The sequence below is a fragment of the Episyrphus balteatus genome, chromosome 1, assembly GCF_945859705.1.
Source record: "Episyrphus balteatus chromosome 1, idEpiBalt1.1, whole genome shotgun sequence".
NCBI classification, from domain to species: Eukaryota; Metazoa; Arthropoda; class Insecta; order Diptera; family Syrphidae; genus Episyrphus; species Episyrphus balteatus.
Window position 1 is genome coordinate 160210078 of NC_079134.1, and position 116908 is coordinate 160326985.

General features: G+C 28.4%; 4 protein-coding genes across 7 annotated transcripts; 1 reads left to right on the forward strand and 3 right to left on the reverse strand.

Moving 5' to 3' along the window:
• Nucleotides 1-1800: 1800 nt before the first annotated feature.
• LOC129916614 (ubiquitin-conjugating enzyme E2 W) lies at nucleotides 1801-44057 on the reverse strand. 2 transcript variants are annotated; one of them, XM_055996662.1, is made up of 6 exons: nucleotides 31260-31493; nucleotides 14889-15171; nucleotides 11155-11246; nucleotides 10943-11045; nucleotides 10644-10875; nucleotides 1801-2642 (listed from the first exon to the last, which is right to left on the reverse strand). In XM_055996662.1, exons 2-6 carry the CDS (start codon nucleotides 15003-15005, stop codon nucleotides 2629-2631), a joined length of 558 nt encoding a protein of 185 aa, XP_055852637.1. In that variant the 5' UTR covers nucleotides 15006-15171; nucleotides 31260-31493; the 3' UTR covers nucleotides 1801-2628. The 2 variants fall into 2 exon arrangements, with proteins under 2 accessions (XP_055852637.1, XP_055852645.1); XM_055996670.1 differs by lacking the exons at nucleotides 14889-15171; nucleotides 31260-31493 and adding an exon at nucleotides 43927-44057.
• Nucleotides 44058-46897: 2840 nt separating this feature from the next.
• Nucleotides 46898-54393, reverse strand: LOC129921095 (probable cytochrome P450 308a1). Its single transcript, XM_056002765.1, has 9 exons — nucleotides 54159-54393; nucleotides 48666-48906; nucleotides 48517-48612; nucleotides 48270-48457; nucleotides 47971-48202; nucleotides 47720-47846; nucleotides 47505-47658; nucleotides 47325-47446; nucleotides 46898-47140 (listed from the first exon to the last, which is right to left on the reverse strand). The coding sequence occupies exons 1-9, from the start codon at nucleotides 54338-54340 to the stop codon at nucleotides 46968-46970; spliced, it is 1515 nt and encodes a 504-aa protein (XP_055858740.1). The 5' UTR covers nucleotides 54341-54393; the 3' UTR covers nucleotides 46898-46967.
• A 477-nt stretch (nucleotides 54394-54870) lies between these two features.
• LOC129921096 (D-aspartate oxidase) lies at nucleotides 54871-61722 on the reverse strand. Its single transcript, XM_056002766.1, has 5 exons — nucleotides 61612-61722; nucleotides 58379-58739; nucleotides 58194-58317; nucleotides 55529-55674; nucleotides 54871-55464 (listed from the first exon to the last, which is right to left on the reverse strand). Exons 2-5 carry the CDS (start codon nucleotides 58564-58566, stop codon nucleotides 54909-54911), a joined length of 1014 nt encoding a protein of 337 aa, XP_055858741.1. The 5' UTR covers nucleotides 58567-58739; nucleotides 61612-61722; the 3' UTR covers nucleotides 54871-54908.
• Nucleotides 61680-104938, forward strand: LOC129921097 (ras-related protein Rab-3). 3 transcript variants are annotated; one of them, XM_056002767.1, is made up of 6 exons: nucleotides 61680-61805; nucleotides 62367-62560; nucleotides 96010-96235; nucleotides 101036-101154; nucleotides 104460-104631; nucleotides 104713-104938. In XM_056002767.1, the coding sequence occupies exons 3-6, from the start codon at nucleotides 96011-96013 to the stop codon at nucleotides 104857-104859; spliced, it is 663 nt and encodes a 220-aa protein (XP_055858742.1). In that variant the 5' UTR covers nucleotides 61680-61805; nucleotides 62367-62560; nucleotide 96010; the 3' UTR covers nucleotides 104860-104938. The 3 variants fall into 3 exon arrangements, with proteins under 3 accessions (XP_055858742.1, XP_055858744.1, XP_055858743.1); XM_056002768.1 differs by lacking the exon at nucleotides 61680-61805 and adding an exon at nucleotides 61868-61993; XM_056002769.1 differs by lacking the exon at nucleotides 62367-62560 and having other exon boundaries at nucleotides 61690-61805.
• Nucleotides 104939-116908: the final 11970 nt, after the last annotated feature.

Genomic DNA, 116908 nt, shown 5'->3' on the forward strand with positions numbered 1-116908 from the left:
TATACAAGAAAATCGGATTGAAAGTGGTGTAGTGAAGTAAATTAAAAAATAATAATAATAATAATTGTCGTTAGGAACGGTCTGGTCTGTGTGATTGTTGTTTTTGTCATTCGTTTGTGATTACCTAGGCAGATATTTTTTCAAAATTTATTTAAATTTTCTAAGGACCTTATCACGTAAAATTATCATGCGTTAACTGACCTTAAAGACAATCAAATTTGTTTTTATACGTGCTAAATCTGGGGGTGGAATCGGCTAATAGTCGATAATTATTGGTAGTCACAAAACGACAATTTGGCTACATAATTTAATTTCTCGCTTTATATCAGCATTAATTTCAACATTAAGAATCAAGAAGAACCATGCAATAAATTGCGAAATAATTATTATTTCTCCAAAAAGTAGAAACTATTAAAAAAGTGGAAAATATTAATAAGTTAGGTATTATGTTTCCTTCAATGCTCTTTTTGTTGGAAACAAAATATTTGATTAGTTTTTAATACTTAACGACTGAAAGCTTGACCACACCCTAAGGGTATGCGGTAGCGGTACAAAAAACCGTAAACTGGAGCATGAATGTTCAGATGTGGAATTTTTTTTCATACAATTATCCGTACCGATACCACATACCTTTTCGGTTTGGCAAAGCCTTAACTTGATTTCTCAATTTTTGTTTTTTTTTTTTTTTTTTAATTTTCGAAATTAAAATGATTTCTTTGCAAAAACCTGAGTTTGGTAGCATTTGTTTGTAAACTACATAGGTATATGAACAACGGTCACTGTGGCGGATGTGTAACATATTTTTTTAATTGAAAATATTTAATTAAGACGGGCAAGATTTAATATGGGGTCTTTTTCCTCTTTTAAATATGTGTAATGCTGGAAACAAACATTTTTGAACCGTTATTAACTCTACCTGTTATAGAAGCGTTTTTTGTTATTTTCTTACATTCGGTTCCGGAAGACAAACATTTATTCTTTGCTATCCATACTACCTCACAAAATGAGACAAATTTTATGGATTTTTTTTTTATTTTGTCTCCACACTATTATACATCGTCGGCTTAGAGTGTAAACCTGCTAACTCGACAAAATTGTTAAAAAATAAAATATTTCTAAATGTTTCAATAAATTCAAAACAGCATAAAGTTATTCCTTAGATTTCATACTATAAATATAATGATAATTTTGCGCACTTTTCTTGTATTTGCTTTTGGTTTGTAGTTTCAAATGAGATTTGGTTTCCAAATATTAAGTTTAAAAATTTGTTTACTGCAAAATTAAAAAAAAAAGAGATTTTTACGATTAAAATAGTTTTTTTTTATTATTATTATTATTTTATACGATTTGTGTTAACAACTACTTAAAATATAATTAAGACGATATACAATACATAGGTAATTATAACTTTATTTTTTGTAATTCACAAACATTCACATCCAGTTGTTTATTTTTGTTATACAAATTTTATTTTATTTTAAATTCTTAAACAAAAAAATTTAAGCTTAATACATAATAATCATTTTGTAAAATATTTTTTTTTTGTTTTTTTTTCTAAAATAAAATAAAAAAAAATTAAAACAAATTAAATATATTTACCATCCATGAAATTTGACTCGTGTGTTTAATTTAAACAAATTTTAAACAATTTCGATTATATTTTATTTTAAAAATATTAAGATTTTTTAAAAATATTTTTAATAATAAAAAAGATTTTAAAAACCTTTCTCATAGATTTTTGAATATTGAAAGAATTTTTTGTAAAAAATATGTAAATTTTTATTTAATTTTTTTTTTATGTTTCCTATTTTTTTTTGCTGATTTTGTATTTTATTTTTTTGTTTTATTGTATTATAGTATACAATAAAAATAGAGAAGGAGATCATTCAGTGTGGTGTTTGTGTGTGTATATGTAATAGATTTGCTTTGTGTTTGTAAATTAGAGTTAGAAAGTTTAGCAGAGCAACGCATCAGAAGTAGAATAATTTCTAATATACCTATAAGTGGTTCCGATGTTATTGGAATGTTTTTTTTTTTTTTATTTTGTTGTTGTTGTAGTTATTATTTTTTTTTTGTTCATAAATAATTTATTTCTTTTTATATGGACTTTTTTTATATATTTTGATATATTTTTGTTTCTATTTAAATATTTGTTTTTTTTTTTATTTTTTTTTTACTTTTGATTTAAGGCCAAACAGATTCACATTTTGTTTTTTAAATTTACTTTTGTTTATGTTTTTTTCCACTCACTTGGGTTTGTTGATTGCGTCACTGATATTGATTTGAAAGAGAATCTTATCAATAACATTTTTTTGTGGATTGAATTACAAATAAATTATATCATATATAATCGCCAGAAAAGTTTTTTTTTTAGACACTAAACAATAATACATAAGAGGGTTGCTCTCTTTTTTTTATACAGACAAAATTATCGATAAAACAATAATTGAAATTCGAAGCTTAGTTCTCAACAGTTAATTTGTTTATTTTTTTTTTTTTGTATTTGTTGTATTTTTAGTATTTGAACAAGAAAATCTTCGAAGACTTTTTTGTTTTAGAAAATTTATGTTATCTCAGGGGAAACCATATTGTTTTCCAGAAAAGGGAACGGCTGGGGAATAAGCTTGATTACACTGAATCATCTGAAAATAGAAAAAAAAGAAAATTCGTTAATCAAAATTATTGGAAACAGAAAAAAAAAATTTAAATTTAGATAAAATTATACAGAATTGAAGTAAACGAAAACGCTGGTAATAAATAGTTATGGAGCAATGAAAACAAGAGAGATGCGAATAAGAATAGTATACTTGAAGGAGCTAGTAGAAATGCTACTCTATGCATGGGTGAGCTTAAAACCTACAATTGTTTGCAGCAAAACATGCAGGCGAGGTAGAGAAGTATGTACCCCTACTGTGTTCCCTCAAACTAACTTGGTCTGGTTTCAAACTTCAAGTGTGACGAAAAAAGTTTTTTAAGAAAAATTAAAAATTGCTAAACTAAGCACCATAAATAAATAGATTAAAGAAGTCTGATGATCGGATTTCAGGTTTTTGATTGTTCAAAAATTAAAAATTATATCAAATTTCAATGCTTCCGTCTTCAAAAATCAAGTTTTATTGATTGAATACTTTGCACAAAGTTTGAAGAGTTTCTATCACTACCACCAACAGAGTTTGGAATTAATTCGTCACGCATTTTGTATCGTACAGTTCTTTTCAAACCAAAACGCTACTGTAATGTAAGCTGAGTCCAATTTTTTTAATCCAATATAGAATTTAACTTCTTTCGAAGTAAATCAATCTTTTGTGATTTTGGCACTTTTTCTATTGATAAGTTTTTTTTTTTTTATTTTAAAATTACTAATTGAGAGAGAAAGTAAATTTCATAGAAATAATTCGCAAAGGAGTAAACAACGTTAAGTTTTCGAAGAAATAAGATGTGATGCAGAGATATTTCTAAAGCTTTCTCGGTCTGCCATTATAATAAGAAAAAAATATTAAAAAGCGAACAAAAGAATATCTTGAAGATATACCGAAAGAGGTGAATTATGTCATATCGAATCCAATAGCATTTCGATGAACACTCGTTTTACATTGATCTCGAAAGGGAATTGGGATACATAAGTTTCTATTATCAAAGCAACATTCGATAGATTAAAATTTAGCATTTGCAAAATTTGTCCAATGAGTTTTTAATCATAAGTGAGGACAATTCTAAAAGCTCGAACATAAATTTACTCAACAACGATGCCCCATTCGTTTTTGTTAGGTCCATAGACCCATAGCGATTGGATGGATTCGAACAATCTCGCACCAGTATGTTCAAATCTCTTAAAGCCGTTTCCGAAACCGGAGTAACAAATTGTGTAATGCTATCGAACTGTTGCAAAATTTCGTCCTCTTTTCGAAGATTATTATTTTTAAACCCAATAAAGCGCTATCAAATTGTCATCCAATTTATGGTAATATTTTGCACTCAATAGAAAGAAAGCAAATTGAATGAATCATTAACCCAAATAGTAAAAAGAGGCTGATTATTTTTTGTTGGTGATAAGAAATGTGCTGTGCGCAACTCTGAAGAATGAAAATGGAGAAATTTATTGGACTGGTTTTAAATCTCTGATCGCTTAGAGACTTTGATTTGTGAGACACGCTTATTCGTTACGAAAGCAACATTGGCTAAATCCAAATACGAACCGAAGGGTTCGTATTTGGAACGAACCGAAGGGTTTTTCGATGAATTTGAAGTCCAAAACTGAATCAGCAATAATTTGGTGATAAACAATGTGCTACGTGCAAATCCGAAGAATGAAATTGTAGAAATTCAATGGACTCTGACTACTGACTTTTCAACTCAAGTATTTGCACTACGCAAAAGAAGAAGAAGACGAATGCTTGCTCTGTCACTTGATTATGAATCTTTAGAGAATAAGTGTGCAGATGATAAGCTTTAACGTATTTTTAATAATAATCATATATATTATTACGGTTGTCGAACACCCTTTACCGGGACTTACACCGAACAGATTTTAATAAATTATATCTTAAAAAAAGGCGAATTTCTGCCGCCAGAATCTGGCAAAATATAAATATTTAAATGTTTATAATTTTTAAGAAATCTTAATTTGTTTAAAAAATAATATTCCAGCCAAAATGAATTTTAAAATGACTTTTTACCACTTTCCAATGAATTTGGAAATGTTTGACATGGCGTGTTCCTGTTCACATTAGGGGTGTTCGTATATCATTAGTTCGTATCATCAGGGGCGTTCATTAGGCGAGTAAATTCTCCGATTTTCTTAAAAATTCTGATGGTTAACATTTTAAGCATTATTATACAAACAAATTGCAGATAAGTTTGGACAAAAATATGAAACCTGTCAAATTTTAGAAGTGGGGATGAAATCCTCTTAGAGAAAGAAAAAATTGTGCAAAAGTACGCAAACTCTTTTAGGACAAAATTATCATTTATTAAAAGAAAAAAAAGAAGGCACTAGCTTTTGAAAGATTTCAGACTTTTGTCCGAAGAAATTTTTGGGCAGAAATTTGCAAGAAGAGGGGCTCTCTTTTTTGTAAAAAAAAAAACTACACAGTTTCAGTCTAATCAAACAGGAATTGGGTTAAAAAAGTTGAAAAAAGGAGAATTATTTCTGTTTTAGGCAGTACCTAAACAGCCCTGTTACATGTAACATTAGTTATACATTTTTATTTCATTTTTGGCACACAAATTGAAAATGCCAACTTTTGAGGTTCTGGGTAGTCAACCTCCGTAAAAAAAAGATCACTCAAAAGTTTTATTTTGTATTTAAGTGCCTTATATCATGTTTTCACTAAAATCCAAATAAGATATTTTCGTAAACTATTTCATTTTGAATGTCAAATGGTTAATGGTAAATTGCAAATCCTCATCGAGGTAAAATGGATCGAAAGATTAATTTGAAATTAAAGGCCCCAACCCATAGAATCCGTTCCACCCGTTGTGTCAATTAATCCGTTGAAATTGAAGGATGGGACAGAAAGGGGTGACCCAAAGAAAACGTTGCATGACGGATTGCTTTTTGACAGCTCACTTTAAATTCCAAGGTGTGTTCGATATTTTCTCGATGAATGTGCACTAAGGAAGTTCTGATGCAAGAAATTGTTAACTATTATCGTTGTTCTTTTTTTTTAATAAAATACGCTACTGGACTTTATGTATGTACTTGCTCTTCAGTTAAAAACAATTTTTAATAACAGATTATCATTTGTAGATATGACTTTGGCATAGTAAAATTGAACTCTACAACAGAATTTTAGTATTTAATTGATATAGTTTATTAGATATATCATTAAATGTTACTTTTATTACATTTTCTTCACAAATAAACAACTAAAGTTCACAATTCATAAAATCAGAAAAGAAAAGAACACAGTTCTTAGTTCTGAAATTCCCCAGTGTGCACTCCGAAACAGAAAATCGAACTGATCTATTGTTGACAACCAATATGTCAAAGGATACGACAGATGAAAAAGTAGAAAGTTGGGCTATTTCTTCCGTCGAATTCGTCAAATACAAATAATTGATTTATTTTATTCATTTATCACATAATACGATATTTTGATAGGAATAATTATATTCCACATAGTGTAGTTCCGATAACCAATGAAAGATACAAAATATTTTGCTTATTTTTTACTTTGGTGTACTTAGCGTAGTTCCTTCAACATCAAGTGCGGTCCTACCTTTATTTTAATTATTCTTTCAGATCATTGAACACTTCTACATAAAATGTTTCCAAAATGATTGGAAAGTGGAAGTGTTCATCGCTTTTGACAGGATCTTTAAAATAAATTCAGTGGGGAACTTCCAACGATTCGGAATTTCGCTCTTCTGTCAGTACCAAAAGAACAAAAGAAAATAGAAAAAAATATCTCCTAAACTGGGTGAAGATCAAAACAAACCAAATTTTTCAAGGACGCGCGCAATTTTAAAGAACTGTTGTTTGTAAAAAAAAACTCATACAAATCGATTTCAAGTGTTTTTTTGGTAGTAACGTTCTACTATAACTTAATTTAGTGTCTAAAAATCGAAAAAATTACGGAATTTAAAATATATTTCTATGCTGTATTTTTTGCTTTTTTGTTTTGTTGGTTTGTTTTTGCTGGTTTGTTTTTGCTGGTTTGTTTTGATTTTCGCCGAGTTTAAAACGTCAAAATGGTAACTGTAAATAGAAAGAGAAGACAAGGACAAATGTTCGAACTTCCCTAGATTCGGAATTTCGCTCATCTGTCAGTACCAAAAGAACAAAAGAAAATAGAAAAAAATATCTCCTAAACTGGGTGAAGATCAAAACAAACCAAATTTTTCAAGGACGCGCGCAATTTTAAAGAACTGTTGTTTGTAAAAAAAACTCATACAAATCGATTTCAAGTGTTTTTTTGGTAGTAACGTTCTACTATAACTTAATTTAGTGTCTAAAAATCGAAAAAATTACGGAATTTAAAATATATTTCTATGCTGTATTTTTTGCTTTTTTGTTTTGTTGGTTTGTTTTTGCTGGTTTGTTTTGATTTTCGCCGAGTTTAAAACGTCAAAATGGTAACTGTAAATAGAAAGAGAAGACAAGGACAAATGTTCGAACTTCCCTATTGTCAGTATAAGAAAATAGTCAAAAGAAAACAGAAAAAAAAGAAAAAAAAAATGTACAGCTATAGCTGGGATGGTGAAGACATAAACAAACAAAAGGAGGCGCGAATTGTGATAGAGTTTTGTGAATTTAGTTCGTGTTTTCCAAAATAAATATGTAAAATTAATTAATTTTTTTTAATTAATCGGAAATAAAAACTTTAAATTTGAAAACAATCGCGAAATATAAAAGTTTTTGTGGTTAAATGATTTCGAACACACAGTGTTTGTTGTAAGTGTGTGTGACAATATGTTTTTTGTTTACATTTTCCCTGCCGAGATATGTCAAATTAGAAAAGGAAAAGACAAAGATAGTTTTTGGAATTTCCCTTTATGAAAAAAAAAACACCGCCAGAAACAAAACAATAACAAACGTTTAATGGCGTTTTTAATTGGCAATCCGGAATTGTTCTTCGATTCAGAATCCCAATTGAACAGTTTTTTTTTATTCCGAAGAATCTGAAGTTTAACATGTGCCACATATATGTGTAATCGCGCCAAACTTCATTTGTTTTTGTGCTGCAAACATTTTGTACTGCTAACATTTAAATCTATGAATGTGTGAGTGATTCTGCTTCTGATTCTGTTTTTAAAACCAGAAGAGAAATTCTGTTTTTTTTTCAGAATCAGAACTGTCAGTTTTGATTTTTGGTTTTTTGTGAAATTTTTTGAATCCAAAATGGATGCCATGCTATGGTTTTTGTTTTTTTTTTTTTTTGTGAAAAAATTTGTTTGCATCCATCATGGATGTAATGGCCTTCCACTGCGGAGTTAATATTAAAAAAACAAAAGCGACTTTTCTGACAGACAGCTGCCAAAGTTTATGTACAGTGGTGTCAAATATTTGCATGGATTTCAAAAATCAATATAGGGCACGTTCAAAGAGCTAACATAAAGCTATCGGATAGCTTTTTGTTGTTGTAAACAATGTTAAAAATTAGCAAGGAAACGAACCATTTTCTGTCAAAAAATAATCTGAAGGTATCCCAGAATTTCTGGTATACCTCAGGTATCAAAGTGATCAGCTGATATACATTTGGCTTTTTTTTATTTTGATTACTTTTCGGGCGATTATTCAGCTTCAAAATAAATAAAAATTGGAAGAAATAAAGTCAAAGCGATTGTGCAAGTACTTCTCAACAATAAAAAAAAATGTAATTTGCTCAAAAGAAAAAGTTTTCTCTTCTCAATATTTACATATTTTTTTAGTAGCTGCTTGGGCAAGCTATCTGGATACCTCTTTGTTCAAAAAGATATTCCAGATACGGGTATCCCAGATAGCCTATCCGATAGGTGTTTGAACGTGCCCATAGATAAACAAAAAAACACACCTATGGTTTTTTTTTCAAGATTTTTTGTAAGTACATATATCGTCCCGTTTCTGCGTGAACCACGTATCTACATAGCAAATTTTGTTCTGTTCTTAAAAGAAATATACATTTTTCTAAAAATTAAAATTATGAATTGAACAAAAGGAAATCAAGTTATGTTTATGACATATTGATTGAGTTGTTTCTAAACTAAAACCTTTGTATCTATTCTTTTTTTAAGTTCTAGAGCAAATTTTAACAGAAAAAAAAATCTTAAACAAAAATGTACTTACGAGGTTCAAGCAGAAACGGGACGATATGTATGAACATATTCCGTAGGAACATTTCATCTTCCATTTGCCAGGAAAAGTCTGGGAAGTGTACCTATGTATGTACATATATAGTATATACATAATGTACATAAGAAAAAGGCCGGAATATTTAAAGGCTCCAGGGGAAAAACAGCACAAGTCCATTCCAACTCATTTCGAGAAAAATGCATTTTTAAATTTTGTTCTCCATACAACTTAGTACTTAAAGCACACAATTTATTTATTTTTTCAGCAAGGCTTAAATTTGTTTTATAAAAGTAAGGATGCCATCAGATAGTGGTCAGTAAATACTACAAAGACCTCATCATTCGTTTATTTTTGACAAAAAGTGGACATGTGCCGTTTTTCCCCTAGACCCTTCATTTGCTCTTTGCGTGCTATAGGGGCGTAAGTGTTGCACCCCTATTACGATTGTCAACTATCAATTCTTTGCCCCTGGGTAAAAAGGACTTACATAAATGATAGTTTACCAGAAAATCCGATTGAAGTTGAAAATCGATGAATTTTTGAGCATTGATCCTCTTATTTTTATAAGAAAGAGTTACTCTAAATTTATGTTTTTGATTCTCTTTTCATCAAAACCCGAAAGTGCAATTTTGTGACTTAACCTCTTTGTAGCCGGAAGCAAAGAATTTATAGTTGTTAAAAAAAAATTCGATCTCTTATTTGCTTTGAAAAAAATTTGAAAACGAAGAATGATGCTAACCGTGAAATGTAACTGAAAAGATCCATTAAAAAAATGACCAGTTTTCCCCCATTTCGATTTTAAAACATCAAATTTCAGTATTTATCAACTATCAATTGATAGTTGACAATCGTAATAGGGGTGTTAGGTCCGTTAAGGTACTTCCTAGGCTAAAATATGATAAGTGGCTATTAAAAATGAAAAACAATTAAATCACGTAGGTAGATACGAATTTTAAAATTTCCACTTTTGAATAGCGATATAAAATTTAATGGAGTGTGAATTAAATGGGTCTAAGATAATTTTTGGAAAAGCCCAATACAACAGCAAAGAAAAATCGTCAAAGGAAAAATTGTCGGATGTAAGAATCAGACAGAAACCTTACGTTCAACAATTTTTTTATTGACGATTTAAGGTGGTGAATGCATGATTCAACATCGGTTCAAGTTCTTCAAATTGACCAAGTTTGAGATATTAGTTGCGGCAACCTGTTTGAAATAGAGTTAATTATAAAATGTATGTACAACTTAGGGAACCTAGAATTGCTAAATTTAATGTGCCATATTCATAGCTGTTTAACTTAAACTGGGGCTAATCCAATGTATTTTAAATGGGATAAACACAAGTTTTTTAGTAATTCTCGACTTTTTAAAAAACACACTCTGCATTTACATTTGTACCTACCTACCTATACTTTCTTTTTATTTAAGCATGCGAGAAGTCTCGCACGGGTAAGCTAGTTTTAAATAATTTGTGGCACGACACCCCATGAAGGAGCAAGGCCTAGTGACTAACAACTCTAAACCATTCTTGTGTGCTTGTAATAATTAATCTGTACTAATGAAAGTGACCTAAAATTTACCAACGAGTCCGAAAAGCTAAGCAGAGATGCACTTATTTATGGCAATGAGACTCTGGAAGGTTTTGTTAATTTTTCGCTAGAGGCATACAAAGGTTTAATCAAATTTCATTATATTTTAAAGTTATGCGAACAAATAAACGCAGTATCGGATAACATATTGCAAATTAATTAAAAAATTAATTATTATGAAGAAGACAACTTTTAGAGATAATCAAAAAGAAAATTTGATAAAAATAAATTAAATTAAAAAATTTAATTAAATTAAAAAATAGAACAAAAACAAAACTCACCATGATACCACCATTTCGTTTTCTTAGGATTTTTATTGCACGTTTTAACATAAAGTGTATTATCGGCAGGTCGTTTCTTTTCACGACAGCTGCTTAACATTGAAGCTATACTAAGACACACAGATTGCACCGATAATGCCGGTGACCAGTCATCAGTCAAAATAGATAGGCAGATATGACCATTTGAGTATACATGCGGATGGATTGGAATATTTGATCCAATAAATGTTACCTATACAATAGAAAAAAATTGCATTTATAAATTCATTTCCTCGAGCTTAACTATTTTATTGGCTTACCTCAGGCGAATCAAATGGATATTTGTTATTGAATTTGAATAGCAGTTGAAAGTGTTCGCCTTCGTATAAGGTTCCTTCAAAACCTTCAATATTGATTTTCCATCTAAAGAAAAACAAAAAACAGAAAAGAAGCCATAAGAATAAATATATCATTTATGTTCAATGTGTGTTGTGTTATTCTAAGAATGTGTAGTTAATATCCTTTAACTTACTCGGCTAAATTTTGACTTATGCTCTCGGCATCGACAGTAACTCCTGGTGGTGGTTCCTTAATCAATGACATCAGTTCTTTATGTAGTCTGCGCTGGAAATAAAAAAGAAAATACAAAAAATGTGAGTATAAATGTTTTTTCTAGGTTTAAAGAATTTTGTTCAAAGACAAGCTAAGGACGATACTGAAATAAAATTTGATTACTTCTTAATCATGTTTAAGAACCATTCAATTTGTGGTGAAAATATTTGTTATTAGAATAAGAAGTAAGAAATTGAGAGACTAAGGGCTTGGAGAAAATTCATTGCTTGAGAAGTAATGAAATGATACGAATAATGCAAGTTGTAAGTATCGTTCACGTTGATAGTGAAAAGCTTATTATCAGGGTTGCAGAAAAAAAAGTAGATCCAAAGTACCTACCAATATTTTATTGAGAGTCGATTTATTGAGGGAAAAAACATTCCGATTATGAATACATTTGATAAAGAGCTTTTATTGATAGCTTAGGATTCGAGGAGTAGAAACGTGGAATAGGTTTTGAAGAAAGATACCATATAAGAGAAAGAACCCGCTGTTCTTATTTATGCGGAGTCTGCCTAGGTTTGTGAATATTGGGTATCATGGACGTGAGGGCGTTGGGGTGTAACTATTTTTAAATTGTTTCCTTCAAATCTTAAACGCAAAAAAAAAAACGTTTTCGTGTGATTTGTCTGGTAATACAAAAGCATTTTGAACCAGCTATCTTTGAAATCTGTACTTTGGTAAATCTTTTTTCAGTGAAGAAGATTTGTGTCTTTGATATGTATTTTATTATTGCGTACGGGTGCAGACAATCATACTGTTTGAGACCAATAATAGAGTCCTAGGCACTTGATTGGATCATGTTAAAAGATAAAGCTTGTCATTCGAATTATGGGAATCATTCACATCTAGACAAAGGTCTTAGACCGAGTGTCGCGCGGTTGGGTTGCTTGGTGATGAAGTCACCTTAGAAAAAAAAAATATCAGTAATATAGAGGTAATTTCAATTAGGCTAATCTTCAGTCGAAAAGATCGATCTTTTTTGGGCGAAAAAATCACCGAAACCATAATATTTGAAAATGTAATTGATGACTTTATCATGGTATAGCGACAAAAAATTCCGAATAGTGGTTTTGAAAGGAAATATTTAATATAATTAATACGTAGGTAGACGTACATATATGTATTTCCATTGAAATCTATTTAATTAACGCAATAGGCTGGAAGTGGAAACAAAGTGAAAAAACATTATCGTAAATAATTTTGTATGATAAAACAAAAATAATACCATTCTTAATGCAAACAAACAAATCGCAATCTTGTGGTTTTTTCGAAACTAGATAAGAAGTAAAATTGAAACAAAAAAAAAAAAGATATCTTATCTGGCATACAATTTATTATACTTTTTGCAACAAAATGTGAGAAAACAAAGTTCAGGTATTATACTAGTACATATGTATATTGAACAAATACATTGTAGTACTGAAGGAAGAAAATTGTAACATCACGTACGCACTGTTGTCTTATTTTGTCAATACAAATATTTACTGGAGATTTTCTTAAAGCATCACGTGATTTAAGAGATTTCTTTTAGCCATACGTACTTTTTGTATGCAGGAAGAAAATAAAATCTGTAGGGTCTTCTTAATCTAAGAAATACAACGAATGAAGTCAGGTTACAAGAAATATTAATATTAAAGCGGCTGTCAAATTATCAACAAATGTCCTTTCGGATGAAAATAATGTAATAATAATAATAATGTAAAATAATGGTACGAGTACCAATGTCAACAATTCTTCAATCAGGGTATTTATTTTTTGTTTCCAACGAAATTGTTGACATAGTTTTGTTTGTATTGTGTATATGCAACAGGATTGCGCTGAAATAAAAAATTCATGGGAATGCATATTCAGCAACGAATTATCATTTGAACTTAATATTGTCCTGGTTGGTGTATCTGCCTGATTTCTATGTTATTAAAAATGTTTGAAGGTTTTTTGTTGTTGTAATCGATGAGGTACAAACTATAAGCACAATTAAGGCCTAATTGCAGTAATTAAAGCAGCTTGGGGCAAAGTACTTCAAATAATTTTGTAAACAGTATCGGACTCTTGGAAGATTGGAGTCTTTAAGGTTAAATTTAATAATAATATTTATTAAAAAATAACTACACAGATATTTAAACCATTTTCATGTTTTCGCTTTTTGGTACATCAAGTAAATCGATGAAAAAATGAATTGTTATTTTGGTTTCATGAAGCTTTAAGTAATATTTCTTTAATATAGTATTAATAATAAATGAAATTAAAGTGCAAAGGGTTCGTCATTTGTTAAAAAATATGTTTTATTCGAATTAGAAGCAAAACAATAGAATTCAAAAATTTTCGTGACCGTATGATTTTTCACACTTTTTCACATTTGATATTAAACCTAATTAAGTGCCACCACAAATTGTAAATTTCAAATTTTTAATGACACAAAATTTGTCATTTTTCAAGTGTGAAGATTTTTGATATGTGTAATTACAATTTAAAAACTTTTATGAACACAAATTGATAAAATTTAGAATACACATTCCATGTCTTAGCTATAATTGTATTTTTATGACAAATAATTAGGTACAAAATGGAAGAGTCATGCAAGCAAATTTGTTTTATCAATATCTTGCAATTTTATAACATAGGTACCTATTTCTAAAGTCGCAATAATATCAAACTGGGTGAGGAAAATTAACAATTGTATTTTATAACAGGGACTAATCTATATTTTCTGACGTTCTGAGTTTGAAGTGTTATAATCTAGAAACTCACAGCAATTTTTAAGTGTGAGTGATGTTATGGAATAATTAGTATATTTGAAAAGGTCTTTGAAGTGCATGTATGCATAAGGTGGACTTGAAGGCGTTAGCGGGGCCATTCGAAATTTATTTGGAGATTAAAGTGCATGAACAGTGAATTTTTTGTTGTTGTTGAAATAATTGTGGTCACAAAAACAGTGACTAGCACTTAGATGGAACGGACCAATAAGTGGTCTAGTTAAAGTAAGTAAACTTTGAAGAAAAAATTTTGCCCTCTAAGTGGATCAACCAAATTAGGTAAGTGATATGTTTTCTTTATATTTTTATGAAAAAATTGGAATTTATTGTGCGTTTAATGGTTAAATAATTTCCAATAGCATTAACTGCATCTATTACGTACGAATGGTCTATTTTAGTAGGAAGAATTAATTTTATTAAAGAAAAAGAACAGTCTTTATACAACACACCCACTTTTATTGGTCCTCAATCAGTCCAAAGCTACGATTAAGTACCTTTTTCAAAATTTTCTACACTTTCTACCCAATGCTATTAAAAAAGAGTTTCAGTAAAAACTTCAAAGTAGAATTTACATAACTATCGACATGCTTCAAGGAATTTTGACGTCATTCTATGGAAGTTTTTTATCAACACAAATGTGTACTTCTTCAACAATAAAATTTAACTTGACTTTCAAAAAAAAAAAATGACTCATTAGATATTTTAGAACTTCTTTGGGTAAAGACGAAATAATGGCTATAATAATCACTACCACGTGATAAATACGTTAAAAGGTAATACGCATAAGTAATGGAAAGGTAGAAACACATTTAAAATAATTTAAAAAAATTTTAAATCTCAATTATGTGTACTATAAATTTTTGTTTTGACATTTATAACTTATTTAGTAGATACTTACTTCCAATTGCAAACAGGTTAGATTTAATTTTTTTCCATTTGTTGGAACTGGTTCTGTTGGTGAAGTTGTTATTATTTCGGATTTTAAAGTATCCTTCTTTTTAAATAATTTCATCATTTTTAATGCTGTTTATTTTTTTTAATGTCACTTTTTTTATATTTCAATAAAGTTCACTGGGTTTTATAATTTTTATATCACTTTGTAAAGTTGAATTAATTTTTATAGAGCCATTTCTTAACTCAAAACGTCTGTTCGTCTGAATAAAACACAAACGATAGGTAGACTAGAAATTAATTACAAACGAAATAAGTTCAATTCAAAAATAATAATTATTATAAACGTTGTTGGTTGGAGGAAAATTATTTTATATTTTTTTCAATTTAACTTGAAGTGTGTGCAAATCTCTTACTGATATGAACTGATATCAACACAGAAAAAAAAATTACTGATAAGATTAACTGATAACAAATTATTTTTTTTTTTTGCTTTTTATTATATTCTAATAACGCGACTGAAGTCGAGAGTTAAGGGTGAACAAAAATGCAACCCTTTCAATGGTTATGACTTAATTACAAATGGATTCTTTATTGCTTTTATAGGAAAAATATATTGGCTCGTTTTCTTTTTTTAATGTATTTTCGTGATAAATGAGGTATTATTGAAATAAATAAATTGTTGTTTTTTTAGTATTGTCATCAATAAGACAGATAAGCTTATCATATAAAGAGGTTGTTGTGCGAACTATTTTAGCACAACAGGTGAACAAAAAAAAAAAATTAAAAAAAATGAACTAAGCTAACTGACAAAAATGCCATAAAGTCTTCTATATTTCAGTGATTTATTGACTTTTATGACAAAAATGAGTACAATTGCAGGAAATGATTTACAGGAAATGAGGTTTTACAAAGAAGGGGGGACAAATCTAACATAAACTCAAATATTGAGGTTTAAAAATGAGGCTGAGAAATTAAAGGTGCTGTGATTGGAATAATATCCTAGTAAATAAGAAGTTTCTAACTGGTTATTTATTGAAATATCAAACAGAGTAGGAAATAAAACGGAGCCCTGAGGTACACCATAATTCGTTTTATAAGTTGAGGATTTGAATCCTTCCTATTATATAATTCTTGTATTGGACGGTTCCAAAATTCGTTCCTCATCCATCGAAGCAGATAAATTTTCGGCAACGAAAAAAGAGCTTGGACCAAACCATACTTTTCTAAAGAATTTGTTTGTGCTGATTTCGAATCCGAAGCCACGTCACATTTTTGAAATATTTGAATATTAACGTCAAATTACATCATCGCTAAATTTTTTATTGCAAAACTACTTAGGTATACAATTTCAAAAAAGCTATATTTTATCGTCTTAAATATTTTTATTCTTTTTACAATTTTTTTTTTCTAAAAGATATTTGAAATATAATCTTATTATGTCTCAAAATCTTAGTGGTTAACGTAGCTAATGTTGTTTTTTTTAAGCAGATTTGAAGTAAATTTCAGTTTTCGACTACTGATTTGGATAAAATAATACGAAAAAATATATATTTTAGACCAAATATCAGAAAACATTTAATTCAAAATTAGTTTTTGAGACCTTATAGCGAAAAAAGTGATGAGTAGAGCTCCAAAATTAGACGTGATGGAATAAATCTGTAAACAGTTTTGAATTCAGCACCCTAAAGTTAATTAAAATCACCTTACAGAGTTCTTTCTCCCGACTTTTTTTTTTTTTTTTTTTTTTTTTTTTGCCGACCAATAGCTAAATGCTATGAGAAAGTTCTTAATTTAGCCTTTCAAAGTCGACAGAAAAGTGTAAGTCTTGAAGTCATTGGAAAAATGTTTGCTTTTAATAGTTGTTGAATAACATTCCCTATAATGACGAAACAAATTTTCATATGAAACTGGTAATCGATTTTAAGTGCAAATCAATAGTAGTTACTCTGACAATTTTGACTTTCAAGTATGTACCAAAACTAGCTAAAATGTTATCGATATTTCCAAAGCAAATACTTGCTATTAATCAAAATATTTTTTCGTATAACCAACTTGTAATATCTTATCTAATCAATCTGAAAAAAAAAAAAATGATACAAGGTTTACATTTACCTACTTTAAAAGTGAAAAGTAATGAATATTTATTAAAAGTGTCTATTAATCATCGTGGGGTTATAAGTGTAAACTTATAAACAGTTAGCATTTTGATCTTTTTCAAATTAAAAAAGAAAAAAAAACAGCTAAACACAATTAAATGCCACCGCGACTTGGTTTAATTGGCTTAATTAAAAAAGAAAGAAAAAAACTTAAATAACAAAGACAATTATAAAATAGTAGACTGCCAGTCTGCAGCATTCAAGTTATAACTTTTTTATGGAAAAAAAAAAAAAAAATAAACATGCAATATGCATCAATTCAATAAATAATGATCATCACGGCAAAAACATTTCATCATATTGAGATGCGCCTTTGAAGTCTAAGACGAAGAAAAATTATTATTTTATGAGTCTGGTCGAGGCGATACAATGCATTGAATGTTATTTTTAACTTCAATATCGAAATATAAGCCAAGAAACATTTATTAATTGTCAATTTTCATGCAATGACAGTTTTTTTGTATTTTTATTTTTATTAAGAATTGTCATTTGAAGATGTGTTGTTGATTGGTGTTTTATCAAGAACCACTTTAATTTATTATTTTTAGATTACATATTGAATGTTGTTATGAAATTTTCCAGAATTGCACAATGCAATGTTACCTACTTGAAAAAAAAAAAAAATACAGTAAAGGCTAGAAAAATAGTTCATACATGCTTTTTGTTCTAAGTAGTATTTAATATTGCCAATTAATTGAATCGTTTATTTTTAAGGACTGAAATTAGGGGCTAATTTTTTTTCCAATCCGATTTTTGTAAAAAAAAATTGTAAAATTTAAAAATAAGTATAAATTTTAATAATGTATTAAGTAAAAATAAAGTGTCTTAGTTTAAGTATAAGCTTAAAATTGATAACAAAATGGAGAAAACGTGGAAAACAGAGTGTTTAAGAAATTCTTAAAATCTGAATGCCTTCTTAATAAGGTAAAAATCAATAAAAAACGACGAGGCTAGAAATGAGTAAAGGTAAAAATAAACGTTTTTGCTCCAATTCCAATTTTTTTCAAAAACCAAAATAATTTTTTAATAGAAAAAAATGTTCTCCAAATACACCACGTGTCCGTAAAAATTTGTTTCAGATTTGTAAAAAAAATAAAGCCACTATTTCTAGCAAAATATAGGTTATTCAATATGTTTGTGGTAAACAAAATTTGTATGTACGAAAAAAAAACATTCAAAACAATTAATTTTTCTGTCTTTGACACTTTGGCCTTTGAAAACAATGAGGGGCATTTTATTTACCTACTTTAATTGGTGTATTAATCAATACAATATTTTTTTTTATAATAATAAATTACGACTTTGATTTATTTATTGATGACATGCAATCTATCAACTTATATCTGAAAAAGGTATGTAAACAGCAGATAACCCAGGTGTGTTATAATAATATTTATCTTTCAAAGCCTTTTATAAATTTTACGCCCTAAGAAAATACTTTTAGTTAAATAAACTTCATTATTTTTGTCCGATCTTTCCAACCTTTTCTAATAATTCTACATAATTATTTGCAATGCAATCGCATTTATCAAACAAAAGGCTTGACATTAAACTGCACCCGATTCAACTTTAAATATTTGCATTTATATAAATGCAAGAAAAACTTGTGTCACTTGTTGACATAATGACAGATAAATTAAAATTTTGATGACTCAAAAAAAAGTTGAACAAAAAAAAATCATGTCTTTGTTGACATTTACTTTTTTGAATAATTTAAAACTAGTTCAGCTTCAAAATATACTTTGTCTTATAAGATACTTGTACAATAAAAAAAGTTAAAAGAATCAAAATTCAATTCTAAGTAAACTTTGGAGAAGAAGAAGAAGATACTCAGTTTTAATATAAACTTTCAAAGTTTATTATTAGGACTGTTTGTTTGTTGGTGTTTCCATGAGATACAGAACAGTTTTAGGTAGGAGTAGCACTAAAAACAAAAATATAAACAAAAACAATATCTTTTCGATACAACCAGAGAAAGTTATTGTATTTATGAAAGAGCTTATTAATGAATGTTTACTTAAACTTTTTCGATTTTTTTTTGGTTTTTTGGTATGGACTTTGGATATACCTATAGCAAAATCAAAGGGAAATATTTATATTATTCATTAATTTTTGTGTTGTTATTAATCATTTTTGAAATATTTTTAAGTTAACAAAAACAATAACAATTAAAGTAAACATATTTAATAGATGTCCTTAATTGAATATTTAAAATCATAACAAATCGATAATGTTGTAAGTGAATTTATTGGGGGAAAGCCATTTACTTTTAGCACTCATACCAATTAAAAATTGTTTGTATAGCAAAAATGTTAAGTATGATCCAATTTAACTTGAAAGAGAGTCAAATATGTTATTTTTGCCCAGCGATATAACTGTTTATCAAATATTTAAATTTAAATCTAAGCGGTCACTGTGGCGTATGTGGAACCTTTTTTTTTTCTATTGAGCACCATTTATAACGGAAGGTTGCTTTTTTTTACTACACCAGGTAAAATATAACCAAAATTCATGTGAAATACAAGGAATCTATAAAGTCTTCGAAAATATTTTTTCTCAAAGGGTGCTTTTTTTTATGGGTAAAGTTATGTATGAGAAAGCTGATAACAGCTGATAATAGCTGCGTTCCTATGGAAATATTTATCTACTTTTTAGTACTTAAAATTACTTTGAACTACTTTGCTATACTGAAAAAGTAGTTCAAAGCAGCTTTAAGTAATAAAAAGTAGATAAATATTTCCAAAGGAACGCAGCTAATTTTAATATTTCATTTAATTTTTTAAACTCTAAAATGTCTACAAAATGATCTTGAGTTAAAGGGTGTTTTTTTCAGTAAAGATTAAATTCAGAATGTTAAAAAAGTGGTATCACAATAAAAGTTGGTTAAAATATTTCATTTACCATTGGCACTAAGATTCTAAGCTGTCTATGCAAGTATTTTCAGTCTAAGGGTATTTTTTTTTTAATGAGGAAAGGGTGTTTTTTTTTTTTTTGAAAATAAGGAAAAGCCACGATAAGTTAACCCTTTGTTGCCCGGATTAATTTTTTTCTCAAAAAAATTACAAAAAAAAACGTTGAAAAAACTTTAAATATTTCTTGAATATCGTACCAGAAAAGAATATATCCATTGCACTAGTAAATATCATTATATTAGTAAACTTCTGAGCTAGGTATTTGCTGATATATTTAGATGGGATAAAAAGTAAAAAAAATAAAGTTTAAAAGGTGATTTCTTATTGTAACCACCGGACAACAAAGGGTTAAAAAAAAACAATGATATAGATAGTACCCATACGAACTTTATGAAAAATGTTTTTGCCATGGAAATTACAAATCAAATGATTTCTTTTCATTTGAAAGGGTGTTTTTTTTGACGTGTAGAGAAAATATGGGTACGTTAATCTTAAATGTTTAAAGAATATCATGGTAAAAAGGGTGTTTTTTTATCGAATATAAGTAAAAATGTTATAAAATAATTTATTATTAAAGGGTGTTTTTTTTTTCGAAGAAAGAGTAAAGTCTGTAATAAGTTCCAATGAAGAACTTCTATTTGTAATGAAGTGTAGATACATTTCATTTTCTTCATAGATTTTATACATGGAACACCCTGTATGGATCGGTATAATATCTACATTGATTGATTATTACAAAAATAAAATACAATACAACAACTTCAAGAAGTTCATTTTTCAACTTAAACAAACAATGATTTTCTTTGACAGCAATATTGTGCTTGAGTTTGAGTGTGCCATCAATTGAATCGGTAAACGTATAGATGTTTTAGAGAAGATCCATTATCGCAAGTTCCTTTCACAAGTTGCATGCGACTATTCAGTGACTTTCTTGTCATTTCTGTCCACTCAACTTACTGCAATTGCTTGCATGGAACGTGCTAAGACTTATTAAATTGCCGCTGATTGAAGAAGATATACACACGCGATATCTTTCTATACGTCTGAGTTGTCTTTGAATGTTCATTAGCATTATTTCTCAAGTTGTATTCAAGAATTCTCATTTTTATAAATATTTATGTACACATTCCAATTAAATTGCTGTGTAGGGTAATTTTTAATGGTCTTATCATAAACAGACACAATAACAAAAAAAAAATTTAAAAACTTTTGTACTAACTGCTGACGCTCATTCGGCTCATTCGGAGGAGACCGCTTTTTTTTATGGATCTTTGTTTGGAAATTGGAACCTACTATTATTACAATAGCAACGGTTGCTCGCCGGTCGGTGGCGGTGTAAGCGGAGAGATTGTATCCGCTTTTGTGTTCATATTATTCTCTGTCTCTTTGGTTGAAGTACATTCTTACTACGTTACCGCTGTTTACTTTTTTTTTTACGTTTACGTTTATGTTTTTTTTTTTTTTTTATTTTTTTGCGCATTTTACGTTTCTGTGCAGTGCGAAATAAAAGATGAGCATGAGCGCACTATGAAAGCATTGTTATGGACGCAGTTGTTGAGGTTCAATGATCGGTAGACAAGTTGAACAGTGGTTGACAATGAACTAAGTTAACCCCATCATCACCACTTAAGTAGAAAATAATTTACAAGAAAAAAAAAATGATAATAATAAATTTAATGCGTTTTACTTAAGCGATGTGAGTGATAAAATTTTAGTTTTATATATAATGCTATAATGCCAAGGTATTTTAAGGGTAAAATGAGCATTTTAAGGAAGATACTAAGTCGAACTTAAATAAATGGTGTTATAGCACCGTGAACTATCAATAAAATGTAGATTCATTGAGAACTTGAAAGGAAAACAGAGGAATTTTACCAAGATTTATTTTCTTGTAAATATTGTATTGGTTAAGAAAAATTATATCCAGCCACACATGTTAACAAAATTGATGAGGGATTTAAATTTGGTACAGATATTTTTTTATTGATAGCTCATTAAGTACGAGTTTCTCCGATATAACATTTTTGAGTTACCTACACGGAGAAAAAAGGAAATCTTAAAATAAAATGATGCCCACTTTAAATCCCATATTTTTAAAACAGTTCGATTTCCGCTTAAAATAAGTTGAATCCGCCTAAATTCTGGTAAATTTAAGGTGAACTTGATTTCATTTCAATATGAATTTTCATCTTAAAAAACCTACAAAAAATAAAAATTTAGAAATTATCTTCAGACTTCAGCAACCTTAGTTGCAGTTAATTATACTTATTTCCGTAAGATAGGCTCATGGTAAAGCATTCGCCTAATGACCCAAAAATGGTAGTATCGACAAACAGTTTTTTTTTTTTTATTAAAGCGTCTCACATAAAAATAAGATGATTTTTATCTTAAATTAAGTGGATATCATTTATATTAGTACATTCAAGAAATTAAAAAGAGTTGTCAGGTTAAGACAAAAAACCATGCAGAATCCGTTTAATATAATACAGAATCCGCTTGTTTTTAGGTGGCCTATTTTCTCCGTGTAGGAAAATATTTTCGGCAACACTGACGATTTATAAATTTTACGCGAAAACCCGACATTTTCAACAATTTACATTTTTTGAATGAAAAATTTATATTTTCTAAAATCTTAATGATCAGTCGGAAAAACAAATGTGAGTTTATTTTTTTGTAAAAAATTGCTTGTCAGAAAATTACTTGACAGATTTTAGACTAAGTTTTTTTCCAAACAAAATCTTGTCTAAAATGTTTAAATTTTTTCCTTTATGGTGGTTATTTTGAATAAAGTTTAGCATTATGAAGAAATTACAGAAGTGAACTTTGCATCAGTTAAAGTATAAAGTTGCACTTAAAAGTTTAAGATATAAACGAGAAAAAAGGACCTATCCACAGTAACATTGAAAAAACCTTAAAATTTCGTTTTTATTAAAACATCTTGTTCCTACATTGTTCAGAATTCAGATCAAAAAAGTATAATTCATGTCAATTTAGAACGAATACAGTACAAATCGAATTGAAAAAACATCATTCCCTTTGATTTTACCTTGAGCTTTTTTTTCTCAGTGTATAAATCAAATAAATGGGCTTAAATAATTTTCAATAAAAATTTCAGAAATTGGCCCCTTAATTAAGTGGCCCATATGTAAACATCAACAGAATAATTAAATTCTAAAAACAATATTCAGTCATGTTTTAATGTTAATGTTTATGTTAAAGTTTTTGTTTTTTTCTTTTTTCATTTATGAATTTCACTTAATTTGTTTTTTCCAATTTTTTTTTGTATTTGTTTTTGTTATGTTGAAATTAAATTACTTTCAGAGAGTGCGCAAGCAATTATCATAAAAATGAATCTTTTCAAACAGCAATTTTTTAAAATTCCTCAGCCGTATATCCTTCGCATCATAGCGAGGGGGGTTCTAGGAAATATGTCTTTAGGTTTATGGGGAGAAAAATAGAACATTTTTCTGAAAAAAAAAAAAACCAGTAATCAATCTAAATATTTATATCAACAGATAATAAATCCAAACTTCCTGTAGAATGTTCAAGTTCCTAAAAAAAAAACTTTTAAACGGCAAAGTTCGTTTCAGTAATTAAAGAAGGCACCTCCATAAACCTATAATTTTGTTTATGATGCGTTAGGTGTTTATAGTTTTTATATTTTTTATATTTTCTGACTCAGCTTTAATGCATAAACAATTTCAATTTCCTTCACAATCACTCAAGGAAAAAAAAATAAAATCGAAATAGTAAACAAAAAATATAACATTCTCGTTCGTATACTTGTGAAAGAAAAGAAGAAGAAAAAAAAATATTGCATGCATTTTTCACGTGAATATTAAATTGTTATTCATTTTCATCATGTTAAATGAGAACATATACAAAAAAAAAATTAAGAAAAAATATTATACAGTCATTTAAAAACTAGGTACAGTTTTTTTTTTTTTTGTTATCAGCGATTGGAGCGCCAACAATTAAACTGCACTTCTATGAGACTAAACGACTCTTTGACGACACAGCTACGTGATAATTTTGCATGCGCTAGGAAGTTGATTTAATAAAAAAAAAAATGAAAATATGAAAAAATGAAAGAAAAAAAAATCTAGAGCAACGAATCACCCCTAAGTCGACCAACACCCTTGTGCTTGACTTGTGTTGTCAAGTCTTGATTTCGTAATAATAAAAAAATTAACTCTGACGCTTTTGAATCACACTATAGTTTTTTTTTTTAGTTAAAGGTGATGATTTTTTTTTGTTCAATATTCAAATGAGATTATTATGCCTTTCGTTTAAAAAAAAAAAAAATCTGGAAGATTGTTGATGAATTATTGTTAATAATAAAAAAACAATTTATTCCATGACCGCAACTCATTACTTAAATAAAATTTTGATAAGACAAAAAAAAAACATGATATATCTCACGTAGCTTTTGGAAACCATTTAGTTCCGTTTTTTGATAATAAAAAAAAAAAAAAAAATAAACAACATCAGCTGTTCAGGAAACTATAAAAACTGATATGACTAATATTGGCTCAAAATAAAAACTTCTTGTTATAAAAAGTTTATTACTTAAAAATATGTTTTAATCATTTTTATTTAATCTAAATTGGTTTTTGTCATTGAAAGACAAATTGCCGGCTACTTTTTTTTTTGGAAATATTTTACATTGATAATGATTTTAGTTTTTTTTTTGTTGTCAAGAGCAGTTTTTAAGGTCTCAAAACTTGTTAAATTTTTTTTTTCCTTTTTTTTTTGTTCTTCAAATACTCTTCTATTGCATAGAAGAGTTACTATTGTTAATTGCATATTTTTATAACTTTAAGATGGTCTAAAAAGGATCCGTTAATTTAAACAACAGCGTACGAACAGAGTATACATATACAATTAATATAGGACCAGTTAAAAGTCTGGTTAGTTTGCAGTTAAGTAATTCAAATGCTTTGGTATATGAAAAAAATTTAAAATTAGTCATTACATACATAGATAGTAGAAAATACAAAAAAAAAATCTTTGGAAAATCTTTAAAAACGATTTTGAAAATATTAACCCTTTATGTGACATTTCTGTAACAAACCAAAAAAAGATCCAACAAAAATTTCTTTTGTCTTCAATAACTAAATTTTTAAATAATGCAGAAAAAGCATTAAAAGTATTTTATTGACAAGTTATTTTGAAAGTATGGTTTTCTTGAAAACATGTTTCCATGCCAACGAAAACTAGAAACTCGGAGAATATATTTTTTCTCTCTTAACTTACAAGGTTTTCTTTTTGGACTTTCGGAAAGTGCGTACGAGTGAATATTAAATAATTTGTTGTTTAAATGTTCACATTTTTGTACTTGAAAACAGCTTTTTACACTTTTTATTTTGATTTCTAATGTCGTTTTCGATTGATTTCACTCAAGGATTCACTCATTCTGAAATCCAATAAAACAGTCTGAATCGCTTCCACTCAATTCTGAAATTTTATATCTGTATTGGTGAATAATCAAATAAAAATATTTTGATTTTGTACTAGGAAATTTGGTTTGACGTTTAATTATTTAAATATTAGTGATCTTGAGTGAATTCTTTTTTGAAATCGAGAAGAGAATTTTTATTCTGAGAAGCGTTCTGTCTGTCAAATTCGAGCGAATAAAACACTTTCAGAAGGCTTCTGAATGATTCCGGACGCTTCCGGAGAGCCAATCGAAAACGACATAAGTCAAGAAAATCAGGCAAGTCCTTACATTTTATTAATTTTAAAATACACGTTCTTGACATATAAAGGGTAAAATAAAAAAAATCATCAAAATGGTAGACGTCGCTTCTAGGTTAAATTATAGTAAAATATTTTTTTCAAAAACCTCTTCTGAAAAACTTCGAAAAAAAAACTGCAAGTTTCAAGTTTAAAATAAATAAGCCTATCACTTCTGCCTTATGCAGATAGTTTGGCAGGATTTTTCATATTCTCTATCATTGTAATAGGGTCGTTAATTTGAATTCGAACATTCTAACGAATGCATAACTTTAGTTAATATAACTTATTAAACAAATTCGGGCAGCAAATTTCTATAGCAAAAATTTGTTAAAGAAGGTACGTGTAATTCAACTTACATGTGCATTTAAATTATACTACTTTAATGTATTTTTACTTTTACATATTGTTTCACTTGGCAATTGGTTGATTTTTGTATAGGGGTGTGAAATTATTTATAGGCTTGCATTGTGTATACATTTAAATTCTTCTTAATAACAAATAAATAAAACATTGCCATTGAATTGCCAACAGTTTTTACACTTTCAGTAATGTACTTTTATGTCTCAAACTAATTTCCAATTTGTAACAAATGAATAATTCAGATCAAAATGAAAGAAATACAACAAAATAGAAAAAATATTTATTATTTGTTTATTTCAAAATGCATCTACACAAAATTAATATTTTCAAAAATTGAACATTAAATGAGTGATTTATTTATAGTTTTTTTTTTCTTTCTTGTAAATGTCTAAATAGCTTTTGGCACACTAAAGTGGTGTATTTCAAATGGCTTGACCGAGAGGATTATTGTATTTTTAGAAAAACAAACAAATTTTGATTATGTCTTGTACGCATAATTAATAAAGAAAATTTTAGAGAATTACGAAACATTTTGAATGTTAATAGTTTATACAGGGTGTCCCACAGTCACCGCCCCAAATGAAAACCATGGATTCCTGAGGTAATTTTAAGTCGAAAAACTTAAGAGGTAATTTTCTCGTTTTCGTCCCGTTTTCGAGTGACCACGGTTTTTATGATTTTTGCTCTCTTGTCCTTTAACTGGCCTTATCTTTGCCAAACTATGTTTGATTTGAAAGATTTTTTTTACAACCAATCAAGAATTTATTACAGTTTTAGTTTGTCTCAAAACTTTTTTTTCTGCGGACAACCGTTTCTCCACAATTTTGCATTAAACACAATTTTCTTCGTTTCGTAAAAAAAAAACACGTTAATGAGTATTAATTTTTTGTGCTTTTTATTAAAGCCCAGTGTATTTTCATAAAAAAAAATAAGTTTTATTTCATAAAAAAGGCTACTGAAAGTAATTAAAAAAAATAAACAAACTGAGTGAATTAAAAAAATAATAATAATTTTTAAATACAAAATTAATTTAAATGAATTTAAACTTTTTCTAAGCTAATAATAGTTCAGAAAAAGTTTTTAATTCATTTAAATTAATTTTGTATTTAAAAATTATTTTTTTTTGAATTCACTCATTTTGTTTATTTTTTTTTTTAAGTTTTTCGACTTAAAATGACCTCAGGAATCCATGGTTTTCATTTGGGGCGGTGACTGTGGGACACCCTGTATATAAAATTTAAGAATTATGAATATATTTTTTTATTAAAACTACACAACCAACAAAAAATTATAAATTGAATCTTCTCTTTATTAAAAAAAAACTTTCGAAACTAAATTTCTGTTCTCGTTTTTACATATGCAATTTGTATTGCATAATAATAAATAATAACTATTAATAAAAATAAAAAATGATGCATAACATAGTAATTTACTATGCTATTAAATAAATTAAAAAGGGCATTTAAACAGGTGTATTTTCAAAATTAATTGATGATTATAGTAAAAATCATTACCGATAAATTAAAACAGTGTAACAAATTACAAAGAAAAAAAAATATATTTAAAATAACACAGAAAGATCAAATGGTTAACGCATGTAATTGTTTAAAAGATCAAAGTTTAGAATTCATCAACCACAATGGCAATAAAAATATAGAATAAATTAAAAAAATACATCCAATCGAATATATTTAACTGTATATAATGAAAAAAAAATGAACAAAGAATATTTTTATAGCTATACAAATTATTTAGCCTTGTATAAATGTATTTATGTCCTTATGTCAAAATTTTATACATTTAGGTACCTACAAAAAAAACAAAAAAAGAAATTCGAGTTTCAATTAATTTATGTGATTGTACTTTGATCGGAAGACCAGTTTTCTTTTTAATTTTCAAAGAAATATATAAACGACAATTTTTTGTTGACTGTTTATTCAGAGGATGATTTTATTTTTAAAAATTGCCACGTCATAATGGAAGTAAAAATTTTATAAATATTTTAAAAAAGAATTAAGTTGATTTATAACTGATGGTCTATTTATGTCAATAAATTCTTCTAAATAAAAACAAATTTTAAAAAGTGTCAACGACATTTTTACACAGTCAAAAGTACAATGACATAAAATCTATGCCATTCGACCAATAAAGGTGAATTATAATGTATGTCACTGGAAAAGTTATTTTATAAGAACCAAGGAACCTAGCCTTCAATCACTGTGATAAAAATAAGTTATTTACTCGTAGACACAAAAGAGCATTTGTATTAGATATAAAAGTACTTTGCACGAAATGGAGGCTCTTACCATAAGCTAGGTGAATGGTTGGCAAAAGCAATTTGGTAATTATATCCTCGTTATTTTTAGTCGTTATTTAAAAGCTTTTCAAAGTGTATTTTTGTAAGGCATGCAAATCCATTGAATAATACAAATATTTTGTTTGTGTATTTAAGTTCTTATATTTTGACTGCAATTCACAAAACGATTTGATTGATTTGAAGTTTATATTTAATTGGTTTAAATAATTTAGTCAACGCACATTTTCTGGAAATTTGTTCTATAAAGGTTTTTGTTTATAAATTTAACACTAATATAGATAAAAGTTTTCCTTTTGTTTAATCTTCAAGAAATTATGTGGTAATTAATAAGTTTTTAATCAATTAGTTGCTGTTCAGAGCTACATAATAAGAGCACTGGTATAACAGTTCAGATTTACTTTGTATAGGAGACGTGTAAAAGTATCAACTAAAAAAATGCATTTGAAATTTAAAAAAAAAATTTATTGCGAATAAAAAAATTTAAATTAAAAAAAACATTGCAATGGAAACCAAATATCTAATGCATTAAAAAAAATATATTGTAGTTAATAAAAATTGCTTTGAAAATAATTTTTTTTTTAAATAAAAATATTTTTCATAAAAAAAAAATTTTATTACAAATACAATTTTTTTTACAAAATAAACCATTGCATACATAGTTTTGTGAAGTTTCTTACAATTTTGGCTATTTGATTTTGAATTAACTATTTTAACAAGTTTAATACAATTTTGAATCGTACAAAGTTCATTGGAGGTTAAAAGATGCAATTTTCTACAAAATTACACTATTTTTGATTATTTTTGGAATTTATGAAAATGATAAACAAATTTAGAAATTGATTTTTGACAGTACAAATCGTTAAATACGTATAAGGTTTTAACTGACAAAGATTACAGCTTAACAAAACTAAAAACTATAGTAATGTTAAATAAATTGCTTTGATAGTTTTTTTTTTTTGGTTCCATTGGGAAAACTAACGAAAAACACTCATTAATACAATTATTTTTTAAATAATAGGTAAAAACATGCAAAACTTTGTGTTTTATTAAAATTTCTATTCGAAAATCATTTTTTTTTTTTGGTCACACCCGCAACTCAAATGCATATTGAAACTTGAAAAAAATATTTTTTCAATCAATTACATGTTATTAGAAAGAACACAATGCGTTTGATCCAAGTTGAATATTATTGACAATGAATAATGGGTGAATAATTCATACAATTATGAATAAAAGTGTCACACCCGCATCAATAAAAAATTCAGAATAAACTATTAAGGATTAAAATCTACAAAAAATTGTATGGAGGGTTTAGCTCGAAACAATTCTTTTGTGACGATTTAACAAAGTATTCAAAAATTTCACTTGTCATGGAGAAGTGCATTTTTTCATGTTAGTCACTTGAATTAGGTTGATAGTTTAATGTCACTTTATTTGTACTGCCTACTAAGAAAAGTACACACCAATATACAAAAAAATTTCCAAAAAGGGGTTTCCAATGAACTTTTTGCCAAATTTATTTGGTTTTTTCTACGTGGCTTTTATTTTAGTAAGTCTTTGTTATGGATTGTAAAGTTGTAGTATATAAAGTAATTAGTCGGAAATTTTTTTCATACGAATCAATTTACAACGACTTGTAAAATTTGTTTGTCGTTAATCATCAATTTTGGGCATATTTTTTGAGCCGCTCAAAAAAATAAACCTTTACGTTATTTTGTCCAAAACAAAGGATCAAAAACTAACAAAATTCACGTGCTAAAATTTCTTAAATAAAAAAAAAAAAAAAAAAAAACATTTCGAAAGTCCATAAACCGAATTCTATAAATAACAAAAAAAATGATATAGTACTTTGTCACGTCTACCTCAAACCCTTAAATAAACATACAAAAACAGTTAGTTATTATTTTAAGATCAACAAAATTTAAATAAATATTATCTTAAAAATTTGAAAACAAAAAAAACAAAATCATGTGATAACTAAGTTCGAACAAAAAAACTCAGCTGCTTAAGCTTGGAAGTAAAATAAAATATTGATACAAGAACAAGTAATTCCAAGAACTCGTACCTACAATAGTGACACGAGTTATAAAATAATATTTATCTTAGCCATATACAACTTGCTGCTAGCTTTCGCGTAAACCAGTTTTTTTCTAATGCAGCAGCTCCATAAATAAAAATCGCACATAATTTATTTTTTTTTTTATCTTTACAGAAAATAAAGTTAAAAAACTTAAGTCGCATTAAAAATAAAAAAAACCAAACCACATTTTTTTGAAGGATCAACAAAGATGGTAATATACTATCTGTACACGTTTAAGGCAAAAAATATTCTCATAAGAAAAACGTCATAATATTCTAAATTTAAATCTTAAAAAACAGATTTTAATATTTTTTTTTTTTTGTTCAACAAAAGACATTAAAAGATGCTTCTTATGGCCTTCTGTCATCAAACTACAAAAATATTATATTTATTAAAAACCGATAAGAAATAAAATTAATTTATATTAAATTGCCCTAATAAACTTTTTAATCTTCAAAGCAAAAAAAAAATCTGTCGTTTTTATAAAGAAAAAATAAAAACAAATTGGGATTATTGCCGCTACTGACACTCGCCAGCAGCGTGTTTTTTTTGTTTTAAAAATAGAAACTGCAGATAAAATCAGAAATTAGAACAAATATGTACCTGAACGAAAATGCATTGATTTGAAAATAAAAAAAAATAAAAAAGGAAAACCAAAATATTTTTTTTTAGCCAGGCTAAGAATAAAGTAAATTCATTTGACTTAGATACAAATAACCATCTTTTGGATACACTGCAAAAGGCACTATGGTCTTAATTTGCACACACTTTAGTTAAATTGAAAATATACGATTTTTTTCAGTTAACATACTCATTTAATAGTTTTTCAAATTTTATTTATTTTTTTTTTTTAATTTTCTGACACAGATTGGATATATTTCAATCAAACTGTACAAACAAATTTGTTCGAAAAAAAACCCCACTAAAACACGAGCTAAAAACACACTCCTTTTGTTAGTATCCACGCGTCGACTACAACTGATGCCAAATAGCGCCTTCGACAAACTTTGAAGTCTCGCAAATCCATTTGCCAGACCCGAACCGAAGCCAAACGTTGTTGTACTGGTCTAAGTAAAAAAACAGCTGGTAAGCTACCAGAAGTAGCAGCTACACAGACAAGTCGAAACGAAGACAACAGAGACAGAAAAAAAAAAACTGAAAAAAAGTATCTATAAAAAATCCAAGTCGAAGAGGTTTGGGTGACCAGACCAGAGCTGCTAGAATAACATACAGCTCACGAGCACGACTCAAAGTACAAATATCACGGGAAAGTAGGTATATACATTGTGGGCGTTTGTTGGGAGGCAAGGAAGAAAAAAAAAAGCTGTCGCTATTGTTTTTTTTATTTTCCTGATTTTGTATTTAGCATGAAATTGGATGGAGTGACTATGACACAATGTTTACACTCAAGAAATATGCGCTTCCCAGTTTCTCTGGTTTCGTTATAGTCGAGTATAACATCCCATTCCAACATTTCTATATAATTTTTGTATGAACTGACAGGAACCATTAAAGAGTCAAGAATGTAAACAAAAGAACCCAAGGAAATAAAGGAGTACCTTTTCCTTTTTTCAAAAATGCAAAAGTGTTAGTGTGTGTATTTTTGTAGTTATGGTCATATAAAAAAACCAAAGAAATATATTTATATACATTTATTCATACAGTTCTTATACTATAAGGATATTGTTGGTTTTCATAGCTTTTGAAATAAAAAAAAAAAAATTATGAGAATTTCATAAGCTTGAAAGTGGGAAAAATTGTGTTTCGTTTTTTCCTTTGTTTTACTTCTAATACGGATACAGTACTGAAAATCAATTTGGTAATCAAATGTAAATTTTCATTAGATTTACTGTTCGAGGAAAATATAACTCGGCGGAAAATTCCCTTAATTTATATTAGTTTTAAATAACCAAAATTTACGCTGTCTAATTGCGTCTAATTGTTGGTGAAATATTCAGGAAGAATAAATGCAATGTTGGCGACCACACAGTAGAAACTATTTTTATTTGTGGTAGCAAAATCATAAATTTTGGATAAGTTGATGCATGTATTTTTGTAAAGCCATCAATTTCATGAGTTTTAAAAATATTAAAATACAGGGTGTTTCTGAAAAAATGTTTGTTGAAATATTACCTACATTTTTATCATTTGATTTTTTTGTCGGTGTTTTTTTAATATGCTTCGAAAAAAGTTATGATTTAAAAAATAAAAGATTAATTATTTTGGTTCAGCCAATGAAGAAAAAATAAAAAAATCATGTGTGCAATTTACACGTGGTAAAAGTGAAACCTTAAAAAAACATTTTTCTTGCAACAAAAAAAAATTGAAAAATCTATCTTTTTTTAAGTCACCTTTAAATCCCTATTTTTATATGACAACCTATAATAAATTTTATTTCATTTGAAAGCTTATTATTTCACCTTTTATATGAAGCTTCAACCATATTCCTACCATGCCTACAAAAAAAGTAAGAATTTTTTAAAGCCAACCTAAACTGGTGACTGGTCAGATGTTTTGAGGTATTTTTATTTTTCAAGTTTTTCAATTTAAGATTGTGTAACTTGTAGAGCACGTACCGCTATATGCGTATTAAAGCTAAATACAATTTTTATGTGCTCTAGATTAAAAGATATAACGTGTTTAGAAAAAGAACATCTTTTCACCGTTATCTCAGGATTTTGAATATGAAATTATTTGAAATTTTGCAAAATTATAATTTATTTAATTACCTATCTACAGTTTAAATTTCATTCATCTATGTTAGAAAACAAAAAAGTTATAATTAATTGATTTTTCGTGTCGCTTTTTCCTTTCATCTTGTTTCAAATCACTACAATACTAAAGAAGTTTTCACTTCAAAACATTTACATTTCTTACTTTTGAGTACCTAGGAGTATTGAATTTCAGAATGTCAAAAATTCCATAATCAGGGGACAGTCTTTTGTGTATATCAAAATCTCGAACTACAATTTTTGCTCCTTTTATTTGTGTTTATCAACTCAAAAAAAAAAATTATTTCAAATTTCGACATTTTGTTTCGTAAAAAAAATACTACGTTTTTTTGTTTAGTAAAGGTTTTCAAATCTTAAAATCTAACAATTCGACTCTAAAATTAATAATTTTTACAATAAGTGATTAAAACTAGGGAAAACCTTTGTGGTCACTGTGGCGTATGCGTAACTTGTTTGTATGAAACAATATTTATGCAAATATCGATATCTGCAATAGACCTAAATTTTTAATTGTTAGTTTACTCGGTAATGGTTAGAATTTAAATACATAATTTTCTTTTTATAAATGCGTTAACGTGCAAATTTATAGAAAAACAAATATAATTTCAATCCAGCATTATAAAAAAAAATAGCTTAGACAAAAAAAAACAAATTTTATATTAAAAACAAATGAAACGGGTGTCATTCCTGTTTAAACTTAAAATGTTTTTTTTTTTTTGGAATTACAAGAACTTGCAACTTTAGTGGCACTTGGACCCAAAAAAAAAGATTTAGCTGTCATTAGTGCAAAGAATCTTCAAAATATTAACTTGGTCCAATTTCGATACTATTTTTGTCAAAAGAAGTACTTTCAGCGGATTTGAAGGTAGAAGTTAAACTTCTAGAAGGGGTCCCTTTACTGTCCCAGGACTATAATAAATCTTTGCTTATATAAGAAATTAAAAAAATTATCTTAGGTACAAAAATAATTTTTTAAAAATATATTTGAATATCTGAAACAGAAAAAAAAAATACAGACACGGTTGTTTTATTTTTTAACGGTCTTCTTTAATAAAAGCGTTATTCCAGAGAATGGAAAAGCTTATTTGAAAAGTAAGTTTATATCTGTCAAAATGCAATAAATTATGTATTTTAAAGTTCAGCAGAAAATGGCCTTACTCTTAGACATTAACTCCAAAAATACTCACTGAGGAAAAAAACAAATTAGAAAAAAAAAAAAAATAAAACATTTAAATCAAAATTCAGTTGGAATATTTTTCACCCAAAAACGAAATTTTTTAAATCAAAGTCAAACAACGTCAACATTAAGTGGGTTCCTACTAATGGGCAAGTTATCAGCCTTTACGCTCTGTTAAAAATTACCTTTTTCAATTTCTATGAGAGTATACAAATTGTAATTTTGTATCAAACATATTAAAACTTTAACTTAAATGTGTTCCATGTTCTTTTTTCACTTGCAACGCCGAATGTACGAATATATTTAAACTTTATAAAAAAATAACTTGGCATAAATCAAAATTCTTCTTAACACACAGAAACTCTACATGTTTTTTTACTGGCGAAATTCACCCATCATTCAGGTTATCGGTCTAAAAGTTATGCGCTTTCGTATTGTGAATACAGTAGGTATGTCTATAAAATGTTTGCCTGTGGAAAAAAAAGCTTTTTTTCAAATTAAATTGCAAACATGTTGAAGTCGACTGCAACATTGCGTCAAGCATGCAATAGTCTAATCTCTAATGAATGTACTTTTTTCCATTTGACATGCGACATAGGTAAAATAAGGGCAAGTAATGAATCCGTAAGAAAATTGAGTTTTAAATTAAACGAATAGACATGACAGAATAGAAAAAGTCGAAAAAAAAGTGGCTCCAATATTATGTTTGCCTTTTTGTAGTTTGTAGAATTTCGTCAGAGTTCAAAAGTTCAAAGGACTTTAATTTAAAGTCTGTCATTAACAATTTTATAAATACCTATTTCAAACATTAAATAAATCTGCAACCTAAATTTAAAAAAAAAAAAGTATTTTTATGTTGAATTCATTAATCAAGACCAAGTTCATACGACCAAGTCTTTCAACTTAATTTTCTATTATGTAGCTACTATATTTTCAGCTGCACCCTATTCAGGGTGCAATGCAATTAGCGCAAGAACTTTTATATTTTTTCGTTCGCGATTTATAACGCGAACAGCATAATCGCACCACGACACAATGGGCCACCAGAAGTCATTACCGGTGAAGCACTCATGAACTTGGTGCGGTGTGATGGTGTCAGTGTTTATGGCATGGTGTGATGCTATGTGGGTATGGTGTAATAATCCACTACAAAGATTAATTAGTTGGTAATGCACGCCAAATAAAATACTAAGGACTCTTTTTAAAACAAAGTACAACAACAACAAGAAAAAAGTATTAGATGACTTTGTAGTGTTGTAGTCTAGGTAGTTTCCGGGGATTGTTGTTAATTGAATTAATGGAAAATTGTGGTAGGTATTTCCTTGAAAATAAGCAACGAAAGACATAAATACCAGGAACTATAAAAGTTATGTAAAGGATATTTGATTGACTTTAAGTTAAAAAAAAGAGGAATTGGAAAAATGTTTTTCAATTTATTCTTGACATTTTTCAAAAAAGAAAAAATGCAAACTGTACAATTATGTAGAGTGAAATGCATAAGATGCATCAAAAAGTTATAATAAAAATGGGTAGGTAAGGAATATTGAAAAAAAGTTAATAATATATGAGAGGGGTGTGAAATTCTATTCATTTAAGCGAGAGACTTACTTAACATAACGACCTTTTTCAATATTATGACATTTTAATATTTGAATATCAGAAAATTATCGAAATCTTATTCTCCAATAATTGTAAGAGAACAAGTTTTTACGGTGAACAAATTAAAATATGATTCAAAACATAATTGACGGTACCTTTCATAAAACCTTTTTTTTTAGTTTTGACTTTATCGTGAGCCGATTTTAATTAAACTTTTAGTAACATTTTAGTAACTAAATTTTTGGATTTGATCAAAAAAAATTTTAAATCAATTTTTCGAAAACGGTTGGAAACTATGTATAAGTTTTGATCAGCATTTTTTTTTTAAATCACCAATTTTTTTTTTTTTTTTTTTGGAAAAATGTTTGATTTGTTTGGGTACATATAAAAAAAATGGGAGCGAATCGTATTACTGTATTTTGAAATTTTGTAATGTGAAAAATCGGTACTAAACTACATTACCACAAAAAAATTAAAGGAAAACAAAACAATCGTGATTTTCTTAGTGATGTATCGGAGTGAAAAATTAACGTATAATGATAAAACAAAAAGCATGTGAAAGCTACAATTTCCTTGCGATTTAAGGACAAATAACGTAATCGCGCAATCATTAAAAATATCCCAAATTTGTCAACAAAATTGTATTAAATTCATTCTTTAGTACCTAAATGAAAAATTTTTTCTGATAAAATGATTATTATTTTAAAAAAGGCTGTTTATTAGGTTTAAAACATTTTTTTTTTACTCTTCTACTATTTTTTTTAAACTGCAATGTCAGTCATCAAACCCAAAACCATGCTTTTGGCTTTAACTATCAATACCTTAACAACAAATCACTTCACACAGCACATTTAAGGATAGATTTAAAATCTCCATTTAATTCTCTAAACAAAAATATAGTTTTTGGAAAGCGACTCCATCGATTTTTTTTAGAAAATTAAAATGTTAGTTTTTTGAGGTCTTCTAATAAATTTTTATTTTCGAAAATCGTTATTTTCGGTAGGTCCCTGACATGGAACTCTTTTTTTAATATGAATTCATCGAAAACGCCTAAACTTCTTTCCAATAATTTGTCTATGTAAAAGAATTTGTATACAAATCAAAACAAATTTTAAAAAAATATGTTTTTGAATTTAAAAAATTTTTTTTTTTTTTAATTTTCGAAAACGGGACATTGATTTTTTTTTTTTGATATTTTGTTTTTTTAGGTGTTGATTAATAGTTGCTACAAAATGACTAACTAACTTTATTTGATTTATTTTTTCCAAAGAATTATATACTTGATACTTTATAAAAAAAAGTTTTTTTTTAAAAACGGCTCTTATGATTTTAAATTTTTTTTTCTAAAATGCAATTTAAAAAAAAAAACTAAATTGCATATAAACTTGTTTTGGAGCTTTATTTCATATAAGATATTTTTTTTTTGTTTTGTCTTCGAAGAATGAATTTTGTGTTTTTTTTTTACATGCATACATTCACCACTTTTGTGATCTATTTTTTTTTTTTTTTTTTTAATTAACTTTATGACTTTTATTTTGTTGGACTGGTGCAACACTTAATAATATTTCATAAATTTAGTTTATTTTTCGAAAGTAGAGGATGGAGTTCTAAGGTCATTACATTAACCATTAACGAGAACGTAATTACATACGTACATTTACTTTAAATTCTAATTGGGTATCTCTTTGAGACAATCATCGACGCATTTCATATTAAATAATAAAATCAACTGTGTCTCATAAGTACAACCATACGTACATACGTATGTATATTTGAGTAGGTATTGCAATTTTAATTCATGATAACATAAAATGGCGGCAGATAACAACCAGGAAATGCATGCAAATTACACAATTATTCATAATAAAAATTAAAAAATTATTGAAAAAAAAAAAACAACAACATTTCATAGTAAATATCAAATACTATTGATGCAATTCCCTGAAGTTTGGGTAAGAAACAAATTTCCAAATAGGATCTTATGCATAGAACTTTATAGATTTAAGTTGAATTTAATGATATCAGTTATCAAAAAAAAAAAAAATAACGTTATTTTTATTTCTGAACACTCCCTTAGAAAGTGTCTTATATGAACACAACTGAGTAATCAAAAATCCCAAAAATTTTGTTTTTTTTTAGCACACATGACCTAAATTCATCAAACATAATTTTTAATTCAACTTACACGAGCATACTGATACAGTGAATTTATGCCAGGTGTTTTCAAAAATTCAATTTGTTTAAATTTATTTCCTTGTCAACAGGGAATTTTTTTTGAATAATTATTTAATTTGTAATCGTACTTGCAAAATGTACAACAAAAATGTACAACAAAAAAAAAATGGAATTTACAAAATATTAATAAAAATCAATCTATAAATAAATCAAACGAATTGAATCTTCTCTATGTTGAGTTCATTGGATTATATTTAAAATAAAAAAAAAATGATTAAAAATTTGTTACTTAAAATAATTAATCAGTTGGCAATTTTTTTGAATTTTTTATTAATCAACAAAGGAAAATAAAAACAGCCAAAACATTTACGAGCGCATGTCACCATGACTAGGTCAACCCCAAAATAAAATCAAAAAATCTGTTCTTATTTATTTATGACATATTAAAAAATAAATACAAACATAATGATATGTATGAGACTTTATCAAAGAAGGAAGAGGTTTTTGGGGAAGTTCAATAGCTGAGTCTTTCATCATAGAGACGATAAAATGCGGAAATATGTAAATGTCGCTGCTATTAGAATTTAATAGTTTAAAATGTTAAATTCGTTATTTATGAATATAAATAAAATATTTATTGAAATAGTAGCCACATGCCTATATTATTATTCAGTAGGGTATTAGAAACAAGTTTTATTCAATATTTGATAAGAATTTAATTATAATTAATTTACAATATCAATCGCTTCTTAAAAGTGTTAATTTAAAATCGAGCAAAAAATCATCGTTCAATCCATCTTCTTTTTATCCAATGGATGAAGTACTAATTAAAAAAGTGCTCAATACCATACCTCATCAAATCAATTAGTTTGATAAATGTGGCATTTAATGAAACTATTCCATCATGTTTACAGTTGGTAAATATCTTAATTTTTTATTTTATTTATTTTTTTTTTTCTTGGAAGTAAGGTCATAACAGAATAAGTTATTGCGTTTTTTTGTTTAATCGAAAAAAAAAAAATGTTTTCACTTTTTTGATATGAATCATTTGATTTGATCAAAGATAAATTTTATTTACGTATCTGCACATAATTAACAAACGATCAAATTCATTGAAATCATGACTAAACTTTTATTGTTGGTAGGAAAGCTCATGGAATTATCATTTTGTTTTTTTTTTTTTAATTTTTATAATAACAAAAAAGTATATCTATATTTTTTTTTTGTTAAATGGCACGAATTCAAAACAAAGTAGTTAACCAGGATAAGTTCAAGGATAACAAAAAATATGTGAATTGTTCATAAGCAAATTGTGTTTTTGACAGTCGAAAACAAAATATTCAGAAGGCAAATTGTAAAATGTAAGAATTTTGGAACAGAACAAAACAGTTTGATTGAGAGACAAAGCTTATTTATTTTTAGAACAAACAACAAATAATAGCAAACTATTTGAAAAACATTGAGCATTTATTGAATAGAAACAAAGATTTAGAATAAGATCACAACTATTTGAATTCTCTTCAATTAATTAATAGTTTTGTTTTTTAAAAGAGGAATATAATAAAGAATGTTGTAAATATAGGAAATCCAAAACAGAAAATCAATGGCTTTGTTGTGATGGATAGAGTAACGAATAAGTTTTTTTTTTCACTAGGAAATAAAAATAGTTGAGGACATAGCAAAATAAATGTTAAAATTGAATCAATGTTAGCGTCGTTAGTCCGATCCGGGTCAAAGTACTTTGCAAATACATTGTACCGATATGCACCGGTTATCAGGAAAGTCGGACTCTTAACCACGATGAATACAAGGGTTCACAAGATCAAGAACTCAAAATTTATACTAAGTTCTTTTCATAATATTGAATTGTTAGAAGTCGGAACGGCTTTGGTGAAATGCTCATTATTAATTTGAAAGCCTTTTGCATTTTCAAATGCGATTTTTCGCAAAACTGTGTTGTTTTTTTTTCTAAGAGATCCTACATTTTTTCGCTAATCCTCTTTTAGTTCAAAATATAAGACAGTATTTAATTTGATAAAGTTTTTGTTATAACTTTTGCAAAAAAAAAAATGTTGGATAGTCCTGAGTTCCGCAATAAAAGCACTGGGTAAAATGAACGATTCTTAAAACAAAAAAGCTAAGCTAAGCATGGGCATAGGGCAAACGAATAATTAAATTTTTTTGTAATTTTGAAAATATTGTCAAAATAAGAATTAGACTTGTTTTAGACGTATTAATTTTTTGTACCGCATTTTGGTTTTCAGATCGGGTTCACTAAATTTGAAGAAATTCTGAGGTAGGTACTAAGTTTGCGTTAGGACCGAGTACCAGTTCTTGTTATTAGTCTAGCTACTAAGTACTAAGCTGCCTTAAAACTTATAAAAAGTAAAGAAATGGTCTGTAAGTTTATCAAGCCAACGTTTCACTACAATTTTTTCATAATAATTATAAAGAAAAATAATTTTCAAAAAATTAGAAACGTCTTGGCTCGGTTAGAAAATTCTCACAATTTACTAACCTTATCAATTTATTAATTTTTTTTTTTCTAAAACAGAAACAGACAATAAATGCTCAAATTTGTTTTAATTTTATTAGAAATTTAAAATTTTATCAGTACAGTTTTGTAAAGAAAATTAATTGGTAAAATTAAATTTATCAATCTTTTATCCTCTGAGGTCAAATCTCTTATTACTGTTCGACATGTAGAATATGAGCTATCCAAATTAAACAAACGAACTACAGACTTGAACGTGTACAACTCAAACTATTTTCAGATCAAACAACTAATGGATACCATAGAAAGAGTTGTTTTTATGTCGTTTTAGTACAATCGTTATACTATTGAGTAGTACCCCGTCAATAGTTACTTCAATGGCGTGTCACGTCAGAGGTTATGGGTCCAAATCCAGGTTCCACCACCTACATGTTTTTTTTTTTTTCAGTGTTAGGTATTGCCTCTTGCGTATAATTATCAAAATTTTCAAGAGCATCATTGTCATGAATAAGTGCATCTCAGCTTAGCCATGTGGAATTGGCAAAAAAGTGTAGGTCGCTTCCATTCGTGCAAACTAAATACAAGGACACAGGAATGGTTGAACATTGTAAACAGAGATCAAAAATAACAGTTGACTTTTATTTTCATTCGGTATTCCACTGAACGATATTAAATATACCTACTTTATTTAGGTCTTGGTCTGACTTTTATTTTTAAAAAATATTTTTTTAGGTCTTTGGTTGAGGTTTATAACACACACAAGTTTTTGTTGTTCATTCAAAACCTTCAATGAAAATTTTTTTTGTAATTAAATTTTTCAGAAAAACAACAAAAAACGTTTGCGTAGTTTAATCGGTAGCGCCGTTTTTGAGTAATTTGCTTCAACTTAAAAAATTTGTATGAGAGGCATACTTTCTAAGCGAGATATAAATACATACATAATTATTTTTATCAAAAAAAAACAAAACCGACTTCCATGGATCAAAACTGGGTTTTATGGTTTTTTCATAGTTTCTATGGCCATAACTGGATGGAATTGAAATGGGACAACATTGCAGGCACCAGCTATCCAATACAAAAATAATTATCAAAATTGGTTCACTTAGTCCAAAGTTATGAGGTAACAAACATAAAAATACAGACGAATTGAATACCTCCTCTTTTTTTGGAAGTCGGTAAAAAAAACAAAAAAAAAAAAACAACTTTCAGTATTCTATAAAAATCATCACAACCAAATTTGAAGAAAATCTGTCCATCCGTTTAGGCTGTGGAAATATGTACAGATGGACACACCGACGGACGGAAGGAATTGCGAGACACACTTTTTCGGACGTCTCTACCACCGACACGACACCAATACTTGCCCAATATAGTGCAAGTAAAATTAATTGGTATCTTTAGAGGGAAATTGAAATGTGCTGAATAGAAAAATTGCTGAAAGCAGAAAAACCTAAACCTAAAAAAAAAGAAAATACAAGTTTCCCACTGACGGAAACAAAAAAAAAAAACACTATAGGAGTAACCGGTTATCAAGGGAGCTTAAATAAAAATTTCAATAAATGTGTGTTATTTCAAAGACCAGCGAAAAGGTTGACTTTTACTTTCGATCTCTGATTGTAAGTCATACAATAAAAGTTTGGATGTAGAATTTTGATTAGATAAAGACATTTAGATAATTTTTAGCATTAGATAAAAACATCTTCTTATAATCCGAATTTGAAATTTTGCTTCAAAATCTAAGAAGTTTATCTTAACCAAGGCAGTAATCTACTCGCTTAAGGGATAATAACACTTTGTAAGCAAGAAATCGAGTGTAATTTTCATCAGCGTATAAAACAAAGGAGAAACATTATTTTCTTTGGGAGTTTATATAGTTTGTTTAAGTATATCAATAGGTAACAGAATAGGCTAATGTGAAAATTTTTAATAATGTGAAATTTTGTAAATGGCGGCGTAGTTCAGAGGATCACAAAATCCTTTGCTCCCATCGGGCGACCAACTAACTCCTACAGTTTTTAACCGATTGGAATGAAATTTTGTATGTAGCTTAACAATACTATTCTCCATTTTTTTTTTGAAATGACACTCGATTTCGTGCTTACAAAGTGTTATTACCCCTTAAAACAAAAATTGTGATAGTTACGCGAATTTAATGCTTATTATAAACTATGGCGTTTTTAGTTAGAATGCCGGAAATTGCAGTCACAACACTTCCGAAAACCGACTCAGACTTATCGACTGGAGACGATATGAAATATCGTTATATCAAGCACTTGACTTTTTGTGCTTGAAGAGTGGGGTCTCCAAACCAAGGAGCTTGAAAACAAAACACAATACCTACGAGAACAACTCAAAATATTAGGACAACATCAAACACAATTCGCAAGAAAAAAAACATTCAGTAAGATAAAAGTAACAAATTTTCCATTCGCAGATTAAGTCCAATCATGAGAACAATAATTGCAACTAAAAAGAGCTCTGCCCTCTGACTTCCATTCGCATTCTCTTTTAAGTTCAATTAAGCAATAAATTTTCAAAAACTAGGACACCCAACTTTTTGTGTGTTTATTATTTTAAAGAAAATCGATTGAATCCAATCAATTATCCATATTGTTTCAATCGTTTTGATAAAACCGATGCATTTAGCCATTCTTTAGTCGCATGTCAATTATGGAACATTTAAATAAAATGACATGCATTATTATTTGAATCTTGTTTCGCCCTTCAAGTTTCTCATCTCCTGCTGCTACTACATCATCAACAGCAGGAGCAGCATCAACAAAAACAAGTTACAGTCAGTGACACATCACAAAACTTAACTTGTCTGAAGGTTCAATGTTCATTTACAAGTTTATTCTTTTTTTTAAGAAATAAATAGATTGGGGATGGTTAAGTGGGATTGTCTATAGAGTTTGGAATGGTCAATGTAAAACCACCACCCTCCTCCACCGCACAGGTCAAACAAATTAGATTACCGCAGTTCCGTCAAAGAAAAAATGTTGAATTTTCTTTTAACAATTATTTAACCAAAATACAAAGGAATTTGTTGAAATTTGAAAAGGATTACCCTAAGGTTATATTTAAACAATTATTCAATTAATTTTTCATCTGGATTTTCTATTTTTGCAGTAAAAATTTAACTAGGAAAAAAAAAACAAGATTTTTTTTTTTCACTTAGAGCCATTCGCCATTACATTTGGTGGCTTTTTGTTGGCGAGACTTTCTTTTGGAATTTTTGACTTAATTTTTATACAAAATATATCTTATTTGAAGAGGATTAATAAATAATTAAAAAACTTACCTCAGATGGTGACATTGACGACATTTTTCGAGATAAAATTTATAAAAAAAAAGAAAGAAAATTCACGTAATTTTTTTTTTTTTGTTGTATATAATTTTTAATTCGACGTTTGCAACACACACAATTTTTTTTGTGATGACAGCTACACACAGTTGACGTTTGTTTGTTTTGGATTTTTTGAAGGGATGTGTTCAGAGAGTTTTTGTTGACAGATGGAATGAATGTGTTCAGTTAGGGAATGGGTGTGTGTTATAGCCTGGTACGCTGCTCGCGCTAAATTTTAGCTGAGATAAAATTCCCATACAAGTTATCGATAACTTGTATGGGATCCATTTTATCTCGGCTAAAAATTATCGATAATTTGTATGGGAGCTAAAATTTAGCGCGAGCAGCGTACCAGGCTTTTGAAAAGAATTTTTGGAAGGTTCATTGGAATTGTATTAAAAAAGGCTGTATGTGCTCAGGAATTTACTTATTAAAGCCTGGTACGCTGCTCGCGCTAGATTTTAGCTCCCATACAAATTATCGAAAATTTTTAGCCGAGATAAAATGGATCCCATACAAGTTATCGATAACTTGTATGGGAATTTTATCTCAGCTAAATTTTAGCGCGAGCAGCGTACCAGGCTTAAATACCACAAAAACTTAATGCTTCGTGATCAGATAAAAAGTCCTCGAATTAAGGCTTGGCCACACCGGAGGGTATGCGATAGCGGTACGAGTAGAGGTAAAGGCTTGGCCACACCGGAGGGTATGCGGTAGAGGTACGGGTAGCGGTAACGATATTTGTATGAAAAAAATTCCACATCTGAACGTTGATATGTCAGTTTGGAATTTTTTTCATACAAGTACCGCTACCTCTACCCTCACCGCTACCGCATACCCTCCGGTGTGGCCAAGCCTTAACGGTACTTGTATGAAAAAAATTCCAAACTGACATATCAACGTTCAGATGTGGAATTTTTTTCATACAAATATCGTTACCGCTACCCGTACCTCTACCGCATACCCTCCGGTGTGGCCAAGCCTTTAAGCCTGGTACGCTGCTCGCGCTAAATTTTAGCTCCCATACAAATTATCGAAAATTTTTAGCCGAGATAAAATGGATCCCATACAAGTTATCGATAACTTGTATGGGAATTTTATCTTGGCTAAAATTTAGCGCGAGTAGCGTACCAGGCTTTACTCTATGAACTTGTTTATAACCAAAATGATTCTTTGCAAAATTATCGATAAATTATATGAAAATATGTTTAATTTATCGATAACCTACTTAATTTGCACTACTTTTCATGCAAAATATCGATAAATTAGGTAGATTGGAAGATTTTACTTAAAAATTCAGCAAAGCTGTAAAAGTCGATATGAAAATATGTTAATATCTTTAGGATTATGAGGACAATTTGTACAAACGTGGTTCAGCCTTGGTTTAAATTTTAAATTTACTGATTTCGGCCGATTAGTAGTGGTTCCAGCATATACTTACACCAACCAAAAAGTTTGGTTTACCTTATCTCATGTCCCTAACTATTCGCCCCGACAAACAATTTTGGTTCTATAAAGCTTTACAGATGCAATTGTTGCTTCTGTAAAGCATTATAGAAGCAAAATTGTTATTAGGGGCTGCAGAACAATAAACTCGTTGTTTTGGAGCTCCTAAACCACGCATGAGAAGATGATCTACTATGTTCACTGCTAGAACTATTCATGCTTTTCTTCCCGAGTAGATACGAGGTACATTAATTTCATTGAAACTGCGTTCCGTTGAAAATTGCTAGTATCTAAACTACTAGTAGTACTTTGCCACCTCCGAAACAAATAGGGTTAATAATGTTTAAGCCGTACTAAAAATAATTTTGCTTGTATAAAGCTTTACATGAGCAGCTCAGCATATAGTAGCACCTGTAAGGCCTTATGGGAGCAACATTGTTATAATTAATGGCTCATTATGTTATCTTCTAATATACACTTGATAGCTGAGATTTAATTTTAGTTAATATGTATATGAAGACTGTCAACTTAACTAACATTTCAGCTTCGACAAAGATATTACCGAAGCTACATTTCAGCTTCTGTTAAACTTAAGTAAGGCTGTTTAGCATAAAAAAGGAGAACGTTATACTGTATTGAACGTTAACTGAGTCAATTAAGTTATAATATTTATAAGAAGCTTAAACAAAGCTTTACCGAAGCTCTACCGAAGATTTTAGATTTGACAGATAGTTTCGGAAAAGCTTATGTTCATTCAATGTCAAAACCAAAAAGTGTTCGAGCTAGATTATTCAATATTAAAGCCTAGTACGCTGCTGAAGCGAAAAGAAATTTTAAATACAAAATTTCGTTCACGAAATCCTAAACGGAAAATTTCGTTTTACTTTTCGTTTTTCAGTACGCAGCTCTAGAGTAAAAATTAGAGAGTAAGTTTGTCACTTACTTTTTACTGTCCAAGAGCAGTGTTGACGGTTTTTACACTTTTAATTCATTTATTTCTTGCTTTAAAAATTATTTTCTGTTGATTTTTCTTGATTTTAAATTAATTTTGAATTTTTTTATTTTGACTTTCACGAATACTAGATGATATTTTTTCGTTAGCATTTTCGTTGTCGACTTTTGGGATTGAAAATTTTTCGTTTCGCATCAGCAGCGTACTAGTACCAAATACAAAACTTGGTAATTTCTGTAAAGCTTCTATAAATTCAGTAACCAAGCTTATCCGAAAAACAAGCTTTCTTCGGTTAAGTTTTTTTTTTTAACAGTTTTTAAACAACTTATTAGAAGTTGTTAAACAACTTATTAGATTACACTGGCCAACAAGGTTTTTGCCACAAGAACCAAAATATACTTTTCTAGAGGTTTTTGGGTGAGCTCGAATCCGCAATCAGAAAAATTCTATTAGCCTCGGTTCTTAAAATATTACCGTTATAAAATACAAACAAAATGTCTCTTTTCCAAGTGAACAATTTATTTTAGGTAAGTTTTATGTTTTTGGTTTCAAACTTATGTCCAGATTACTTTAAAACAAAATTATTTAAGCCTTAGTTTTACTGAAGCCTCCTTGCTTTGAAACAAAGCCAAATACCCGAGCGGCTCGTTGTCAAAAAGGTTGTTGGAGATATTTCCAATGGCTTGGGACATTTTTCGGATAATTGAACGTTATATTTCATTAGCATTGTTACTAATCCAGCTTTGCTTTGAGCGAATCCAAAACGCATGCCTGTTAAAGAAAACAAAATTTAAATTCAAAAGCCAGTCTCGGGATCACGATAAATTTTAGCTCTTATATAAAATTATCTCTCCAAAATTTTAATTTGACAAAATTTTGTTGAGAATTTTTTATGAAAGCTAAAATTTTGTGCCATTTGCATTCTAGACTTTAATAAGTAAGATTTTATTCATACCTGGGCACATTCGAGGTCCTTCCCCGAAACCAAGAAATGAACAATTTTCTCTTTGGCGTTTGTTTTCTTCAGAAAATCGATCAGGATCAAATTTATGAGGATCGGGAAACAAAACTGGGTCACTGAAAATATCGTAAGTAATTATGAAAATGATGATTTTGAAAAGCTTTACTTCCTTACTGATGGACTGCTTGGACAGGAACTACAAAAATGGTGCCTTCTTCAATAACAACTTTCTCTCTAAGCTTAACCCCATTGAACTGAGGTGGCAGCTCAAATGGCTTTGTACAATGTTTTAAAAGAGCCAGCATGGGAGGATGTAGGCGAAGAGTTTCTATAAGAAAAATCTTGCATGATTTATTTTGCGAAGTAATAAAAAATTGATTTTTAAAAACCATATAATGCAGCATCTAAGTAAGTCATTTCTAAAATAGCCTCATAACTTAGTTTTCCATGGTGTTTGTTCATAACTTCATCGATCTCAGATTGCACTCTTTTCTGAATGTGAGGATTGACAGAAAACTAATCAATACAAATTAAAGAAAAAAAATCAGTTTTTAGATATCTTTGGCATTACTTTTGCTTTTATCTGGATTAGGACCTCTAGCTTTGTAAATCATAAGCCCTGTTTGATTAATTTTCTTACCTCATACAATGCATATGCCATTAGTGATGCAGATGTCTCAAAACCCTCGATCAGAAGCGTACTGCAATGTCCAATAATAGTAAATTCATCAACCAATTCTCCGGTCTTTTGTTTTGCATCAATCAACCATTGAAGAAAGTCTCCATTGTTGTTATCTTTCAATTCACGTCTTCGTGACATCACTTTTGAAATTATGGTGACAAACCATTGTTGAACTTTTTCTGGTAAATATCTTTTGAATGAATTAGTGTTAAACCACATCAGAGAATAACATTTTTAGGATTTTTCATTTTCCTTACCTATACTGGATCAAGTCTCCAAGTTTTGGTAAAAATAATAAAGCGGTTGTGTGAACTAAACTAAGTGGATTCGGCATAAAAAGTTCTTTAACCAGCTTTGTAAAATCTGATCCTTTGTTTGTAAAAGATTCTCCATCTAAACCATAGGCTGCTGAAGCAACGACATCTAGTGTGTATTTTGCGCATAGCTTAAAATGTGACAAAATATAGTAGCAGAATATTTTTAAGAAAAATAAAGTTTACATACGTCCTTGCCTTCAAAAGGCATTTCTCCAATATCATTACTTATAAATGAATCCAACTTTTTGCATATAGATGCAATGTGTGGAAATGATAGCTTCATCTAATGAAAAATAATTTTAGGTTTATTATAGCTAATTTCATTTCATTTCTAACCTTATTTGGTGTAAACATTGGCACAAGTTCACTTCTCATAACTCTCCACTTTTCACCTTTGGCTATAAACGGATTACAAAATACCAAATCCTCACGTTTATCATTCACATAAAGGACATTATCTGAGAAATTTGGAAAACTTTTCACCATAATTTCCTTGATCATTTCGGTGTTTCGTAACAAAATTGCTGGCTCGTTCATAACTCGATAAATTCCAATGTATGATGCTTTTGGGTAGGATCTGAAATGAATTAAAATATACAAGTTATCACACGCAAAAACAGAAAGTTTTAAAACTTTGCTCATACTAAAAAAGGAACAAGTACCTATTTAGATCTGGGGCCTATTTCAGAGCATACTTCATGTCTTTAAAGTGCTTTCGAGAAGTCCCAAAGGCCGTTCTTATTTTTTAGTTGATTTAGCTGATGTTAGTTGATGATTCTAGATCTATCAAAAGTGTATATTATACCTAATAGCATTCCTGTTATATTATAAATAAAACGGTCCACAACACTCAAAGGCTATTCATGAAACCAGATTAGCTCAGAATGTTTAGGCCGCACGGGAGATCTTGTGCAAAAGAAACATGTTATTATGAGTAAACAAACAGATCTGATCTTCACTTAACATCCTTATTTATGACATATGAACCCAAGATATACAAATTATGGGTCTTTCGCTTATAAAATTTTTGGATGGCTGCAGAATAACTGCGGTATTAAGAAGATTCGTTGTTGTTGAGGGTTCAGAATAGGCTTGTGTAGTTCGCGAACGAACTAGTTCAATGAACTAGTTCATCTTGGTGAACTAGTGAACTAAGTTCACTTACTTAGTTCAATTTAGTTCGCGAATAGCGAAAAAGATTTGTTTCAACAAACTAAACAGCAACCTAGAGCAGTCGTAATATGACATTACAAAACAGCTTGCGCTGTTTGGGTGAAAGGAAGTCCCACCTGTATAGGGAATTTTCAAATGTGGTCCTTGTCTCCTAGTCTTATACGACGACAGCGCACTTTTAACCCGACAGACGTTTAAAGAAGGGGTGCAGAAACCAAAGTGCATAAGAAATTGCATCCAATTCTTTGTTGAGCGAAATCAGTTCTTCTGCTCTACCTCAAGATTTAGATGTAGGTAAAACAAAAGGTAGCTTGTGCCAGTATCAGCGTTTCTTCTTCAAGCACTCCTTACTCTTATTTCTGAGCAAGAACAAAAAACAAGTAGCATCTTGGTCCTTGCATTACTATGATTTCGATTAAATGAAAGCAAAATTTACTTCTAGACTTTCGCCAGGAACCAGAAAGCTCAACAAGTTTATGAATGAAATTAAGAATTTTTATAGAAAATAAAATGGGTTGGGTTCGATATCCCGCTTTTTATATTCCCGTTTTTTAAAATCCCGCTTTTAAAATCTCGTTTTTCACTATCCCGCTTTTTATAATCCCGCTTTTTAAAATCCCGATTTTTATAATCCCGTTTTTTATTATCCCGATTTTGCAAGCAAAACTAGTTGTTTTATTTTAAAAAATCGCGCGATTTTTTAAAATAAAACAACTAGTTTTGCTTGCAAATTCGGGATACTAAAACAAATTAAAAAATGAGACATTGTTCTAAACGCATTTAATTAAAAGCTTTAACAAAAAATATAATATATAAAAAAATAAGAAAAAGTAAGGAATGTGATACTAAAAAGAAATCAATTAACAAACTAATATTTACTTTAAAGTTTCAGAAGAACAATCAAATCGTGATAATCCCATAGATTAATAATAACATCAAATGATCACAACACCTTAAATTAAGTACACACTACATAATCAAAAGAAATTTCATTTAAATATATTTCAACTTATATTTGGATGCATTTCAACAATTTTGATATTTAAATAAATGAAATTTCTTTTGCTTGTGAACTCAATTTAAGGCTTTAATCATTTTATATTTTTAATATAAAAGAAATACCGTTTTCATTATGTGTTGAAGGTACATATATTGTGTGGGCAAAAAATCAGTTTTACTAATTTTTTGTCTATTTCTCATGATTTTTTTATTTGTGAATTAAGCATGTATTTTGTAAAAAAATCGGGATTTTCGGGATTTGACGGGATTTTAAAATGCGGGATTTCAGAAAACGGGATTTAAAAAAGCGGTATTTTAGAAAACGGGATTTTGAAACTTTTTTTTCGGGATTTTCGAAAAACGGGATTTTAAAAAGCGGGATTCCGATACGCTCCCAAATAAAATATGTACATATCTGTTATTTTTAGGTTGTATTTGTTTTATTATGTAGAATGCGTCAATTTTACATAAATTTGGATACAGTTTGTACAAACTAATTTTGTTTTTTAATTCTAACAAAACCGGAGTGATTAAAATAAATTGAACTAAAATGAACTAGTTCAGAACTAGTTCAGTAGCGTGATTTGAACTAAAGTGATCGATCACTCAAATGAACTAAAGTGCCCAACTCTAGTTCAGAACTAAAATAAGCAAGTGCTTTATTATTTATCTTATAATTCTTTTTTTTACCAAGAAAAATTTTCCTGAGACATACAGACACATAGACAGTTACCAATAAATCACGTCTATAAATCTTTCAAGGGTCCTAGCTTTGGCTGCATAGTTTGCAGCAAGCTTTCTTTAAATTCTTAAATCCAAAGACTTATAAAGGTGATCTTTTTAAACTTCTAAAAAAGGTTCACTCTAATACTCGTACAAATATTGTTTTCAAGGTCCAATAGTGTAATTCGTTTCTATAAAAGCACCAGAGAAACCTAGGTAATTGCAGTCAATTTAAACTGCAATACCGCTCCTATATACAATATAATTCAGAGAATGCTTTCCACATAATTATTTTATATACCTACTATCAGTTTAAAAGGGAAAAGCGTCCGAGTTTTAACAAAACCTTGTGCTCTGCATGTGCAGTCAGAGGCCTAAAATTTTCAGTTTTGTGGTCTGTTATCTGTTTTGATTTTTTTTGTAATTATTATTATTTAAGATATTTTATCTTTGCTAATACTTTTGAATTGAATGAAATCACTAAAATCGCTGGAAAAACTATTGACCTACCCTGTGGCGTATTGGGGGGGGCTCAGGGGGCTCAAGCCCCCCCCCCAAAGCCTTCAAGACCATGTTATTATTTAGCCCATTTCATCATAATGTACATGATTAACTGAAACTTTTTCGTAAATCTTAGAGATTTAGAGGCAGCTCAGATGCTCAAGCCCCCTCCAAATTCTAAAACGGTTTGAGTAAGAACCTAAGCTGACGTTGAGGGTTCGGTTAAATTTTTTTCGGATTAAAGTCCAATTCCAATTTTTTAGTATTTTGACGTCGAGTTACATCACCTTTAAATTTTGCTAAACTCTTTATGCAATCTCAAAACGCCGTATTTTATCGTCTTAAGTATATTTGCTTTTATTCAAAAATAATATTTTTCTCAAAAATATTAAAAATAGATATTTTTGATATCTTAAAATCATAGTGGACAACAAACTAATGGTTTTTTTAAAGCAGTTTTTGCTTCTCCTTCTGATTTGGATTAAAAAAGCAAAACATTGCGAAAAAATATATATTTCGGACTAATGAACAGAAAAAATTTCATCTAAAATTAGTTTTAATTTTTTCCGCATTCGAAAGTTAAATACGGCGTTTTGTATTTTTTTTACTCATTTAGATTTTTTGATAGAATTCATTTTTTGTTTTGTAATGTTTACTTGTTGTTAATTTAATACGAAATGCATAAAATACATGAGGCATGAAATATCATAATTCATGACTGCCTCTGTGTTTGCAACCTCATTCGCTTAACACTTTACCTAATTCATTTTTCCATTAAAATTTGCAATAAAATTGCATCCATGTTTAAAGCAGCAGTAATTTCACTTAAGAAACAAAACAAAAATCGATGATCCTTCAGTCTTGACAGTTCAAAGCAATTTCGAAATCTTCGAAATCGATCGAAATGAAGTAGATAGGTGTATGATATTTCATTTCACGTGAAATGGAAAAGTGATTTCATTTCACTTTCGGTCAAGTTGCGGAATATGGGCGTTTATATTGAAAATAGTTATAAGAATAAATCTGTAAACTGTTTTGAGTTCAGCACACGAGAAAGTTCGAACGAAATAAAGTATTTTTTTGGGGATGATATTTTACACAAAAAAATGTAAAATGTTTGGGATGCAAGAACTTTGAAAAAAACACTATGTTAAAAGAGTAGACAGCAGTACGAAGCTGTCGATCGAGAGTAGTTAAATGCTACTATACCACTTTCAGTACCGCAGCACAGCGCTTCACTCTCGATCAAAGATGAATGAAAAAGAAAGACAAAAATTTCGTAGGTAGGTATATTTATCCTCTAAAAAAATTTTGAAAAATTTTAAGCTCCCTCCAAATTTTTTTCTGGATACGCCATTGGACATATGTACCTAGTCCTGCCCTAAAAAGACAAATTTTTCTCTTATGAAGCTTTTGGATTTTTACCCGTATTCCTCTAGTAGCAAATACATTCTCAACATCATTAAAGAATGTTTATAGACCTAATTTTTATTGCGTCTATAAAGAAAAAAAACTAACTCCAAAGAATACTCGGAGAAGGTGGAAGGTATACCAATGGCACTTTGGATTCAAAATTCGGAAGTAAAATTGTTTGTCGTGTACTTGAACTTTTAAATTTAAAATATTTAATATTTTAGTATTTCAATCGTCAGTTAGACTATAAGATGAGTATAGTCAATATACAAAAAAAAACGTTTATTCGTAGGAATAAGCATTAACTGGGTTTCATCTGGCTAATGAAAAATTGGCTCTTAAAAAAAAAAACTGACGATAAATAAAAAGAACATTTTCTTAAATAGGAAAATATAGAAAGCAAGGGTCCTTGGCACGGCAACTCAACGGTACGCCTTTGGGAACCACTTATTATTTCTGAATTGGCAGCTTGCATTTCCTTTATCATTGTTAAATATTTCCTTTCAAATCAATTAGTACTTAAATGAGATAGACGCTCATTTAAGTACTAATTGATTTGAAAGGAAACTTGAACTAAAAAAAAAAAACAATTGCATTTTCATTCTTATCGCTAAATTAACAGAAATTCGTTTGGTAGCACAGAATTCAAAGGCCCAAAAACAATTGAAATCGGGAAGCTGAATTCTTACTTTTTTTGTCTGATCCCCTTTAGCTTGCGTAAAAATAGCTAAGACCTGGTAGGGTCAGAAAAAAGTGCAGTTGGAATAGAAAAACAGTCCTGATATTGACTATAACAGAATATCTTAAGAGTTTTTTTTTTGGTTTCATGTTACCTATGTTTCATAATTAATATCAGTCATTTTGTAATTATATATGTATATCTACAACACTGAATTAATGCACAGAATTTCTTATGACTTTCTCAGTATTAAACACTTTTACGACGAGTTTTTATCTAATCATTCATCTTAATCACAATTTTAACTCTTTTTTAAAATTTTTCTAATAATTTGTACTCACTTATAAATATCTTCATAAATTAATCCATACTGCCTCCTACCGATCAAATATTGAAACATATTTCCAAATATCGGCATTCCCATAGGTCCTTTTATTCCTTGTCGCGACCAATATGTTGAATTCCATATCCAATTGAAAACAATAAGGAACAATGTTCCCAATATCATTAAAAATGTTAACATCTTTTTACTGCTTTGTTTTTAAATCTAACCTTATCCAACAAAACTTTATTTACAACTAACTATTTTGTTTGAAATCATGTTTGAATCTACTATTAAATCTAAAGGCTTCTAATATGCATTATTCATGTCATGCAGTTAATAATGTTCTTAATAAACTAAATGTGCAAGTGATCAAGTTTGTAAAAGCAATTACTTAATAATAATTTTGATGGATAGATAAAATTGAATAATTAGATAGTAACATTTTCATCTTGAGAGAGAGGCGGGTTTTGTTTTGTTGATTTGCGTGTTGATTGACACGCAAATAACTATAATCTTTCAATTTTACACGGTGATAATACGTGATATTTATGCGGAAATCATATATAAATAAGAACATTGTAGAAGTATAAATAAACCTGAGTTTAAAAAAATTATTGCAAAAATTCACGAAAATTATAACGATGAGAAAATGACAGTAACGCGTAACGCTCATAAGGATGACATAAGAAATGTCACATCTATCATAAAAAATATCAATACGTTATTAATCTCAAATTTTCTATATATGTATTAGCTTTCATTTGTTTTACAATTTACTCATATTACTCGACGATAAAACATCCCTGACTAGTTTGACAGCATGCAGAGCTGTTCCAGGAGCAGTTGTCACTCCATATCCACCATGACCATAATTGTGTACAATTTTCATTGTTCTTCCACCATGAGTTTGTTTAAACTCTGGTTCAACCCTTACCACCGATCTATGTGGTCGAAGTCCAACAGCTTCTTCTAAAATGTCAGCCTTTTTCAAACTAGGTAACATTCCATAACAGCGTTCACGAATTGCTAACGAATCATATTTGCATACATCTCTGTTATAACTGTCAAATTGACGACATCCACCTAAAGTGACACTTTCAAATCCAGGGATGATATAAGTATCGTAATCACCATAAAATGCCATTTTTAACCATGGAGCGCGAACTTTAAGAACTTGTCCTCGAATTGGAACTAATTGTTGATCTTGACAAAGTTCTTTGGCGCCCATTCCAGTGCAGTTGACTAAAACGTCAAATTTTTGATTAATATCAAAGAATGATGTGACATTTTGTTCGATTATTTTGCCACCTGCTGCTAGGAATCTGTAAGATAAAATTGAGGTTATGTTTATTTGAAAATATAATTATATTTTAGTAAATTTATTACTTTTTTGTTGCATATGGCAAATAAATTCGACTGTCCGTTAGGACAGTGGTAAAAAATGAACCATATTTCCATCCACCATGACATAATGTTAATTCTTCTTCTGTTGTTTGGCGATAAATTGGTAGGAGCTTTTCAATGAAATGATTCTGAAAAAAGTTAGTTACAAACACAAAATTATAAGGGTGTGTTACCGTTTAAGGACATATCTAAGATAAAAAAAATCGATATTTCATTTATACTTAATGCATAAGTAAAGTAAATATTATGGGACGTATTAAAAGTCACTATTAAATGGAAAAATGAGATAAGCAATTAAAAAGTGCTGTTTCATTACTAAATAAGAAAAAAATTAATGTATTAACCAATACAAAATTTGTTAAAAAAAAGTTACGCATACACCACAGTGATCCGCAAAGTTTAAAATTTTTAAATTATTACAAAACTGAGACAAATTTAATTTCATTGAGTTTTTTATGCTGTTTTAAGTAGTTAAATAATGAAATAAGAAAATGGTGGAGAATTAAACTAATAGCTATGGAGTGTTGAGGACCTGCCAGAGGAAAAAACTAAATTCATATTAAATCTATAAAAAATCACTTCTTTTGTAGGATCTTCAAATTATTTGCATATTCAAAATGCGAGTTTAGGATTCGGAAAAAAAAAATCGAACTCGAGATAACAATTTTACAAGACATTACGTTGATTGAAAATGCCAAAAAAGTGGGTCCGGCAATTCTGTCTGTTTGTCCGTCTTCAAGTACCTGGAGCTGCAGCCTAAACTAATCGAGCGATTTTCTTCAAACTTGGTAGTTTCAAAAACCGCTCTAACGGTATTTATTAAAATTTTTGTGTGAAGTGTAACACATAAAAACTTCTATTATAAAAATTTAAAAAAAAAAATATTTTTTTGTACCTCCCGTTATTAACGGTACCTGCCATAGAACTTTTTATTTGATTTATGAATTTTTCGTTAACGACAAACAGATTTCAATCAATTTAGATAACCTCAAAAAATGTCACGAAAACAAAAAATTTTTTCTCTGATCTGGATGTGCGAATATGTTAATCATATAGTTTTTGAATCGCTGAATCCAGATTAAGTCAATTTTGCCCTACCACGTCAGGTTTCTGACGTGATACGGCAAAATAAACTTCGGATTCGGTTTTAGCGACCGAAAAACTATATGAAAAACCTAGTCGCAACTCCAGATAAGAACTTTTGTTTTTTGGGTTTGACATTTTTTTGAAGATATCTCAGAAACCTGACGTTATAGGGCGAAATTGACTCCGAATCTGGATTCAGCGATTTATGATTTACATATTCGCACATCCAGATCAGAGAAAAAAATTTTTGTTTTCGTGACATTTTTTGAGGTTATCTCGAAAACCTGACGTGATGAGGCAATACGGACTTCGGATTCGGTTTCAGCGACCCAAAAACTATATGAAAAATCTAGTCGCAACCCTAGGTCAGAACTTTTATATTTTTTTGTGTGGCTGTGTTATATAAACATTTTAAAATTTTATCAAAAAACACATTTTTGGATTTTAAAAAAAATATTTCAAAATTTTTGTTTGAAAAATCAATTTTTTGAAAACGGGTTGGCGAAAATCTTTGAAATTTCGTTTTTATATGTAAAATAAGCATGCCTATTACCGAAGACGCAGATGCACTGCGGCGGGAGTGAGAGTCACTTTCACAAGATTTCTTATTACCGAAGCCGCCGGTGCGGATGTGATAGAATGACATTTGGCTATGTAAGTGTCAACAATGACATATGTCGGTAAGCAGTTTAGTGTGTTTTCGTGGATCGATAATACAGTTCATCCCGGGGAGTTCACACATTGAAATTTGATTCGGTTGCGGATCGAGTAGATTCCCGGGGATTGAGTCACTGATGCGTCTTCTGTAATAGGCATGAATAATTTCTTGAAAATGGCATACCAATTTTTTTTTTGAAAAATGTTAGAAAATTTGTATATGTATATTATAACAAATTATTTAAAAAAAAGGCTCCAACAATTTTCAAATTTTTTTTCTAAAAATTCCTTTTCATACTAGAAATCCGATGGCATACTTTGTTTTGTGATCAAATCAAAATCATTAAAAACGGTGTTTCATCAATTTATAAAAACAAATTTTATGTATTTTTTACACTATCGGAAATGTTTTAATTAAATCCATTTGTATGCAAAGAACCAATACAAAAATTTTTAAGAAATTTTGATTCGATAAAATAAAAAATAATTTATCAAATCTGTTATCACATCGTTGACATTTCTATTTATCTATTCCAATTGGATTGGGCATATATTAAAATTCCCATATTCATACTCAATTTTACTTCTAATTGTAATTTAAGGTCTTTTTAAATAATTAAATGATGCATGTTAGCAGCAATTACAAAGGAAATATGTGAAAATTATGTACTTTTTTTTCAACTATTTGTTATTATTTTTAAAAATTGCTACACATTCATACAAACAAATAATAATAATAAATTGTTTACTTTTTGTTTGTATTAAATAGCAATCTGTAAATAAAATTAACTTATCTCTCTCCACACCGATCTTATTTATCAGCAATACCTATACTTATCAGCTGTTATCAATTCTATAATAATTTCTTAATCTAATTCACTTTTTATGCAAAAATTTAACTCACCCGAACAATTGATGGACTAGTTGTTGAAAAAATATATCCAGATAATTGACAAACACCAGCAAGTGGTGCTTCAGATGATTTACGAATATCATCCCAGTAATTAAATGCATCAGTAATCCATTTTCTTATATTAAATGAAAAAAAAAAACATAAACAAATTTTTCTATTTGCCTATTAATACATACTGTGTGACATCAAGTGATGGTCCCATAAAACTAGTACCAGGTCTAAAAATTCCTGCTGCTACATAGCTCGTTGTATCTTTATTAAATCGATCAGCAATTATTGACACTTGAGCATTAGGAAATTCTTTTTGTAATTCAATTGCAGTTGTCAGACCGATAACTCCACAACCCAAAATTCCTAAATTCATTATCGGGCCGGTATAGATTAAGATCAATTTTAAGCTATACAGAAAAGTGTGATAGAACCGACACGATATCTTTTCACTGCAGTGGAAACACTACTATTTGCAGTTGATTGTATTATTATAGGAAGTAGTCTTTGATATTGCTGGGTAAAAAAGCTTTTTTAGATTCTCAAAAGCTAGAAAGTAAAAAAAAGCATAGGAAACACTAAGCGACATTGAAATAAGTACATTGAATAAGTACATTAAAAATAAATAAAAAATATAAATAGATAGATAAATGCAGGGGAAAATGTTTACAGAATTTAAGTCTAATCTATAAAAGTTAATTAATGGCACTGAACATGTCCCAAAAGTCTCCTGAATGTATCCCAAATTTTTCCCGAACGTGTCCCGAATGTGTCCCAAACATGTCCTTAACGTGTCCCAAATATGTCCCAAATGTATCCCAAATATGTCCCGAACGTCTCTCGAATGTGTCCCAAACGTGTACCGATTCACTATGGGGCCTCTTCATAGAGAGTAATGAATGATAAAAAGGTCATTTTTAAATATTGAATTGAAGAGAAAAAACTTGTAACTGTTTTTTGAATAGGGAAATGTTAAAAAATATTTTTTTTGTGCTAACTTCACAAGAAGAAGAAGTTGGCGATTGAAAGCATGAACAAAAGTAGGGAAAAATATAAATTTTGAAATCTTAATTCATTGTGTGAAAATTTAACTAATAAAATGATAAATGATATTAGTTAGAATTATAAAGGTGTTTATTTTAGGTTTCAAAAATAAAAAAAATAAATAGGTATTAAAATATAAGATGAATAAACTGACTATTTTTTTGTATGGTCATTTGAAATGTTTGCCTAAAAACTCTTTTGAGGCAAATATTTAGCAAGTCTGTAAATAAGGTATAGTAAGCAAATACTTCAAGAATATGAACATAAAAGCAGAAGTGCTAAATATTTGCCTCAAATATTTTTTTTAAATTTTGAACTTCAAAAAACGATTTTTTTTTAGATAAAGTACTTTTTTGTTTTTATTACAGTAAATTACAAAATCATTCTTTTTTGACAATCATGATAACATATAAAAATGTTTTTTTTTTCTGTCTTCTTTTTATTTTATCATATTAATTTTCCTGAAACAAGATGATTTGTTACAAAGTTAGAGCTTTTTTTTAAATTTTTTATTAAAATATAATATAATTTAATTTAATTTATTATTAATTTTTTCCAATTAAAATTGATGAGGTTATTAGGTTTTTCAAAAAAAAGTCCCACCTTATAAAGCAAGTTTTTGAAAAAAAAAAAAAAAAAAAAACATCTAATTTGACAATTTTTTTTCAAAGTTTTGACTTTGGAATTTTACTTCACAAAAAGTATTCGCGAAAACTGTGTCGTTAAATCGAAAAACATTTAAAAGAATGAAAAATAAGCTTTCAAAAAAGCTATTGCACAGTATTTTAGGTTTTTTTTTTTTTTTTTTTTTTTTTTTTTTTTGTTTATTTTACGTACTCAAGAACTATTTCTCAAAATAAAGTTCACGTTTAAAAAAAAAAAACATAATTAAAAACTATAGTTTTTTTCAAATTTATTAATATTTTGTCCCCTTACTTAAATTCCTGCAGAAAAATAAAAATTTTAATGTAAAAAAGTTCATAAAATTCAAGAAGACTATTAACCTTAGTTACAAAACCGTGACAAAAATATCTTAGGTACTACTAGTAGCAGTAATTTTTATCACAAATCGACATATTCTGCCCCACTGTGCGATTTGTCCGTAACATGTCCCGAACGTCTCCCAAATCTGTCTCGAACTTGTCCCGAACTTGTTCCGAACTGTTTCGAAGAAGTCTCGAACCTTGTCTCGAATTTGTCCCGAAAGCAATAGTTTTCAACTTAATCTTATTATGAAAAGATTTGGTTCACTGAGGCGTATACGTAACATTTTTTTTCTATTATAACATTTCTAACTCGAATTAAATACTAAGCGAACATACTTAATTACAAGTACGCTATTTAGTTAATAGCCAATCAAAATTTCTCATTCATCCATTTTGATCCTGTTATAATTACCACAAAATTATAAATTAAGCATACTCATTAGATTATAAATTCATCTGTACGTGCATATATGTGTTGTTGTGTATGTTTAAATACTCTAAACACTAAATTCCATTAGAAGGTATACCAATTTGTATGCTAATTGGCAGTGATTTACTTATTAGAATCCCTTCAGACAGCTTTATTAGCTTTGCCTTTGAGACAATCTAAAATGCAAGTAAAAATCACAGCTTAACACCAAAAAAAAAGCTTGTAAAACATGTCTCTATATTCGACACAGATTCATTCAGTTTTCATTCATAAAAGCCATACAAAGAACAGAAGAAGAAGAAAAAAAAAATTAACAAAACTTCGAAGAACTCTGATAAGGAATAAAATTCGAATTTATAGTCAAAACAAAATTTCGAAGAAACAAAATATAAAAGCTCAACAATTTGACAGAAGCTAACACAAAAAAAAAAAAAAAACTGTCAACCATTTTCGCACACTAACACCCACACACAAACAAACTAATATTCCATTACATCGTCATCTATACAAAAATTCTGGAGAAATTTGTGGGCAAAAAAGTGGGCCCAACAGAGGACAGAATCAGAAAAAATAGTTTATAGGACTGATTAAAAACAACTGTTCATTAGGAGACATGCGTACAATGAATTCGCCGTTTGTTTGCCTCTATGCAATGAAATGGCCCCCATTTCTCTTTATGTGTATTTTATATATATTTTTTTACGGCGAATTTTACCTACTTTACCCAGCCACAAACTTCTAACTGTACAATTCAGCAACATCGATTTTCAACGAAACGACCGAAAAGACTTGCGTGTGCTCGTGTATAGAGTGTCGTCGACAAAATATAGAAAGAAAAATTACACAAAAAAAAAAGAGAAAAATCAAAAGAAAAAAAAAAAAAAATCGCTCCAGGAAAAATCTGAAAAAGCTAAAAAAAATTTTCCTTCAGAGTCCTTAGACAGTTTTCAAAAATCCTTACCCTAGTCAGGATATTCGTTCGTGATTATCATCGTCGATTATACAAAAAAAAATAAAAAGTTGAAAAAATTGGATCAAACAGCTCTCTCAGTGTTGACACAAAAAAGGATACACACTTAACTTATTATACAATAATTCTGTCTATAACAAAATTAAAATTTAGTTTCTGGCTAATAAAATTTTTAAAAATCAACGGTAATAGAATTTGAGAAAAAAATCTTTAACAATTTTTTAATTTTATAGTGTTTTTTCGATATAAGAAAAAAGATTTTCTAATTTTTTGAAATTAAGTGTGAAAACGAGATTTATAAGGATTTGAAGATAAACTTCAAAAAAGTAATTCAAAAAGGAGGTGGAGAAAAAGAGCATCCTGCTGTTACAGGGTGGTTGCTATTTTTAGCCTTTTAATATCGATTAATACATAATACATACCTTGTTCTCTATTTCTCACCTACGTGTGTTTTCTGTCTTCTTTGTATTTGTATTTGTTTCATTCTGTGTGTGTGTTTGTGTGATATATATTTTATGTGTTTGTGATGTCTCAAAAATATTAAATTAAAAAAAGTTTTTACTTTATAAATAAAATATAAATAAATTTTTAATTTTTTTGTTGTTGTCCTTGTTTATATTTCTTTTTTCAAATAATAAAATAAAATATTGTTTCCTTTTCTTCTCGTTGTCTTTGTGTCTGTGTATGAATCCTTAAACAAATACATTTGAATTCGCTTTATAACTCAATCAATCAACATTGTCCAGGACGACCGACATACTTAAACGGCGAAATCATCTTCAACGCAGCAGAAATACAATACAAAAAGAAAACTTCAAAAAAAAATCTGACCAAACAGCAGCAGCAGCTGTGTGCTCTCTGAGTTAAAGTAATATAACTTGCAGTTGACAGTGAAGGCCAAAAAAGAGGATATAAAAGTTTTGCTGATTTGTTAAAATATGTAAGTTTTGTTGTTGTTGTTGTTGGGTTTTATTTATCTTATTAAAGTCATATGGTGTAGAGAGAAGGAATTAGAGTCAGGCAGTGGGTTGATGTTCTTACTCATCCTGTGTTGTTGGTTTTTAGGGTATGAGTGAGGAAGTGGAGCAGCAGTTTTGTGATTTTTTTTTCTCTGTAACGGAATTTTTTTTTGAATAATGAGGAAAAAAAAATGTATGCTAACAACCAAGGAAAAATCAATATTTCTATGATGAGAATCTGAATATTGTGTGCTCTGTGCAAAAAAAAAGTATCTATATGTATAGGATTTCTATAAAGGAACAACGAGAGATAGGATAGAAGGGATGACATTTTATGTGGGATGAATGTGGGTTTTTTTTTTTGGAGTACAGTGGGTCAATTAAAAAAGGTCAGGAGTAATAATTATATTCTTAGACAAAAGATCTTATTCATGTAGTTTATTTTAATCTAAAAAAAAGAAAGCAGGTTTGTGGGTTTGGTTATGATTAAAAAAATGTATGATTGGTTTAAGACAATTTGTACAAAATTCATATCAGGTCTGTGAACATGAGTAAGAAATGTTCTTTTTAACATTTCTTTTTGGAATTAGAATCATTTGATGTATTGTTTTTTTTATATGTGCAATTCTGTCGATATGTAGCTTTGATGACGATATTGAAGGAAAAGGTCAAGAAACTTTAAAAAAAACTTTTGTTTTTTTGGATGGAAAACAATACGGGCGAAATTCATAGTCCTTACTCAAGTTAAGATTTTTTCTCAACTAGCGGAATCACTTGAGTAGAGTAAAATCTTGACTTGACAAAATATTTTTTTTCAATCAAACTTACAATGAAATATACAATATTTAATAATTCCCTATTCGTTTATTTCTTTAACATTAAATATCGTCTATCGCAACAAAAACAAAATCAAATCGGTGAAGAATTATTAAAAGAAAATTATTTTCAGATGACAGCTGGATTGAGAACATTTTTTCCTCAAGTAGAGATTTTCCTTTACTGAAGTGGATCGCTCTATTCTTGCTGCGAATAATGACATTGCTTGAGGGAATTATTAAGTTGATAAAAAACTCAACTTGAGGAACGACTATGCATTCCGCTCTACAGCATTCAAGATAAAAGATTAAGGGGTCGTTTCACAATATTTTCCTGCTGTTTTATTTGAAAAAAAAGTATAATATTGTAATAAGATTTCCTACTAAAATACTATTGGTGCATGTCTTTTAACTTTTAAGGCTTACCTATTTTTAGTAAGTTGAACAAAAATCAGCTATTAAAACAATTTCACTAAACGTTTTCTTGTCGTATATTATTGATTTCCTTGCTTAATTTAGGGCATTGTAAGTTTTTAGAAACCTTAAACATCAATTTGCTTAGGTCTGCATATGTTTTCAAGTTTCTTTTCTAAAAATATACTTTCCTAGAAATGTTTAGTAAACTTTGCACAGAATGCTATCTTCCATAAATGAAAATTCGAATCTGAGAATTGAAATAATGGAGAGCAAACAGAGTTTTCATAAATAAAAAATAGATTAAACTAGTATTGACATCACAATAGGTAAAATTAATATTATTAAGACGCTTTTTTATTTGCAATTTAATTTTTTGAAAATGGGTTCTGCATTTTTTTTTTTTTGAAACATAGTTTTAATGTGTCGATTAACAATTTCTTAAGAATGATATACTACTTTTTTTGAAAAATAAATTGAAATTTGTTTTAAAAGTAAGAACAACCTACATAATTGCTATAATGATCGTAATTTTGACCTGGCTTACATTTTTATAAATTTATGACGACCTGAATTCGAATCTGAAGTCACTCTCAAAATTTTAAGTAAATTACGAAAAACCATAAAAATAGCTTTAAAAATAAGTTCATCTATGAAACCTAAAAAAACAAAAATAAAAACTACCGGAGCAACAAAATCAAAATTGCCATAACTAATTACATAGCAACAAAATAATAAACTACTCTCAATTCGATTTGCAAAAAGTGTTTCTCTAAGTTCATACTCTAGCCCAGGGTCGATAATTTTTGGAACCAAAAAAAATCATAGTAGAATGAAACCCATTGGAAAAGGAGGTGAATATGATAAAAATGAAAGGAAAAATAAATTACGGAAAAAAGTTGTATGGGAAAGTTGTAGGTAATAAAAAAATCTATAACTTTTGTTTCAACAATTTTTTCACATAACCTCAAAATTTAGGTGAAAAATTAAAAAAACCGAGTTTTTGGTTTTTTATTTTTATCTTTTTCAAAAAACCTACCTTATTATGTCTCAAATACACTGTAATTTATTTGATTTAAAATATTTATTTTTTCACCTTATTTGGATTAAATACCAAAAAAAACACCCTAATTTTCAATCGAAAATTCACGTGTCAAAATATCAACTTTTTTCGAAAAGTCAGTGGGCATTTTGTTCGTTGAAATATCTTCTTTCAGATGGTGAAAGAAAAAATTTACATTTGTACACTATAGTACATTTTCTCATAAAATGCAAAAAATGAAAAAAGCTTGAATACGAAAATTTTTTTTTGTCATTATTTAAAATTTTGGCATATTTATTAAAATTTACACCTTAATTACTCAAAAACCATACGATTTATGAACGCAACATGAAATCTTACTTACAACTTTGCCATACAAAAAAAAACGACGACCAGGCCGGGAATTGAACTGGAGACTTCAAATCATTAGTCGCCCACCTTACCACCTGAACCAAGCTGCCATGAAAATATTGATCGCGATTTTTGTTCTAGTGGTAAGTTGCAAAAAAAAACCAACTTTTCAGTCAAATTTTAATAAGATTTTCTCTATAAAAATAATAAGAAATCTCCTTAAAAAAACCTTATTTATCGTTGATTTTAATAAGATTTCCTTATGAAATGTATGGACGGTAAAACAATATGGCAATCTGTTAGTTTTAGAGGGTCATATTTTTCTCTGTGTAGTAATTAATTTAAAAAGTTGTCCGCTTATTTATAAAAATTAAAATAAAAAAAAAAATCATAAATACTATTTTTTTTTCTTTTGAGTTTTTTCCTATGATATTATTTCTTTTACGAAAAGTTCAAAAATAAAATTCCTGTATTAATCGAAATCTCTGACAACAGTCTTCTTTGAATTTACGGGGAAAATGCCTTTTAAATGTTGCTGTCCTATGACAAAAATTTATTTTTACTTACTCTAAATGGCAACTTCTGGTTTCGTATCAAAAAAAACAATATCGAAGTTATAATCAAAATCAACTTTGGTACAGACGATTTTTGACAGAATTCTGACAGTTTTTAGTTTTTGTTTGTTTAAAATCTCTCGCTTAAAACTGATACTTACCATGTATTGTGATATATTGCAATTTTCTCAAAAACGACTCTAATGATTTTGATAACAAAATGTAATTTTTTAATGAATGGTAACGCTTCTTTGCATATAAATCTGTTTACTTTTTTTTTCTGTCTTTCAAACAAATTAGGTATTATTTGAGCTATCTTATACAAAAGGCTTTTATATAACTTCAATTTAAATTAAAAACAAAATTTTCAAAATATTTATGGACCTATACAAAAAAGTTGAAGATTTTTTGTTTTTTTTTTTTAAATCAAATTTACATGTTTTAAATTCTTTTTAAAATTTATTTTTACAAAAATTTGTATTAATGCAAAAAATCAAATTGCGTACTTCCAATTTTGGATCTTTTCCATTCTAATTTTTTGTGGTTTATGATACTATACAACAAGAGTTAAATGTTTTAAACTCTATTTTTGCATATTTTTAATAAAATTTTAATTGTGTTGATAGAAAAAAATGAAATTTTCTGCAGTCAACTTCAATTACTGCAATTTATTGTAGTTCATCCATCACTTTTCAATAAGAGTTGAGTACTTTTACAATTTGTAAGCTTTCCCATTAAAGTGTTCCAATTACTTGGAAAATCAATTTGTTTCAAGGTATTGGTCCCTAAAAAAAATACTTGGTCCAAAAAGTATTGCTCTCCAAACCATTTGTTGTTTTTTTTTTTTGCTATTCCATTAACCACTATTGCTGTAGGCGAACTATTCATATATGTACACACGGACCCAATGATAAAAACTTCAATTTAGTTGTTATTTCTTCTTGGAAAATTTATCCACACGTTTGGCTTTTTTTCTGTTCTCAGAATTTCTACTTCAGCACAAGGCACTTCATTTTGTCAATTATTAACATGAAATTCATTGAAGTTACTGAAAAAGCAATTTCGAGAATTCCATATGCACAAAAAAATGTATTTTGAAAATTGAAAAGGGCTAGATTATATGCGTGCATGTCTCTGGCACCAAAAACAATTTTTTTTGAAAGACAAAAAGAATAAATTAAAGTGCTTTGTTTTATTTAATAACTTTTTGACATGAAAGACCTTTCATTTTTAAATCCCTTGATAAATATATATTTTTTAACGAAAAAAAAAAGAAATCCTTTGAAGATAAATTGATTGTATAAAAAGCTATTTGCGTATCAATTTGTTTCATAACCTCTCTTAACATAACTTCAGTTATGAGTTAATTCCCATAGTATTTACCTATAACAGATGGCCAACACTCAAACCAAAATATATATTATATCAGTCAAAAAGTCCCGCACAACCCAAACCATGATAATAAAACATTATTTCATGTTAATTTCATTTATTACATCAGTAAAGTATAAATCATTATTCAAGTTCCATTACTTTAACACCTACACTTACAAAAGTATTATATACACAAACCCACTATGCCTCTATATACTTTATTATGCCTGTTGCGGTATTCGTTAAAAATGAAATAAAAAAAAAATAAACTGAAATAACCCTTATAATGTAATAACGATGTTATACCAAACAATAATATCGAACACAGAAAATATCACAGTCCCTTGTTTTCACACCTTTTTCCATCAATACAATTTAAAAAAAAAAAACAGAAAGAAAAAAAAAATTGTATGTGTACGAAATGCCTTTCAAAAAGGACTATAATGATCTCTTATAAATATTTATGTGGGACGAATTCTCATTACTACCGCACCAACTCTTCACTCTTGTTCCATGTCGTTGGAATTTATTATCAGTGAATATGTATATAGTGTATATATTCGTACTTAGTATTCATGAAACGTCATTGTTTTCGCACAGTTTATTCTTTCCAACCTTCCCCCCAACCCCATTTTTCACCCCATTAACCCTCCACAAATATAACTGATTGACGGTCATACGCAAACAACAAGAGATAAAAAATTCATCAATTTCCCAGACGATAATAAAAAAAAAAATATCGAAAATCCATTTAATTGCTTTGTCCCCTGCACACTACACCCCAATCCCCTTTAGGGGTTTTTTTCTGTGAAAGGTTTTTATTTTTTGTTATTGTTGATACGGCTTTACGTTTCTAAAAGGGATTAGGTTATAGGCTTGTTTTTGTATAGACGACACTAACATACTAACTCGCCTATTTTCCAAGGATTAATTTTGACCCAAACAGCACCCTTCCTCACCTTCCCGACTTACAATTCGATTTGAAATCTTCTTAGCTTCTATGCTAACCATGACACTCCTCCTTGTTCTTTGTTTATTCAATTTGCACAGTAAAACAACTCACTTTTTAGTGATGGATTAGGTTTACTTGGCCCTTATTGTCAAGTTCTTGTTTTGTTACTTTTTGATCAATCAACAATGGCAAAACGTTTTCAATATCTCTGTCTCTATATAGTCAGTGCCGGATTCTTTCCTTTCTTTACTTTTTGGATAAATATTTTAACATATTTGAAATAAATAGAGTGTTTTTAGAGTACTCGAGATCATCTTGAGCCCAAATTCTAGAGGCGTTATTTAAATCAGCTCCAGTTCCAACTTCGTTAAAGCTTCGATAAGATTTCTATGAATCGTAAAAAGAGAACGTGCAATTACAAGTTTCAGTCCTAAGACAAATCTCTTTAAAATGTTTAAAAGTACCTCATATCAAGGCTTTAACGAAGCTATTAGTTTTAACAGTTAGCTTCGGTAAAGTTTCCTAAGTCCAATATTAGTATCTGTTGGCTCACAATTTTTCACTCCACCTAATTTTGACATTCTCATTCAGTTTTTTGTATAAAAATGCATAAGTTTTACTGAATTCCTTCATAAAATTGTTCAAAATTTCTCTTAGTTTTAAAAATTAACTTCGGTTAAGTTTCTTTAGTCCAATTTTATGGAATTTGTTGACTTAAAATACATTAATCTAAAATCTTTGGCAATCTTATTTAGTTTGGTTAACGAAAACGCATAAATCTTACTGAATTAATTTATAAAGTTCTTCAAAATTTCTTAAAGAAGCCTTTTCGAAGTTCCTGCTTCATTTTACTTTTATAATCATTCTAATTGAAGTTTAAATGAGTTTCAGTAAGAATTCCTTAAATACTTTCAAGCTCTATTCAATGTGTAGTTCTGATTAAATCATATTCAATTTCAAAAAATTCTTTATAGAAACTTTAAAGAAGCTATTAATTGTAAATTTTAACTTTTCTATTTTTAAAGGAGCTATCCGTAAAAAGGAACTCATTTTACTCTATAGAATCAACGTCAAAACCGAATGCTTAAAAAATTGGTATAAACTTGATATAAAAGTTTGCTGCTCAGCTCTTTTGTTTCGTTTAGAGAATTTATGAAAAAGTGAAAAAAAGATGGTTGAAACGTAAAAAATGTATACAATTTTATAGTACAATATATTAAATTCGAAATCCACTACTGTCTACACATATTTGTATAAAATCTAAATACCTACACTTATACAAACAAAAGAAAAAAGTGCCTATACAATTTTCTCTTCACTATAAAATACCTAATAAATTCTTATCACTTAACAAGAATTACAAAATATATTTTCAAAAAAATAAAAAAAGAAAACACACACACAAACATTATATAAAAAAAGAGAATCCCAATAACCCAATAATGTTATTTTGTTGCTTCAACATTATATAAAAATACCCACAATCTTATAACCCACCTACATACGCACAGAGGGAACTTTTCAAAGTAAGGTATCGCCCACACAATTGTTATTGAGGGGTTCTTTTTTTATAAATGGATTTTTTATTTTATTTTTTTCTTATCAAGTCAATTCACACAGTCAAGTCGTCGAAATGTTTATCAATGTCAAACCTTCACTCCGGAATACCATCAGCCTGTCCTCTTCCTCCTTCCTCTATAAATTGAAAGCAATATCTATGACAATTCTTTTCAATATAAATTTAGATATTATGTGTTAGTGTGTATATATATCTACTTAGTTTCCTGTTCGCAAATAACATATGACAAAGAGAAAAAAAAATAATAATAAATGTGTAGGTACCTTACTTACATTTGTGACAAAATCTAAAAACACATTAACTATGTATGTCCGATGTGGAGTAAGCCAATAAAATGATATAAAAGTTAAATGTTAACAAAAAAACTTGAAAATTGAAAAAAAAAAAATTGAACCTATCATTGATTATATTCATTGAACATTAAAGTGGACATATGAAAGATTTTTGGCATTTTTCTGTTTCATTTAATTGAATTTATTATTTTTAATGTATTTAATGGGTATACAAAATCTACATATACACAGAGAAAAATAGACCACATAAAATAGAACAAAAGCAATAAGATTTCTCTATGGTTTTCATCCAAGAAGGAAACCTTATTAAAACAATCGGGTTTTCCTTATTGTTTTAAAATCTGCAAAAAAATAAAAAAAAACGATGACCAGGCTGGGAATCGAACTGGAGACTTCAAATCATTAGTCGTCCACCTTACCACCTGAACCAACCTGCCATGATAATATTGATCGCGATTTTTGTTCTAGTGTTAAGTTGCAAAAAAAATCAACTTTTCAGTCAAATTTTAATAAGATTTTCTCTATAAAAATAATAAGAAATCTCCTTAAAAAAACCTTATTAATCGTTGATTTTAATAAGATTTCCTTATGAAATGTATGGACGGTAAAACAATATGGCAATCTGTTAGTTTTTAGCGGGTCATATTTTTCTCTGTGTAAACGTTTAAGGTTATGTTCAAGCTTGAGAGATTTTTCAATAAAAAAAAAAATCCAGCCAAAGGATATTATGCATGTTTTTTTTTTTTTACTTTTTACATAAAATTAAACTTTACCTAAAGAACTCATAACCCTATGAACATTTTCTCATCTCGTAGGAATTAATATAGTAAATTAACTTATCCTGACAGGAGTATGAACATGAAAAGTATTCACAAATAATTTTTGTTTAGCATACTCGTAAAATTTCAAAGTGTGATTTTCATTTACCTGACTAACGAGTTTGTTAACAAGAAAAGAAAAGTCAAAAGAAAATAAATTGGCTTCTTCATTTGAAGAAGTGCTTTTTTGCACAGGAATAATTATAATTATGCTTTACAATTATATGGATCTAAAATTTGCCATCTTAAACTCAAGTTATCGTGAAGATTAAAAACTCTGGAAATGTACAAAAGAAAGTTTTATTAAATTTAAATTTTTTTCAGCTCAAAAGCATTATAGAAGCCAATCAAATGTTGATAAAATGCTTCTCCGTAGTCAAACAACTTTTTTTTTTTTAATTTTGAAGGTTTAATGAAAAGTAATGTAGTAGCTTTCTTAGACCTTTTTTTTTTAGACTTTTGACACTCATTAATAACACGGTGTTACAAAAATGAGGTTTTAAAATATACGCGGGCGGAGACCTATCATGTTTTGTAGAGCTAGTCGCCCAGATTACGAAACGGTATTTAAAAAGTCCCTAACACCCCCAAAATCTGGAGTTAGGGGCAAAAAACGGATTTTTGACCTTAGGACCTTAGGAGATAAATATACCTTTTCAACAATGTATAAAACATGTAACATGGTTAAACCACCTAGAATTTATAAGCTGTCAAAGTTCAAAAATTCCATTTTTTTCGTCATTTATCCAACTTCGACATCAAATTAAACAGCATGCTGTTTTAAAAATATATTCTAAAATAATATTTGTTTCCAAATCAAACGAGGTATTTTTTATGAAAATCAGTTTAAAATTGGCTTAGAAAAAATTTTTTTTCGATTTTTTGAAACAGAAATTCGAACTTTTAGGTATAGAACAAAAATGTTGTTTCGGCACGTAGTAGGATAACTTGGGCGCCAGGATTTATACAAACATTTTTTTCTTTGAGAGGGGGGTCTATCTCCCCCCGTTTAGGTGGGAGGGGCAGTTTTCTAAAAAAAATTATCAAAATAAAAATTTTTTTTTAAAAAACAACGGCAACACTTACAGTTATAAATGATACCATTTCCGAAAGGCAAAATTGTACATTTAATTCTAATTTTTAAATCAATATATTATAACCAATTTTGAAATAATCGATTTCAAAGTTAAAAATAGACGAAAAGTTTTTTTTTAACTCATTTTATACTATTTTTGTCCAGACTGTGAATTTTAACTCTTTCGGACCCAGCGTTACTCTCATGTAACATATTTTTAAAAATTCGTAAAAAATATTCCATTAATATTTTTTTAGGTTTCGATGGCTTAATTGAAAGATAATAATGCCTAGTTACTTGATTATTACAAAAAGTTAGTCATATATCATACCTTTAATTTTTGTTTATCGAAGAAGGGACTGAAATTCACATTTTTTTCTTTATTTTTTGCAAAAAAAATTTTTTATATATGGTCATAATTTTGAAAAAAAAATGTTAATCCAGAAAGTGTTTTGTTTTTTGGCTTAGAAGAAGTAGCATACATTATTGTTCTATAAAAAATTATTTTCCCAGTTGTCCGACTTTTTTTGGTGGTCGTAGGCAGTGCATGTAACTTACATGCAACAAGAGAGTAACACATTATTTTTGCTATTTATTATTTTAGAAAATAGCTTTTTGCTATTCATATTTCTTAGTTGTGATGTTTTTGACACGATGATACTGAAAAAAACATTTTTTAATATTGATTTTCATAGCTTGGGTTCGAAAGGGTTAATAAAAAAATTACTCACAGAAAACTGCCTCAATTGATTCCTTATCGAACAGTGAAAAATATATGTTTCTATGTCTTCTAGTTTTTGAGAAAATTAAAAAATAAAAACAAATAAAAACAAAAAATATTTTGAAAAAAGAAAAATCTAATAAAATAATTTTTCAATTTTCTACAAAAACCCGTTATTAAATCCTGGCGCCCAAGTTATCCTACTACGTGCCGAAACAACATTTTTGTTCTATACCTAAAAGTTCGAATTTCTGTTTCGAAAAATCGAAAAATTTTTTTTCTAAGCCAATTTTAAACTGATTTTTATAAAAAAGCCTCGTTTGATTTGGAAACAAAAATTATTTTAGAATATATTTTTAAAACAGCATGCTGTTGTGAAAATATATACTTTAATTTGATGTCGAAGTTGGATAAATGACGAAAAAATTGAATTTTTGAACTTTGACAGCTTATAAATTCTAGGTGGTTTAACCGAGTTACATGTTTTATACATTGTTGAAAAGGTATATTTATCTCCTATCAGAAACTGTAAAAAAAATCGAAAATGAGTAAAAATTTGACGAAGCTAGATTTTTTTCAATTGGTGAAGGTAAAAAAAACCGTTTTTTGTTAGGGACTTTTTAAATACCGTTTCGTAATCAGTGCAACTAGCTTAACAAAACGTAATAGGTCTCCGCCCGCGTATATTTTGAGTGTTAAACCGTGTAATCTTTTTTTGGGTGATTCATTTTCAAAATTGATTACTGTCCCTGAGGTTTAAAATTTGAAAGCTTGAAAATTTATCTGTTCATCAATTTTTTAAAGCAAAAGTATTTGTTTCTCTTTAACTTTCAAAATAGAAGATTATGTTACACATACACCAGAGTGACCCAACTTGTGTTTCTTAAAAATTGGGAAAATTTTTAAGCACGACAAGAAAGTGCACACAAAAATTATTTTTAGTTATTTTAAACAGTTTTTACCAAGTTAAAAGCAATAGTCTAGTCAATTTCATTGTTTTTTGAAATTGCCGGTCACTGAAAAACAAACTAAAAATTTCAAAACTACCAGTAATTTATGGATATTTTATATGGAAATGCTTCAAAGTGAGGTCTTTAGTGATTCCCTAGAAGCCAAATTATTTTTTTTAGGACTTAAATTAACGTCACTTGCCATACAATCAATACATACTAGATTATTTTTTTCAAAAAGCCTCTAAAAAATGGGTTAAAATTTTTGTTTATTCTGTCACAAATAATGTCTTAATGAGCCGAAAATGTTTTTATGGAAGTGGTTTATGTGTTATAATGTGTACCTATTTAAATTTGGCAACATTTTCTTCAATACAAAAATTAAAAATATATTCAAATTTTTTTCTAAAACATAATGTGACACATTTTTGAAACTTTGTTTTTAAACTCCAATTAACGGTTGAATGGCATTCACAAAATTTGTTTAAATTTTTGAAACTTGTAATTTAACATTCTAAACTATTTTACTATAGCAACAAGTAGTGCAAAAGGGTCGTCAATTCAACTTATTATTATTCTTTCATTTTATTAATATTTTTGAAGTGAAAACTTCTTTAGTATTGATTTGAAACAAGATGAAAAGAAAAAGCGACACTAAAAATCAATTGATCATAACTTTTTTGTTTTAATAGAAAGATGAATGAAATTTATACAGTAGATAGGTGATTAAATAAATTATGATTTTGCAAAATTTCAATTAATTTTATATTCAAAATTCTGAGATAACGGTGAAAAGATGTTCTTTTTCTAAACACGTTATATCTTTTGATCTAGAGCACATTAATATTACCTATCATTTAATGTATCACACATAACGGTACGTGCTCTACAAGCTATATAATCTTTAATTGAAAAACTTGAAAAATACCTCAAAACACCTGTGAAGATTTGTTGCCGATGACCAGCCAGCAGTAGAGGAAGTACCGTAATCTCAGTTTGAAATTTCGACATGGTTCGCTTTAAAAAATTCTTACTTTTTTTGTAGGCATGGTAGAAATATGATTGAAGCGTCATATAAAAGGTGAAATAATAATGACATAAAATTTATTATAGGTTGTCTTTAAAAAAATGGATTTGATGGCGTTAGAAGAGAAAAGAGATTGATTGTTTTGCTTTTTTTATGAAAACTAATTGGGTTAAAAAAATTCTAGCTCTTTTTGTAGATGTTGTATAGACATGGTCGATATAAATATTTTTAGGTGAAACAATAAGCTTTCAGTATAAAATTTATTGTAGGTTGTCATATAAAAAAAGTGATGGAATAAAAGAAAGTTATATTTTTTCGATTTTTTTTTAATGATTTTTAAGGTTTCACTTCAACCACGTGTGAATTGCACACATGTTTTTTTTTCATATTAGCTTTGTTTAAAAAAAAATAAATTAAACCTCTAAAACAAGAGGAAAAAACCAAACAAATGTTTAAAATATGTCGATTAATATACTTTATGACTGCATCTCAGGGCATAAGAAGAAAGAAGAACAAACATTTTGGAACAAACTTTTTTCATGTTAAATATCATGCTCAGCTCATCTCATATTTTAATCAAAATCGATTTTTTTTTTCACAACTGCAAAACTTACCATTTAGTTCTCTCCATGAATATATTGTGCAAGAATAAATATACAAACAAACCCATCACAAACATCCACACATAAAACTGCAATTTATGATGACAAAATAAAGTTTGAAGAAGGAAAGTCCTTCAAGGAAGTTGTCAGTTTTTGATCCTTTAATACCCATTACGTGATCTTTTCCTCAACTCGTTCGTACACACACGTAATAGCAATGCTATAGAGGCAAAGTAGATAGGTACATATTATTATTTCCATGGTAAATGAACAGACACGCAGAGCACTTCAGACAGGTGCCACTACATTTATATGGAGATGGAAAAGGGGCATTATAAAGAACACACAGGAAAACACACTCACTTCTCGCCGTCGTCATCGTCATCCTCATCGCTGTCGTAGTTGTCGTCCTTTGCATTAACCCGATAGATAAACGAAAACTTAAAGGGCGTTATGGTATTGTCCTAAATAATTAACAACACTCCAACGCTCAATGTGGTTTTCGTGCTCTCTCCTTTTGTGTGTGTGTGTGTGTATGTGTAATTTTATGGCTACATATAAATTTATCTTCAATATCATCAACGTATTTGTATGAGAAGGAAGCTTTTATCGAGAGGCTAAATGTAAACGATTTGAGAAGATTAAACACGAGCATTTTGGAGATCCCTTTCGCATACACACATCGACGACGCCACCGCCTCCGGAGTATCCTTCCGGAGGCAAATCAATTTTAATTACCGCGTAGAGTCGTCCGTCGTTGTCTTTGTCAACTTTGATATGCAAATTGCCATTTGATTATAAAGATGCGACCATTTGGATTGAATTATAGGGACATTGAGTTTATACATAGTTAGTTTAGCTTAGTTTTCGTAATTCGCACGAATAATTTATTCTTAATAGTTTGGTCAATTAATATGTTAAACATAATATGGAAATGAGTAATCCTTATAAATTGGTTATTTGTGTTAGCGAAATATGAGGCAGTAAAAGTCCTTTGTGAATTACAATTTCCTGACATTTATATCAATTTCTAGCAAAAAAATGGTATTAAAAAAACTACAAGTCAGTAACTTTGTTATTTAAAAAGTTATACGTTTTAAAAGATTCCAAACTTTTACTTAAAAAAATTGCACTTAACCTTAAACAAACTTAAACTTTGATGGGTAATATCCCAAAAATGATGTCATTTAAGATCAAATCGTTTCTCTCGAAGTAAAAATTGAAACTTTTAGCTATCAACATGTCGTAATCCACCCACACATTGTGTGTTAAATTGCAAATCATCTTCAAGGACATTGCAAAACTTTCGCCCACATATTTTCTATAGAAGACACAAAAAAAGCCACACACACTGAATGACAAATAGCTTAAAATGAATAAAATAGAAAGAATAAAACGTCTATCGATTACATCATCTTAATCCCAACTGACCTATAAAAATTATTTTAGAATCGACATTTTTATCGAAGGATATATAAGACAAACAAACAAAACAAAGAAAGTAGTACTTAAATGTATTAATGAAAAAAGAATAAGAAGTTTAAAACTAAACGAGTCATCGTTTAAGACAAAGTTAAGTTTAAAGTTTTGAGAAACAATAAATAATGCCAACTTCATATTTTCTATTTTGAAAATTTTAACCATTTATAAATATTTATTAATGCAAGTAGGTAAGTTTTTTTTTTTTTTAAGTTTTGTTCTGTTCTTGTTTTATTTGAAGAGGCTTCTCAATTTATTTCTCTTATATTTACTCAAAAAATAAACAGAAAACAAGGCCAAAAACTATTTGTGAAAGGAAAACAAACAGATATTGTACTCCACGTGGTTGTAGGAAAATTCCAGAGATGAATTCTGTTTATATGCACGTTGTACAGGGTGATTAAGAAAAAAAAAACAACAAAAATTTTTGAAACACTTACTACTCGCTTCGAATAAAAGTTAGTATTTAAATTTGGGTGGAAGAAAAGACCTATATTAATTAACGGGTTTTTACTTTTGATTTCGTTACGATATGGCGTAAAAATAGTTAATTTTACTAAATGCGAGAATTATAATATTAATTTAATATTTTCGCTATAACTTGAAAACTAAGTAGAATTTTTTGTAAAAATTAAAAAAATTTAAATTTTACATAGAAAACCCAGTACAAATGTTTTAATTATTCGCTTATTTTTTTTAACAAAAAAAAAAAAAAAAAAAAATCATCGGAAAAATTACAAAAAAATTTTATTCCATCATCAGTTTTTTACATGAGGAAAGGCTATTAAATTTTTTATTTTTAGTTCAGATTATGTCTGTATCTTTTTAAAAAGAAGGTTGTTATACTTCCTTAAATAAAAGTAAATATGTAAGATAAATTTGTTTATATTTTATGAAAAATTAAAAAAAAAAAAAATATTTAACTGCTCTAACAATTTTCGAAAAAAAAAAAATTTCAAAAATTTGTTGTTATTTAAGAAATCAAATAACTTACTTTATTTGGAGATAAAAACCATTTAAAAAAGTGTTGTCGTAATTTTAAATCAAATTTAATACATTTTCTTACATTTCTTATAAAATTTATTGATAAAATTAAATCAAAATTATTCTTTTATGAAGCTTATAAAAATCTTTTAGATTCTTAGCAACTTTTACCATAAGAGCGAGTATGCACGAGAATTTTGTTATATAATGGTGATGGGTGTATTTATAGACAGCAACTAGTTCAATGGTCTTGAAAGGCAGCTTGGGTTCGAATAGAAAGGAAATTAAAAAATTAAACGCATTTAATTAATTAAATTTGCAGAGAAAAACTAATTTTAGAGATTTTTAAAAAAGATTTTAACTATATACAGTTTAAAAAATCATTTTTTCAAAAACGGGACATGTAATTTTTTTGAAGTTTTGGTTAAACGTGTTGATTAATAAATTTTTCAGAAAAAAATATTAATACAAATTAAACGAAATCCTGAGCGGCTGAGCGACGCACGTCGCACAGTGGGGAACCTTGTATGGGAGAGTGGAAAAAACTCCGTAAAATCTAAACTACTGGACCGTTTTTGATGAAATTTTCAGGAATGATAGGAAATATGAAGATACATCAACACCAGTAATTTCCGCCCACTGCCCCGCCCACTAAAGTGCAAAATGGCTATTTAAGTTGAAAAAAAGTTGAAAACTAGTACTTTTGTATGAAATTTAACGAAGACAACGTGACTTGCAGTAACCAAAATATACTTTTCTGAAGGTTTTCGATGTTTTTAACTCGAATCCGAAGTCATAAAAAATTAATCAGCTCCTGTTTTTGAAATATTAACGTTAGAAAATGCAAAAAAAGTTTTTTTTTTACTATTTCGGACCTTATTCTTTTATATAAGTAAAATTGTCTGAACATATTTACTAACGGTTTATATAATAACTGATTTCCTTCTTTCAAGACCTGTTTAAATCTTTTCGATATCTTTTTTACTGCCTGAGATATCTTGAGTTGTTTGGCATGGTATATCTACTATATAAATTATAACGTCATTATCTCCTTTATGATATATGAAGCCGAACCCACTAACTACATTTTAAGATATCTCGGGAAATAAAAAAGATATCGAATATCTTAACCACTGAACCGATTTAAATGAAATTTTCAGGCAAGATTATTAAAAGCAAGGGGAAGCAACTCCAGAAATTACCTCCCACTGCCACGCCTACCAAAAAGAGAAAATAGGTTTGAATCCTAATTATGTTTTTTTTCATAAATCCAACTTTAAAAAAGGTAAACACAATAGTGTTGAAAATTGTTCAAATTTATTTTGAAATTTATTTGTAAATTTGTTGCTTGTTGGAATATCTGAAAAAAAAAAAAAATAAATAAATGGTATTCCCTTTTTTATTGAATTGAAATCTTTAAGTAGTGAATCTAATATTCGTACCCCAGAAAATTTTAAATAAATTGCACAAAACGTTTAAAACCGTCCATTTTTTTATGTATTTTTCGATATTTTTTTTTATATGTAGGTATTTTCAAACTAACGTTAGATTTGAATTCATCGGATAAAAATACATATTAAAACACATGATTTTTAAAAAAATCTTTCCATTTTTTATTACAATCTGCTTTTTTAGAAAATACGTTTTTTCACATTTGCTTAGCTTCAAATTGCTCTAAAAAGTTTATTAGGACGAACTAGGATGAGATTTTTTGTACCAAATGTTTCTGAGATTCAACACTATCATATGATATGAGTCCGCCCACAGAGGGAAACAGAGGAAGTAGTTAAAACAATCTTTGAACTCAAAATTCCGGAAAATTATAAGTATTCTTAAAATGAAAAATCGAAAAAAAATTGTTTCCGCTAAACTTGTAACTGATATTGTTAAACAGTTTATTTTTAATATATTTACAAAAAAAAAATTTTGAAAAGTCAAAATTTAACTGATTTTATACCATTTAAAAAATACTCATATTTACATCAGTTTTCATAATTTTTCAACTTTGAATACAAATTTCTAAATCTAGAAATTTTGTTTGAAAGAAATGCTTTCATATCCTGATTCTACAACATAATAACTGTAAGAAAAACATCCAACATTATAAAAAAATCCAGCTTTCACACCAATGAGTTTTTTCCACTTTTTTCCCACTGTGCGGCATGACGAAAACCACTTTTTTGATCTTCTCCATCATCGTAATGTTGATTTTGATTAAAACCTCGATTTTTTTTTTCTACACGAAACCAATACTTGCCCTATAGAGCAAGTAAAAATGTCGGGTGTCACTTCGCAAATGCAGACAATTACCGGCAACCCTACTCAAAAGCTAAAAAACACTAAAATCATTTGTTTTAAAGCCAATGTGTATAATATTTGATGGAGTTAAAGGCTATAAAATACATCATGTTTAGCTAAGACTCTCTTCTATCTAAAAAAATGTCGGGTGCCACCTCGCAAATGCAAACAAGTACTCGGCAAACCTACTCAAAAGCTAAAAAACACTTAAATCACTTGTTTTTAGGCCAAAGTGTATAATATTTTGATAGAGTTAAAAGCTATTTGGAATATTTTCAAAATATTTTTGGATTACAAAAAAAAAAAAAAAAAATCGAATCATTTTTTAAAATTGGTTTTTCAGAAAAATATTCTATTTTTCGAAACACTATTTTTTTTTTTTGAAGTTTTGTTTCCAAACATGAAATTTTTTCAATGGATAAAGAAAATGGCACTAACGTTCAAGAAATGAAATACTGTTTTTTTTCTAGGAAGTCAAACATGTTTTATTTATCTCAAAGAGAAATTCGAACATGAAATCCTAATCATTTATATATAATTCAAAAATGTTCCTTTATAAGAAGCATTTCAATGCTCTTAATAAATGATTCACATTACCTTCTATATATATAAAGCTTTAAACCTAAAAAGAAAATATAATTGACATTAAAAATTCCTACAAAAAATTGAGTATCTTCAAGCAACACAAAAACTAACTCGTAGGTTGATGACTTCTTGTTTTTTTTTTTTATTTTTCGTGTTTTATAGTTTTATTTTTAATAGAATAAGTTAAGACAAATTCCCAAGATAAAAAAAAAAATATGTTGTTCCCCACTGTCCCACTGTCCTTATTTGAACAAAGTTCTATCTACACTAACTTTTTCATTTCCTTTTTTTAAATGTATAGTGGTAGTGAAGATAACAGCCGGAAATTCTTTAAGTCACTTCTGACAAAACATAGTACTTGAATGCAATAAGTTTGTTGTTGTTTTGTGTGGTTTTTTTTTATTATTTTTGTGTGCTTAGTTTGTGTTAGTCACGTTTGTACAATATAAAAACCAGAATGACAATTTTAAATGAATGTAGCACTTATTCAAAAGAAATGAAACTGAGGTGTTTTATAAGTGTGTACACTTTGCTCAAATCCTTATTTTAAAAATAAATTTTAAAACGAGTGTCCACACGAAATATGTTCCTTCGTCGATTTGTCAATTTAAGAAACAAATTATTCTGAAAATTCTCATCCTTAAAAAAAAAAAAACATTTTATAATAAAACTTACTTACATACATTTGAATATTATTTGCATACATTTAAAGAATATTTCTTTTAATATTTTGAAAACTATTAAAGCGCAAAAAAAATTATTCTAGACCAGTTTCAACGAATAAAAACTAATAAAATAGTACGTATACGCCACAGTGACCGTATATTATTTTTATTTTTCCTGTTTTTTTTTTTAAGACAGCCAAATATTCGATGTTTTAGAGAGATGACCAACCAAAAACAAGTAAAACATGGAAATATTTTTTTGGTGCATTTCTATATTTTGCGAAAAAATTTCTGGAGATAAAAATTAAAAACAAAAAAAAAAAAAAATAGCTATGCCCTAAGTTCATCCCCTCTTTCTTATCGATTTTGTGTGAAATTCATTTACCAACCCAATACATAAAATTAATGTTTAAAAAAAGACTACGTAAGTCATTTACATTTACTCTTTACACTGAACTATATAAAGTGGTTTTCCGTGTTATAGGATTTTATTTTATTATTTTTGTTTTAATTTAAAAAAACAGAAACAAAAAAACTAAATCCTGCCTCATATACATGACTATTCACTCAATTTACTTTAATTTTTAATGAAATTTCTATAAAATATTCAAATAAATTTTCATTATTTCAGTGCTAGTACTAGCTTTCACTTGTGTAAATTTATATATGTTAGTTCGTGTTCCACAGAATTCATTTAATTTTCACATTTATCATGCTTCTCACACATTCAATCTGCACATATTATTGAAATTCTACAAACATGTACAAGAGCAGCAGACAACAATTTTCCATGCAGGTATTTCTTAATTAAAACTAATTACCTTTCGAACTTGGTCCGAACCTCGTAAAGCATATGGATGTAGACAACAACAGCAAGCAATAAAAAGTACACTTTCGTGTTGTAGAGATGCTTGATATCCTCAGGGCAACAACTGCTGGTTATGATCGTTATTCATGGAGTTAAATTTAAGAAATTAAAATGACACACAGAAAAAGACAATAAAGGACACAATTAAATTTGATGTTTTATTTAAACTAATTAAATTTGGAACTTATAATTTGGTTTAATTGTGTAGTATAAATTTAAAGTTTTGTACAAATTCACTAATTAAGAAAAAAAAAAGACGAAAAGAAAATATTAATAAATACATTTGATTCATGACGACACTTCATGAAGGAGCACGTCTCAACGACTTACAACTCTCAACTATTTTTGTGTGCGTGTTGCGTGTAATTAATTTGGAAGACTTCCTGTTCGCTGTACCAATGCACGAAATTAAAAAAAAAAGACTTTTTTAAATTTTTTCTTTTGCAATTAATTGTAGCTTTTGAACAGCGAACAGGAAGTGCACTTTTTAGAAATTGAAATAGAAAATGACTGAGAGGAGCTACAAAATTAATTTTTGCGCAACAAATTTTGTTTTGCAAAGCTACAATTTCTAGAAAAGAAAAAAATTAAAAAATTCAACTTTTTTGAAAATTTTGACCGTTACACATGAAATTGAGGTACGACAGTTATTTTTTTCTTCGTTATGAAATTGAGTCTTATTCTAGCGGAATATTGAATAACAAAAAAACTAAACGAGCTACAAAATCGAGGTTTTTGGATTTCGTCTTAGTCTAGGTTACTTCAAATTTGTGCAAAAAATTTTTTTGAATTTCGCATTTTTTTGGATTTTAGAAGGTCACTTTTGAGCTATGTTTTTAAAACCAAATCTTGAATATTTCAAAAACGGTTTGAGCTACAAAATTGGGGTTTGTATCAAAAATAATGTATTCAAAAGCTACAATTAATTGCAAAAGAAAAAATTTAAAAAAGGGATTTTTTAAAAAAGTCTCCACTGACTCGTCAAACCGGAAGTGCACTTCTGAAACTTTAAGTTGCAATAAAAATTGACTTGGTGAAGCTACAAAATTAATTTTTGCGCAACAAATTATCATTTAATTAGCTACAATTTTGGGCATCAAAAAAATATTAATTTTCCTACTTTCGTCCGCTCACTTCAGTCTTATTTTAGTGGAATTTTGAATAACAAAAAAACTGTTCAAGCTAAAAAAAAACCAAGTTAATGTATTTGAAAAGCATTTAAAAAGCTACAAATTTGGAGGTCAACTAAATTTATTAATTGCAATCATTTCAGATTTTGTCCGCTAACTTCAGACTTATTTTAGCGGAAAACTCAATAATTCAAAAACTATGCGAGCTACAAATTTTTGGTTTGCGCAACAAATTAGCATTTAATTAACTACAATTAATGAGATAATTTTTTTTTTGATTCCGCCACAAAGTGTCCGCCAAAGTAAGGGACGTCAATTAATGTTTAAAGTCATTGATATTGCTGATATAAACAGTGTAGTAAGCTATGAAATAGACCTCTGAAGTCAAAATACATTTTGGAAAAAGTCAAAAATTCCCGTACTAGTTCTGCAGAAATGTCAGTATCCTTATTTGTATATATATAATGTATGTATGTATATATGTATAACACCCCCCAGTTTATATTTTTTTTGTGAACATAAGAAATAATTCATTTTTAAGTCTCTACGATTTCAAGTAAATACACTATTGAAATACAAATACCTAAATCAAATAAAATAGAAAAAAAAAAAAATACCTACCTACTTTCAAGTTTGTTCGACAAACTTGCAAAGTTTTCTTAGAAATTGAAAAACTCTAAAGTTGATAACTGAATGAAATAAAAAATGTCAACTTTGACTGAAAATAAAAAAAAAAAAAAAAACAATTCTCCAAAGTTCAAATAAATGTTCTCAAGTTAAATACATATTTACTTTGGTTTACAACTTCGATTGAATAAAATCACTTTTATTGAATAATTTTAAATATGTTTTTTTTTTTTTTTTTAATACACTAGAAATATTCACTTTTAATCTTGGTTCCGCTAATGTTGATGAGGTATGATGAAAATTTTTCACCACAGAATATAAATCTGATGGAGATTTCATTTTCTATAATCGTAGGTACATATAACTTTTCTTAAGTTTCTTTTTTTTTATTTGCTATAAGTTAAAAAATTTATGAGACATTATGGCCTTAACCGTATTGTTAAAGTATACGAACATTTGATACCGATAATAAAACATGCATATTGTTTGTTTAAAGCTCATTGTAATAATATGTGTGGATTTCAAAAGCGTACGTTGCCTTTTTATTGTAACGTGTTGTCGACGTCTAGTCGTGGGTTTTATTTGTGCAATAAACAAAGGTGCGAATATAAACGTGTATGTGTAAACTTTTTACTGTCAGTTTGAATTTCTATAACAAAAGTAGTTCTTTGTTTTTGAGTATAATAATGGTATACCCTCATAGAAAATATTCGAGATTTGCTTTGCAATAGAAAACTAAATACACATAAGATAAATAAAGTACATATATGAATTTGAAAAGTAACCTAATTTCAAAAACCCCCGAATAAATTCTGCTATAACGCAATCATTGGCCCAAATACATATAGAAGAATGTTTGTATGAATGTATTTGTATGTACATAAGGTTCAGAATAACAATAAGAATGAACAATAGATTTTGAATGCAAAATCCAGAGAAATAATTTCTACAAAAGGCACACACAATAGTTCTGCCCTAAGGTCGTTCGTTACAGTGAGTGTGTGTGAAGTAAGTGTGTTCCTGTTCATGTCCATCTCTCTATACAATTCTACATGCGGATACGAGTGTTGTTGTCGTTTTTTTTTTCTTTTTCATTTTCCTTTGTCATTTCAAAATAGAACAGCTCTATGAAAAGTTCTATCTTTTTTTTTTTTTTTCTTCCAGTATCTGATTTCTGGTATGAGAATTTGGAGAAACAAATTTTTCTTGGTCAAGAGGGAATTTCACAAAACGTTGAAAAATCGACTTTTTCATTATAGAGATTTACCTTAACTAAGAAAAAAAAACTACGAAATTTTGTACCTATTCTTAAATCATAAAAAAACACAGGAGTTTCGCTGAATATTCTCAAGGGATGTATTAGGTCTGATTTCAATTTGGATTTACATAATAGAAAAAAGAAAGTATATAATTTTGAGTGAATCTGTGTCATGGTTTTTGGGATTTTTTCCTCTGGAGATTGGTTTAAAGGAGTAGATGCTTATAATAATAGCAAACCAAAAAATTAGGGGAAGAAAAGAAAAATTCAGTTATTTATGAATTATGCAGAAAATTGAAACACGATATTTTCATTATCTGAATTTTTTGAGAAAACTAAAAATGCAGTTTTGTTAGAATAGACTAGACACTAGACCATTACTCACACCAAATTTAATAGAGATCGTTTAGGTCGTTTTCAAGAAAATTGCAACTACTCGAAAATTTTGTTTGGGAGGTACACTTTCTAAAAGAGATATTTAAAAAACAAAACTTGGAAATTATGAAAAAGTCATCTGTACCAAATATCGAGAAAATCCGTTTAGCCGTTTATTCTGCAGCTTCTTGTACAGATACATATACCTACAATAAAAAAAAATAAACATTTATATCAAATAAAAATTTTTGCATTAAAAAACAAAATCTTTTTGTAACTGAAAAAAATTTGGATTGAAAAATTTTTTTTATTGCAACTAAACAGTATTTGCATTAAAAAAAATATTTTTTGCAAATAAAAAAATGGCATAAACAAAATGTTATTGCAACTGAAAAATATTTGCATTGAAAATAAAATTTTTATTGCAAAAAAAAAAAAAAATTCAAAATGTGTGCATTAAATACTTGTTTTTAAATATTCGTCGAACTTCCTGCAATTTTCACTATTTGGCCTCACATTAGATTCGATATTACAGTTGAAATTGCTAGTAGTCAAAACTGTAAGAAATTCGACGAATATTTATAAAAAAAAGAGGTTGTCTGTAAAGCCGGTTTACGGACGATGATTTTACGTGATAACGTCGTAAAAAACAGGTTGTGTGCTTATAAAATGAGTCAATTGAAGCGTTTATTTATTTCAAACAATCATTATTTAAAAGAAAAAGCTAAAAAAATACCTTTTTTCTTTTCTTATTATATTAATTTTTTTTTATTTTAAAAGCTTACAAAAAAGATTATACCTTTTAAAAGCCAAATATTAGTATTAAAATAATTTATTGAAAACAATCATTTTCCCAAAAAAAGCAAAGAAAACATGAATTTTTATCTTCTCACATCATTAATTCCATTTTTTCCCCTAACAACCTATAAAAAATTGTATACTATCTGAAAGCTTATTGTATTAGCTCAAAATATATATATCGATCAGGTCTATGAGACATCTACAAAAAGAGCTAGAATTTTTTGAACTCGATCAAATTTCATAAAAAAAAGCAAAAAAAAAAAATATATTATTATGTCCTCAGGCTATGGAATCAATTTTTTTGTTTGACAACCTATAAACAATTTTATACCATGTGAAACCTTATTATTTTACCTTTCAAATGACGTATCAATCTCATTTCAAAGATGCCTAGAAGAGAAGTTAGAATTTTTTAAAGTCAACCATGTCGAATTTCCAGACTGAGATTACGGTACTTCTCACACTGGTGGGTGGCTGTTCGAGGGGCAACAGATCTCCACTGGTGTTTTGAGGTTTTTCGCAAGTTTCTTGATTTAACATTGTGTAGCTTTTAGTTAGTCTACCGTTATGTGTAATATACCAAATGAAAGGTAATTGTATCAGGATGCTCATGAAAGTTTAATAAAATTTCTATCTGCTCTTGGTCAAAAGTTATAACCTGTTGAATTCTAAAATTTTATTTTACTGTTATCTCAAAATTGTGTTGACGAAAATGATTGAAACTTCGCACACATATAGTCGTGGTCATGGTCTATCATTATTTTGTTTACATTATTCCTGTATCTATTAAAGAAAAAAAGATAAAAATAAAAAACGATGAAAATCGGTTAAAAACGGTCAAAAAACGTGTTTTTTTTAAAACTTGTTTCTTCCGTTATTCAGTCAAAACTCACTAAACGATTCCAAGTTTTTGTACATGCATGCATAAGACCAAAACCTACATGTCCTATATGTTGTTTGATATTTTTTGAATGCTCCAAAAAAAATCAAAAATTACCCAAAAATATCCCTAAAAAACAAGGTGTTTTTCAAAAATTCATATTTCGAAACACACTCAAGTACCACAAAAGTCTAAAATACACCAAAATATTTGGTGTATTTTTTGCACTTTCGTGATATACATTTTGAATATAAAAAATACACCATTTTCTAGTATATAATAAACTCCGGTGGTTAAAAAAATATACCGATTTTGGTGTATAAATGGCGCTAGTGGTATATTAAATGATCTGGTTTTTGGTGAAAATTATCCCTTTGAAATTGAAAAAAACACAATAAATCTATGGATAAAATACACCATTTAAATTATTCTGATTTAAAATTTGAACCAAAGTTTATTTTTTACCTCAAACAGTTTGATGAATTCTAATTCACACCATTTCTTATGAAATAAATGAAAATGAACTTTTATTCACTTTCATAATATTGCCATAAAAAACTAATGGTTAAATATGAATTTGTTTGCCTAATTTAAAAACGAAACACATTCTGTCTACTAATTTAAGATACTACCCCCTCTAAAAATCAAGCGCCTCAAAAATGTCAGTGAATTAATGATTTTTTTGTTCGATTTTAAAAATCAGTTTTTTCAAAAATTATAATTTTGTTGTTGTTTTTACATTTTTTTAGAAGATTATTTTATAATATAATAAACCGAATCGAAAAAACCAAGAATGCGGGATAATTTGGTCAATAAATATACTATTATAGTAAAATAATTAATCGCTGTCTTCTATTTTTAAATGGCGTCCATTGAAAAATATGGCGTCTCCCACATATGCATTTTGGTGAATTTTATGTCCACAGGGTGTGCTTCCTACACCAAACAGAGTGTACAAAATAAACCGTTTTGGTTGATTTCAGAATCAAATAATTTTATGCACCATTAATGGTATATTATAAAAACAACTGAATATCGGTGTATTTTTTGCACGGAATCTTAAAAAAATGTTGAAAATTTGTACAGAAAAGACAGTGGTATAATTTTTATACCACTAATTTTAAGAAATACACCATATTTTTTCAATTTTCTCAATTTTACACCAAAATTAATGAATTTACACCAATTTATACACAAGTGTGCTACTTGAGCAGAGTGTTGGAAAAAAATCGGTATCAGACACCTAATTTTGTTTCCCTCATCTTTCACCTGGCATCTTTAGAATTGTCAAAAAAAAATTTCCTTTACCCAAAATCATCATTTCGTCATAGCCCCAACACGTGCACAACGTTCAAACAAAACGTTATAGCTTAGTTTCAAAATTTTTTTATTCTTAAATGCAGTTATTCTTAAATTATACCCATCTATCTATAACAAAAAAATCAGTTCTCTACAACTTCGCGTTTAGATTTTAGCTTAAATTTCATTTTTCCGTTTTACCCCTGTTTACCCTATTAAATAACGGAATTTTTAAAAATCCTTCATTTGGATTAAGCTTTAGGTTATAATCTTTCAAATAAGCTATGGAAGATTTTTGTATCTCTAATAGTTTATTTTTAATTGAAATTTTTTGCCGCACTGCGAAAGTGTGCGAGTGTAACGTTAGAAAATGGCGTCAATTTTTTGTGGTGGCTGCCATGGTTCATCGATTTGTAAGACGTTTTCACGTCAAAAAATATTTAATGCACACATTTTGCAATGAATTCAATGTAGAAAATTTTTTATTTGCAAATATTTTTCACACGGAGAAAAAAGTGTCACCTTAAAATAAGATGATGCGCACATTTAAATTCACCACCTTAAAATTAGGTGACATCCTCTTAAAATAAGGTGATTCCACTTAAACTCAGTTAAATTTAATGTGAACTTCATCTTATTTTTATGTTAATGTTCATCTTAAAAAAACCGACCAAAAATTTTAAAATTATAGTCACACTTTAGCTTTAGTTGCAGTTTATCATACTCGTTTCCAACAGTGAGATAGCACAGTGGTAAGACACAGGTCTAGTACCCCAACAGTTGTAGGTTCGACTCCCGGTGACTGCCAGTTTTTTTTTAATTTGCGCATTCAAGAAATTAATGTGACTTGTCACAAAGTCATCTTATTAAAAAACATGCAGAAATCCTCTTAAATCAAGGTGCGATCCGCTTAATTCTATGTGGTCTGGTTTCTCCGTGCAGTTGCAATAAATTTTTACTTGCGATATAGGTACTATATATCAAGTACAAAAAAAAAAGTTGAGATAACATTTTTCCATGACATTACGATGGTAGACAATGCCAAAAAAGTGGGTCCCGGAAGTCCGTCTGTCTGTCTGTCAGTCTGTCTGTCTGTCTGTATAAGGAGCTACAGCCTAAACGGATGGACCGATCAATGTCAAACTTGGTATGTAGCGTTATTTGGCGACTCTCCAGAGGGGTTTTTGGAATTAATTTTTTTGGACCAAAAATAACGGTACTTGTCATATACCGATTTAAGTAAAATTGAAATATCTCGAAAACGGCTCTAACGATTTCGTTTAAAAAATTCAAATATTAGTTTTTAGCTAAGGTCTATCTTCCAATGAAAAAAATTTTTTTTGAAAATCATTATTAACGGTACCTGCCATAGAACCGTTTTTTTTCAAATCCGATTATCTTCGAAACTGCTTATTCGATTTCAACGAAACTTTTTGTGAAGAAGCATTTATATAACTTAAATATAAACCTAAAATAAAATTTCCAAAAAAATAACTTTTGGATTTTTAAAAAAATTTGAAAATTTTTTTTTTGAAAAATCAAATTTTCGAAAACAGAACATTGAATTTTTTTGAAATTTTGTTTTAAGATGTTGATTAGTGATTTCTATAAAATGGCTTACCAATTTTATTTTAAAACTTTTTTTCCAAAAAATTATTTATAAAAAATTAGTTTTTTTTAAAAACGGCTCTAACGATTTTGAAAATTTTTTTCTAAAAATGCATGTTAATATATTAATCAAAACTGCATACTTTTTTTGGAGGGCAATTTAATTTCAGATTTTTTTTTTTTTTTTTAAACGAATTTTTTTTTTTCAAATTTCTATATAAAAAGTCTTAAAAATTTAAGCAACTTTAACTCTAAAAGCAAGTTCGTGCGACCCAGTCGTACATTTTATTTTTAATGCAATTTTGGTTTAGTTGCAATAAATATTTTTTTTTAATTCTAATTTTTTTTCAGTTGCAATAAATATTTTTTTTAAATTTCAAATGCATTTTTTTTTTCAATTGATATTTTTACTTTTTTTAACTTGTCCATCATCGTAATGTTTGCTAAAAACGGATTAAAACGGATTGTTTTGAAAAGAAACCAATACTTTCCCTATGAAAATTGGGTAAAAATTGTTTGTAAAAGAAAATAGGGCAATTTTGGACCAAGAACGAAGTCCAATCAGGCTGATCCAATTGAGCGCCAGAAATTGTTGTAAGCCGACAATTTGCTAACATACGCTTCATTAACAACCAGCCTGCTTACAACTTCAGACTTTTCGATTACAATCCGGATCAATAGAACCAAGTAAACCCTTGTTAACTTCAAGCCAAAAGACGCCACACTCCTTCGTGAGGCCAAAGTCAATGCGGTCAGAAAGAGCACAGAAAACCACTTAAAGGCAGAGTTAGATGAGTGAGTTCGTTTTTGAATATAACTTTGACATTAAAAAACGGATTTCCCTGGTACCTCTTTGGTCCTCTGTGCACCATTTTCCCCTACAAACAATTAAATTAATTTAAAAGACTTTACAACATTTCCAATTTGTTTTTACATACACCGCACTTAAACGATGGGGCTTCAATGTTTAAAACTTTTTAATCCTTTAACATTCTTGCCACAAATGCTGGCAGGACATTTTCAAACACTATTGTTTTTATTGTTTCTACAAATATACACATAACACAAACTACAATTAGGACAAATTGTATCCTTAAGGCATTTCAAAAAGGATACCTCTGGGTCTGGGTACACTAGGGCGTATGTGCAACATTTTTTGTTTTTGTTTTATGCTTGTTTATTTCTTAAAACAGTTTTGTATCTATGAATTTTTGTATATTTAAAAAAAAAATACTATTTGAGAAATGGATTTGAAAATTACCTTGGAATTTCCATTCCCAAAGCATAAAAAGAAAAGTGTGACCGAAAGGATAAACTGTCTGTCAATTTGTAGACTAGGCAGGTTGGTAATTATTTGAGTATGCAATCGAGAATACAACATGTGCATTTGTAGATTGTATTCTCTTTTGGCCTGATTTTAGACAACAAAACAAAAATAAATATTTATTTTGTAGAAATTGAAGAATTAGAGCGAAAAAACTTGGTTTGTCATTTTCTTAATAAAAAAAGCATTAAATTATTCACAGAATAGAAATGTGTTTTTGTATTTCGCCTGAAATACCTATAAAGAATTTTTTGAGTGGTTTGCATTTTATCAGGTAAACATTAAATTATTCTAAATAAACTTAGTTTAAGACCATATTCAAAAATAGATTGCTTTATTATTATAAAATTATTTTCCAACTAAAAACAATGAAGATAGAAAATACCTGCAGCTTGAATATTTATAAGAATAAATTTCAATTATGTATAAGTTTCATTAAAAGTTTCTCTCAAACCTTTACTTTTAATAACTGTCCATAGTAAAATGGCATCCTTAAGAAAAATTACAAAAATATTATCATTAAGATATATTTTAAATTAGTTAAAATAGTTTTTAAAAGCTAAGATAAACCTTCCGGCACATGCTTTTCTTTCATCTTCGTACACCAACATTCATACACATGAAGGTACTCGGTATATCTATTCTCTGAAGAGTTTACTTAATTAACTATTTAAAATACATTCTTGTGTATAAAAGTATCTTTATGTATAGAACCCTTGGAGGGTTATACAATAACAATTTTATATCATATAATGGAATTCTGATGGAAGAAAGAAAAACTTTTTAAAAGCATCTTACACGGTTCAGTACTACTTTCGAGAATTTCAAAGAAAAAAAAAAATTATTAAACATTTTTTCATTTTATTTTTGTTCTTTCTTCATCTTATAGATTGGCACGTGTCTCAAGAATTTTCTTTTTTTTTACATTAAGTACGATTAGGTCAGTGGGGGATTCTTACTTTGACAGTAGTTGCTACTTATATTAAACAAAATATGAGAAAAAAACGTGACTATAATTGAATATGTATCGGCATTGTGTATTTTGTCCTATTTGAAATATTAAAATTAAAAATATAAATGGTAGAAATGCCTAGGTTTTAGTTATAAGAAGTCATGGAGACCTACAATTTTTTTTTTTTAAATGGAATGAACTTTTCGTGATAGAAATACTGTAAAAAATTAATTCCCTTGCATTAAAAGTAAAGCAAAATGGTTTTAGATTCCACGGAAAAATGGAGTATTTTTTTTTTTTTCTAAGTGACTGTAAATATTTCCGTGTGTTTAGAAATTTTTTATTAGATTTTAATTTAGTAAAAAAATGTACCAATGTAAACTTGCTTGATTTTTTTTTCTAATACTAAGTGCTGAGTTAGAATACGAAGCCAAAATTTCAATGGCACGTCACGTTATTGAAATATTTCAATATTAACACGTCAAAAACGCGTTTTTTGGGTACATTAGACGTCAAATCACAAAACCTTTAATCTTTTTTTTTGCAAAACTTTTTATGCAATCTAAAAACGACAAATTAAAACTTTCTAAGGCTATTTATTGTTTTTCAATATTATTTTTTTTTTTTCAAGGATATTGAAAAAAAGAAATTTATGATCATATCTCAAAATCTTGTTTTTTTTTTTCAAAGTAATGAATGGTTTTTTTAACCAAATTCCAGTTTGCGTCTGATTTGGACTTAAAAAAAGCAACATATTACGGGAAAATGTATACACTGAGAGAAAAACCACCATAAAACAACGTAAAATCAATTAAAACCACATTGATTTAATCATTATTCGGAATGATTTTGCGTCGAAGATGAACATTTTAAAATCAACGTGGAAAAAAGGTTGATTTTATTGATGTTTTCGTCACATAAATCTAAGTAGTTCATCTTTGAAACAAATACGTTTCAACTTCAATTTATTTTTTCCCTCAGTGTATTTTCCCGTAATGTTTTCTTTCAAAAACAACTTGATTGAAAATTTGTTTTTGAGACTTTATAGCGAATATAGTAATGAGTATAGCTCAGAAACAAGACGTGATAGAATTAATCTGTAAACAGTTTTGAATTCAGCTCAATTTAGTCAAATCACCCTAAATAGGTCTTGCCCCCGAATTTTTTTTTTTTTTGTTTTTTCCCACCACTGTTACTATTCAGCCGAACTGAGCAGCACGCAGCAAGCGGTCGTATTTCTTCTCCAAACGGCTGTGCTTTGGGGGTCAAAAAATTAAAAAATGAATTTCCATTTTTAATCGGGTTAAGGCCCCAACCCATAGAATCCGTTGCGTCAATCAATCCGTTGAAGTTGAAGGATGGGACAGAAAGGGGTGACCCATAGAATACGTTGCATGACGGATTGCTTTTTGACATTTCACTTCAAATTCCAAGGTGTGTTCGATTTTTTGCCGCTGAATGTGCACTTATAAAGTTCTGATGTAAAAAATGGTTTCTTTTATCGTTGTTTTTTTTTTTTATTAATAAAATAAAATGCGTGACTAGATTTCATGCAGGTACTTGCTTTTCAGTTAAAAACAATTTTGTTTAACAGATTATCACTTGTAGGTATGACTTTGGCATTGTAAAATTGAACTCTGATGCAACAGAATTAAGATATTTAATTGGTATGATATTATAAGATATATATCATTAAATAATACATATTTTTTAATTTCTTCACAAATGAACAAATGAACAATGAACAATGAACAAAGCTCACAATTCATAAAATCGGAGAAGAAAAGAACAAAGTTCTTAGTTTTGAAATTCCCCGGTGTGCACTCAGAAACAGAAAATCGAACTGATCTTTTGTTGACAACCAATGTCAAAGGAAAGTTGGGCTACTTCTTCCTTCAAATCCGTCGGCCTCCGTCCGATCCGTCGCTTATGGGTCGCTTCCCTTAAGAACGTGTGTATTTTATCGAGCTGTCAGTTGAAAACTTCGACGCAACGGACGCAACTGATTCTATGGGTTTGGGCCCGTTACCCTCAAACCGTGACACGGTGCCACTCATTGCTTTTTGGCGTCAAAAATAGTTTCCATGGTCATTCATTGGCGAAAATTGATGAAATTTAGTACATTGAAGGATATTAGTATAATACTGGAAATGTGTGAAAAAAAAAAATAAAATCTGACATATTATGAGACAAATTGGAAAAATAAAGATGTATTTGGGAACTTTCTATTCAATTAGCTAAGTTTCCATTATTTGCTGTTTTTATAAGGAACGTTTTATTTAACTACTTATTTGCGCCTTTAAAGCCACCAATTTGACCTAAATATTCGTCAGCCTTTTCGAATTCTCTATAGTTATATCATTTAGTGTACTTAGTTTCACATCTTTTCATCAAAAAATGGTCATGCTTTGCATGCATGATATTTGACTCTAAAAAGCAAAAATTTGTACACTTTGTGCTTTTCAAAAAATTAGTAATTACTTTTTAGTAGCACAGCTGCCGTTAAAAGACCAATTTCTTAAAATAAATATTTTTGAAACAATAGCCTGCACAAAAATATATTTTGAGGTTATTTGAAAAAAAAAAAAAAAAATACTTCTAAACGGAATTTCAGTAAAGTCCGAAAAACAGCTAATTTTGACTTTTTAATATTTATAAGTACAGATCTTGAGAGAAGCACAAAGTCTACAAATTGTGCATAAGCCACTTTTCGATAGCTCTCATATCTTAAGAGTAATATGAGGGAAACCATTACCAATTTTCGACATTTTGATGATATTGGCGTATTACTTGAAAAATTATTTTTTTTTTCCAAACCCGTCTTTTGGAATAAAAGAAAATGCTTAACTTTTTTATATCCAGCCCATTTCTTTGTACGAAATATTTATAACACTTAAATTTTGAACAAAAAAAAATCGAAACCAAAAAATTTGGTATGGATTTTTCAATAGCCTGTGTCGTTGAAAAAATTGATGAAAAACTTTTGTAAAAAGCATTCCTTTTTGAGTTATACACAAAAAATAACACAAAAAATAACATATTTTTCTCAGGCTTTCTTTCTTGAGCCTAATCCTGGTTTTAGATTTCATGGCTACCACAAAAAATCTTGTTGCACATCTTCAGATTTGTGTTAAGAACCCCAAAGTACTTTGAATACCAAAATTACAATAACACAAAATTCCATCAACTTTTTTGAGATATCCAGAATAACAAAAACCTTTTTTTTTGCTGTATTTGATATTAAATTAGGATAGCAAGGAATTTTTTTTCAAAATCGCTAATGGTTCAAAAAACATTTTAATTTTTTTTTAACCCTCTGTAGTCACACCTCTTTTTTGTGACGTGATAGGCACACGGGTGCGAATTTGGTTTATACTTTTTTCATATCGCTAGAACTTTTTTCGGTCTCAATATTTTATAGAAAATAATATATGAAATTGATGTAGAATTTTCCGAAAAATTCGAATATTGTATTCACAATTTCAAAAAAATATATTTTCACCCTTATAAAGAGATTTTTTTGTGACCACTTTTTTGAAAAATCGTATTTTTTTTTTTTTTTTATTTTTGTATTGCCAAATTCGCACCCGTGTGCCGACACTCGAAAGAGGGTTTTAATATACATAGAATTGAAACGAATATCCGAATATTTCACATACCTTACCTTTATCAATTTTTTTTTTTTTGTCATTTTCAATAATTCTCATTCCCTTTTATTTTCATTTTGCAGAATGGCTGGCGGTGGTGATCCAAAATGGCAAAAAGATGCAGCCGATCAGAATTTCGATTACATGTTCAAATTGCTGATAATTGGCAATTCAAGTGTGGGCAAAACAAGCTTCCTGTTTCGTTATGCAGATGACTCATTCACATCGGCCTTTGTATCAACAGTTGGAATCGATTTTAAAGTGAAAACAGTATTTCGTCATGATAAACGAGTTAAATTACAAATATGGGTAAGTTTCAATAACCCTCTAGGACCTACACACTACACAAAAATCACCTCCACTTTCAACCTCATATAGAAAGTATTAATTAAAATAACTCTACTGCGATTTGTATCAGTAAAAAGGGTGGGTGGGTGCACTAGTGCAGGAAATTGTGCCATCAAAAGGTCATTTTGTACTTTATCTGGCTGCCCTCAATTGAACACAAGTGCGAAAATCAACAAGTCTTTAACCACAAAATAAAAAAAACAACCCTCCAAGTAATAGAAAAAAATAACATAAACTAGGTAGGGGGGTATCTAGTTATGACATATTGTTAAATTCTTGGAGGGTGTGTGTGTGTGTATTATATGTGTAATGTGTAAATAAATAACATTACTAAAGGAAGCCATAGCAAACGTGTAAACAAACCTAATTACCATGTGTTTTTGTTTACATCCCCATAACCCGGCGCATAGACGGCGACCAAACCCGGTCGGCGGCGGTGGCAGTGTGGTGGAACGCGTTAATATGATGGTTAACTGGATGGGGTTTTTTGGTCTTATCAACACGATACCATAAGTTGAGTGTTGTTGTTTTGGCCATCATAATTTATTTCTTATACAAAGTTAATTGTTTTTCCGAGGATAATTTGTTGGCATTTTAATTAATTTCTGAATTTAATTAAGTGTTGGCCGTGGGTGTATTATGTATGTATGTGTATGAAGTTTGCATAGTCTTATATTTATTTATAAAGTTAGAGGAAAATAATAATTTCTCTACAAACATTTTTGTTTTGAAGATGGTTTTATATTGTAACCATGCGATGTTTGCCCTAAGGACTTATATCAACAACAACTTTGAAAAGAGTAACGAGTAAGTTGGAAAGTAAGAAAAAATCTCTTGAATCATGATAAAATAAAATGCACGACTGGGTCGCACGTACTTGCTCTTGTAGTTCACAGTATCTTTATCTTAAATATCTATTGGAAATTTAAGATTTTGTAGAAAAAAACATCAAAAAAAAAAAAAATCAAAAGTTTAAAAATTAAATTAAAATTTTTTTTTTTTTCAAAAATGTTTTTAAAAATATTTTTTTTTAACATTTTATACCTAATGATCTCTGTAAATTTTAAATAAAATAACTAATGCTTTGATAAAATATATGAACTTAAAAATATGTCAATTTTCGAAAAACGGCAACGCCATATTTCTATTCTCCGCATTTTTTGAGAAAAACTAAAAACGCAGTTTTGTTGGAATCAATAAGAGTATTCCGCACACCAAATTTGATCAAAATCGTTAGAGCCGTTTTCGAGAAATTTGCAATATACCTCGAAAACGTTATATGGGAGGTATGCGTTAAAATGGAGATATTAAAAAAATAAAAAAAAACGGGTCTAGGGAATTACGTAAAAATCATCTGTACCAAGTTTCAAGCAAATCCATCCATCCGTTTAGGCCCTAGCTCGATGTACAGATGGACGCACAGACGCACAGACGCACACACGCACAGATGCACAGACGCACAGACCGACGGACGGCATGACGAAAACCACTTTTTTGATCTTCTCCATCATCGTAATGTTGGTTTTGATTGAAACCTCGATTTTTTTTTTTACACGAAACCAATACTTGCCCTATAGAGCAAGTAAAAAAAGGAAAAATAATTCTGGGAGTACAGTTAAAAAAAAAAGAAAATCCTTGAAGAGTCTAATCCAGTTTATTCAAAATCTGGTTTTAAACAGAGTGAAAAATCTTACTCTATCGAATATGTTTTTCTGTAAGCAAAATAAAATGTTAAAAATTTTTTGTTTACAACGAATTTTTCTTAGCACTAAATTTTGCACTAAATTGGACATTGAACGGTGCAGTCTGCCTTTTATTTATTTATTTATTTTATTTCGTTAAATACTAACGGTACAGATTATATAGATTTAAGATTAACATTTAACATTAAAAATTAAATTTAGCAGAGTTAGTTTTGTCATCGAGATTGTCAGAAAAGTGATTTCACCAAATTCTCATCATCGCTTGTGACTCTACTACTATGCTTTCTTGTTCATCTTTTGCAGGCCTCAGTTTAAGGTTCATAACATAAGGATGTTCTTTTTATCTTTTGGTTTAGTCTAGAAAAATCTCATGTCCGCAAGTCGCGATTTTCAAGGTCAAAGCGCGAAATGGAGATTTTCAAAATTAACTCTCTGTCGGCACAAGGGTGCGAATTTGGCAGGACAAAAATAAAAAAATTACGATTTATCAAAAAAGTGGTCACAAAAAAGTCTCTTTATAAGGGTGAAAATATTTCTTTTCGGAATTGTGAATACAATATTCGAATTCCTCGGAATATTCTACATCAATTTGATTCTTGATTCTCTATAAAATATTGTGAAGGAAAAAAGTTCTAGCGACATGAAAAAGTATAAACCAAATTCGCACCCGTGTGCCTATCACGTCACAAAAAAGAGGTGTGCCTACAGAGGGTTAACAAAAATAGACGATGGTATTACATACACTTATGATACATGACTTCAAGGTATTTTTTAATGCTGATTCCTAAAAATCTAAAATCAATTCAATCTGACGTCTCTGAAAAATGTTTTACCTGTTTTTCATCTGTCAACCCATATTATTATAACATTTGCAAACTTACTACCGAAAAACCCTTAAAAGTTATAATAGAGGGACCAAATTTTGCATGAGATTTTTTTTTTCCTAAATGATAATTAGGATATGAAAACCTTCATAGTAAATTTAATGTATTAAAAGAATTCACTGTGTATTTAAAAAAAATTTTGGGTTCTGTTATATTTGTAGTACCTAGATCTCCTAGAGGTGTCTGGCGGTGAGCAGGATATCCATAGAGGAAGGAATATTCTTTTCTCTAAGAGGATATCTCTGATCCAAATCACCTAAAATTAAAAAAACCAAAAGATTCAATTCCAGGATAGACGAATGCATTTAATGAACGAAGGAATAATCAAAATTATGATTTTTGACAAAATGGCGGCTTCCCAAAGAAAAAAATTATTGTCAAAAACCTTATTCCTTCTTTCATTAATTGACAAAAGTATCTAAGAAAATTTTGTAAAAATTTCAAGCCGATCACTCCAGTTGAGAAATTTTGCTTACCGACTTTGAAAACACAGTTTCGAGAAAAACGCGTTCAAAAATTTTTGGGAACCATGTAAGCTTAGTTTAAAAGTCTTCACAAATACGTATTTTCTCGGAAACTAACTCCTGTATCAATGTGAAATGTGCAAAAAAAAAAAAAGTCTGGGTACTACCTGTTGACGAAATTTACTTGAAAGTGAACCCAAAAATGATTATTTCGATATTTTTTCAGAATAAGTACAACAAAAACAACTTTCAAACAATTTTTAACTTAAAATAAAAAAAAAATAAAATTTTTCAATATCGATCAGCACCCCCTTCTATATAAGATAGGAGGCTGAAAATTCAACAGTATGATACCAATACTATGTGGAACCAAACTAGGGGGTGGCCCAACGTTTATTTGAACATTTTATTTTTTCCATACAAGTGTGGACCACTCTAATGTACCTTCATTCAAAACATGCAAACAAAATTATTTGATTCTATTCAAAATTACAACTAGGTATAACCCCTAAACTGCATGTGAGGCCGGCATTCATCTTAGGAGACTGATATTTAAAATCTTCTTATAAAACTTTTTCACCTCTGAAAAATTGCGCATCATGCCACTTTGGTGAGGAAATGAGGCCTTCTCCTTTTGATAGATTGCTGTACTCCTCTTGAAGATTTCTTCATGAAAAGACTATGGCTTGCATCAGCAGCAGGTTCAAATATTTCATCCAGCTCCTTATAAATTCTTTCGTTACTTTCTTCTCTATGCTTTGCACTGCAGGGAACCTTAAAAACTTGATCAAGCCATTGTTTGACTTCGACATTTATTCACAAATTTACTTTTTCACACAGTTAGTTTCCTTTTAAAGTTCCGCCATTCACTCTTCATAATTTGTATAAGTTCTTCCCAGCAACAAACAAAATCTCCTGGCCTGATCCATCACCACTTTTATAGACATCAAACTGAACCTTGAAATAGGTAAAACCGTCATCAATTAACTCTCCCGCAAGACTGATATTAGTTAATTTTTTAACCCTGTTCTATCCCGTCGTAGATCCTCTTTTATCATTTTGTCTTGACCTCTAGGGTCTGTTGCCAGTATTTCGTCACCTCTTTTTTTGAACACACAAAATGTCTTTACTTTCTTGCTAAGGATGACCAAAGCCTTAACACGACAAACAATTTTAGTTCTATAAAACTTTACAGATGCAATTGTGGCTTTTTTGATAAAAAAAACATAAAACTTAATTATAAAACCCTTTTATTATAACAGGTGCCCAGGAGAAAAGCAACCGTATTCCAAAAACTTTATATAAAAATTATATAATTAAATGTTGAAAAGTATTATGATCCCATTAAATAAAATGAAATTCATTATACTTACTTGATTCCACCATAAAAACTTTGTCTAAATGAACAAATATAACCGATAAAATAATCATCATTTCATAGGAAAATAGAATTTAGCAAAATGTGTACCAAACACAAATTTTATCATTATCATAAAAGAAATTTTATGGTTTTGTGGCTTCTGATTTTATTTATATCGAAATCTCTCTCTCACTCGTTTATATATCCTTTCTCTCCTCCTTCTTTTCACTCAATGAATATAATTTACATTCAACTTTTTCTTCTCTTATGAATATTTATTAACCTACAAAATATTATAACATAAAAGAAGTAAAAATAAAATAATTCGAATTTCACAACTTTTGCCACAGGATACTGCCGGACAAGAAAGATATAGAACAATAACAACCGCCTATTACCGTGGTGCGATGGGATTCATCCTGATGTACGATGTTACGAATGAAGATAGTTTTAACTCTGTACAGGATTGGTGAGTTTAAAACTTTGTTTATGTTTTTTTTTTCTGTTTTCAATTTTATTTTTTAACCTTTTAAGGCGGTAAGAAATTCTGTAATGAAGGTGGTTTTTATTACTTTTTCACAATACATATTGAATATCCAGAAAAAAAACATGATTGTAAAAGTAATTCTGAGGATTCAGAATTTTGAGGAAATTAATTTTTTTAAAAATTCCATCGAATTATTCTGAAGAATTCTTTCCATTCAATTTATATGGTCTGTAGATTAGAAACGTTACTTTGTATTGCGGTTTAGTAATTTTTTTTTTTTTAAATGTTTTTACAAATTGCTACAGAAATTCTAGAAAAATTGCTATAATTGGTATAAATATTTTTATTGCCTAGTTCTATTGTTGATAAGCAATTTTGAAAATTATAAGAAAATACTTCAGAGTTAATTTTTTTGGGTTTTAAAACATTGAAAAAGTGATAGAGTAAAAATTAAATTAAATAAAACAAAAATTCTAAATCCCATATTTTGGCACAGTTTCTTCCAAAGTAACATTGGCCCTTAGTAATAGATCAGAATTTAGCAAAAAGTTGATTTTAACAAAAGAAATCTGCAGTATTAGAACATGCTTTTTAACAAAAAATGCTTAGAAGCAACTCATCTGTAACTAAGCCAAATATGAAAGTATAGCATCTTCCATCTTCCTACTAATTTTTTTTTTGTTACTTTTGGACAAATTTCGATTTATTACTAAGGACTATTGTTTTTAACCCTTTCGGACCCAGCGTTACTCTCATGTAACATTTTTTTTTTTTAAATTCGTAAAAAATATTAAATTAAAAAATTTTTTAGGTTACGATGGCTTAATTGAAAGATAATAATGCCTAGTTACTGGATTATTACAAAAAGTTAGTCAAATATCATACCTTTATTTTTTTTTATCGAGATGGTCATAATTTTGAAAAAAGGATATAAAAAATGTTAATGCAGAAAGTGTTTTGTTTTTTTGCTTAGAAGAAGTAACATACATTGTAGTTTCATAAAAAGTTATTTTCACAGTTCTCCGACTTTTTTTGGTGGTCATAGGCAGTGCATGTTACTTACATGTAACATGTGAAAAACACATTAGTTTTGCTATTTATTGTTTTGGAAAATAACTTTTTGCTATTCATATTTCTTAGTTGTGATGTTTTTGACCCGATAATACCGAAAAAACATTTTTTAATATTGATTTTCATAGCTTGGGTTCGAAAGGGTTAATTTGCTGATTTTAGGTGGAAAAGTTTTTGAAATAAAATTTTTTGGACCAAAAATAATATAGGTATTACCTGTCATATACAAATTTTAAAAAATTTTATTTTTATTGGAAATGGCTTGGGTCAAAAAATCAAGTGTTAATTTTTAGAAAAGGCTAATCTTTTACATTTAACCGTTTTTAATTTTTTCAAAATTCTGACTAGCTCCAAAATGATTATCTTAAGGATTTTCATGATTAAAAATAAGGGAAAAATTATAATTTGATTTTATTAAGACATATGTATTTCTGTTAATGTAAAAAAATATCACAACAAAAACATAAATGTTAAAAAAAGAGCCAAGTCGTCGTATGTTAAAATTATGTAAAAGTGTACCAAGTTCTAAACTTTGGTTTTAAATTTGTACCAATTATATGTTGATTGTTTACTTCACAATTTTTCTTTTAACTATCGATTTTTAAGATTATTTGAAAAATTGCCAAGTAAACCAATCAAAATTTAATTGTTAAAAATTTAAAACCAGCTCTACCATTCTACCAAGTTTCAAGATTCTACAATGATAAGAAGTGGTTTAAAATATTTGAAAATTAATTATTATGAAAATTAAGTGAAAATGGGTGGTTACCACGCCCCCTGAATTGAAAATATCAAATTTTCGATTTTCTCCATCCATCAAGTATCAACGATAACGGGAAGTTCTCCATAATTTTGATGATCTGTCAGTGAGTGAGTAACTGAGTATCAGTTACGGTTTTTGCGATTTTTGAAGCTCTATATCTCAGAAACTACTCATCTTAAGTAGCTGAAATTTTATGAGAAGTTTGTTTTTGACCAGTTAAATAAATAAAGCGAGTTTGCAATTTCTGGCATATTTGGTAGGTATAGAAGTTAGAGTGGGGTCGAAAATGGCCTGAGTTGTTAAATAAGGGTGTAGTGCCAAAGTTACTAGAGAACTTTGCTGGGCACTACCGTGTCCCTTGATATAAAATCTGTTTTTATAATTGATGGAATACCGTTTTTAATGATTTTTATCACAAAATGTAGTAGGTACCTATGCCATCTTATTTCTTTTTGGAAAAGGAATTTTTAGAAAAATAATTCCAAAATCGTTAGAGCCGTTTTAGAAAAAAAAATATTTTTTATATATAAATTTAAATGTTCTAACACTTTTAAAAAAAAGGTATGCCATTTTGAAGAAATAATTAAGACACATAAAACGAAATTTTCAAAATATTTCGCTAACCCGTTTTCAAAAAATTGATTTTTCAACAAAAAATTTTGAATTATTTTTTAAAAATCAAAAAAAACTGTTTTTTTTTTTTCAAAAATTTAACACAACTTCGTCTTTATGTATCTTCCTTTACTACTCAACCGATTTGTTTGAAATTGTTTTTGAGATTTGAGGGTGTCTCTATACCGGAAATTGGAATTTTAATTTTAAGACTAAAATTATGCTATAATTAAAAAAACCTACTTTTTTAAAGATATTTATAAGCCGAAACCGTATTTCTTCCTTAATTTTCAACATAATCAATAGCCTTTCTTTAACTTGAAGATGAACATTTTTTTAAAGGTTTTTTTTTTTTTTTGGAAGTTATGAAACCAACTTTCCAAACTCATGTTCAAGAACATGAAAATTCAATTTATATCTCTGTCATCTTTATGAACTGCTTCATGGTTAAATGCTAAAAAGAGAATTCGTGTTTTCTGTTCAGACTTCTACTTGTCAAAAACAAAAATCTATTTGATGCATTTGCGTTATAAATATATAGTTGGTGACAGCTTCTCACAATTTTCATCATTTGAATAAAAAAAGGGTGGCGTCACATTGAAATAAACGTGAATAAAATGTGCGAATAACTTTTTTTCTCCTAGGATCCTTGCTCTTATTATTTGGTTTATCTCTCTGGGAAATAGATACCATTGCTTTTCGTGTCTTTTGTCTTCCTTTTAGAAAAGTATAATAAAATAATATCGGGTTTAAAAAATAAGTCTTAAAAAAAGAAAAAAATCTTGAAAAGTTTTGAACTTCAATTAAATTAATTTAAAATTAAATTTTTACCATTTTTCAGGGTAACTCAAATAAAAACTTATTCCTGGGATAACGCACAAGTAATTTTGGTTGGCAATAAATGCGATATGGAAGACCAACGTGTTATTTCATTTGAACGTGGCCGACAATTAGCCGATCAATTAGGTGTTGAATTTTTCGAGACATCCGCCAAAGAGAATGTCAATGTTAAGGTTAGTTTAATTTGTTAATTAAAAAAAAAAATAATAAATACTTAATTCTAAATCAAAATCTAATTTTTTTTTAAATTAAAGGCTGTTTTTGAACGACTTGTCGACATTATATGTGACAAAATGTCTGAAAGTTTAGACTCAGATCCAACGTTAGTGGGTGGTGGTGCGAAAGGCCAGCGACTAACAGATCAACCTCAAGGAACACCTACTTCTAATTGCAATTGTTAAAAAATAAAACAAAAAACATACTTGTATACATAAAAAATAATAAATTAATAATAATAATTATAATAAAAAAATATATAAATATATTGTCTTTTAATTTAAAAAAAAAAAACCTTAAACAAAAAAATAAAACAAAAGTGTAATTTATTTCTAGTGTTAATTCATTATATTAAAAAAAAAGAGAAAAAAAAATACAAAAAAATCTATACATACAAAGAAAAAGAATACATTATACATATATGCATTATTTATTAAAAATAAAATAAAACAAAAAAACAAAAATTTTCAATTCTAATGAAAGAGTTTAAAAAAAAATGTGGGAAACAAGAATTAAAGATTTAAAGAAAAGAAACCGAAATAAAAATGAAAAAAAAAAAATAATAATAAAACACACAATTACACTAATTTTAAGTTAAAAAAAATTAAAATTTTTAATTATTTTTTTTTCTACTATACATGCAAATGAAATAGAAGTTGTATTTTGTGCGAAAAATGAAATAAAAACAAAAATAAAAAACAATTTTACAATTTTAGCTACTAATTATCATCTCTCTATGAAATATCTTTTTTCTATTATTATCTTCTGCACTCGATTATATACAAAAAGACAAAAAATCTACAAATACAAAAACAAATTTCTCTGTATTAAAACACCACCATTGCATACAATCAAGGACATGAACCATAAAGTATATCTCTCGACATTCTATATGACCACCAACCCGGATTCTATTTTCTAAGTTTAATTTTAAGTTTAAAAATAAATAAAGAAAAAAATAAAGCTAGAGTTATTTATTTGCATATAGATGAAAAATATATATTCAAAACGCAGTTCATTTTTTTATTAAACAAAACAAAAACAAATAAATATACATATATAAAAAAGTTATAAAAGTAAATCCTGTATAAATGTGTTTTTAATAAAAAAATTAAAAATAAATTAAAATCAGTTATTTAACATACATAAAACCATACTATCATCTTGTATTAGTTAAAAAAAAGTGTTATTGATTTGAAATTAAAAACAACAAAAAATTGTAGCTAGAATTTGGTGTGGATATGTTAAAAACAAAAAAAATATAAAAAATTTGTAAGAACAATTTAAAAATAAAAAAATATCAAAATGCAAAAAAATATTACTATATTATACTATAGTAGACAATAACAACAACAAAAGAAAATAGTTTACAGAAAAATGGATTTTTTTCTTTTTTAATTTATAAAAAAAAAATAAAAATATTCCAGTTTACACAATGAAAATAGAAAAATATTTGAAAACAAAAAATAAAAATAAAAGTTTTAAATAGTTAAATACATAAAAAATAAAAATTAATGTGAAATATTTCAAAAACTAAGCTGTTGGTAGACTTTTTTCTATTCAGTTACCTAATTTTTTTTTTATTTGAATTTGGTTTCGTATATAAATTTTGGTTTAAGAGAAATGTTCTATAAATACAATCATAATACAAAGTTACTTTTTGAATATATCTCGATCAAAAGCATTTTATTGAGGAACATCAAGCTTTTCCGTCAATATTGTATGCATTCGGTATTGATGATTTTCTATTTCATGGCATTAGAATGTTTATTTCAAACCGTTCAATATATGTCGTCTTGTGCGAATTCAAATACTATAATAAATGCTGGTGTACCTCAGGGCTTCGTGTTGTCTCCAGTTTTTGTTTTCTAATATTCATTAATGATCACTCCTGTGTGAATATTGTAATGTAAAAGTACTCAATTTAATAAATATCTTTGTTCATATCCTTTGTCTTGGGGTTTTGTTTGGGTTTGTTACTTAGCGATTAAGTATTTCATTCATAATTGTTTGCTTGCTCTTCATAGAGTGTTTTCAAGGCGTTTGGATTCATATCCCTTAATATCTTCATACCAAATATTCTTCTATGAATTAGTGTAACTGACTATTATAAGTTCCCAAGTAGATCATTAAGGGATTTTTCAAGTCCTGCAATTTTTTCGTTTTCGATCTTGCTTTTTGCTGCTGACGAATATACAGCCAAAACCAATAAATTCCGCATAACCTTGAGAACAATATTTTTGCTTCTAAGCTTACAAACCTTTTAATCGAGTAAATTAACCCTCTGTCGGCACACGGGTGCGAATTTGGCAGGAAAAAATAAAAAGTGGTCACAAAAAAGTGTCTTTATGAGGGTGAAAATATTTTTTTTTGAATACAATATTCGAATTCCTCGGAATATTCTACATCAATTTCGTATATGAATCTCTATAATATAAAGTATAAACAAAATTCGCAAAAAAGAGGGGTTAAGGCATGTACCTTACCTAATAATTTTATGAATCAACTCCAAGGCTTAGTGATTCGACCGAATCTACACAAGCTTATAAAGTGTTTATCTGGAATAAGTAAAATTTCCGACTAGATCGTTAAATGGATTTAAGCTTAAAAACCCTCGGTTAAAATTCTTTTTGTACACAGAAAAATTCACTCTTGAGGAATTGGGCCCCTGGGTAACTTTTCACTGGAGACTGCGGATTTCTTTCTGAAGTTCTTAAAGTAGGCAAACAAAAAATAAAATGTAGATATGTTGGTACGCCTAATACTTTTAACTAACTTAAATGGAAGGGGCGTAGACACCATTGGGGCAAGCAGGGCCGTGCCCCGGGGCCTCCAACACGCCAGGGCCCCGGCAGACGACAATTCAAAACAAAAGATAAGATATTTATCATGAATCACTCCGGACACAAGAGAGACATATTATGTATATTCTTCTTCTATATTATCTGAGGGCCCCGAAAAATATTCCTTGAATAATCTAAGTCAGTAACAAATGAGAGGTACATCAGGGCCCCAAAAAAAAAGTAAGGCGTATAATTTATTGTTCTTATTTTCTATATTAAAGGGACCCCAAATATCAAAGGGCCTCGACAACTCAACGTACGCCCCTGTTGAATGGCTAAAATTGGTGATGTGGGAAGGTAGAGACGGTTATCCAACTCCACACGATTTATGATTAATTATAAAATTAGAGTGGAGTGCGCCGTTTCGATACCAAAACTAATGAAACCTTTGATTAACAAGTGAATTTTTTGTGATTAAATAGAGGTTTAAAAAGAAATGGTCCTTATGAAATGGTATGAAGCCAGACTCCGGAAACTAATTGCTCATACAAAATGTAAGCAGCTACATAACAGCACTTGTAATGTAGGGAGAACAGCCCAAGTACTCGGAGGCTACTGACGATACTTTCCAATTTGTAAATTTAGGATGAAATTTCTCCAATTCCACCATAAATTTATATGAGATTTTGGAAGCTTATTAGTTTTTCGCTCTTCCAATCGCTGAGTGTCGATTTTGTTTGAATTACAGAATTAACTGGATTCATGATGATACTGCTAATTTTAAGAATTGCAAAGCGGACTAACAAAAATGAAATTTCAAATATGGGTTTGATTCTTTTCTACAGGCATTGCCCATTTGCGGAGTGTGCACCTAGCCATGAACACTATCATGGAATTTGTTCATATATGGTTAAAAATTGATTCAACAGAAATTGGAGCCCTTAGAGGAAATAGTTTTCTTGTTGTTTTAGTACAAAATAGTGGTAGGGTAAGCGGGGGTACATTTGACACCGGGGCACATTTGACTTTGCGTTTTTCGGTATGATCGTGCTCTTAATAAACAAAAGTTTAGATGAAGAATGAATCTTAATTTGATTTAAAGAAATTTTGTGAAATTTCGCAGTCTTTCATTAACTTTTCGCGGAGTACCGCGTGTTTTCGTGTTTTCTGTATATCTGATCTAACTTTTGACCACCGGTATGTAAGCGATTTCAGAACCTAATAAAAAATTTTTTTAATGGTGAATCAATATTTTGATAGCACTTTGCTTAAAGTTAAGTAAATTAAAACCAGCTTTGTAAAAAAATAGTATTAGTTATTGAAAAAAAAAGAAAAACAGTTATGAGGCTCCTTCGGGGCACCTTTGACACTTGCAATGTGGGCACATTTTTACGTTGATTTTGGGGAATTATATATTAAATAAATTTTTTAAAAATAAATCGACATCGATTAATTTTGATTAAGATTTAAATGGAGGGATTTTTTGAAATATTTAATGGTTTTTTGTTTTTTCTTCTTCTTTTTAGAAAATGAATTTTTTGATTTATTTTTTTCGTTATATTGTTTAGTAGATTGTTTAAAACGAAATTTTTTTTTCTAATTAAACAATAGATCAGCAAGATCCGCTGATAGTTTTAAAAATATAATGCAAACGATGCGGGATCTTGTCCACTATTGTCAAATGTACCCCTTCCAAAGTCAAATGGTCCCGGGGCACTTTTGACAAAATGACTTTATTTAGAGAACATTATTTTTTTCAATGTTGAAATGTTGTAAAGTAAAAAAATGTATTGTTAGTATAATCTTGAATAGTCAATAAATAATATACATAACAAAACTTTCGGAAACATTAACAGTTTCCGAAAATACAAACCTTTAAAAACTAAATATCAAATGTACCCCCTTCTCCTCTATAGTCTTTTTCGACGATTTTTGGGTGTCGCGTAATTAATGCTGAAAATCCTTTTTACGGGTCCACTGTCCTTGTTACGCAATTTTTATTTGTTCTGCCAATCAAGCAAGCTGTTAGTCCATTAATCATTGTACTAAGAATGTGTTATGATACCTTCTTCGAAAACCTATAAACCAAAATGATTTATTATAAAAGTTGAAGTTGAGATCCATCAAAGGATATGAAAGAAAACGATGATGAGGTAACAACTCAAAACTGCTCAATATAGTAACACCCGATATAACGGCTTTAAAAATGATTTGGAAGGATATTTAGTTTCTTTCGAATTTCGTGTTTCGAAACGAGCGAAAACGTTGAAAATAATTATTTTTCGTTCAATTGAAAATAATCAAGAAATCGTTCCAAAACATGGTTGCACCAAATACCTAGAGAGAATTTTACTCGCAATGCATCGATCATTAAACGATTCGAGTCGCAAAAAATTGTTAAATTAAATAAATGCATTTGAGAAGATTACTTAAAACGTAAACATAAACGGGGCTTACATATTTTTAAGTTTATTTTTCACCAGGCTGATGTTAGATATGTATTTCTTACACATACTGAATAGAAATTACGGAATTCTAAAAATTAAAGTATTATTTTAATATACAAAAAAAAAAAATAAAATATATTCTACATCATAAAAATTTTCGTTAAATGTTATCTTTATTATAAGTTATTATTAAATAAATATACAAACATATTTCATTATAAAATAAAAAAAATAAAACTTATTTATATATGAATTTAGTTATATAATTGTTATTAAAAATAAATTGAAACAAAACAAACTACGCACACAACATCGATTGGGAAATTTAAAAAAAATAAAAAAAAAATGGATAAATTATATAAAAAAAATCGTAATAAAAAATATTATTGGTAGGTACATATATAGGATATAATATGTATATCGTTTGACATGGTTTAATCGTATTAAACATAAATTTGGAATATTTCTGCGGAAAAGACTGTTTATAGTAGTTTTACATGAAAGACGTTCCAGAAGAATTGTTCTTTTTTTCTTCAGAAAATATTTAAAAAAAAAAAAATACAAACAAACAAATTGTCAAAAAAAAAATCTAAAAACAAAACATAAATAAATTAAACTTAAAAAGGCCTTAACGACAACATCGTATAATTAATTGTACACACAAACAAAAAACCAAATGCCCAAAAATAATGCTTCTTTCGAAGGTCCTTTAAAAATATAAAACAAAAAAAAATCTAAACAACAAATATTTAAAAACAATTCTTTTAATTTTAATTCATTAAAAAATATCCAGATTGTGTATTTTATTATAATAAAACCTAAAAAAAGGAAAGTAATGTTATATAAAAAAGTATATAAATATAATATATGTATTTACTAACAATATCATCATTAAACATTCAAAAAAAAAAAAAAAAAACAAAATAGAAATTATTTATTGTTAATTGTAAAACAAAAATACAAAAAAAAAGTGTTTGGAGAAATAGCAAAGCAGATGAAGTATGTATTGAAAATATGTATAACTTGATGTAAAACCTCATATTATTAAAAACATTATAATTATATCATTATTCATAAACCAGTTAATTAATTAATAACAAAAAAAAAAAAAAACAAAAATTAGAATAAAGAAATATTACATAAAAAAAAAATGTTTTCGTTGATGTCGTCGTCATTAAGTAAAACAAAAAAAAAAAAGACATATACATATTACTAGAATGTTTTTCTAATTTTAATTTAGGTATGAGTGTAAAGAAAAAATAAATTAAACAATGAATTTAGAATCGGTAAATATTTAAAAAATTGATAAACGTGAGTTATTATTAAAAATAAATAAAAACAAAAACTTTGAGTTTTCCAATAAAAAAAACACATATATTTTGAAATATAGTATCAATTACAAATGAATTTTTTTAAAAATTTAAATAAATTTCATTAGATTTAAGTTGGAATAGTTAAAACAAAGATTTTTTAAAATATCTACATACATGGTAGAATCATGATCGTACTAAGATACAATGTCAAAAATATAAATTTTTTTTTGTATTTTGTTAATTTGTGTACATTTTAAAATGTGTAATGTGCAAGAACATTCAAAAAAAGAAAGTAATTGTTGACAATTATTATTACTATTATTATTACCTAAATGAAATAAAAATGAAAACTAAATAAACACACAATAACAAAAAAAAGGAATTGAGTTTACTTTCAAATTCTAGGGTTACCTACGTACATAAATGAAAATCATCGAAAACATTTAGGTGCATAGACCAAAACTTAAATATGTTAATAAAAAAGTATAAAAATAATTTATTGAAAACAATCATTTTCATAAAAAAAAAACATGAATTTTTATCTTCTGATGTCATTAATTCCATTTTTTCCCCAACAACCTATAAAAAATGTTATACCATTTGAAAGCTATAGCTCAAAATACATATATCGATCAGTTCTATGAGACATTTACAAAAAGAGCTAAAATTTTTTGAACTCGATCAAATTTCATTAAAAAAAGCAACAAAAAAAAAATTTATTTTTATGTTCTCACGCTATGGAATCAATTTTTTTGTTTGACAACCTATAAAAAAAATTGTATACCATGTGAAAGCTTATTATTTCACCTTTCATATGACGTATCAATCTCATTTCAAAGATGCCTACAAGAGAAGTAAGAATTGATCTCCACTGGTGCTTTGAGGTATTTCGCAAGTTTATTGATTTAACATTGTGTAGCTTGTAGTTAGTCTACCGTTATGTGTGATATAACAAATGAAAGGTAAATGTATCAGGATGCTCATAAAAGTTTAATAAAATTTCTATCTGCTCTGGGTCAAAAGTTATAACCTGTTGAATTCACAAATTTTATTTTACCGTTATCTCAAAATTGTGTTTACGAAAATGATTGAAACTTCGCACACATTTAGTCGTGGCCATGACCCTCAATGATAAGAATAAAAAACGATGAAAATCGGTTAAAAACGGTAAAAAAAACGTGTTTTTTTAAAACTTGTTTCTTCCGTTATTCAGTCAAAACTTAATCAACGATTTTATGCACATGTATGCATAAGGCCAAAACCTACATGTCCTATAAGTTTCAGATCAAAGCTAAAAATCAAAAACTACCCAAAAATAAACCTAAAAAACAAGGTGTTTTTCATTCATATTTCGAAACGCAGAGTGTTGGAAAAAAATCAGTATTAGATCTCTATTTTTTTTCCTCATCTTTTACCTGGCACCTTTAGAATTGTCAAAAAAATGTTGCCTATCCAAAATCATCATTTTGTCATAGCCCCAACACGTTTTCAACGTTCAAATAAAACGTTATAGCTTAGTTTCAAAATTTTTTAAAATTTTTTCTTAAATGCAGTTATTCTTAAATTAATCTCATCTATCTATAGCAAAAAAAATTCACTCTCTAGAACTTTGCGTTTGGATTTTAGCTCAAATTTCATCTTCCCATTTTACCCTGTTTACCCTATTAAATGACGGAATTTTTAAAAATCCTTCATTTGGATTAAGCTTTAGGTCATTATCTTTCAAATAAGCAAAGTTAATCTTCAAATAAGCTATAGAAGATTCCATAATATTTAAAAAAATGCGATAATTTTTCTTATCATGTTTTAGAAACCAAAATTTTCACCAAATATGTAAAAGGTAATATTCTCCCATACAAACGGAACCAGTGTGGACTGTAACTTAGTTCTTTGATGGCTTTGAAATAGCTTCCGGGGTCAAATCAAAATTAAATAAATACTTCTTCTTCTTCCTTTTTTTTTTCTCGGCGCTGTTATGATCTCGATGTCGAGGGGATCATAACTATCCCACGTTACTGCTTCACACTAGTGATCCGCTTGTGGGGTTCGCCGGGTTGCCCTCAGAAATCGGCGGCAAGCCTCCCGGTTTTGTATTGTTCCATTTCTAAGGCCAACTGAATGCTGGTGTTTTTGCATTTGCTTGTACCAGGAGTTTTTAGGCCTACCTTTCTTATTATTTCGTATTATTTCTTATTAAATAAATACTTAAACATCAAAAAGATGATTTTGTTGTTTTTTTTATTACATTCAGATTCTTAAAATTTGTACGAATGTGTCGCACGAATTTAATCTTAGAGTGTAAGTTGTTGTTTACTTTTTTAAAACTTCTTTACACTAAAATTTGGCACCAAATTTGGTGTTTAAAAAACACAACATTTTTTTTCAGAGGAAAAATGAAAAAAGAGGAAAAAATGATATTAAGTATTAAAATTAAATTTTAGCTCGAAAGAAGTATGCATGCAATTTGACTAAGATGCATTTTGAGGAAAAGATTTCAAAATTGTGGACAAAATTCCTAAATTATAAAGATAGGCTAGTTATAATTTTGAAAAAAAAAAAAAAAATCATCGAAAGATACCTACACCTTGTTCAATAACTAACACTTGAACATTTTTAACTTAATTTCAGAAGCCGTTTTTTTTTTTAATAAACTTTAGGGTAGTAAAAAAATAAATTCTATAAAATTACCTGTGTACACACTCCAAGAACTGCTACTTACCCAGTTTTAAGTAATTGGGCATATGCCTTTAGACTATTAGATGAACAATACATTTATTGAAAAGTAGCATTGAAGATCTACTTTTTGGAATCGTTTTTCTCGAAAACAGAGGTTTTATTAAACAAAAAAAAAAGAATGCAGTAACCTCAAACATCAAATTTCATTATAAAAAAAAACACCTTTTAGTCTTACCACTTCTTATTTTGAAGACTTTCAATGTTTATTTGTAGTTTTTAAAAATCTTTAAATTATACTAAGAATTTAGGTAGCTCTTTCACGAAAACCACTTTCAAATTAACAGTTTTTCAGATCGGAAATCTTGCTTTCTTTGGATTTACAGTCATCAGGAAAACTCACTCACAATAACTGCGACCTCAGCAGAAGTAATACCATTTTTTATATCCTTTAAAAACTTCAACTTTTATTTTAAGAAAATGTATTTGAATAACTAACAATTTAGTTCTGTTAACAATAACTAAATAAATGATAAATGTTTTATGTAAGTTTTTTCAACGCTGAATTAACATTGATAATTAGATTAGATTTAACGTTGCTTTTTTCTCTTAGTGTTGCTCGTGTGCCTATTTGAAAACTTTTGTCTAATTTTTTTAATTATTGCAAATATCACATTATACAAAAAAAAAAATCAACTCGGTTGTTCAAGAAAAGAACAATTTTCAATGAGATTTAAAAAAAGTTACTCATACGCCACAGTGACTCATTATATATATTCTCTTAATAATTAAATAGTGATTGTTGTAGCTTAAGAAGCTGTTTATTCGAAGTTTTTTTTTAATAATATCTCGGAATGCTTATATGCAAATAAAGTGCTGTTTTTAATCAACAACACATTTTGACAAAGATTATTATGTGGCAATACAGTGGAAATTAGCGGAGCATTTTACTGATCTGCTTGATTGCAAAAAATAGTTCGAACATTTTGAAGTACTAAAACAAAAAATTGGCAAATGTGACTTTTTGAAATACTATTAGTGATTTGTATCTGAAAAATGATATTGCTCAGTTGTTTCTGTTATATTCTCGCAAGGTTTGAATTAAATTAATGGTCAAACTAGCAATAGCAATAAATATATTAAGAACAAAACAAGTACAGACAGTTGTTGCTTTCGATGCTTCAACTACAAAATAAAAGAAATCCAATTTTTAAATTACAAATTACATTTATTTAAATTAATTTTGTTTTTTATTATTTTTATATAAATATATGGATACAAAAATCTTACATAATTATAAACTAAAAAAATATGTATATATGATATACAATTAGGCTTAAATTATTATAAATTTTAACTAAACATTCGAGTATTTTTAATGTTTTCTTTTTTTTCTTCTTAATTTAATATTTATTTATTTAAAATTAAATTTACTTAAATTCTTTGAAATAAATAAAAATATACTACAACAAAAAAAAAAAAAAACTGCAAAACATTTTTTATAAAATTAAATCACAACTCAAAAACAAAGAAAAACGAAAAACTATGGTTTTCATTGAAAAATGAAAATAAATAGAAAAAACTTAAAGGAACCATGTTTCGATGGAAAATGAAATATATTTCTTGAAGAAAGAAAAATCACTGGTTAAGTAGTTATAACAGAGATTTATTCACAAAATGGCAAAATGAGATAGTAAAATATTAGAAATAATGAATTTGATTTTTTTTTATATTTTAATACTTAAATATTTTGATAGTTGTTATATTATTTTTGTCCGTTTAACAATCAATAAATATGAATTCGGGAATACTCTTTTTTTCTTTTTTTTGTGTTTAAATATATATTCTATATCTATATATGAGTTTTTTTTATAATACATTATAATTTTATCTATGGTTTACTTTGTACATACAATTTTCAATTTTTTTTATTACAATTTTATACTTTTGAATTTTTATTAATCATTCAACTCTTTATTTATTTTTTTTTTTGATTCGATGGCCTCACTATCTTTTGTTTATTTAATATATGCAATATTAATAATTATACATTTACTTAAGAGTATTATTTATTTTTTGTGTTTTGTTTTACTTAGAGTAAAACAATTACATCAAATCATGTTGCCTCTCTTTTTGTAACTTACTTAAAACTAAATTTTGATAAAAAGAACTTAATCTTAAAAATAAAAACTGCATTCTAGAAAAATTTATTTCTTGAAAAAAATCTCAAACTATTTTTAAAAAAATCTCAAATTAATATCAGGCACTCGTTTTTATTAATCAAATTGAAAATAAACGTTTTAGAATCTTAAATAATTAAATTTATCAGATATAGATAATTATGTAAATGCAACTCGTATTGAAATAGATATGAATTTTAATTTCTGTCTTGTATTGGCAAGGTTTGCAAAATCTACTACATTTTCAATAAAAGACCTCAAATTCAACCTAGTACTTAGTTATTAAATAAAACTACTTTTTTTTTGACGATTGACAAATGATAGCTGAGCAATTCACTGATCTAATTTGATATTTGATAAAACAATGATTTTTGAAACTACCGAAAAATTACGAATATTTACAATTCGAGTTATGTGTATGTCTTGTGTAAATTATGTTCAAACGTTGCGTTATAATCCAAATTTCAGTGATGTGACGGGTCATTCCGAATTTAAAAGTAAAGGACTCCACAAAGCCATATCGAATCAGATGAAAAATTCATGAGATGTTAAGTACGATATTAGAGCTTTGGATTTTTGGAATATTTTCATAATGGTTATAAAATGGGTAAACTTGGAGATGATCTGGGAGGAAACAAGAGGGGAAATGACATTTGATAAATGCTTCAAAAAGGCTTTGTGCATCACTTGTTCAAAGAGTCTCACCAAACCATCACACAGAGTATAAACCGATAACCTATAGAAAATGTATGGATACCATCTTTTTGAAGAATTGTTTAGAATAAATAACGGATCTGTATCCATCAAACCCACGGATAACTTGTTGTGGTTTTTTCGA

Coding starts and splice junctions, on each gene's coding strand:
- LOC129921097 (XM_056002767.1), top strand. CDS start 96,011: ATGGCTGGCGGTGGTGATCCAAAATGGCAAAAAGATGCAGCCGATCAG. Junction 96,236..101,035: donor GAGTTAAATTACAAATATGG/GTAAGTTTCAAT, acceptor CTTTTGCCACAG/GATACTGCCGGACAAGAAAG. Junction 104,632..104,712: donor AAGAGAATGTCAATGTTAAG/GTTAGTTTAATT, acceptor TTTAAATTAAAG/GCTGTTTTTGAACGACTTGT.
- LOC129921095 (XM_056002765.1), bottom strand. CDS start 54,340: ATGTTAACATTTTTAATGATATTGGGAACATTGTTCCTTATTGTTTTC. Junction 48,907..54,158: donor ATTTATGAAGATATTTATAA/GTGAGTACAAAT, acceptor AATTCATTTCAG/ATCCTACCCAAAAGCATCAT. Junction 48,458..48,516: donor TGCCTTTTGAAGGCAAGGAC/GTATGTAAACTT, acceptor TCACATTTTAAG/CTATGCGCAAAATACACACT.
- LOC129921096 (XM_056002766.1), bottom strand. CDS start 58,566: ATGAATTTAGGAATTTTGGGTTGTGGAGTTATCGGTCTGACAACTGCA. Junction 55,675..58,193: donor CTAGTCCATCAATTGTTCGG/GTGAGTTAAATT, acceptor AACTTTTTTCAG/AATCATTTCATTGAAAAGCT. Junction 55,465..55,528: donor TTGCCATATGCAACAAAAAA/GTAATAAATTTA, acceptor TTTATCTTACAG/ATTCCTAGCAGCAGGTGGCA.
- LOC129916614 (XM_055996662.1), bottom strand. CDS start 15,005: ATGATGAAATTATTTAAAAAGAAGGATACTTTAAAATCCGAAATAATA. Junction 11,046..11,154: donor ATAAGTCAAAATTTAGCCGA/GTAAGTTAAAGG, acceptor GTTTTTCTTTAG/ATGGAAAATCAATATTGAAG. Junction 10,876..10,942: donor ATCCATTTGATTCGCCTGAG/GTAAGCCAATAA, acceptor TCTATTGTATAG/GTAACATTTATTGGATCAAA.